The sequence below is a fragment of the Anastrepha ludens genome, chromosome 2 (genome assembly GCF_028408465.1).
Source record: "Anastrepha ludens isolate Willacy chromosome 2, idAnaLude1.1, whole genome shotgun sequence".
In the NCBI taxonomy this organism is placed as follows: domain Eukaryota; kingdom Metazoa; phylum Arthropoda; class Insecta; order Diptera; family Tephritidae; genus Anastrepha; species Anastrepha ludens.
In genome coordinates this window covers 25,287,435-25,431,613 of record NC_071498.1, presented here as the reverse complement: position 1 = coordinate 25,431,613, position 144,179 = coordinate 25,287,435, and the positions used below count along the sequence as shown (strand labels likewise).

At 37.8% G+C, this 144,179-nt stretch overlaps 2 protein-coding genes across 6 annotated transcripts; one reads left to right on the top strand and one right to left on the bottom strand.

The window, feature by feature from the left end:
- The first annotated feature begins 33,745 nt into the window (after positions 1 to 33,745).
- Positions 33,746 to 137,440, top strand: LOC128865902 (protein tramtrack, beta isoform). Of its 5 annotated transcripts, none has more exons than XM_054106318.1 (7): positions 33,746 to 34,270; positions 35,013 to 35,852; positions 108,509 to 108,992; positions 109,090 to 109,629; positions 109,711 to 109,812; positions 110,211 to 110,298; positions 127,046 to 137,440. In XM_054106318.1, exons 3-7 carry the CDS (start codon positions 108,849 to 108,851, stop codon positions 128,770 to 128,772), a joined length of 2,601 nt encoding a protein of 866 aa, XP_053962293.1. In that variant the 5' UTR covers positions 33,746 to 34,270; positions 35,013 to 35,852; positions 108,509 to 108,848; the 3' UTR covers positions 128,773 to 137,440. The 5 variants fall into 5 exon arrangements, with proteins under 5 accessions (XP_053962293.1, XP_053962310.1, XP_053962275.1 ...); XM_054106335.1 differs by lacking the exons at positions 33,746 to 34,270; positions 35,013 to 35,852; positions 127,046 to 137,440 and adding exons at positions 85,745 to 86,294; positions 113,572 to 114,005; positions 114,074 to 118,089; XM_054106300.1 differs by lacking the exons at positions 33,746 to 34,270; positions 35,013 to 35,852 and adding an exon at positions 85,905 to 86,294.
- A 3,720-nt stretch (positions 137,441 to 141,160) lies between these two features.
- On the bottom strand, positions 141,161 to 142,914 carry LOC128856896 (cleavage stimulation factor subunit 1). Its single transcript, XM_054092331.1, has 3 exons — positions 142,670 to 142,914; positions 141,749 to 142,613; positions 141,161 to 141,615 (listed from the first exon to the last, which is right to left on the bottom strand). Exons 1-3 carry the CDS (start codon positions 142,741 to 142,743, stop codon positions 141,277 to 141,279), a joined length of 1,278 nt encoding a protein of 425 aa, XP_053948306.1. The 5' UTR covers positions 142,744 to 142,914; the 3' UTR covers positions 141,161 to 141,276.
- Between the last annotated feature and the right edge of the window lie 1,265 nt (positions 142,915 to 144,179).

Here is a 144,179-nt window from a genome sequence, read left to right as displayed (position 1 = left end):
CAGCCTATATGAGATGCCTCGACCGCCCACTGGATTATCAAAATAATGCTACGAACTTGCAACAAGAAAACAACCAACCTAATTTTATGACTCCTAAGGAAGGAATTTAGAATATTGGTTGGAGTACGGATGGAACATCACGCAGCCAAAATGGGATTGATCCAGAATGACGATTGTAACATATGCGAAGGAGAAAAGGATACGTTAGAGCACTTCCTTTACCACTGCCCTGCTCTAAGCAAAACTCGTTACAGCTACCTGTGATCAGTATAATTTTCATCTCTGAAGGATATTGCTGACAACAGTTTAAATTTTTTATTAAAACTTGTCAAGACATGTATCACGAACTATGTTTAATACGACTTCAACAACTCTGGTAACACTACTTGTGGACCTTTGTGGGCTTTGTGAGATATTTTTAGACCAGCCAGATATACCTAACCTAACCTTTATTCTCAACAATTAAAAATTACAAACTTCTTCAATAGTTCCTTACTTTGTTGAAACCACATGAAATTAATTTTTAAAATAAACATACTTATCTAATATACTATGTACGAGTTTATGTAAATGTATATTTCCACTACGCAGTATACTTTTTGTATTTAAATAACTTTAGGCAATCCATTTTTCCCAGGTACTGTATGTATGTATTTACAAATGTGCACAAAGGCTTATACTCGTACGTAGGCAACTCACCGGTTGGCCTTGGCAAACAGGCAGGAAAGAGTTTTATCTATGCTCAGATTTACAACGTAAATAATTTATGAATAAATATGTTTCTTTGTATATATCTGCCACCAGGTGTCTATGTAGTAGTTGCAATTTATTAAAAGCGAAATATTTTGAACAACTTTTTATATGTGAAAGGCAGCATTGAGGATTTCTCAAAGCTTTGAAATCTTATTTGCCAGACCTAATACATAATTTCCTAGTTCCGCCAAACTTAATTTTCTTATTTTGCTGCTTATCGTATTTTAGTTCTTATACCCGTATGTATGCATATGTATGTGTATGTGCGTATGTTTAATATCCATGAAGAAAAAATTATTTATTGGCAATTGACTATCGCTAAAATAGGCAAGAACAATAAAAGGAATGTAAGGTTAAAACTACTCTTTGCTACAGTTACAGTTTAGAGATCCGCTCCGAAGAGAGTAACTAAACGGCGATAGAATAACGAGTGGTTACCACAATACTTCTCTACAGGGTCCGGCACTCGAAGTGTAACCATTTCTAAAGGCCATAAATTTAGTTTGGAGAATTACTTTCATTCAATTCAAAGGAAAATATTTACTTTTGCTCGATATAAACACCTTTTGGTTTGACTATGGCCTTGAGACCGTCCAGAAATGAATCGCAAGCTGCCCAAATATGACCTGCACGTATTGTGGAACATTCGCGGACAATGGATTTTTTCAGCGCCTCGAAACTGGTGAATCTTTTAATTCCGACCTTGCTCTCCAAAATGCCCTAAAGAGAATAATCCATCAGATTCGCGTCTGGTGAATATGAGACCCCTCTGCGGTTACAGCGGCCCAAGCCATTACCTATGGCGCGTGCTGCCCCATGGTGGCCAGTCGATGACACAAATTCTCGTATGAACGGTCGGTCAAATAAACCCTATCTTTTTGGGGAGCGTTATGAAGAGTGATTTCCTTCTAAGGCTAGGAACGGTCCAACTTGGTCGATATGTACATAAGTACGCAAAACGTTGACTGGGACATTCCCGCCGCTGCAAAGAACTTCAATTATGACGAATTGTTTTGCTCCGTCAGCACTGCAGAGAGCACGCTGAACACCAGGCCAAACAAATCGCTCTTGTACCTGGATGTGACAAATTATGATTTAACCGCGAAAAGGCTTGTCTAAACTTTTTAAATATAAACGGTCAGCTTTACGAGGACATAGACATAGGGCAGCGAATAAAAATCCTGCGCCTACGTTGGGTCATGTCGTCTGAAAGGATATAAACGCGCCAGCTCTGAAAGTATTCGATGCGGTATCAGCTCGTGGTAGCAGAGGAAGAGGAAGGTCTCATCTGAGTTGGAAAGATCAGGTGGGGAAGGACTTGGCTTCACTTGGTGTGCCCAACTGGCGGCGGTTAGCACGAGAAAGAAACGACTGGCGCGCTTTGTTAAGCTCGGCCAAAATCGCGTAAGCGGTTATTGCGCCAATTAAGAAGAAGAAGAGGTCGGGTACGGCTAACTGAGGGGCCTCAGTATAAACTCGCGGAATTAAAATGTAGAAACGAAACTTTTTAGGTTAAGACAGTGCTTTACCACTTAATATTCCACGCAAATTTTTATCTTTTGACTGATCCTCAGCCAAATCGTCGTAATTTAAAGGTTCCACCGTCAATTATTGTAGGCGCGAGATCAACTAGGCTGCCACTTTATTCCCTTCACAAGTGTCGGCGAATGTCGGTAATAGTTTGCGCTATAAAATCAAGTTGATGAATGTGGCAACTGGAAGCTTTAACGAGCTTTGATTGAAGCACATAAATCAGCGACGTATGGTCAATATAAGTGTGGCAATGTCGATCTTCAACCAAGTAGCCAAAATTGCGCGACGCTTGGTATGCAGCAGTCAGACCTCTATCATAAGTGCTAAATCTGCTAAATGCGGAAATAAATCCGCGGAAGCAAAAGCCTGTTGGTTGCATCGTTCCATTTACAACTTGGCTTAATGCAGCGCTAGCAGCAAAGATCGAGGCTTTCACCCAAAAGGAAAGCTCCGCACCATTCAATAGGTGAGCGAGCAGTGCGCGATTTGCTAACCGATTCTTACACGCTGCAAAGGCAATTCATCGTTTCCGCTGACCAGGCAAGTGGTATCGTATTGAGAGGCCTTGAATCTTCAGTGCGTTCAATAGAAAAGTTTGATAGAATTTAAGCATTGCTATAAATCACCTTAATTCCTTGACTATGGTTGCTTGATTAAAATTGCGTAATGCCTCAACAAGCTCTGGTAGCGGCCTTATGCCATCTTTGGTTACGAAATGTCCCAGTAATCGCAGCTCCGAAGCGGGATGAATTTATCGACCAAAATGTTCGAAAAATCATTGAGGAGAGGCAAGGGATATAGACTCGGAACCGTGACTACATTTAAAGCCCGATAATTACCACACAACCTTCATGCACCATCCGACTTACTCAACATATCCAAGGGGCTTACCCAGTTACTACTGGATGGACGACAGTTTCAGTAGCGAATCAAACTCAGCATTTGCAGCTATTAACTTTTCACTTCAGTTGTCGTTGTCTCGAAACTCGGTCGTCGTTGGCTCGAAACTCCGTAAAACACCAAAATGAAGAAAAAGTTTTTTCTAATAGCGGCCGCCCCTCGGCAGGCAATGGCAAACCTCCGACTGTATTTCTGTCATGAAAAAGCTTCTCATACAAAATATTTGCCGCTCGGAGTCGGCTTAAAACTATAGTTCCCTCCATTTGTGGAACAGCATCAGGACGCACACCACAAATAGGAGGAGGTGCTTGGCCTGACACCCAAAAATGGTGTAAGCGCCAATTATATTAATACATATTAATTATTTCATTTTCTATTTATTTCCCTATGCTTTTATTTCCCCTTGTCTTAAAAATATTTGCACCCAAATTTCTTCTTCTATCTGAAGATTCATATGTACAGCGCCGTCGAGCTCATTAGGTCCCGGGCTCGAAGGCCCATCTGGGCATGAAACACCAAATGATAGAAATGTTTTTCCTAATAGCCCTTGGTAAGCAATGTTCGACCTCCGAGTGTTTTGAAAATGCTCCTCATAAAAAGCTATCTGCCGGTTAAAGGCGGCGGTAGTCAAAGTCAGATCTCCGAGTGTATTTCTGGCATGAAAAAACTCCTCATAAAAACCACCAGCAGACGGTGTAAAACAGTAGGACTCTCCATTTGTGGAAGCACATCAAGGCCCATCCACAAATTGGAAGAGGAGGTCAACCAAACATCCAAAAAGGGTGTAAGCGTTAACCTTATTACTGCGTATTACTATTTCAGCCAGTCACCCATGCTGGGTTTTTCTCCTTTCTATTTGGTCCAAAGCTTTTTAAAGTAGAAATTTAATTTTTTTATAGCATTCTAAAAGTTTCGAAGTTGTTTTCCGAAACCTTGAAAATAAGTCCCTCCTTCGGTCTTTGACTGCCTCTTTAGTTTTTTACCACCTTTGTCTTTTGTTTATTTTGTAGCCTTGAAACCCCCACACCGTTTTACTCCTTTTCTGTTTTAGTTCATTATTACTTTGGGCTATTCCACCTTCTTCGGCGACCACCGTAGCAGAATGGGTTGGTGCGTGACTACCATTGGAAATTCAGGGAGAACGTAGGCTCGAATCTCGGTGGAAGATCAAAATAAAGAAAAAGTTTTTTCTAATAACGGTCCTCCGAGTGTATTTCTACTATGAAAAAGCTCCTCATAAAAAATATCTGCCGTTTGGAGTCGGTTTGAAACTGTGGAACAACATTAAGAAGCACACCACAAATAGGAGGAGGAGCTCGGCCAAACACCCAAAATGGGTGTACTCCGCCTTCTTCTCCTAATTGTTCTTCCAGCCATCTAGATCTGTTGCTTATTCCTCCTATCTTTTCTAGTTTGAAGAAAAGCTTTTCTGCTTTGTTTATTTAAATTTTCTAATTTTTTTCTCGGTGCTCATCAACCGCCTAACCCTACAAAATGTGATGTTTTTGCCAGTCAGTGTTGTTGGTTTTTCTATTGCTTTCATTTGACACTCTTCCTGCTCAAAAGGGCCGTAGAAGCTATTTAAACACACATAGTAATAGAGGAATGGATACGCTTACACATATACATACATATGTATACGTACATACGTATATATAACTATGCAAATACGCTTCATACGCTTTCCTTCTTCTTTTCTCTATCTCCTACTTGCGTCTACCAATTATTTCCATTGCCTTCCATCTCTATGGAGACTTTGTTGGGTAGCCCTTTAATGGGCTTTTTTTCTTTACTTTCTTAGGTCAGGTTTTCCATTCCATTCATTAGCTAATATTTATGACGGGACTTTAGTGTTCTAACGGTATTTATAAAACTGTGCACACCCATGCTTACGTGCATACATAACTACGTGCATTTATATGTAAATATTGTAGCTACAAAGAGCTTTGTAATGCGCCAAGCAAATGTCTAAGAAGGCAGTGGGTATTCGATTTAAAGAAAAGGTTCCATTCAAACAAATATTTTCATGTACAAATGTTGGCAGATAAGAACCTGCTTATTTGGTATGCATGAAAAGGGTGCTCCAATTACTAGTTTATTTTTGGAATCAAAATGGAATGAAAAAAAAAATGTAGATACCAGGAAAAGGAGCTCGGCCAAACACCCAAAACTTAGAACACGAAATTCTTTTTGATCCATTGTTTTGGAAATAACAAAAGTAGCGTCACTCTTAGCACAATAACTCACGAACTAATGAATAGAATATCCTGAAGTTTTGACGACTCTCCTTTTAAGGTTAGTACTAACTGAAAAAGAGGTTAATGCAATAAAACTAGTGCCATCTACTGGGTTGCCCATATTCGACGGACCCGACGGATTTCGATGACTCTTTGGACCCATTCCAATCGACGAGGCTTGTCCGCTGGCAACAATCTTTGCGTCAATTGAATCTTATACGGGAATAAATGCAAATCAATACGGATAATTCGATGTAGAGTGGTCCGAGCAATGCCCAACTGCTGAGAACGGCGATTTTGGGATGTCCTTGGCGACGTCTCAACACTGGCCTTGGTTGGTTTTGATTTAGCCTCTTTGGATTAGAAAAAGCATCACCAGTCGAAAACCTTTCGTACAAACGTTTAATTGGTTCTTAGAAGGCACACTTTTCACATTATTTAATTTTTTATACGCACGTTGAGTTTTCACAATTGATTTCTTTTGTTGAATGTAAATTTCAACAATTTGGGAGCGCTTGCGTGGCGTGTACTGTTCCATGGTAGAAATCTGCTTGGACTGACGCTTCCAACGCGGTATGTCATTAAGCGATCTGACGTCTCTGTCGAAAGGTTCAGGGCTGCCAGATGTCCGTCGAATATGGGCAACCCGCAATTGGTTGAAAATTGGTCGGTGATTTTATCGACGTTACCGATATTTTGTTTAACATCAAAAATGCCTGAACGTAATCGAGGAAACCAAAATTGCACGTAATTAGCAATTACTGGCACTGGCTTATATTTTCGCCTCTATCAAAGAACAACCCAAAAATGTACCGAATTTTCTCTTTGTCGGTAACTCTCAACTGAATGGAAAAAACAAAAAGCAACAAACGATTTTTTTAGTGTGCAATATCAACCTGACAACAACCACAATTTTTAAATTGTTTTGTCCATACTTTAAGAAATACCGATCTCTCCAACCATCTACCGAGAAAATAATGGTTTTCTTTTCCCCAAACTTGTATATCCTTGTTAGATATTTAACCGGTCTTCTACTTCAATATGTGGCTTCAGATAGCTGGTGGCGTTTATAAGAAGCTTCTTCATAGCAGAAATATACACGGAGGTTTGCAATTGCCTAGTAAAGGGCATCTAATGAAATTTCAATTTTGGGACTCCCAGAAACACGACATCACCAGCTTCTCAGAACGGAGATGCCAAACCATGCTGCGGTGGTAAAGTCGATGGGATACTGAACCGAGAGGCAGATGGACGGCGAAACTTATACCATCAATTGACAAATGGGTCAAAAGGAACTTCGGGGAAGTGAACTACTTCTTAACTCAGTTCCTCTCGGGCCACGGATACTTCCGGAGATACCTGTACCGCATGGGCAACGTCACCGATTCCAAATGCATATACTGCGAAGCGCTGTTGCTGAACACACACCTTTTAGTTGTAAAAGATGGCTCACGGAGAAAAAATGCTCTGAAGGAGCAGATTAGCGACATCGCACCGAGCAATATAATCAGCAAAATGCTCGAACGCGAGGACAGCTGGAACGCGATAAAGAAATACATCGAGAAAATACAACGGAAAAAAATATCGACCTCGACCCAGTACAACAAGGCGAAACCGCACAGATAGAGAATCAAGAAGACGAGCCCATAGCATGAAAGCTGGCTACAATTATGGTGAACCTAGACGTGGGTAAATAGAATTGGTCCTTTATGGATGCCATTCTGGGCCCTCCCAAAGTAATATAGAAAGCAGTTCCGCGAAGGAGGTCTCCCGAAATCATCGGGATCGTTTTAGTGGCCACCAGACCACACAACGCAGTCGACTACGGTCGCTGTAAGTGCGAAGGCATTTTGAACCCTACCTCACTCACCAAACAAAAAATAAAAGATTCTGACGACCAAACCCATTTAGCTGCGGCGGACGGGGTTCATATGCGTAAAACTTGAAATATCCCCATCTCCCATTGATCAAGGCCGGACGAGCGCTTCATAATCCTCAAGATAACACCGGGACTCTGTCTAAACAGATGTTAGGCAACTTAACGTCAATCCTACCTATCGACTTCCTGCTCTTCATACCGAATCATTATTCATAGACTGTAATTTTGCCTGTTTGAGTGTTCCCCAGTATTTGCCCGCTCTCAGTTTAGCCTCTCAGCAAGTGTAAATCCGGAAGATAATCAGTTAAGACTACAGAAGTATTCCGGTCTTACAAAATCGTCGCTGATTCTCCGCGTGCTTGTCGACGGCCGCATTGCTTTCGATCTAACAGTGGCCGCATACTCAGCACAGTATTTCTGTATTTTCACTGCCAGAAGTTTGATTAATTTCGCTTTACGTAAGTTTGACTGCTGACTGAAAATCAAGATGAGTGATAATCAAAATCAATATAAACTACGATTCAAACCGAAAAATGTGTTTGTACCACCCTGTGAGCTATCTTGAAGTAAATGCCAGGCTTTGAGCTTTCCTTGACGCTGCAATTTAGAATTTACCTATTTTTTTACATTTTTTCTCGTCTAAATCAGTTTCTTCTTTAAGGGCCCAGTCATGGCAGAATCGCGCCAACCTGCCATTCAAGCACTCAGTAGTACGGAAATATAACTGCGCATTTTTTCCTTAACTCCACCAAAACGGGAATGAGACATTATATTTATGGATTTTAGTTCCAGTCAACCTGTCCCCTCTGCGACACCTGCTGTCATAGCCTTGGCTCCCAACTTGTTGCAAGTTATACGAGTGTATGGTATGTGCATACTTTTGACAATATTTTACAGAAACTTTGTCAATGGATGAATGAGTAGTGGAAATTTGCATGAATGAGCTGGTCACAAAAACACAAAAACTGTAAGAATGAAAGGCTGCCAAGTTATCATGCTGCGGGACTAATATTCAATTTTCGCGAACTGTGTTAATAGAAGCTCGCTTAGCTGTAAAATGTGCACTTCCGCTTTTGTAGATTAGAAGCGGTTTAGAAAATTGAAGAGAAATTTTACAACATTGTCTGAACCGTGGCGGGCTTACGTAGCTAGAAATTATTTTTCCTATTTTTCTGTTGCCCATTTTTTCTATTGTTTTTAATCCTTTTTTTTGCATTTATGGGCATTGTGTTTGGGAAATTTTGCTTTAATTATACCAAGGCAAATGCATGGAACCAAATAAAAATTTGCATTAAGGCGCTAGCAAATATACGTATACATGTGTATGTTTGTATGAGTAAGTTTTTACAACTCACAGTGCTTCATGGATGAAACATAAACACATTGCAAATTTCCACAACCGAAAAATTTAAATGGTAATTTCAAAGTGGTAATACACTGTTTGATCATAACTTCGGAATCTCTTGAATCGGGTCAAATTTTTTGCCTAAAATTTTCAACAGTTCAATTTAATTTTTAATTTAATTTAGGATTTAATTTTGTGACTTGCTGATAAGAGGCGCTAAGATTGAGAGAATCATGAGGGATTGAGGAAATGCTTAAGACAAACATCCAGCGACACTCGAGCATACTTGGGATGTTTTCTGGTATTCCTAACACCAACGACTTTGGGGACTCGGTGAATACATACTTACATAGGCCTCTTACCACCAATTTTCCATAAAGTGAGGGCTGGGAAGATGGTGCAGTAAATGATAAAAACGGGGCCAGTATGTACAAGGTGTGTTCAAAGAGTATCGCGAATTTTGTGTTTTTTCAAAAATTATTTATTTATTCATTAATATCTATTTTGCCTCCTTCAAAGTAATCCCCAAGAGATATTATGTACTTCTGTCAACGTTTTTTCCAATTTTCGAAGCACTTCAAAAATCTTTTTTTTTTATCTTGTTCAGCTCCTCCTTCGATGCCGTCTTTAACTCGCCAATCGTAGCGTAGCGCCATCCTTTCATGTTCCTCTTCAGTTTCGGGAACAAGAAAAAGTCACAGAGGGCCAGACCTGGAGAATACGTTGGTTGTGGCAACATGAGTGTGTTGTTTTTGGCCAAAAAGTCGCGCACAAGTAACGATGTGTGAGCCCCTGCTGCAAGAGCCATTTTTTTCCACAAATCCGGGAGTTTCTGGCGGATTACTTTGCGCAAAATGCGCATAACTTGCAGGTAATATTCCTTATTGACCGTTTTACCCTGTGGAACACATGATGCACAACGCCCCTGCAATCAAAGAAAACGGTAAGCAAAACTTTTACGAGTACATTCGACCGAACTTGGCGCGCTTTTTTCGGTCTTGGCTCGCGCGGCTCCTTCCATTGAGATAATTGAGCTCCATAGTAGCTTCTCGGTATGACACAGTCAACATTCGGAATGCATCCGCGCACTTAATTTTGTTTTTCCCACAAAATTTGATACAGGTTCTTTGATCCATCTTTTTGAATAGGTAAAAATCGAAGGCGAGCCGAAACATGTCCAAGCAAAGCTGTCAACAATTGACTGAACATTCAAAATGGCCGAACTGGTCGGCATGAGTGAGAGACATGAGTACCAACATATCGCCACAAAAAAATCGAAATTCGAATATACGTAACCTGCGAAAATTCAAAATGCGCGATACTTTTTGAACACACCTCGTATACTGACAACCAAAAACTCAATGACCAAGTGGGAAGTGGTGCATATTGGGAAACTTTAGACAACAATTCATCTTTTCACTTGGATTGAAGCATATTTGAAGCCGACATCCTGGCAATCTCAGAAAGCCTTTTAGTGCTAAAAGCGTAGTCACAGTTAGAGGAATCTCATTTTCTCCGGCAGTCAGGCAGCTCTGAAATCACTCCTATCATATAAACACTCGTCTAAGGCAGTCAAAAAGTGCTAAAAATTATTAAAAATAGTTTCAAAGTACTTTTGTATTAATCTTCTCTGGGTGCCAGGACATAGCAACATTAAAGGTAAGATTAGTTAACTAAATTGGTCTCCGCGCTCCAAATTAGTCACGACAAGGTCGACATACCCATGCGCTTGGCAAAATGTAAACTTTTAATAGGCAGAGTCGCCATTACTGCTGCAAATTCCTACTGACGCTGCCAGTAGACGTACGTGGCTCGAATGGCACATGGGCCGCACTAAGAGTCAACTTAAATTAAGTAGGAGGGATTTAAGGATCATAGTAGGTATCCTAACTGGGCACTGTCTAATAGGAAGGCATGCCAGTAGATTAGAACCATCCAATGACCTTCTATGCGGGTGCATGGCTCCGTGTAGAAGACGGTTGAGAATGCTCGGTCTCACTTTTCTGGAAACATTTGCGAATGTTTCGAATCTCTAATTAGCAAGTATAGCCAGCTTTTTAAAGGCCTCACAATGGCTTACTGCTGGTATCACAAAGGGCCTCTAACTGACCTAGGTAGGTCGAAGGACAGCCACTTTACCTCACCTATTAAGAAGACACTAAAGAAATGACTTCGAGAGAGAAATAGAGCAGTTTGAGAGTGAGTTTCCAATTAAGCCTCAATCAATGAGCAATCAGACCTCATTAGTTCTTGCAGTGGGACCGTCAAATGGAAGTTCCGTTTTAACTGATAATTTACTATACTGTTTGAGGGTATTGGAAGTGCATTTATATCGATATTCATAAACTTTATCTACCAGTTAAGAGATGCCGGAATTAAGTTAACTTCCAATTGCAGTTTCTCGTAAAAGTTTCAAATCGAAACCTACAATTGGGTCGGTACCAAGCAATAGACCAGGTTGGTTGGTTGGTTGAAGTGGTGATTCACCAGGAATCCAATTAGTGCTTCTCTGGGGCGCTCGAGCACACTTCTGAGGTTGACAAAATATCAGCTCCCGCGGGTGTTCTCACAGGACACTATCCGCGAGGTGTATCATCACAGCACCTTCTCCTTTGCTTCTCTGCTGTCACTGGACTAAGATTTAGGTATATTGGCTTTTACTTCTTTGCCTTTTGATATAGCAGGTCTTGACATTAAAAATCGGATGAACTTCATCAGCAGCATAAAGCGGTTAACGACATCTTAACACAGTCATCATTCATAATCCACATATACTAATCCTACCCTCCTAACCACTCCATCTCTCTCCGCCCTCTCCTTTCATCCTATCGGTCTTCCTGACCTTACTTCCTTCACAATGGTATCATCAATGAATTCAATTTCTTTGTCCAAGTGTGCCCACTCCTCGGGCAACTATTTTAACCTTACCTAACCTTCACGGCTATATCCAGTCTGTGCGATTGAGAAACCTTACAAAGCTGTTTATGTTTTTCCTGGCCAACTCTTCGTGGTTTTTTTAAGGTTTGCCAAGGGTTAACATCCTCGGATAGTTTCCTTTTCTCCGGTTGATTACATCTATGACAGTATTTATTGTAAGGGATACCGAATTTGGCAGGGCTAAGTAGTCATGAAACAATTTTGAGTTATCTCAACTTACCTCATTTTCGTATCGACGTTACCCTTCAATCGCAGATGGTTTTTATGGAATGTTTTTACGACAAAAATATCCTCCGATGCTCTCCAACAGCTACTGAGTTTTGATCACTATTAGAAAGAGATTATTTACATTTCCGCAATAGTAATCGAAATTCATAATGCCGGTTATTATTAGATGGGCTCCCTGAACTCTTATACCCATGGCAGAGCAGTACTGAAGTATGTATCTCTCAGTGTCATTCTCTCGTTTACAGAATCTAAATAATCAATACAATCAAGTGATAATTCATACATTTTCACTGAAAACAAAGCGGCTATAAAGTCCCTCACAAAATAGTCGAAAACCTTTAAGGTAGCCATGAAAAGCTGCGAGGTGGCTGAGTCATTTCAACCAAGGATAACATGGTTCCTGGCCATTGCGGCAACGAGAGGAGTTGTATGGCAAATGGACTAACGGGACCTGCCACCTGGCACCAAACTGACTAATGAGTACACAGGAATGATATGAAATAGGCATCCCCTTACAAGTAATGTTAGGTAGTTATCTTATATTATAGCGAACGAAAGCCATCAGAACTGGCTGACAACGCACCGAGTCCCTGCTGAGCCAAAATAATTACAGTCTTATTAATACGTAGACCCATCCAAAGAATAGGCGTCCAGAAGCTGTCTAAATGAGGGACGATTTTGCACTTTCTGTTCCACTGCCCTACTCTACCCAGGTTGAGATTCCATATTTAAAAAAAAAAAACTATTCAATAAATTGGAAGATATCAGCAAGGCCTTTTGTGTCCTCTACTCATCACAATACCTCACCCAGACCCAGTTCCCTTATTAAACTTAGGATAGAACTGGGTTGGGCTGAGCGAGCGTATTTCTGTTGATAGTCAAGCAGCGATCAAGGTACTGGCCACAACGTTTGTCCTACAACACGGCACCACACTTGTTGGATTCCCGGCCGCTCTGGAGTGGCGGGGATGAGTGTGCAAGAAAAGGTTCTAAACTGGACCTTCAGCGAGTGGTAGAGGGCATAAGAATTCGTCTAAACGACTGTACACTGCGATTGACTGCGAATGGGTTGGTGCGTGTCTACCATTCGGAATTCACAGAGAGCGAAGGTTCGAATCTCTATAAAAGGCCAAGTTTTTTCTAATAGCTGTCGCCCCTCGGCAGGCAATGGCAAACCTCCGACTGTATTTATGCCATGAAAAAGCTCCTCATAAAAAATATATGCCGTTCGGAGTCGGATTGAAACTGTAGGTCTCTCCATTTGTGGAAAAACATCAAGACACACACCACAAATAGGAGGAGGAGCTCGGCCAAACACCCAAAAAGGGTCAATTATATATATAATCACGGAAACCAATACAATTTCATCTCTGATCACGAACTGCAGCATCTCCAAAACACTCTGACCAAAACTGAATCTTAAAAGGATAAAATGTCTGCTTGGTTTCAACAGATCAACTACCAAAGTTCTCACAGGTGTTATAACAGGTCACTGCGCTATTAGCACCCTACCCAGTAGAAAGGGTGTACCTTACAATGACTTTTGCAGGAGCTGTGGAGACGAAATTGAGTGGGATCAACATCTCCTCTGTGAATGTCCTGCACTTCAAAGAAGATGTGCCAAATATCTTGGCGATTATTTCTTTGAAGACCTGGGAACCAGTTTGCAAAATTTCTGACTGGAGCGACTAGTTACCTTCTCAAAAAGATCTAAGTGGTTTAAGCAACTTAGTTAGAGGATGGAAATCAAATGCAAGTATCACAATGGACCTTTGGGCCACCGAGTGTCGTGTCTTAGCCAATCAACCTGGCTAAACTAACCTAACGTAATAAAACTTTAACTTAAAAAAAGTAAGCACAAAAAATTATTGGAAATAAATAATAAGAGCTAAAGCCACCTTCGCACATTGAACGGAAACTGGATCTGCCATAAAAACCGCGCTGACATACATACATGCTCGCACATACATATGTATACTTGTATGTTAGGTGTTTGAAAAAGAATTGAAAGGCTTTGAGGAGGACAAGCTACAAAACCACTTTACAAGCTGCCAATGACAAAATGACGAAACTTGAATTTTTCAATCATTTCAAATACTCCACCATATTTATGTTTATGGAGTAACATACACACACATATGCAGATACAGATAGATGTAAAAAACTACGAAAACAACCAGCAAACGCCGGATAAAACCACGCACACAACGGCACATCCACACAAACATACGAAGATATACCTATGAATACTAGCACCCTAGTTATAAAAATTTCGTAATAAAAAGCTAACAGGAGCTAAAAACTTTTTTTTCTATTTACATATGCACTTACACACATTTATTTTTTTGAGTGAGCCAAGTGAAAACCAGTTTTTCAATACCAAAGTCAATATGACAAAGTAACGCAACTGGGTAAAAATACAAATCTACAACAAAAAATACATATAAATATACTTACATACATATTTTATGTTAGTTAGAGATATGAATAGTCAACCGAAATCATGCTTGTTCGTATGTTTCCATCTGACTAAGGCCCAAGCTGCTGGAGTTCGCTTGAAGCTTGCCACACTTTGGCATTAGAATCCCACGCAACATTACAAAAACACATGAAAACAAATTACGTCAACGAAAAGCTGCAAGGCGCTTTTGAAATAAGAGGAACAACGATAATAACAACAATAACAGCGCCATCAGCAGCTCAACGGCACCAACGAAGGCTACATTGACTAACTGACGGGTCAGCACTTGGTTTATTACAAAGTCAACTTGGAAGCGTCTTAGAAGCATGGAGAGCCCCCTACGCAAAAGGTTACACAATCGAAGTGAGCAACAAGCGTGCTGTGAGAAGACAAGAAGCAGTCCGTCCGTCGTCAGCCATCACTTGAAGAATCGTTGATGATTTGTTGGAGAGTTGGCTTTGGTGTTGATGATGACAGAGCAGAGTAAGAATTTTTCTGGGCTAAGATTTTCGTGGCAGCGAAATGCCAACAAGTGCTACTTTTTACTAAGTAGGCAATTGAGTAGTAAAGACCTCTCTCAATAAACAAAACTAGTACTCTAAAAGGTTCTCATCATGCCCGTCTTAACGTGTGGCGCAGAAGCTTGGACGATACAACATCCACTGGAGTATTTGAGAGAAAGATTCTGCGGAAGATTTTTGGACCTTTTCACGTTAGTAACGGCGAGTAACGTAGGCGATGAAACAATGAGCTGTGTGAGCTTTAACTATTCGATGCGATACCAGCTGATGGTAGCAGAGAAAAAGGAAAACCCCCTCTGCTTTGGAGAGATCAGGTGGAGAAGTACTTGGCTTCACTTAGTGTTTTCAACGGGCGCCGGTTAGTACGAAAAGAAATTACTGGCGCGCTTTGTTAGACTCGTCAAAAGCGCATAAAAATTGGTATCGCACCAATCAAGAATACGAAAATGCTGCTTGAATGGATAAGTCTTATAAATCTTTGAATTTTAGCTTAGGAAGCGGCGGAACTCCAGACTTTTGAAGTGAAGTCTACGACTAAGATTACAATCGATTTTTTTCATTTCTATCAGGCAGTTGCCATTTTCAGCTGTCAAACCATAACTTCAATATCGATGGCTCTCATGCAGCTAAAAAAACACGATAAATAAACCGAGTTATCATGCTGCTTTCTAACTGTTAGGTACTAAATTTGAATAGTTCGAAATTCAGAATAACGGCTCCAAAATAATGTTCCTCCAAAGCCGTGCCATGAAACGAAGTGTGTCATTAAGATTTCGGTTCAGCTATAACTCGGGAATCCTGCTCGCTTAGCTGAGCCTGGTTTTCTTTCCATTTCTTAAGGTGGAATTTTTGCACTTAGAGTTATTCGAGTGGCCTCTTAGGACAGTTATACCAGATTATTTTTCCAGTTGAACTTCTCGTACGCACGTGCGCCCAAGGAATGTGCGAACCATTGACCAAAAGCTGTTTAGTACTGATGCGAATATGGTTTTGAATTTCGGCTTGAAGGCCACCGAGAATTCTAGAAATCATTTTATGCGCAGAACTCTTTTCAAAATCCTAATAAAAATTGAAATTTTGGAGATTATATTTAACAGATTTACAGCAGTGTGAAGCCAATCAGCGACTAGCTATAATAAAGGCCAAGCTATTAAAGCGGACCTCCTTGATTGCAATACACCTGCAAAGCCGTTTTTTCCATTCGCTATGAAATATTTGTATACACGAGACTTTGTAGACTTTTCAATTGTTTTTCTTCTTCTTCTTCTTCTTTTTTAGCAGCATAGACATAAAAAATTGTTTCCAACCTAAACCGTATTATTGCCTCGTTTGCATGCTGCACTTGTTGGCATTCCGACGCGTACGCAGATTTGCATGCCAAAATGTGCGCAGAGAAAAAGTCGAAAACAGTTGGAAAAAATAAAAATTTAAACACTTGTGACGGCGCAAGTTGGAAATTTGTCAAACCATGCAGTTATGGGCGCAACAAAAACGTGGAAAACCACAAGCAAAACCAAAACTAAGCCAAGACAATTTAAGGTAAAATATGCAAAAACGATTTGAAGCTGAATTGCGGAATTATATGGACTAAAAAAGAAAATTGTTTAAGGAAAATAAAATGAGTTAAAGAGAAAAAAGTTGAAAAAGTACTCAAAGTGCCTGACGAAGTGACTATTAAGTGCGGCTGTTAACTAAACCTCGTTGTCGTGGGAAGGTCGAACGGATGACTGCCGTGTTATCGCTGCATGGATATGCGCTGGCTCCGAACTGATTCCGTTGGAATGAATTTGGAACTAGAAAAAGGTCGCATTTCTTGCCTGTTCTATATAAGTAAGTGGTGGATTTTACAAGGTGTTGACCACAAATATTAGTATTAAGCAAATATTAAATTATCCCAACTTTTATTAATTGATATCTAAAGCTTCCGAAACGACATTTGAGAGGTTATACGCAGCAGAGATTTTGTATATCATTTCTCTGGAGGAATTACAGTTGTTGTTGTAACGGCTTAAATATATATATGTATATAATGAGATCACAGAATCGTAGAAAAAATTCTACAGGATACAGCATTGGAAAATCGTCGAGTGACTGAAAGAAATTTAATGGAAGCCCTAGGCACCTCATTGGGTAGCAACATTTAAACCGTTTTCGAAAAGATAAAGTGAATTTTGTGCGTCGATTCTCACTATGGATAAAGCTTGGGTCTATCCCAATGATTCTAAATCAAACCAAGAGGCTAAAGAGTGGTGTGAACCTGGTTCTTCGGCTCCGAAACGAGTTCGTGTTCGGTCAAGAATTTGTTGGCATCAGTTTTTTGGTATTTGAAAAGATTTTTTTTTGTGAATTACCTGCCAACTGGTAAAACAATAAATTCTGAATATTATTGTAACATTTTAGCCCAGCTGACGGAGATGACTTAGTCACTTAGTCACATCTTACGCAGATGACTTAGCAATTGCCGTTAAAGGCAAATATCCTAACACCCTTATGGATATTCTGCGCTCTAACATGGCCACACTTAGAAGCTGGACTCAGAGCAGGGGACTCGTTATAAACCCCTCAAAAACTGAAATAATTCACTTCACAAAGAAACATAGGCTCCCTATTTTCTCCCCGCTAATTTTTAAGGGTGTGGAGCTTCCTTTGAAAGAGAATGCCAAGTACCTAGGACTCATATTAGACAGGAAACTCACGTGGAAATCTAATATTGAGGAAAGAGTAAAGAAGGCCAACGCTGCATTACACACTTGCAAAAAAGCGGTCGGTATCAAATGGGGACTAACACCTCGTATTACGCACTGGCTCTATACTTCTGTAGTTAGGTCAATCTTAATGTATGGAATACTTGTATGGCGGCCATCTGCTCAAAAGGCAACTTACGCTAAAATCATGAGTAAGGTCCAAAGAACAGCTTTTTTATGCATCTCTGGCGCTTTAAGGACTGCCCCAAACAAAGCGCTGGAAGTGCTTATCAATTTACCTGCCTAAATCTGGTGGGGAAACACGTGGCCGCCGCCTCGGCGCTTAGACTCAAAAGTATGGCGCTATGGAAAGACCGGTAGTTTGGCCACGCTTCTATTTTGCAGTCTCTGAATAGTCACAAACAATAAATAGACTACTCTATCCCTAGTCTAACCTTTGAAAGGCTCTTCAAGGCGAGTATATCGTCAAGAAGGGAGTGGCAGACACCAAGGCCATGGAGAAGGGGGGAATTAAAGTTTTATACTGATGGTTCCAAGCTAGGCGATAAGTTTGGCTATTGAGTTTTCTCGAAGGAATTAGGACTGCAACTATCCGTTCGACTACCAGACTACTGCAGCGTCTATCAGGCAGAGGTACTAGCTATAAAAGAAGTGGTTACATATCTAAATACGTACGCCGTAACAAAAACGACTATAAATATATTCTCGGATAGCCAGGCGGCCATCAAATCAATGAATGCGGCTTTACTAAGATCGAAGGTTGCATAGGAAAGCCGGGCAGCTCTAAATTATATTAGTGACGTATTCAAGGTCAGCCATATTTGGGTTCCGGGACATAGAGATATTGAGGGAAACTGTAAAGCTGATGAGCTAGCCAGAAAATGCGGAGAGCAGTAACTGTTCAGTGATAAAAGTCCCATTGGAATACCCATGGTCACGAGTAAACTAATAATAAAAAACCACATTATCCAAGAGTCGAATAGGTCATGGAGAAATGAAGATATGTGTCTAACAGCTAGGCTACTACGGCCGCAAATAAACAAGAAAAGAACAAAGGAATTGCCTAATCTCTCAAGAGACAATATTCTCGAAGGTCGTGGCTTGCTTAACCGGTCACTGGCTATTTGGCAGGCATTCCTCGAGACTAGGAGTTTTCTCTCATGAATATTGCAGAAGTTGCAGAGATGAGGAAGAGGAAAAAACAGTCGAGCACCTCCTTTGCAATTGTCCAGCCCTAGCTAAAATCAGAGCAGGTTGTCTAGTTAAATACTTTTTTAATTATCTTACAGAACTGTCTGGCGTGGGGTTGGCATCAATACTACGTTTCATAAGAGCCACAAAATGGTGATAAATGAGGTTCTCGTGTAGCACAGTATATATAACAACGGACCTGTAAGGTCTAAGTGAGTTGGTCGTGCAGACCGACTACCACCATAACCTAACCTAACCTAGACCAGCTGAAGGAAAAAATTCGTGTAAAAACACTCAATTTGCCAAACAAAAATGTTCTTTTTCATCAGGACAATGCAACATGTCACAAGCTCATTTTCAGAATGACTGAAATCTGGGAATTAAAGTTCGAATTGTTGGAGCATCCAGCGTATTCACCAGATTTGGCCCCTAGCGACTTCCAACTGTTTTCAGACCTAAAAAACTACAACTCTCACTTCAGGAATGGAATTCATAAATTGGATATTGATATTTAGGCAGACTATACTGAATAATGAAGTGTATTTCAAACCATAGAATTGTGTTTTTCTTATCGAACCGCAAAACTTATTGAACAACCTAGTATTATTACTTTAAACGAAAAACTATGGCATCCTCCGAAACCAGTCTGACAAATTTTAGAGGAGCTGATCTAAATTATTGTTTTTTTTTGAGAATAGTTGAAATAAGGCAAATTATTTAAAATCTTATGAAATGTTTTTTAAAATACTTTCCCTAAAGTTTAATTTGACAGATTTGCTTCAAAAATATTAGGTGCGCAACTAAGTTCTCGCTGTTTTTTTTGATCAAAATACAACTATATTCAGAAAAAATGGTTACAAGTGAATCATTGAAAGTATTGCTCATCGCTACCTACATTTTCCCATTTTTCTGGTAGATCTCGTACACCGTCGTGGTAAAACTATTCATCTTTTGAGGCTATCAACGAATCGAGCTATTTTTTGATGTCTTTATATGAATGGAACTGCTGGTCAGCTAGACCATGTGCCATCGATTGGAACAGGTGATAATCGGACATCGCAATATCTAGAGAATATGGCGGGTGGGGTAGGATTTCCCATTTCAGTGTTTCCAGGTAGGTTTTAACGGGTTTGGCACGTGAGGCCGAGTGTTGTCATGCTGTAGAATCACTTTTTCATGCCTCTCCGCGTATTGCGGCCGCTTCTCGCGCAATGTTCGGCTCAATCGCATCAATTGAAGTTGATACCGATCCCCAGTGATGGTTTCGCTCGTTTTTAACAGTTCAAAATAAATAACACCACCAAATACATATCATAACCTTCGCAGCGTGAATATTCGGCCGAAGCGACGACGTAGAAGTACGACCGGGCAGTCCCCATTTCTTTATTTTATTTGGTTTTTTTGGATTGCGGTAATGAATCCATTTTTCATCACCCGTCACGATGCGATGAAAAAACTCCTTCCTTTTTTACCGCTGGAGCAGTTGTTCACAGGCGAAAAAACGACGTTCAACATCCCTTGGTCTTGACTCATAAGGAACTCAAGTCCCCTGTTTCTGAATCATTCCCAAATCATGCAATCGCTTGGAAATGGATTGGTGGGTAACTCCTAATACCGAAGTAAGCTCTTCTTGAGTTTGACATGGATCCTCATTGAGCAATACCTCCAATTTAGCGCCTTCTAAGAGGAAACTCAATACTTCCCGCAAATGACGATTATTCGGCACAAAACCAAACATTTGCACAAAACCAAAATGTGTCGAAGCAGCTTGCTTATCATATGTCTAAGCTTGATTTATGACGTTTAGGTTATGTTAGAATCAACTAGCACACACTGCTGGCAGCATCTATAGGGAACTTAGTTGTGCACCTAATAAAACAGGAAACCTAAAAATGGATCCAAACTAAAATCAGGGAACACTGGAACGGCACAAGCGGCCTTAATCACTCCAAACAGTTTTTGAACTTCAATGCCAACAGAGGAAAATCTGCTCTAACCCTAAATAGAAAGGGCCTCAAATTACTCTGTGGATTGTTTGCAGGTCACTTTGGCTGTAATAAACACTTTAGGCCAATATGATTATCTAGTACAAGATTATGCAGGTTGTGCTGTGATGAAGAGGAGTCTATGAAACACTTAATCACCAACTGTGAGGCATTAGGCACCAGGAGACACAGAATCCTGGGCTAGTACCTACTAGAAGAAGAAGACCTACAATTGCTCCCCCCTAAACAGCTGGTTCGAGTCCTCGATATACTAAGTAACTATAACTAAGTTATTAGGCGGGCACAATAGATCAATATGGTTGCAGTGCACAAAGGCCTTAGCCTAACCCGTACAACCATTACCATTACCAATATTTTATATTTAAGTAACAAACAAAAAAGGGGGAAAAGCTTTGTCTGTTATCCCTGAAAATATTTGCATATGCTGATCATATTTTTCTAACTATTTAAAAATTAAATGGATATCAAATGAAACATATTTAGACTGTTTAAATCCAGACTTTTTAAATACAGATTTCTTATGAAATTTTGAGATTTATATAAAATTTTGAGATATATTGTTGGAAAATTACTAACATAAGGAATGAAATGTAAGCAGTGTAAGAAACCAAAAAGAAAGTTATCACATTCCCACGCTATACCTAAAAATGGCAAACAAAACCCGGCCACTCTTTACTTTTGAGAACCAACGGAACTTACTACACCAAAACCTATAACCAACACACGACGCCACGCTCGTCAAGTACCAAAAGTCCGACTCTGCGCCTTTATTTCTCGCCTTCGCCTCGCACTCTATGCGAGTTGGTTCGCAATTTGCGGTACAGAATTTCATTCCGCTGATTCAGATTTTCTCTACAAGCGCAACTTAATCGTTGATTTTAATATATGTTTTTTACTACCATTACGTTTAACTATTAGACACACTTGGCATGACCCACCACACCCACATTCGTCCACTCTACTCGCAATATCGCTTGCTACCCTGTTTCCCAGGCTGCGCAGTGTCATTGTTTGGTTTTGGCATGCGATTTCCACGCTCAGTTTCCACACTTGTTGCCTGATTGTTCCAGTAAATGAATTCCAGTCCCTTTTCACACAAAGGGTGTGCAGATTTATTTTTTTATTTATTTTTTATTACATTTTGCTATAAGCACAAATTTGTGGCTCTTGTGTCTCACCTTCCTTTTGTAGCTCACCCACCTCAAATTTTGGCCTGCCTTGTTCGCAACATACCCATCCGCCACGACCAACAGCCGATCCTCACACAGCGCATTCATGTACTCGTACATATAACCAGCATTCACAGCGATTTCGTCCCACATTGCTGATTACCCTTTTGCACCCCAGTTCTCCTACGTTCAGCCATTCAGTCATTGTGTGCACTTGCATACACACTTACTATGTTTGGCTTAGATAGTGTGCGTCTGTGAAAAAAATTAGCTTTGCTTGCGTGACTCTAAGCTACATTTTTTACACGGCACGCTACGCTCCTCTTTCATATCCTCCGCTCCAGCACCTTTCTTGTTTGCTGGCTAGCTGGCTGGCTGGCTAAGGCATTCACTGACGTAGCCTGCCCAGCTCGCGATCGTTTCATTGTATTGTAGCGCTGGAAAATCAGTGAGCATTGCCCCTGTTCACTCTCACAACCAATGTTCACTCTCGTCCACCAATCGTGGTGGGTGCTCTTTCGCATTGATGTTTAGCATTGCTGCTCCTATTTACGCTCAGCACTTGTTACGCTTCGGCGATCGTAGAGTCAATAAAACCCCATTTAACTGTTTGTAGGATTGTGAATAAATGTATGCGTTTCTGTGTATGCATTTCTGTGTATGTATTTCGCATAATATCGTATTTTGCATGCATAATCGTCTGAGCATTGCGAATACGCTAGTCAAGCACTTCGTCAACAGGCTGACGGCAAGCACTTAGCAACCCCAATACTATCAGTACAGCTACCCGATATGCGCCAGCAAATAATTACCCAAAACTACATTGTTGCCAATTTTCACATTTTTGAATTTCCCATGTAGGTATGTACAGTTAGTAACATAAATATATATACAGGAGCCTGATTTATGGAATTGTTTGACGCTAACGCTTTCCTTAATATGTAATCAAAATATTGAGTACTGGCATAAGCTTTCATATGCATCTTAATTTGGCTGCAAATTGTAGGTACCGTTGTCCACGCTTTGCTTTGTCTTTGATGTCAGCGAAATTAATGTCACAACATTTATTTTTACGCATTGACTAAAAAAGTTAAAACTATTAAAAGGAAATAATTAAAGTGAGTATAAAAATTTAGGGAAGTACGTTTTGTATTAATTTTACATTTAGTAATGGCACCAAGAGGAAAAGAGCTTTCTGATGATTTAAAAAAACTGATTATAAAATATCACGAGGAACATAAATCATTGCAAGGAATCGGTCGTTTGATAGATAGGAGTTTTGCTACAGTTCAAAATATTGTGAATAAATATAAAAGTGCGGGAAGCACCACTAATAAAGAGCGTTGTGGGCGTCCGCCGCTCTAAAGTCCCAGAGAAAAAAGTTTAGTCGTACGGAAATTCAGGTCAACCCCCAAAATAAGTGCCCCCAAATTAAAATCTGAAGTTGAAAACGAGCCTGGAAAACAATTTAGCACCCAAACTATTCGCCGTTTTTTGCATAGTGCTAGTTATCATGGGCGCAATGTTAGGAAAAAGCCCTTCGTGAGTAGTTTCAATCGGAGTAAACGGATCTCATTCGCCAAAGATCATGAAAAATATGACCAAACGTTTTGGAACCAAGTCATATTTTCTGATGAGTGTAAGTTCAGTATCTGTGGATCTGATGGCCGTGAAAAGGTTTGGAGAAATTTAACGAGGAATTGGATCTAAACAATATGACCGGCACTGTGAGGCATGGAGGGGGCTCTGTGATGGTTTGGGGATGTATGGCTGCGAACAGGGTTGGAAACTTGGTATTTATCGAAAATATTATGGACCGATATGGTTATTTAAGTATTTTGAAAAATACTTTAGAAGAAAGCGCTACGAAATTAGGCCTTGGGGGAACGTTTATCTTCCAGCAGGATAATGACCCCAAGCACACATCCAACATTGTACGAGAGTGGCTGTTATACAATGTGCGAAAACAGCTGAAAACACCGCCACAGTCCCCGGATACCAACCCAATCGAACATTTAAAGCGGCAAATACGTAAACATCCGATTAGAAATAAGGAACAACTGAGAAACGTCCTTCAAGAGGAATGGAATAAAATACCACCAGCGGTAACTGAAGACTTGGTGAAATCAATGCCATCAAAACTGAAAGCGATTGTAAAATCTCATGGTTATCCTACCAATACTAGAATTTGATTTTAATTATGTTTTTGATTTCACAAATTAATAATATGATGAACTGTATACTTACTTTTGGGACATGAGTTTTTATAAGGTTTAATATAAAAATCTATAATTCTGTTCCTTTTTAAGATTGTGCCATTATTTGGATTAATTATGATTTTTGTATTTCATTCATGTAAATAAAACACAATTTTGTTATAACTTAGGTTGTTTGAAGCAATCGGTTGGGGGAAAATTGAAAACGTGTCCGGTGTATACTTACTTCTGTTACTAACTGTATGTGTGTTTATAAATTCATAGATTATTCACAGCTTCTATTTTAGCACTCCCCCTCAGCGCATTAAGTGTTCCATCACCATTCTTTTTATCTGTTCATATATAAAAATATGCGCTCCAACTCCCTGTTTAGCTCTATTACTTTCTTTTCTCTTCTTCCTTCTTTCTTTCATTTATCATCTGCATCAACGCTTGTTTTGATTAATTACTCAGCATTAGTTTTATCCTAACGAGCCAAATGTGATTCTGAAAGTACGCGATAATTTCAAATTAGTTTAGATTAGTGAGGGTACGCCCCTAAAATACTTGGAGAGCGGCAATAGAGAGCGCAGGTTAAAAAAAAATGTTTAGTTGAAGAAATGCGAGTAAGGACATTGGAATGATAAGGGGCGTATACTTTGTAGACATGACATAGACACTTGTGTAGACATGTTTATCAACAGAAACTGAACGCTAGATTAAACTCCAAAGTTTCAGATAAAATATTTGTACCATTTTTATGAACCACCTCGAAATTACTCGAATCAGCTTCTGAAGTCTGGTAGCCGGTATTAATTATTCATTTATTTCAAGAAGCCAAGAATATATAATTTCAGGCTGACTATTAAAACTAAAGAATAATGAAAATATATTTTGCCCTAATCTGGTCGCCCATCTACGTCTTCAGCGGATGATACAAATGCAAGAGCTCAAAAGGTGCTGGAAAGCCATCATTTAAGTTTGAGGGTCTCACGAATCAATTCGCAACATTTTACACCATCAATTTGGCATGATGGCTGCGCGTGGCTGTTCGAATCGTTCCAAAAGTGTTGAATTTCTTTCAAAAAATTCATTGGAAGAAGATGGCTGAAGACATGCTCGAGCAAGTGATTTCGAACCCAACGTTTAACAGGTGATGAGACGTGGGTATTTGAGTTTGACATGCAAACCAGTCAACAGGCGGCTGAATGGCGCTATCCACATGAAAGCCGAAACCGAAAAAAACCACGTCAAAGTCGGTCAAAAGTGAAAGTCAACCTACTCGTTTTCTTTGATTATCATCATTTGTGCACTCGAAATTCGTTCTAAATGGTGCTACGGCAAACAAAGAATATTATTTGGAAGTTATGCAACGCTTAAAAGAGAATGTGCGTAGGAAACGGCCCAATTTGTGGAAAGAAAACTCATGGATCTTGCACCATGACAACGCACCGTCTTACAAGGCTCATATTGTGAACACTGTTTTGACCAAAAACTCAACAAATATCATCGAACAACCACCGTATTCACCGGATTTAGTCACCTGTGACTTTTTCCTTTACCCGAAACTTAAATTGCCACTCCACGGACGCCGCTTTGAGTCGATAGAAGCCATTAAGGAGAATTCGCTGAAGGAGCTGAAGAAGATCTCTTCAAATGTGTTTGAAAGCTGCTTTGATGACTGGACTAATCTAATCATTGGCATAGGTGTATTGCTTCGAATAAAGCCTATTTTGAAGGCGACAAAATAAATGTTGATGATTAAACAATTATTTTGCGTTTTATTGAACAATTTCCGGTACTTTTTTGACGGAATTTATATACATAATTCAATTACAAACTTACATCTAACTAATTAAAAGACAGAGTTCAAAAGTACATAAAATTCTTTCTTAGAAAATGAGAAATCTAGCAAGTTAGAGTTGGAGATCTCATTAAAATCACGAAGAGCACTTCAATAGGAGTATTGCGAGCATACTTTGTCTTGAAGTTTTTTTAATAAAAAGGAAAAGTATTACGAAGAAATCTGGGAGGCGTACGAAAGTTAATACTTTGAAACTGAAATGGACAATCAATGTCGCCTTTAATGGGAGAGAGAGAGAGAGCAAGAAACGTTTTTCTACTTCCTAAGGACTTCAAATTTAGAGGTAGCAAACGTGATGTGTAAGATGGGATAGGATCAGAAAATTTTAGTGGCCTTAGTACATTTTACTTATCTTAGTACAGAAACACCTTTTACACACGTACGATCCTCTCGATTAAAAGTTTAAGAGATGGCCTCCAAGTAAAGGCGGCATATTCCCGCCTGGACTGAACAAATACAGTAAACAGCAGTTTCAGGGTATACGAGTCCATAAAATTTTAGCTATTCCGTCGTACAAAGCCTAAGACAGAATATGATTTTGAGGAGATGAAAATTAATGTGACTATTAAATGAGAAACGTCTGATGCCCAGTTATTAGCCCTTATTGCTTTTCTGGTGTTTATTTACAGAACAATAATACTAAGGCGTTCGCCTGGACCTGGAGGTCCAACGTAGAGTACAGGGTATAGAAAGCGAATGTAGCACTTTACACGTGTGAGAGAGTTATGGGTAAAAAATGGGGTCTCCAACCAAAACTGTCCAATTGGTCCTACACAGCCATCCAATACTAGTATATGCAGCACTAGTCTGGCGGCCCGCAATAGAAAAGTAAATACAATCAAACCAAGCTGAACAAGATACAAACAACAGAGTGGATCTTAACTACAGGAGCGCTTAGCACCAGTCCTACTGAAGAGCTCAATGTACTAACTCATCTGGTACCATTCGATTTACATATAAAAACAATCGCTACTAGCAGCGCGGTGAGACACAGAGACATAGAAAGCTGGACAACACGGTCGTACGGTCACAGGAAGATCCGAGGGACCCTGTACGCTGTTCAAAAACAGATCAGACTACACAGTCCCCGACCTTAACTCCAAGAAAGACTTTACTGTACATTTTCCACCGAGAGCCGAATGGGGCAAAGGGACGGTGATTGAAAGATACGATTTTGAAATCTACACTGACGGTTGTAAGATGAACTGTGGTGTGGGAGCTGGCTTCCATTCGGAGCCGCTCAAGCTATCTCAGTCAATTCCACTTCCTGACTATGCCAGCAAGTTCCAGGCAGAACTATTAGCGATCAGAGAAGCATGCAAATCACTAAAACTCTACAAGGAAGTTAGTTAGTTATCTTCCCAGACAGTCAAGCAGCTATGAAGGCTTTAGACTCCAACTCCGTTTCATCCAAACTAGTCTGACAGAGTAGAGAGGAACTAGAATTGCTTAGTCGGTGGCTTGAATTTACTCTGATATGGGTTCCCGTTGAGATAGCAGGGACAGGTTCGACATTAGACATAGCGGAGACGGTGGCAGTCGCCACCCCACTCAACACAATAAAAGCATCCATCGACCGAAAGAAGGTGGAAGCAATTAACTACATGTATTCCAACAAAAAACACATGCCCGTGGTACAAAATCCAAAGGACGAATTACCTGTTAGGATGCTCTCGACCAAGCATTTCAGGCATCACTGCAACCGTTACAGGTCATTGGAAAGCACATTAAATTTCACTAAAGTGTGCGTGGGCTGCCACACCCCTTTTTCATTCAGTTGACTAAATGAAAAAGAGGTATAGGATATGAAGTATCTGAGTTTAGATTTTCTTTCGTCCTTCTTCATTGGGAACATTGTTCTTCTTTCCTCGCATGACAATTCAATTCGCTTCAGCAACAATTTTTCTCCAGATTTCTCGATCCGCTGTCAAGCGCCACCTGCTTTGTATGTTCATCTCTTTGTGGCCATTGATAACGGAATCTATCCGTCTTTTTTTTGGTCTTCCCTTAGTTCGCTTCCCAAACAGTTGCTTCATGAAGACTCGCTTTGATGCTCTTTGCTCTGGCATTCTTTCTACGAGTCCAAGCCGTAAGCGTTGCGCTTTTATGTATTTTATGAAGTTTCGTCCCTTTAATAGATGTGTAAGTTCTAGGTCACTTGATTAGACCAGATATTTTTCTTAAAATATGCCCATCCCGCTATGGTATCTGATTCATGACCTATTCTAGAATTCCGTGGGATCGCTTTGATCAGACCCTCGTAAATTATATGTACCCCACATAAAATAGCCTCTAAAGACAACCTCCGTACAAAGTCTTGAATGTGGGCGCCGATTATACAATATATGAGAGGTATTCTTATAAAAGCATTTTGTGTGGCTGGATGAGGCCTGTAGGTTTAACAATAAAAGAGAAGAAATTATGAAGAGAAGTAAAGAATTCACGGATTCTGGAAAACCGCAATTACTGACTATCGGTGATTAGTCTGCCCAGAGCCATTATTATTAGTTGCTAAAGCGCCGGGCTGAGCGCAAAGTACTAAAACAAAGTACTAAAACAAATCCTTGCCAATGTTGTCTACCTGTAGTCGCTTTCGTCTTAATTTTGGTTCATGAAAGAGATTTGTAGATTTCTGAGAGTTCTTCATTAAGGCTACGTCGCCAGGATCCTTTAGGACGTCTCCTGCGGCGTGATCCTTGTGGGTTCCAGTCAAGTGCCATTCTACTTATGTCGGTCGCTGGGTTGCGCAGTGTGTGGCCAATCAACTTTCATATGCATTCTCGTATTTCAATATCTGTTGGTTTTTTTTCTGCTTCGTTTAAGGAGTTGTTAGTTTGAGATTCAATTGTAGGGTCTCCGGCTACGAAGAATGGTTCCAAGCCATTGATTCACAAATTTTTGGTAACTTTCGAGTCGTAGACACGAGTACGTACACCAACCACGTTTCGCAGCCATGCAAAAGAATGGATTTAAAATTCGAATTAATAAAACGAAGTTTGAGGCGCTTCGCCAGCTGTTTGAAAAACTGAATCTTTATGGGGCCTGCAAAAGCTGCTTTGGCTTTTTTGGTGCTGGTATCTATATCATTTATTACTCCATCGTCCAAGTCGACTTGACTCCTAGACTGGTGAGGCTATTGACGTTATCGTTGGATTATCCATATATTGTGAATGTGTTCTGGGATAAAGTCTTGATTTCCATGGTTTTAGTTTTCCTGACATTTATTCGTAGCTCTACATTTTTAGTTTGGAAACTTAAGTCATTAAATTTGCTCTGCATGTGGCCGTTATGCCGTAACAAGAGAGCGCTACCGGCCCACAGAATTCCAGCACTGCTCCACATTAGACCCAAACTCCTATATACGAATGTATGATTATGCAGTAAGATGTTTGGGATGAACAATTTTCAGCATACTCAGTATGGTAGATAGACAAAAAAAACGTATCCCAGTATGGTGCAGATAGTGGCTTTCTCTGCAATTTCAAATAATGGGCATTACTGCCCTTATGAAATAGCCCATACAGCTCCAATGCTTCGTAAATAATTTCGATTGCCTCAATTCAAAAGAATTGTAGCCAGGAGAAACCGACTCGTTGTCGCTGTTGCTGCAATTTTAACCAGACACACAAATACACATACAACATAAACTTTTGTGCAACCGCCGCAGTACACGCCATTTCGGCACTTTGAACAGTCAATTCTTCCAGTGGCGAAAACGCTGAGATAGCTGTAGCCAAACGAGGACAATGACGACGGCAGCCAATGCAACTGCTGCCACAGCACCACCACCACCAACAACAAAAAGAATAGCAACAGCGAGGAATAGCGATCGCAGCAGTGTGATTGCATTATTGCCATATTTCGCAATGCACCCCAATCCAACTACCTCCTTTCCCCCTGTCAGTGGCATTTCTGCTGCTGCTGCGGTAGCCGCTGCCTGCATTACTTCAGCCTTGCTTGTGTCAAGCTGAGCAGAGCGGCAATCGCTGATACAGCAGATTTGGTTTCGTTTTGTTGCAGTAGCGCAGCAAGTGGTATACAAGTGGAGCGAGGGAGTATGGGTGAGAGGGTGGTGGTGTGTATTTTGCGAGGAGTGCAGGTGAGGAGTTGTGTCGCGCTGCTGATTTTGTAGCGACGGTTGCATGCGACTGCACTTTACTGCTATTGACTTCGCTCTTTGTTGGCAGGCGATCGGCAAAAAGTCAACGACGAGAGCGAGGCAGCAGAGCACAACGATGCGGTTACGAAATCTTTTAAGAATTCTTACAAAAGTTTATGGAACAGCGCCGACAATTAGAAGCAATACGAGAACGACAGGGTACACCTACATATGTACATACATATGTAGAGTACGAATACAACTCAAGTTGCTCGTTTGCTTTCTGTACTTGCTTATCGCTTTTTGAGACGAAAACAAGAGCAGCATTAGTATTACAAAACAACAATAATACTCGTACTCGTAGCTGTGCCAGGCTTTACGAGGCTTGTATTTTGTTTGAAAATAAAATATGAATGACTGGCCGGTTGGTTTGTTAGCGTTGAGAGTAGCGAATGTGATGAGTAACAGCACAGGTGAGAGAGTATGTATACATTTACTTATTTATGTATGCATGTGCATACATACATATAAATATAAACACATGCCTGTGTATTCACATGACGTGCAAATTTCTTTACTCAGCTGAGTCAGAAGGAAATTTTTTGCACAGTTGGCCTTTCGAAGTTGTGACTGAACAAAAGAATCGTGATAGTTATTGAATTGTATTTACCTTACATTTGCCCTTTACAAGTTATTATTATTATATCAAATATATCAAACTCAGCTGAGTAGCGAAATTTGTACGTCATGTTAATACAGGGGTATGTGCTTATATTTATATGTATGCAGAAAAGCATTTTAAAGTCTTAACCAGAAATTTTTAAATTGTATCGAAGACTCCAGTTTAACGCCAAATTAAGTGGCATAAGTCGGCAGAAAACTTGAATTACATCAGGTTGGCTATAAAGGATGTGGACGCAGCTGGACTTGTGGAAAAATGCTTACAAATGTACAAACTCATGTAACACGTTCCAGTTTTGAACGCTTAATTTTTTAGGTCCTCGGTTTCGTTATGCATCCAAGTTGTTTTTAGTCTGCTATGGGGTATTGAGCATAAAGGACTGCAGACCAGCAGACCTTTTTGCGGCCTACCGTCATCCATGCAGATGATGTGACCTGCCCATCTGCTGAGTTGCGACTTGATAAATTCTGCAATATCTTCGGCATTGCAGAGACTTAGCAGCTCCTTATCGTGCCTGATTCCGTACTCGCCATCTTCTTCGCGTATTTTGCGCTCAAATATTTTTAGGCGCTCCTCGTATGCAAGATTCATGCTCCAAATTTCTGCGCCGTAGTTCAACGCGGGACAAATGAGCAATTTAGAAAGCCATCAGTGTGATATTATTTTAATTTACAGTCATAACAATAATCCTGTTCCGAAAATGACCACGATTCCCATGGATTATTTAATTATTTATCCAATCAGAAATTATTATTTTTTTTTTTTTCATTTAATTTCGGTCACAGCATAGAGCGTCAATTAGAAAATGCTTACTACTAAAAATATATTTATTCAACCCGATATCTATCGCGCTTAACCCTATTGATAAATTTTGGCCAAGCTTTTGCACCGATTTGGAGCAAATGTGTTAAATTTTGTTTCTAAAAATAGAGCTGTTAGCACTATTAATCAAGAGATGAATCTAAGCATATTTTTTCATGGCATAAATTGGCCTGATGCTGATCCAAAAACAATTTTATTCTGTTGCAATTATTCCCAATTGGTTGATTTTATTTTTAAATTGTTAATTTTTTATTTTTTGAATATACAGTCTGTGTCAGAAAAAAATAACTGGTTTTTTTATGGGAACTTCAAGATATATTTCGTTCTGTTTTTTGCCGCGTAATAGTCCCGCTCAAGGGTTACGACGCTAACTCAAGTTAGTGCCGTTCAAAAATTTCCCGTAAATGCAACCAAACAAAAATGAGAAGTACGCGACGCGTTTCGAGGCGGTATTTTTGTGGAAACAAGAAAATGGTGTCACAGTAATGGACTGGCCTTCCCAGTCCCCAGACGCCAACCCCATTGAAAATCTGTGTGGAATCACGAACACGCATCTTGCCGGAAAGCCAGTCCACGATTTAAAGCAACTCGTGCGTCAAGTTCGCAAAATCCGGTCCTCTTTGTTGACGAACTACACAGAACAGCTGGTTCAAAGCATGCCGAGAAGAGGCCGAGAGAGACTGCACGGCTTATTCAGTAATTTCGACTCATAGATTTGTACATATATATATATATATATATATAATTGGCGCATACACCCTTTTTGAGTGTTTGGCCGAGCTCCTCCTCCTATTTGTGGTGTGCGTCTTGATGTTGTTCCACAAATACTATGTACATACTTTCATGTAAACAAATTTAAATATATATCTTTTATACTTCATGAATAATCGCGGCTCTTCTTTTCTGCCACAGACCGCATAATATGAGGTTTATCCTATTATTTTTAAATTCTTAATTTTTTGAATATATATATTAATATGACGCCTATCCGGCACTCTTCACCTGTTGCCACTCACCAGAAACCAGTGACTGACTTGATAAGCGGACAAACAATCGGCATCCAAACAAAAAAAAAGGAATCTATTCCCAGTTATCACTTTCTCTTCTTTATAACGGGATATTTAACGTAACCTCAACTTTTTCGCCCTACTTCTCATTGCTTTAGGTGCTGCCAGTTGGATTATAATTATAAAAACTTAGAGAATACTTTATTACTATAGTTTTCAGCTACATTGCACTTTTTGTAATTGTTTTTATTCGCAGATTTTCATTAGTTTTCTAGTCATATGAATATATTTATATATAAAGAGTGGTTAAATTTCAAGGGCCGATGTTGAATGTGAACCACACCTAAGCGATAACGACACCATTGGACTTCTTTCTTTGGGGTTATTTGAAAGAAAAGGTGTATGTCGATAAGCCAGCAACAATTCAAGAGCTAAAGGATGAGATAGTTTGGCACATTAACAGCACAGAACCTTAATTATGTCTCAGCGTCATCGAAAATTTGGACCATCGGATGGAGGTGTGCCGCCGAGGCCCCGGCGGCTATTTAGCCGATATTTTGTTACATACGTAATTGAGCCATACCAATATTATCATAATAAAGAGAAATGATAATAATTTCTTAAAAAAATTGTAGTTTATTCAAAATCAAAACCGGCCCTTGAAACTTAACCACCTTTTATATAACTGGCGCGTAAACCCTTTTTGGGTGTTTGACCGAGCTCCTCTTCCTATTTGTGGTGTGCGTCTTGATGTTGTTCCACAAATGGAGGGACCTACAGTTTCAAGCCGACACCGAACGGCAGATATTTTTTTTTAAGAGGAGCTTTTTTATGGCAGCAGAATACTCGGAGCTTTGCCATTGACTGTCTAGGGATGACCGCTATTAGAAAAAACTTTTTTTCCTTTTGGTCTTTCAACGAGATTCGAACCTACGTTCACTTTGGATTCCGAATAATAATCACGCACCAACGCATTCGGCTCCGGCAGCCGCCGTATTTAGTATACATTTTTATAATGTTCTCGCTTTTATTCCTCCCAAAGAACACTGTAACTTTGTAAACAACAGCGAAGCTTCTACACATTTCGTTCGCGTTCTCATTCTGCGTTCATAAGCAATGAGTAAAGCAAGTAGAATTTTTACGAATAATACACGAGAAATGTCAAAGCGCTCCCACTTGCGCTCGCATGCTGGGAAAGTGTCGTAGCCGTCATAGTATTAGTTGTCGCCGACGTATTGTTGCAGCGCTAGTCGTGCTGCATTTCATTACATTACACTTCGATCCATTTATCCATCCATAATCGTATCGCAACCCCAAGCAAGCAATCACTACACAATCCGTGTACGTTTGCCGCGAGCCCATTCTCATCCGTCCAATGTCCGGTAGCGAGGCATCTGTAGTACTACAAAATTAAATGAATAAGTCATTAATTCTTTTATAAGGGTCAACTTTGAAGGACTGAACTATAGTTTTACATACATTCATACATATGTGCGATAATATTAGTAATTAATGTGTTCAGTAAAAAGTATTTAACAAATATTCAAAATGATCTAAAGAATATACGAGTATTCATCTGTTGATGTGAGCATTTCTGCGAAAACCCTACGCGGCTGTGCATAAACTCCGACAATAAAATTATAAAGTGCCTACTAATTCATACGGGTGTCTATGCACGTAACTAGCTGTAGTTTTTCCTCATACCGAGTTGTGTAAGAGCGAGTGTCAAAGTATCCGTGAGTGCACCGTGTGGCTTATTTTCTTTACATTAGGTTTAAGTTGCTGTAAAAGAAAATTGTAGCAACAATTGAACATAGCAACGACAAAGTGTCACCTTTTGCAACTCCCGTCTGCGCACACACATACATACATATCTCCATTTGAGATTCGAAACGAACAAACCAAAACCAAAGAGCACAACAACAAAGGCCGTAGTTACATTCATACGAGTATATGCAATAGCAGTGGGCAGCGTCTGCAACCCGTGAGTCCATCAGCCAATTAACGGCGATAGTAGCAGCGAATCTATCCATCCACGAGATATCCAAGCAGGAACATACCAACGTTCGCACATACACGAAAGCTAAATAACAAAATCAGCGAACCAAGGTATTCAAGCAACACTCGCTAGGCGCTCACTACTGGCACGATTTGCAATCGTCTCTGCCTCTGCAGCAGCAAACGACAACAGCGGCGACGGCGTCAGGGACACACATTTGCCAGCCAAGTGCGCCGCCTCGATTGGTACGGATTCGCTCGTATCCTCAGCTGAATTTCAGTACTGTTTCGAGGTTGTGTTGCGTTGGTTTCTGTTTTCTTGACTGTTTCAAAAGCTACAAGCTTCTAATCTTTGATTTTGTTTTGTTTTATGTCTGAGTTGTGTGCAGCGCTTAAGAATTTTTTGCTTCGATATTTATTTATTTATTTCGTTATTATTGAATTTCTATATAAAAATTGCGTTTGCAATAAACAAAATAGAAAATTATTTGACATAAACTTAATGCCACCAAGCGAATTGAGGAGAAGTGCAAAAAGGTGAAAAAAACTAGGAAGTCGAATATAAAGAGTACGAGTGGTGAGCAAAAAAAATGTGAAGCTAAATGAATGCCGGCAGTGCAATAAAAAAAGTTATAAATGTTGAGAAATGTTAAAAGTTAAAATAAAATGAAATAAGTAAAAAATATAATAAATAAAGAAAAAAAATAAATCAAATAAAAAAAAATTTTTTAAATATAATTCAGAAACAAATAGAAAAAAACAACGATAATTTGCTAGAAAAAAGCATAGGCCAAAATAAAGCATAAAAACAAAACAAAGAACCTAAAATAAGTATTACTCTACTCAACTTATCACAAAACAAACTGTTTGGAGATTAAAAAAAAATATATTAAAAGCAATTTTCAATACCTGAATACATATAGATCAAGCATACTAACTTTCATGCATTTTAAGGAAGAAAATTGTGAATCAAATTGGAGCTAAGTAAATAAAAAATTGAAAAAAGTGCTTACCATCCAGAGAAACATTAAATAACGTAATATTAAAAAGCAAAATAGAGCAAACTTCATTTAAAAAAAAGTAAAGCAATAAACGCCAGCTATAAACTCTGCACCGCTGCTTAATTTCAATCCACAAGTAAAAATAATCAAACCAGCTGCGAAAACGGCGCCACGGTTTTTTTCAGCTCAACTTGAGGAGTTGTTGCTATGATTGTCACCAATAAAACTATTATTAAAAACTCGAGTAAAAACTGTTTAAAATTCTTGAATTAATCTAATGGATTTGCGCCTGTGACAAGATTGTGACAACTACAAAAAGGTAAGAAAACTAAAAGATATTCAAAAATATTTACAATGCAGGAAAATGTCCAAAAGTAGACAGACCAGACCATTCTTTATATAATGGGTGTTTTTAAAGGTATTTATAGCACTTTTTTTCAAATAAAACACAAAAATTCAATGCAACCGCTAATATGCGCGAGTTTTAGAGCAATCATCTGGCGGCTCCAATTTCTTATATTTTTAACTCTCTCTCTCTCTCTCTATAATGACGCGCTAAATGTTATCTTTTAAACCATCGCAGGAGTATGATTTATCAGCGTAAACCAATGACTGCAACCAAAAGTAGACCAAAGAAGTCAAGCTACCTGATGCAAGCATAAAATTGGCAGACCTCTTTCTTGAAACGATTCGGTCATCAAAAGCTCAATCCAATGTAATGATGGTTTCACATGTTTTATGATACTTTACTAAAGGGTGACCAATTTAGAGGCATCGGATTTTGAATTGAAATGAAACAGATTCGATTCTTTATGAGATTTGCACTTCGGCCTCATGGTATTTTATGCCGTCAAATAAAACAACGAAAATTCAAATTGATTGGGCAATCTTTATTATTTTTGTGTAGAACCATTTATTTTAAAGATAAAGATAATTAAAGATTTCAAATGTTGGCCGCAAGTGCGCCGTAATTCGGCAATCTATAAACACCAAGTTTGAATGACTCGCTGGAGGACTTCAGTCGATATCTCTTGAATAACTTTAGTAATATTGACTTCCAATGCCTCAATCGAAGCTGGTTTATCCACAAAGTATTTAGTCTTTACGCACCCCGACAAATAAAAGCCCAAAGGCGTGATATTACACGATCTTGGGGGCCGATCCACTGGCCCCATCATATCATCAGCGGTTCCTGTTTCTCCCACTGGAGCATAAGGCCTTAGTAAAACACCTCCACCTGATTCTATTTTTTGCAAGAAGCTTGATTTCGTTTCAAGTTTTTCTTGACGTTTCAACTTTCTTCTGGACAGTTCTCCTCCAAGATATTTTTGGACGGCCAACCTTGCGAGCACCTTGTGGATTCCAATCCAGCGCTTGACAGCAGATTTCATTTAAGTCCTTGCGAAGCGTACCTATGCCCAATCCACCTCCACTTTCACAGTTTTATCATGTGAGCTACCGGCTGGATTTTGCACCTCTCTTATAGATCGTCGTTACTTATGGTGTTGGGCCACCACATCTTCAATATCCTGCGTAAACATCTGTTCGCACAGCTTTGAATTTTATTTTCGAGCCAATTATTCATGACCCAGGATAGTACATTTATCTTAAAGATCCGTAATTTTGTATGTATGCTATGGATGCTCGAAGATCAGATAGCTCGGAGCTGTACAAACGCGCCGTTCGCTTTATTTATTCTGGCGATAACGTCTACTTTAGCACTGTCTTCAGTGGCAATGATACTAACCAAGTAGATAAAGGTGTCAACGTTCTCAATTTGATCACCATTTAAAAGGAACGGCCGGCTGCTAGCGGATCGAATTTTCATGGCTTTCGTTTTCTCGTAATTTATTTTTCACCCTGCATTCAGAGAGGTTAAGGACAGATCGTCAGTTTGTTCTGCATGCCGGTGTGTTTGACATAGAGATATTAGTTTCGCCGGGATCCTTCGAGCGTGTAACGCGTCCCATATGCTGTTGCGAGAAACGCAATCAAAAGCTATACTGTAATCTACAAAGGTTAGTTGGAGGGTTGTCCGCCACTCTTGTACCTGATCAACAATGAGACGTAGGGAGTTAAATTAATATACCTTGTAACCAGTCATCAGGGGGGAGCTGTTCTGCCTCCCAGATTGCATTGAAAATAGGCCGAAGAAGATTTGCCTTAAAAATGTCAACTGGTAGACGGTCACAGCCGGCAACTTTATTATTTTTTGTTGGCCTAAGCGCGCGATTTTCAGAGAACGTCGATTTTCGTAATTCAGTTGTACGATTTGTAAACGTTATTGAGGAGTAAGTCTTTCGATGATGAAATGTCAATGAAAACTGAAAAAAAAAAAAAATTATTTATAATAGTTTGGCAGTAGTCACGCGTGATCTGTAAAAACAACCCTATTGGAAGAAATACCTCCAAGCGGATAACCCTTTATCTCAATCTAAATAATTATTGCTTATACCCGACGTTGTATTTACCTTCCGTAGAAAATTATTACACCCAATTTAACCCTTAAATGGGCATTTTTTCTTTTTTGTTAAAAATAAATTTGTTTGCTATTTAGACACTTAGTCTTTTGACTATTTTTGAAATATTATTTAGGCGAAAATTGACAAAGATAACAATGAAAAACAGTAATTGAACACCTCAAAGTAATTGAATACCTTCATTGGCTCGCAAAAAAATAAATAAAAAAAATTATATTATATTTAGTTTTATCACCACTTGCGGAAATTGAGGTTATTGAGGATTTATGTTGATATCATTTCACTTTTCGAAAAGAAGAACAGAAGAAAGGATAAGAGTTGTGTCAACTAATAGAGTATAGGTAGGTGAAATGGTTTAAGTACCAGTCTGACATTCCCCAAGTAGCACCTAAGCGCCGTTTTGATACCAATAAGATACCTCCAACCGGAAGATATCTACAGCCAGTGTCAGTCAGTGCTGTTGATGTAATGGAAAAACTGATGGGATTTAGGTTGGCGCACTGCCCAAAGGAACCCAGATCAGAGAAGTAAAGCATAGTTAAAGTATAAGTTCCTAGCATTGCACACTTAGACGAGTAATGTGTTCAGACTAAAGAGAGAAAAGCTAAACTATTGGGTTGGCAACTAAGTAATTGCGGATTTCACTCATGGATGGCTTCAGTAGAATTTTTAGGTTGGCAGACGTAGTACAAATGTAAGACACATTTTGATAGTTGGCAATTCAGCTTCCAATCAGTAAAAAAAGTTTTTTGATCGGTTGCGTAGTTTTCGTTTGGCGTTCGTTGAAAAATGGAAAATCAAAAGGAACATTTTCGTCATATTTTGCTTTTTTTTATTTCCGCAAGGGAAAACCGCATCGCAAGCTCATAAAAAGTTATGTGCTGTTAATGGTGACGAAGCCTTAAAAGATCGGCAGCGTCAAAATTGGTTTGCCAAAATTCGTTCTGGTGATTTTTCACTCAAAGATAAAAAACACTCTGGTCGTCCAGTTGAAGTTGATGACGCCCTAATCAAAGCAATAACCCATTCGGATCGTCACAGTACAACACGTTAGATTGCAGAGAAGATTCATGTATCACATAAATGCATTGAAAATCACTTAAATCAACTTGGCTATGTTCAAAAACTCGATACATGGGTTCCTCACGAACTGAAAGAAACGCATTTAATGCCCGCATTAACAGCTGCGATTTGCTAAAGAAGCGTAATGAAAATGATCCTTTTTTAAAACGACTGATAACAGGCGATGAAAAATGGGTTGTTTACAACAATATCAAGCGGAAAAGATCGTGGAGCAGGCCAGGTGAACAACATCAAAAGCTGATATTCATCAAGAGAAGGTTTTGTTATCAGTTTGTTGGAATTAAAAAGGACTTGTCTACTTTGAACTCTTACCAACCAACCGGGCGATCAATTCTGATGTCTACATTGAATCACTAACGAAATTAAACAATGCACTTGAAGAAAAGCGGCCCAAATTGACAAATCAAAAAAGTATTGTATTCCAGCATGACAATGCAAGGCCACACACATCTTTGGCCACTCGGCAAAAATTAATGGAGCTTGGTTGGGATATTTTGACACATCCACCACATAGTCCTGACCTTGCACCATCTGATTACTTCTTGTTTCGATCTTTGCAAAACTCCTTGAATGGTAAAAATTTCAGTAATGATGATGATGTCAGATCGTACCTGATTCAGTTTTTTTGTTAAAATTAAAACCAGAAGTTGTATGAACGTGGGATTATGACGCTGCCTGAAAGATGGGTAAAATGGGCAATACATTAGAGAATAAAGTTATTTAGTTCCATGAAAAAGTTGTCTTTGATTTTCTAAAAAAAATCCGCAATTACTAAGTTGCCAACCAATAAATAGTTGGAAGAGCGAATTTTCAGTTCGTTGCAAATAAGCAACCCCGCGGATTTAAGTGGTAATGCCAATATAAGGAAAATTTTCAAATTATTGAGCTTACGTAGAAAGACTCACTTAAACCCTCAAGCACTTCTTGTGGTTTTCTTTCTGCAATATATGTATATATATATATATGTGTGTGTGTTTGAAAATTTACGCAATACCCACTTTGCCACATTCTTTGTGGCATCAAAGGCAACAAAGCACTTATCGCCGCCATAAAAAATGCCATATTTATTGGGGTTGTTCCCGTCAACAGAGCAAGCGCAGGGCAACGGCGACATTCATCAGCTGCAATCATCAATGGGCAGTCATGGCAACTTCTGCGATTGCCTAGTGCGGCAAGATCACCGCGATTGCATCGATTGGCGGCTATTGAATAACCCAACTTTAGCGTCGACTTGAAGCTTTTGCTTTGTTTTTTCCTAAACTCTTTCAAATAGTGTGTCATTTGTCTAGTGCGCATTAGGCTTTGCCATTACCAGTTGGAGCAATTTAACCCCAAAAAACGGAGGGTAGGGAAAATTCTAAATAATCGTTGAAGCATAACTGAAATAACAACAGTGTAACCAAAGCAAAACAGATGTGTCGCTAACTCACAGCAAATACAAGGAAAATAAAGAAATGTAGAACAACATAGAGCAGCATATACATACATATATGTATGTATGTATGTATTGATATGTCTGTACATAAATACTTCGCTATGACGAATAGATACTCGCCCACAAAAAGCTCACTCGATGTTGCTTCGCCTGTTGTGCCTGATGTTGCCTGATTGCAAGCCGCTGCATCGTGTGGGTTTGCCTAGGTTGGATATTACTAGGCGCATATACATACATACATACTACTAATTTACTTTACATACTTACATATGAACAGTATCGGTAATGCGGAGTTATGAAGCCACATCTGATTCGTCCCCGGTTCGAAAAACAGATGAACGCAGCGCAGGCAACTCGTTCAGCTTGTGCTGGCGGGGTTAGGGGATCACTTTGGGGTCATCTGGCAGCGCCGCAGCAAAGCACAGCAAATAATCGATACATACGTAACGGCGAGAGAGCCGCGCGGAAATACAATATCACACAATTCTATACTTTATTTATTTAACCAGTAATCGCGGATTGCGGTGAGAAGCACCGGCATAGAAGAAGGGTGTAGCCACAACCATAGCGAGCTTCCCATGATCGCTGGAGCTGCAATACACCGAGTGAAAAACCATATGTGTGCGCAATGGATAATAGCTTAGAGGATGTAAGCGCTGCTCCATCAGTGTGGCGTGACGAGGACGGACGGTGAAGAGAGGAAGAGATTGAAAGATACACATGTACATATCCATATTACATAGACAAATCACATTAAAGTCAATCTATAGAACGTACACGCAGCCACAAATAATACGGACATGGGGAAGTACAAATGTTCATATGTTTGCTTTTACATAAATCCCAAAGAAGGAAATTAAAAAATGGCGATTTCATACGGAATCTAGTGGCGTACTGGAAAGTAAAATTGCATCTATTATATAATTTTTATGTTATATAATGTCAGCCGACTCGCTGCTCCGAGGCCTCGTTACGGACCGCAACGAAAGGTAGCAACAAAACACTAGCAATAGACGCCAAAGACGGTTGTTTACGGTCACTTATGAATAGATGTACAATACACAAATAGAAATTTTTAGGAATCGATTTTTTTCAGTCTCTCTATAGATTAGTTGCTAACGAAATACTACTTTATATCCACGACGAAACACCCTCAACCCTGAGCAACCGATATGCCTTCTGATTAGCTAATGCAGCCGAATACCTAAACCTTTTTATATATATATATATATATATTATATATGTATAAGATGGCGCGGACACACTTTTTGGTTGTTTGGCCGAGCTCCTGCTCCTATTTGTGTTGTGTATCTTGATGTTGTTTCACAAATGGATCGACCCAGGACGAGTTTCAAGCCGACTCCGAACGGCAGATATTTTTTATGAGAAGCTGTTCAAGGCAGAAATACACTCGGAGGTTTGCCATTGCCTGCCGAGCATCGTCCGCTATTAGAAAAAAATGTTCCTACATTTTTGGTCTTTCACCAAAATTCGAACCTACGTTCTCTCTGAATTTCGAATGGTAGTCACGTACCAACCCAATAGGTTACGGAGGTTGTCGTAAACAACATTTAATTTCGATTTTATTTGGACGTTCAGAGAAAATTCGTTTTGTCGTTGCGTCATCCTCAAATAATAGTCGGTATATGTGTAGACTCCGAACCCAAAAACCCGTCGTATACGCACAAACCCATCCGCTACGGCGGCCACACATGGCAGTCATGCATAAATCCACTTATGGATCGTGTTGGGGCAATCTTTCCAAATAGGCAGGATTGGAACAAGGGGAACATCTGCACCGAAGCTGGCACCTCTGTCTTCACTGACGACTTCAAGATGGAATCGGGAGTCGGAACAGGGGTTTTCTCTAAATCTGCCAATTTATCTATCTTCTTAAAATTGTCGAACACTGCTAGTGTTTTTTCAGGCAGAAGTGTTTGCGTTCCTGCAGGCATGCAAAATGCTTAGGGAACGTGGGAGCGAGGAATATATTAACATAAACCGAGTTCAAGGCTCTGACGACGCCATGGTGTAGATCCAAACTAGTCTCGAAGAAAATATGGAACTCCATTTTTTCATGTGCGATTTCGAAAACCCTCTGGCCCCAGTACAATAAACGGAGGGCTCAGAAAATTCTGGGGACTCCACGCGGAAAAACTAGGTTTACCATTTAACCCCCATTGCAGAGAAGGAGTATTATTATTATTATTATTATTTATTGTTCGACTTTTTTTAAATAAAGAAGGAGTATGTTGAGAAGTTTCTCTGTAAATGTCCGGGATTGGCAGCTGGACGATTAAGGTCGCTGGGTGCTCCTTTCTTCGACAACCTGGGGCAGTGCACCAACCTAAATCCCGTCAATCTTGTCCATTACATCAACAGCTCTGGCGGGATGTAGATATCTGCCTGTTGGAGGTCTCATAATGGTATCAAAACGGCGCTTTGGTGCTACTTGGGGAGTGCCAGTGTGGTACTTCAACCATTTCACCTGCCTACCTACCTAGAGCTGTCGCTACACAGTTTACGTACTACAGACGGGGCTCTGAGTTAGAAGTCCGTTTATTTACTATATAGTATTTATTTAATATAATAGTATAACATGAGCCTCAGAAGTTCAGATAAGGGTCGTAATCAGTATTGGCCACAATGGAATGGGGGCATTCTAGTCTAGTGACGTCTCTGCATCTGAGTTATCAAGCGAGATCTCGGCTCTGGTCAATTCGGCACCGAGTGAAGTTGTTACTGAGGCTCGATCCGCGATCTCAACATCTGACTATTGCTTGGCAATATGAAAATCTGAATGCTTTTCGTTCAAGAAGTTCACTACAAATACTCTACAGGTCCTCCCGAAACCGTGTAACTCAGTCTGGAAGATGATAGTCGAATTTTATTGTTTTACCAACAAGAACACAAAATGTTTCAGATATTAGTCATGTCCTTACGGCACTGCCCATTATTGAGCGGCGAGTGTAGTTATCTCGAAAGAGGAACTTCTCGAGTATACATTTTCATTCTACCTGGTTTGGTGTATGTGCCTCATCCATTTTTCAATATTTCTATTGAGATTTCGGAAGAAACGGAGTCAAAGCTGTACTTTTTTTGTTTGCATAATAACGGCATCATGTGTTTTTTATTCGGGCCGGCACTAACTTAGCTTAAAGTGGCTCATGAATATATCTTGAAGAGAGTTCCTTCCAGATTAGACTTATATTGACCAAATTTTCGTACTAAGGCAGATATTGGAAATATCACGTGAATACGACATGACGTCGTACCATCTTTTCTTAGATATGTAAACAGCTTTCGACAGTTTGACTCGAAACCGGCACTTCTTAGCGATCGCCGAGTTCGATATTAGCAATAAGCTAATACTCGTACGCTTGACGCCGTCGATTATTCACAATTTAAGGAACGTCGTATCAGTTCAAAACGATAAGTCGCGGCGAGAGTTCGGACTCCGGCAGCGGATGGGCTCTCATGTCTATATTTCCCTTGAGAAGATTATCAAGGATCCAGGCGTAAACGCCAAGGGAACTATTTTTATTAAATCGCTTCAGTTGCTGGCTTACGCGAACGACATAGACATTATTTCATAATTGCTAATTAATTTGAAAGAAACCTACGAAAGTATATAAATAGCAACATAAAATATGGGCTTAGAAATAAATGAAGCCAAAACTAAAGCGCTTTTCTCAACTTCTGTGATTATGGTTTCGAAGTAGTGAAGGAGTTTAAGTACCCAACAGCAGCCATTAATCATGACAACAAAATTTCTGCAATCACTAAAGACCCAACAGAAGAACTAGATTTCACTGTACCGCTCAAATATTACTCCCACCTTGCTAAGTGGTACTGAAACCTGGTCACTCAGAGATGTGGATAAACAGAAGCTGTTGTTATTTGAAAGGAGAGTTCTGCGGAAAATCTTTGACACGATGTATGAGAAAGACTAACTGCGAAAGCTGACTGAGATTGGCAGGTCAAATATGGGCTAATACCCATTTCCCACCCCAACCAATATTCTTTGGAAGGTGCCACATACATACATAGAGGAAGCCACCTGCTGCTTAGACACATTCATGGTGTAAATGAAGACGCAGGTTTTTTAGGACTTTGGACATGAAGGACGCAGGCACGAAACCGAGATTATTGGAGGTATAAGGTGCAGCAGGCGATAATCCGGCCAGATTTGTCCAGCAGCCAATAATGATGAGGACGATTGTACAGATAGTCCAAGAATGATTGACACGCCGATTATCGGCCGAGCAATTCATGAGATAAAGACAGGAGTATTCGAAAATTGGTTTTACTGAATGGTAGCTGCTGAAGAAGCTCCAGCAAAGAAGGTGTTCGAGGGCGAAGTCCAAGGGAGCCGACGAAGAGGAAGACCATTGCTCCGGTGGAAAGACCAGGTGGAGGAAACCCTATGCTCGCTTGGTATACAGAATTGGAGAAGTCGCGCGCGGAGCAGAGGCGCCTGGAGAGAGCTAGTGAGGTCGGCCGTAACTCGGTAACGGGTTGTTATGGCCACCTAAGTAAGTAAGTAAGAATGGTAGCTGCAGAGCCAGCCGAGGCAGCCATTTGAATGAAGTTATGTTGCACACTAATCGGAAGTCTTACTAATTCTACAGTAATAGAGAAAATTTTTAAATATTTAAGAGCAATTGTTGTATAGAATTTCCAAAACAAAGCAGCCAATGACCCACCCGACATAAGCAAATTTTAAGGAAAATATTTTTTTTAAATTACCTAAGCTTGTAAGTACAAATATAACCATCACTTTCTGTTCTTAGAAAATAAAAGACTACTCAAATTTGGCTCACTCTCTAATTTCAACAATTTTCAAAACTTTTTCTAGTTGAAATATTTTCCTTTGACCTTGCGCTTAACTAATGGACATAAATAACTTAAACTAAAACAAAAAACACCTCCATTGTTGAGCTTAAAAAAGTTATAAGTGAGAATTTTTCGAGAAATTTCCACAAATAATTCACAAAAAATTCTCAAGACATTTTTTTTTTTGCCCAAAAAGGCTCTTTTACCAGTTTCCGCTTTGCATTGCATTTTTCGCTGCCACAAACGAGGTCAAAATCCCCCAGCAAAAACGAAAAATTGGCTTTGCCACCTGTTGCGAAAACAAGCCCAAAAAGAATTAAAGTTTTAAAACAAAAAAATATGCAAATTAAATAGAAACCAAAAACGCTGATGAGGTATTATTGTTTGTTTTTTTCGTTTGCTTTTCGTTTTGTTATTGAAGTTTTTGTTATTGTTGCAAACTTAACCTACTTCTCATTGCGTTTGGTGGCACACAGACACACATACAAGCACTTAAGTAATAATTATACTAACAAAACTATGATAAAACAAAAAACACATATATATACAACAACAACAAGCCCAACAAAACCAGCAAGTATAATCCAGTTCTCGCGCCAAACTACATTTAACTTTTGATTACAAAATACATCAACAAAAACACCATAAAATAGTAAAGTTTCAAATTTGGTGTTTTTTAATTTCCTTTTCGCTTTTCTTGTTGTTGACAACTTTTTGATTGTATTTTGCCGCCGAATATTTTTGTTAATGAAAATTTTCGGGCACTAAATTCCAAAGCAAACAACAAATGATGATGCTCAAAAATCCCATACAAACATGTATGTTCTCACATGTACTCGTATGTATGCGTTTGATGAAAACAACATGCCCACAGCAACAACAATCACAATATCAATTAGAAAACACATGTGAATATATTATTTGAGGGGTTATGCACTCGCGAGTGGGCTGCGCTCCGCAGCAAATGTGTCGGCGATCGATAAATATGCTCATTTTCTGAGATATAACAACAAAGTGTGAGTGAGCGATCGTGAGCGTAATCAAATTAGAGTTTGCTTTTGTTGCTAGAAAGGCGGGAGGGAGTAAGGTATGAGAGGGAGAAGTAGCTAGTCGACATGACATGTAGAAAAAGTTAAAATTGTTTACAACAAATGGCAGGGAGTGGGAGACACAAAATCGATGATGGCCGCTGAGAGCCTTGGGAGCGCCTACTCCAATCAACATTCATGCTCAAATTAACGCGGGTTTATATACTATAGAGAATTCATAGCTGAGTGAGTTATGCTATAAAACAATGATATAACTGTTAAGTGAGAAACAGTTAGCTATGCTTGTTTGTGTACAAAATCATATTTATTCCACTGAAATAGAAATGGTGGGTTAGCGGAAGAAGGCATAACAGCAAATGAGTAAGTGTATACATATGTATGTACGAGTATGTATGTAAGTAGTTGATTGAGTAGCGGCGAGAAACCGCTAAACAAATACAATTGTTTGTATATGTAGGTCCGAAGTCACATGAAGTGACAACAAAAACGTCTGTATGAAAGCAAATAAAATAAGAGCCGATCAAATTCACCTGCCTACTCGCCCAATATGTCTGGCCGAGTGCAACAGCACCCGCTGATTGAGCCAGCCAACTCAGCATGGATTTTTACTATTTTTGAATGCAAATGCCATTTTTTCTGTTGTAGATTGCACTTTCATTGTTGCAAATTCTTCACCTGTTATGAATGAATGATCAACGTGGGTGTTTAGGATTGGTCTTTTCTTTTTACAATATTTGTTGTTGTTGTTATTAAATTTTCTTTTTATTAGTATTTTTTATTTTTTCTTTTTAGTGGCATTACAGAAGCTACATCATCCCTTCAATTTTGCGTTTCTGGCTTAGCTAGAAAACGAGTAATCCACAAAATAGATTAGCTCATATCTAATTTTAATTAAAAAAAAAAATTTAAATATGCTTCAAAATAGTTTATTTATATGGTTTGATAATTTTTCATATTGAAGAATCCCCTCAAAAGTAATTTTTAATCTTGCATGTTTTACAAAGATTATAAAAAAATGCATAACTCCAACCTACAAACTTAAATTTGGCACGACTTCTTTGCATTAATTTTTTTTTCCTTGTTCTCTCTTGGAAGCATAGGGCCTCCATCGGTTCTGAGCTGTTGTTTTTCGCAGTCCCATGTGATACGAAACATCGACCTTCTCCCTTGCGGAATCGCTTATGTTTACGCAGTGTGTTAGTTTTCTTCCTACATTTCAGCTTGGTCTTGACGTCGCTGGTAATTGGTTCGTTGTCACTGTCTGTGTCGGTTCCCCCTCTATTCCTGACATCAAACAGCAAGCCTCTCCACTTTCGACTCACGAAAATGTGGTCTATTTGATTATGAGTCGTCCCACTGGGTGAAGTCCAGGTGTATTTTATTGAGCCACCAATGACAAGCTGAAACGTCTGGCATGCATCAATTAGCTTGCTGACGTTGCTGTTGTATGATCCGCAATCCTGCACGCCCATAATTTGCTTTAGACCAGAGTTGTTGTTATCCATTTCCGCATTGAAGTCATCCATGAGGTCGCCTGTGCGAATGGAACTAAGTGTATCGCATTCATAACCAACATCGATGGTCATATCGTTAGCGTCAAATAAATATGCGTCTGAAGGTTTTAAAGGACTTTAGAAAATTTCTCGAACGCATTTTTTTTTAGTGTTTACATGGGTAATTGTCATCAACGTACACTGCGAGTGAAAATATTGATTGAAAGTACAGTACTCGTGAGCACAATGAACGTTTAAGAGGAACAATTATTCTTAACCATTTGCCGCATATGGGACCATATATGATATTGGGCTTTTGATTCATTTCTTTTTTTTTCAAATTAAATATTATAAAATGATTCGAGCTATTCGAGCCGTCAAATATAAATTTAGCAATAATAATGATTTTATAACATTTCGAAATTACCTCACTTTCGTGCAAGTGGGTGAAAAAGCAAAATTGAAGTGCGATAACAAAGTACAACGTAATTACCTTTTGAGAAAAAAAATATTTTCATGCATTCGATACACTCATCTTTCTTGTCGAATAATATATTTTTGTCACTCTCTTTCCATCTAAGAAAGAATGGAATAAAGGATTCGCACTAAACAACTTCGACACTATAGTCTATACAGAAGGTAGTAAAACGAAATGTGGTGTTGGAGAATATATAATTTTCATAGACTTGGAATTGAAAAATCTGTGCGTCACCCTAATACCAGCAGTGTCTTCTAGGCGGAAGTACTGGCAATTGGGGAAGCTTGTAGGCTACTAATCACAAATTTCTCTCTTAAGGGCAATATCGCTATTTTTTCGGATAGCCAAGCTAAATCCAGGCACTGGATTCGGCTACAACAATCTCTAAAAAGGTGGAACAAAGTAGGAATAGCCTCACCACCTTGAGTGAAACCCATAAAGTTACCTTAATCTGGGTGCCGGGACACCGGAACATTCAAGTTAACGAAAGAACAGATGAACAGACAATAGTAGATCTGCCATGAATAACCTTCGTGCAGTATCGGTATTCACACCATTAGGTGCAGTCAAGAATGCAAATTCCCTAAAATACCTTCGAATTGCAGATTGTAGATGGCGAGACCAAACGAAATGCAAAATTAGCAGAGCGTTATGGCCCACCTACAGCCTCAAGCAAGTGTCGATATTATAAATATGAAATGACGGGACGCCTGGAGACTAACGTCACTCATAACCGGCTTTTGGTCTATCGGAGAACAGCCAGCCAAAATGGGCATCTCCCACAGTGTCACAGTTGTAAACAACCGGAGAAAAAGGAAACAATCTTCCATTTCCTCTGTGAATGCCCTGCCCTATGGAAGGACAGAATGTTAACCCTGGGTAAACCGCTGTTCGAGAGTCTGGAACAGCTGTCTGGCTTAGATGTGAACAACCTGATAAGGTTCCTGAACCGCACAGACTGGATATAGTCTTGCTGTAAACAACTGGTAAACAAGTTGGTAACGAGGATGTGGCAACAAAATGTGCGGAAGCTCTAGTTGGACCCTGGAAGAATCCCCACTTAAACCAACCAGCCAACCAATATATTTTTCGCTTTTCAACTGTTTTATATACTTTACAACAAGTTTTTTTAAATGGTCCCATAAAAACGAATTCAGCTTTCGCATTACTTTTCTTTTAATATGTCTTATTGAATAAAGTTTAAGTAAATTAAATAAAACTATTTCCACAATTTCTTTTAACGCATTATTAGTCCGTGCAGTAAACATTAACTGAATTCTGATCAATTGCGCATCGGTAGCTGTGTTACACGAAAATCCATTTAAATGTAGCACAAATTTTCCCATTTTCCATTTTATTGATTTTTTTTACAAAATATTCCTCAAATAGGAAAATTTCTCACAATCTGGCATCACGGCATGGTATTGCGTGTTTTTTTCTCAAACTGTTGCACCTTGACCAGGAAAATGTTTGGCATTTTCTACCTTCCACAAAAAGAGAGGATGAGCGTTGTTCAGCTGATTTTAGTGTATCTGTGTCAAAATATGTAGTCGGGCGAAAATTTTAATTGTTAAAATTTTTTTTGTTCTGTTCTTTTATTGTCCCATCCCCCTATGAAATGCAATATTTTCGTAATGTTGTCACATATTCAGAGGGCGTTTTTTCGAGAAAAGAAAGCACTGCAAGATCTAATGAAAGTCTCTCCATCCGCGCAAAAGCCACGTTATCAGTAATTTTGTCCGGTAGTCGCATCGTTTTTTAGCTTTTATAGCATATTTTATTTCTGGAATGCAATGGCACTTTAAAGTTGTAAGAGACTTCGTTTATCTAGGAACCAGCGTTAACACCAACAACAATGTCAGTCTTGAAATGCAACGGAGAGTCTCTCTTGCCAACAACAATAAAGTCTTCTCTCGACGAACAAAACTAACACTTTATAATGCTCTCATCATCCCGTCCGAACGTATGGGACAGAAGCGTGGACGATGACAACATCCGATGAAGCGTCCCTTGGAGTATTTGAGAGAAAGATTCTGCGAAAAAATGTTGGACCTTTGCACTTTGGTGACGGCGAATATCGTAAGCGATGGAACAATGAGCTGTATGAGCTTTACGACGCCAAAGACATAGCCCAGCGAATAAAGATCCAGTGGCTGCGTTGGTTGAGTCATGTCGTCCGAATGAATATAAACGCTCCGGCTCTGAAAGTATTCGATTCGGTACCAGCTGGTGGTAGCAGAGGAAAAGGAAGGAAAGAAATAAAGAAAGAAGGGACTGGCGCGCGTAGTTAGGTTAGGTTAGGTTAAATGGCTGCCCTAGCTAAGGGCTCACTTGGATAAATATTAAGAAATTCGTCCGTTGTGGTGCCATACATGGGAGAGGAGAAGGGAGATAGGAAGGAAGAAGGAGACTTGTGATTAGATACGATGATGACCATACATTTTACGATGGCGCCGACGGGGGCTGATTTGCGTTCATAGTTAGCCGTAACAAGCTACTAATGAACTTCACCAAATTTATGATATTTACACCGGCTATATCCGCAGGCGTAGCGAAAAAGTGAGAGCCCAGATGTCTAAGTCTTTGCCAGACGAGAGCAGGCCAGCTGAGAAGAAGGTGTTGAGATGATTCCACCTCGTCCTCCAGACAGTTTCTGCAGAACGGACTTGAGGCAATCCCAAGTCTCACGGCGTGAACACCTAACGGACAATGTCACGCGTAGTTAAACTCGACCAAAATCACGCAAGCGGTTATCGTGCCAATCAAGAAGAAGAAGAATGGCTCTGTATTGATTAAGTGTACTATTTTTGTTCCTCTTATTCGTTCTAACTATTTGGTCTTTAGAATAGTAGTCTCGAATATCTTCATAATCATCCCATAGAAAGTGCAGCTGACCTGTAATTACTAGACAGCCATATTCCCATTTAAACGCTGATTACTTTTCAACTTCGATTCCGATACGGTTCGTAGAAGAAGTACTTAATAAATATGAACAGTGAAAGGTGTAAGCCAAATTGGAATGCCTAAATTTCTTAGCCTTGCGGTAACTTTTACTGTTCAAAGTGGTCATTGGCCACTAAGCATGCGTTGGCTTCAATGGATTAAAAAGAAAAAAAGTTGTGAATAAACTTTTACTGGCTGGCTGATTGACTGACGAACTGGCTGAACTGTTGCTGATGAACGGATTTGAAGGCACAAACACTAGAAACAGTTAGACATGCGTATGAAGAAAAAGTTACGCACGCACACTCACAAACAAACGGTCGATTTCATGGTAGTAGATATGTATGTGTGTGCATTGCATGATTGACCGACAGGCTGCTAGCTGATAGCTGCTAACTGTTAGCTCGCTTTCTTGCCGGAGACATAAACATAGCTGCGCGCATGCGTCCCAATACGGCTGACTTGGGCAATACTCGTGGTGGTAGCGGAGGCTACACAAATGCATGCATACATACATACTACTAGTACATTTAAAAGCGCAAATGAAGCCAAGAAACGGTTTTTCAAAAACACCAACTAAAATACAAAAACAAGGCGACGGAGCGTAGTTTGCTTTTGCCAAGTCAACGAAGAGAACAAAGCCGGTGAATGAAGCGAAGAGTGTGAAAAGTGTTGAAGGAAGCAGCATATCGTACTTGGAAGAAAGTCAAAGTGTGGGGGAGTAGAACGATATCAGCGCAACAGGTACATAACAGGACAACAACAACGCGAATGAATGCTAAAAATTATGGTTCTGAAATGTGGATATCCACGGCACGCATAAGCTCAGCACCAGATACGTACATGCATACATTTGTTTGTGTGCGTGCACTCGGTAAACATTAACGCAGATCTGTTTTGTTGTTGTTTTGGCACAGCACTTACCCATATTGACATTTGTATTCCAAGCACGCTGATAACATTCAGTGAGTCCACGAAGCGTAGTAGTTGGCAAAGCTCGTTGAAGACTTCGAGAACACGCGTGCAAACCAAGTCAGACACAAACGCACCGCGATCCGGACAAGTTTGAGTGGTGCGCAAGCGTGGTCAACGCAACGTAGTGCGTTAATCCAAGTTAAAACCCGTTGACTCCGTTTCACTGTGCTTGTATGTATTTCCTATCTTTTCATATGATTTCTTAGTAGTTGACTGCTTTCATTTCCTTTGGCGAACTTTCTTCTGCCACAGCGCTTTTTCTAGACAGCCAGGCAAGTTCGATTATTCCTCGGTTAGTCTGCACGTTTGGCGAACCGCGCAGAAAGACATCAGCTCTAGCGTAGCTTTCATTCATATATGAGTGATTTTGTTGTTGTTGTTTTGCTTTATGCTGCTGGTAGATTGTCAACAGAGTCAAACATCAAAAAACATTTTTGCTTCCCGCACCAGCAAGCCGGCAGTCAAGCATTTTTACCTACGCAGTGTGCGTCCTCGTACTTTGTGCGCCACCTCGCTTCAGCAAGGCCTTGCTGTGCTCGCACCAGCATACATTTCAGTACTGTCTTCCGCTCTAAGTCTGCCATCGTGCATGATGTCCGCGACGCCCACTATTTCTCCTCTTTTCATTACAAAACATAATTTGGTCAGTGACCTTTTTTGCCTCATTTCTTCACAGCGACGCGCACACGCTCGCGCTAAACGTAGCGGCGCGTCGCATTGTCTCCACGTTTTGTGTGTGTTCCACTTTTTATTTGTGTTGTTACCATCTTTTTTCCTTCCATGCGCTCAACTTTACCGATACTTCTTGCTAACTAATTTCTTTGGCTGCTTAATTCTTGCATTCATACCTTCGTAGCTCGCCTGTTTGTTTGCTTGCCTCGGTGAGAGCTTATGGTAGAATATACCTCTGTAGCTTCTTTCTTTATCTCTTGTGTTATTTCGTTTGTTGTTCTTTCTGATTATTACTTTTGCCCTGTGATTTTTTTTTAAGAATACTCTTATTTCCCGTTGCCGCGCTGAACTCCGGCTCTTGTCATCTCTGGCGTTTCGTCAGCTTTTGAGGAACCGGAGAAAGTGGGTTGGGCTCTTCGGCAAATGAGGAAAAAGAAAGAAGCACAAGTTGCTACTACAGTGACTTATGCGGGTCGTCCACATTCGCAATGGATACAGATTGGCGTTATTTGATTAAGAGGGTTAAGGACTTGCAATTAGGCAAAAGAAAAAATGAACTTAAGTGAAAAGTAAACTGTGAAGATACGTATCCGGCTATTTACTTGTACCTACTTTATATATACATTAGTACATACATACACACATTTGTACACAGAGAGGAGATGTGTGGTCATGCTTATAATTCTTAAAATTCTCAGACTCAAGTTAAATAGATGAGGTAGAAACAGTTTTTTCTGGCAGCGATTATGCCTCGGAAAGCAATGGAAAACCTCGTAGTCCATCAACTGCCTTCCAGAAAACTGTGAGAGAAACTTGGCTTAAGATATTAAAAGCGACGTACGCGTTAACTAAAAAAAAGTGACTGTTCCAATAAGAGACCAACGGAGAAATCGTATAACCAATTTCAGTTGGTCATACACATCAGATGCTCCGTAATGGCAGAATTGAGAAGGCTGATCGACAAAAATGTTCAAAAGAGGCATTTCTTACTGTTATATAGGAATTGAGTCTCCGACGTTGGCCGGTTTAGCCGAATACGTTGGTGCGCGACTACCATTCGAGATGTTCGAATATTCGTGCTTGAAACAGCAAAATGGAAAAGTTCTTCAAATAGCGGTCGCCGCTCGGCAGGCAATGGCAATCCTCCGAGTGTATTTCTGCCATGAAAAAACTCCTCATAAAAATTATTTGCCGTTCGAAGTCAGCTTAAAACTGTAGGTTCCTCTATTTGCGGAACGACATCAAGACGCACGCCACAAACGTCTGGAAATGGTACGCCCGGTTATAAAAAGCGACGACTCATCATTTTGTTAATAATAACACTCCCTTTTCTTATTTGGTTTATTATCTATGGAACTGAGCAGTAATTAAATTCCATAGAAATAAAATTTTGAGGAAACGTTATTTTCTCTTGAATACTCTACACCTTCGAATACAATGATAAAAATTATAGACTCGGTTCCAAAAATGAAGGGCGGCATGTGAAGGCGACTCCCGCCCGGGTCAGCCATTGATCGCAGTGGCCGCAAAAAAACTAGTGCTGGCTAATCATATAATTAAATCTTGGCAGATAGCAGAAGAACTACAGATAAGCAAAGAATGAATTTGACAAAATTTACGTTCCCATTTGCAACTTGGGTATCGCGAATACTCACAGCGCTCGACAAGCAACAACTAATCGTTGTCAGAGTTATTGGGACGAAATTTCGATTCGTTAGTATGCCGCGGATTTCAAGCAAGAGTCGATACAGGGGATAAAAAATAGAGACCACAAAAGAAATTTAATGTGAAGCAGTCGGCGTCAAAGATTATGGCTGCTGTTTTCTGTGATAACGAAAAGAGTGCTTGCGACCTATCGTGAAGCTTGGAAATAGTACCACTAACGTCAAGGCATAAAATTTATAGATGGAGTCATGCGACATAACCACTTAAGGGACGTACCCATGGACTAGAGTCACATTTTATGTTTCAAGCAGGCATGGAATAAAATTTCAAAAAGGTGCCAAAAGCATTCATGTGTTCTTGCGTCAAGTAAGATTAGGCAAGACGTACTGCGCTTTAATCAGAAGTTCTCTCGGTGGCCAAAAAGGCCAATTGTGATACTCAGCAGAAAATTTATTTACTCAGACCAGGCCCTAAATTTCCTTAAACCATTCGGACTTTTTGAAGAATTCAATCAAAAGAACGATGAATCTTCCAAAGAAACGGTGCCTAAACTTCTCAGATCATTGAAGATTTGGATGGCCCGAAATCTTAAGTTCATTTGCACAGAAAGTGTTGCATGGATTCTACCACCTTTTCATCTATGCAGCTTCTACACAAATCGATATACGAAGCTCTGAACCTGTTGCTAGTCATTGGTCTAGCCTTTTCCTCAGCTTGGTTTCGCAAACTCTTCCCTCGCGCAGCCGTCTGCTGGCTCTTACCCCGAAACACCTCTGTGTCCCGTTTTCAAGAATATATGGATGATGTAGAGATTGTAGGACCCTTCGAAATTTTGGGAAACATATCAAATTAGTCGTCGCCGACTATGTTGTCCACGTCATAGGAGAGTTTTGAAGGCAAGTAGTCCAACATGCTTACAAAGTCTGCCATCATGTCGTCCCTATAGATCTCAGCATAGAAAACAATACAATAGTCTTGAAACCTACAAGCTTTTCTCAAAGAGAGTTGCTGAGAGGAGAATTCAGATTATATTCCTACGTCCTGTAAGCATCAATAAAAAGTGCAAGTTGAGCTCGGCAGCTGAATCAATCTTACTCGTCTACCCTTGAATCATTTCTTGATTTGTAACACAAAAGCAAAAATAGCTAAGCTACGATACAGAAATAGGCGAAGTCACAACTACAACATATCGCCAACGGAGAGCCTACAGAGTCTGTGCAAATATGAAAAAATATTTTTCAATGAAAATTTCACCAAATGTTTACGGTTTTCTGTATTTATTAGAAAATCTCAAAACAGTGAATAAACTATTACATTAAATAATTAAATTTCCTGCTATTCGCTTGGGCTATTGACTTCTTCGCACACATTCAGCACCGGCACAATGCATGCCATGGCCCTAATAACCACAAGAGCCTAAAAGGATTTGCGCAGTTTTTTTTTTTACACTTCTTTTCTTCATAAGCAGTACTTGAATTGGATTTGCTAGTTGGATCGATAGTTTCAGTGGCTTCGGCTTCGGCGGCTTCCTTCTTCTACAAATGCACAGACAACGCCTTGCTGTACTTAAGCCTTCCGCAGGCAACCGCACTGCCGCCATTGTTGCATCCACATGATGATGCACTTAATTCAATTAGCAGTGTGTGGCATGAGGCATGTAAGGTGCGGTGAGGGGTGTATGGTGCGGTGTGGCATGAACGAGTAGCTGGTCAGCCAACAGCAGCAAGAGTCGCCTGGCTGAACAGGCGAAGCACAGCGCAAACAGGCAAAGCCCAATGTCCCCATGGCTGCGAGTGTTTGTGAGTGTGTGCGTACATATAAATGTGCTATGGCGCGTAAAAAAGGCATAGAAATGCAGTAAAAAATTAAAATTGCTACTTCCTATTTACATACAAATACACATGCCACACGTGTGTGCTACAGTTGCTTTCCAATTGCCCTCAGTTGTGGGCCAGCCGATGGTCGGACGCGCTGATAGATGCCGCCATAATGCAGGAAAAAGGCTGAATGTAATGGCTTTTTATTGCATGCGGGCAGAGATATACATACATACATATGTGGGTTTAAGAGGCATACACACATTTCTGCATACATACCTACCTATGTGCCTATGAGTGGGTTTTTTACGTGCTTGTATACGTGGATGTTTTTGTTTTTTTTTTTAGTCGGCGAAAAGGCAAAATCGGCATTTATTACTGAAGGAGAAAAATACTCTACCCGCTGTGTAGTGGCACTCTTTGTAGGTCAGAAGATACGTATTCATAGGGGTTTTCGTATTTTTTAGGTTCGGTTGATACGCTAGAAAAATGTACGAATACTTTTGTTTCAATTCTAATACTAAAAACATTTGCCGAAGTGCATAGAACTATGAGGGGCGGGATGTGATTAAACCAAATTAGCAAAATACTTCACCCTACGACTTAATTACTTGTATATGTATATGTACATCAGTACATAAATACAATACAAATTTTGGAGTTAATCAGATTAGTTCAAAGAGAAAATTTTAAGACCTGTTGTTTGTTATAGCAGTAATACAAGCCCCGTCAGTGTAGAGTATATCACCGGTCGTCTTCGTCTAGCTCATCTAAAGGTAGGCCCAGGAAACATGCTGTTTCGTCAGGTTGGGTCCAGAGGGAGTGGGGCGTTATTGAGATGAGTAGGTTTTAAGAGGCATGTGAAAAGGTGGTTAGTGTCGTGCGGGAATAGGAGTTTAACCTGCAAAAATATCCAGAACGTAATTGTGTCAGAAGACCTGATCATCTTTCTGTTCAATTCCACACATTCCTTGTTACCTGGATAGATCTCTGTTATCACGAGTAAAAATAGCTCCTTCGATACGTTCCTTCTCTGCCCACTATGTTTGGGTACTGCTCGCTTGACGAAGACTTTGCTGTGAAAGCAACAACAACATAAAACTGATATAACTTACCATCTTTAATGCACCCCACTCTCTTAGTAGAGAGTTTTATTAGACCGCTTTCATACAGAGCGACTTTTGTTGTTTCAACATTCAGAATTATCTTTTGAGGTGAGAATTTCAATTGTTAGTTTTTAGTTCATAACCAGCAACAACATTGAGGAGAACGAGAGCACGAGTACTAAGATATGACCATCGACCGTCAGCGGTTGTTGTTGTAACAACACAAAACATTCCCCGTACTTTGTTGAGGAATACGGCTTAAGTGGAAATCATTAGTCGAATGTAAATCCGGGTCGCTCTGGTAAAGTAAAATCGACTAAAATGGCAAAACCGACCTACGCACAGTGAGGTGTGAGAGATTCGATAGGTTTATGTAGCCGGATAATTTTTCTTTTATGTAAATGATTGAGTTTACGTTTGGCTTATTAACCTCAAACTCAAGTTAAACTAAAAACTATTGCATACAAAAAATATACAGATTTATTTTACCTATGGTACATATCGTCACATGAAATCAAAAAAGCCCTAAGTTACATTTTAAAAATTTTACAGGAGAAGCAAAAAACCTTTTAAAATGAAAATGTTTTATTCACCGTCACCGTCACCGGCTTTTCGAATTTTGTTTATACCAACGTCATTATTGGTTGTTGGATTATAAAATTTTAAAGGAACATGTATAATGATACGGTGCATAATAATCAACTAAAAAGTCGATTTTGAATTTTTTGTAACTTAGGGCTTTTTTGAATTCATATGACGATATTTACTTGTTCTATTCGAACCTACTTCATGAGATATAAGAAATTAGGAAACGTTAAAAAAAAAGGAATGGCACGTGTCATTTTCATTGATATACCTATGTAGAACTTTTTCCCGCCTCCTTTTGCCACCTCAATTTTTGTCATCAATCAAAGATACAATATAAAATTTAGGTGCTAATTGCTGGGTGAAGCGTGAAAACCGGATGAGCATTTTCTGACGCACTCTTTAAACTGTATTTATTTTTAGCATCACCAAAAATAATATAAGTAAATGGTTTACAGACAATCCAAAATTTTTTTCTATGCCCGCTGTTTAAACCTCGACATTAAATTAAATTCCTATTTATGCTTTCAAGTCTCAAATCTCTAAAAATTCTTGGATCAGTATTGGTATGTTTTCTTCTGCTTACTAGGCCATTAATGGATTCACTGAATTGTCTTTTTTTGTCGTTTTTAAAAACAATATTTTTAAATCTCTCTTTAATTTAATGAATTCTTAACAATGGTTCTAAATTAATTTTGATGCATTTTTTGCAAAGATTGGCATTCATGGATTTTTACGAAAATGTATTTGAGTAAAGGACTTCGGACAACAGAAAATATTTGTAGGCTCAATTTTCTTAAATATAGGGTAGGCCATGTAAAATTTGCTTTTTAAATCGGCTATAAAAAAAACGAATCAATATTTTTTCAAACTGGTTTTTTTTTATTTTGAAGATTGAACATTGTCATTTATGAATGAAAAATAATATCGTTCAAATGACTGCCACGACTGGCTTTACAGTAGGCCTCTCGATCAACCCAATTTTTAAGCACATTTTCGATTGTTTGGGCTCCAATTTCATGAATGGCAACTTCGATTTCGTGTTTTAAAGCATCAATCGTCTCTTGATGGTTCGCATAGCATTTGTCCTTAACGGCTCCCCACAAAAAAATAGTCCAACTGGCTTAAATCACAGCTCCGAGGCGGCCAATTGATATCGGAATTTCGGCTGATTATTCGGTTTTCAAAAACGGTAGCCAAAAGTTCGCGTGTAACTTTGGCAGTGTGAGAAGTTGCACCGTCCTGTTGAAACCAAATGTCGTCCATGTCGTCCTCTTCAATTTTTGGAAACAAAAACTCGTTGCGCATGTCACGGTAACGCTCGCCATTTACTGTAACCGCGGAAGAAGAGGAAGACTCATCACCTTGGAAATAGGTTTCCAATATTTCCCAATTTTGTTCTAGCGTATAGCGTCCCATTTCGTAAATGTCAAACCTTTAAGTAAACTATGAACACATTTGACATGTCATTTGTGCTACCATTCTCAAAAAAATAGGTGGTTCAAAAAACAAACGCCATATGCCCACCCTGTAGTTACTACATCGCTGAATTTCCAAAATTATAATTCTCTTCTTAAAGTGTTATGCCAGGTCCGCAAGAAATATGTTGCAAGAATTTAAGCCAGATGCCGCTAAATTATCCTTTTTGATATCGGTGATAAGGCAGAATTCATCTGTGACCTTATTTTTACTGCTTCAGACATCGACCAAATATTCCTTATACCCCTCAAAGGAACTCCTCTGGAGGTCACGCACATCCTCCCTTACTTATATTCGACAAAAGGCCGCCCCGTGACGTTGGCGTTTCTGCTGAAATGTTCCATGATTCCAACCATCGAACGAGGAATCTCGAATTTTGATACAGAGACGCTTCTGGTGTTACAAGTGTAGGAAACTCTACTCTTAAAATCGGCAAACATTTCGTGTCACGAGTTAAGCAATTCAGCAAGTTACCATTTCAAAAGTGGATGCGCTCATGGCTCCAGTCACACATTACAAATGTCAAATAAATAACAAAATTGTTCTATCGACACCAAAAAATGAAAATAGACCTACATATATAAATTCTAAATAGGCGGTCTTAATGTGACACCCAATTCTTTCAAAATCAACAATATCGGTCTTCTATAGCCTATACCATTGTATGTATTTAACTAAAATCACAAGCCTTTTTGTCGTACACACTCTTTGCTTGTCCATACAACGCACACGCGCTTACCTCATCCCCACAGGCAGCGCTGCCCACGCAGCCCCACCGCATAGCAATAACGTCAACAACAACGATTCGCTTGCTTGCTGGCCTGACCAAATTTAATCCTCTCAAAGAGGATTTCTTCTTGCTTTTTGCACGCGGCACCAAACGTTAATTGTATGTAAATTGACTAAGAGTAAAAAGCACTCAAAATACAGGAACAATAACAACAGCACTTTTGTGTGCCGATAACAGCAGCCTGTCGAATGCATATATACAAAAACGAAAAGCAGCAACAAGGCAGCGTCCACTATCACGAAAGCCACGAAAACAAATACATACAACTATAAACATTCATGCACACCCACATCTATATATGCATATAAATACATACTTGCCTGCACTCATGAATAAATAGCTTTCAAGGAGAATGCAGGAAAGTCACCTCTAAATAAATTTTCTGTTATACAGCAAGGCGCATAACAACAAAAGCAACAGCAACGAGGGCGGTAAAACAAAAACAATGCTGGGTACTATCCGACCGCTGCTTAGCAAGGAGGATGGTGCAAGAGAATGGCATATTGTATTTAGTGGTGGTGAAAGTGGCGGCTGAGGTGGTGATGTATGCGTGAGTGTCGGGTTGAGAAGGTTTGTTGTTATTTTTGCGGGAATTTGCTGAAGATAAGCGCCGAATAAACACGAGTTGTATTGAGTGTACAATAAAGAGGAGGACATATTGATTAGCTGGAAATAGTGAGGAATGTGGAGGAGACCGCAGGAAATACTTATGCGCACGGTGGCAAGGCGAATATTAGCCAAACGTCAGGCGCAATGCTGAGCTAGTTAATAAATTTTATCAGCAACGAAATGGACAGACGTAAACGAAAAAACACAAAAATATGCATAAAATGTATACATGTAAAGTCGTTCATGCTACTGCATTTTCATGGCGGTGGCAATGAGTGTATTGGAGGAGAATAGTAGGAGTAATACAATTTATTCGTAGGGATATGACTTGTGTCGCCTCGCGGTTAAAGATACAGACCTATAACTAAGAGCATATATACATACATTCTTATTACTTTAACATCCCACTAAGCGGTTGAAAAAAATGCTCAAACTTTTGATGAATCATAATTATAATAGCCATTAAAAAGCTCCTCATAAAAAAAAAACATGTGTCGTTCGGAGTCAGCTTAGAACTGTAGATCTCTCCATTTGTGAAACAACATCAAGACGCACCCTACAAATAAGAGGAGGAGCTCGACCAAACACCGAACAGAAGTACCATATGCGGGCCAATTATTATTATTTTTTTAATTATCGTTTGAAACTAAATGTTTTCTGACAAAATTTTGGTGTATCTACGTAAAAGTAGTTATCTAATTTAATTTGTAAGTTCGTTTATATTTATTGAATAAATAATAACAATAATATTTTATTTTATTTAACGTCGTTTTAATTTGTTTTATTTAGTTTTTTAAATTTTATTTTACCTAATTTTTTTATGCCACTTTATTTCGTTTTACTTTACTTTGTTTTGTATGGTTTTGTATTATTTCTTTAATTTTACTTTTAGTTCTTTATCCGTAAGCACGAATTATATATTTTTTTAGTTCGATTTAAGTTTTAACTTAATTTTTTTTTTAATTTCAGTTTATTTATTTATTTTTTTTTTTTGTTTTTTTACTTATTTTTTTATATAATTTTTTTTTTTTACTTTTTTTATTTTTGTTTTATTACAATTTTTTATATTTTTCCTTTCATTCGATTTTTTTGGTTTCTCAAAGTTGCTTTTAAAAATAGGGAAATGGTAAAAGGAACCTAAACGGCAAGTACCCATTTCAGTGATTTTTGTGTACACACTTAAAATACATAGTAAGTTTGTATACATACATATTGCATGCGCATTTCTATGCGCCTCTACTGAAAGCTGATGCGAGCAGCAGCAAGAGTGTAGGGCAAAGAAATGATCGCATGACAACAACTATGCCTTCATATACACACGTAGATGAGAGAACACATACCCCATTACCGGAATGGGTGGTATATGTAGCCGCCAACAGCAGACAAGTCAAATCGCTCTCCTACACGATCCTCACTCGTACGCAACGCGCCTGGCACACGAAGTTCACTTTATTGCTGACTTGCTCCTTATTTGTTGCTTTCGTCGTTTTCTTACTTATATACATATATAAATATATGTATTTGCAAACAACAGCCATACAATTACACATGCAAACCAAAAAAGGAAGAGCAAGTCAATGAAGAAATAGTTTGACGAGAAAAAAAATAAATGGGTGGGGTGGCTGGATATGCAATAAAGATCCGCGATTGCTGCTTTCCTCAGACGATTGTTGAAGAGCAGGAAGCGCTATACTGAGCATGTGCACTTATAAGCGTATGCTTGTGTCAACTTTTATGTATACATATATACATTTGTATGTATGTAAACTCGTCTATGCTCCTACTTTATATCAGCATTCATTCGAGTGTCACTCACTCACAACAGGAGGATGCGATTGTGCTGAGGAAGTCGAAATGTAGATGTACAAAATGCAAACAGTTGTGGCAGCAAGAGGAATTTTAAATACATTTAGTGAGTGTGTGTATAAATATAGAAAGTGTAGGCGCAGAATGTGATGATTATTTGTTTGTTGGGATCGTCAAGAGGATCATCGATCGGAGATCGTTGTGCGTCCGTCGTCTGCATGGATCTGGGTCAATGCATAAAAATAAAGATATATGTGTATATACATACATACATTAAAACATATGGCAGTGTATTTGTATGTTTGCTTTAAGTGAAAGGCGAAAAGGAGACGCAATAAACCGTTAAACAACCTGAATTAATTTAAAGTGAAACAAAAATTGAAATGGAAATCGATTCTGGTTATTTCTTGAAAGCATTTCAACATACTTTGGAGAGCAGAATGTTCCCCAAGAGGCTGCAATGAAATGTAACTGTTTGTAGGACTAGGCTACAGCAAATCGAATGTGAACGTCAGGATGGGGATTTAAGCCGACTCCGAATGGCAGAATTTTTTATGAGGGGCTTTTTCATGGCCGATGCCTAGTTATTAATTTGAAATCTCTGCAGTCGCGGAGTTCTATTTGTCTTTATCTTTCGTCTGTGATGTTATTAAGGCAAAAGACACTATTTTAGGGCCTTATTATATTTATTAAGGATATTATTCCTGTTTTTAGTTTGTAATTTTTTTCTACATGCTGGTTATTTTAAAATATTTTCTGCGATTACAAAACTGAGGTTGTTCCTATGTTGCAATCGGAAATTAATGCGCTTGTTCGTTGGTGCAGTAACTCTGGCATCTCTCTAAATATCAAGAAAGGTGTTCATGTTCCTTTTGCCAAAACTCAAACTTTTCAATCATCTTCTGGCATTGCTAACACTTTACTTCAATCTGTTCATGGTCTTTGTCTCCCATTTTTCATTCAATAGTCACATTTACTTTATTGTATCCACTTCTTACTTAATCTTAAGTTTTATACGGTCATCCTTACACTCTCAAATTACTTTTTACTTCCATTGTTTGCTCTAGAGCAGAATATGCAACATTTATCTGGAGACCTTCAGATGAATTTGCAATTGGGAGTGTTGGGAGTGTTGGTGTTTCTTAAATATATTCACAGGTCGTTAAAATTCCTAAATCTTATCCCTTCCATTTGATTTTAATTAACTTAAAGTCTCTAGAGAGTAGAAGATCTATACTCTCACTGTCTTTTTCTTTTAGTGTAATAAGAGGAGAAATCGATTGTTCATCGCTATTGCAAAGCATTCACTTTCATATTCCGCTTGACTTTTCGGTGTCAAAAATTGAATTTTATGAATTTCTGAAATCTTTTTTTTAAATTTAGTTATTCAACTATCGGCAGAAATTCAAGCTCATATTAAGCGCTCTGTAAAATCTATTATTATGTTTTAGACTTGAAATAAATGAAAAGGTGTTCTAGATTGCCCCTCCTTTCTGGAGTGGGTGTTGTGGATTACCCCTCCTCCTCTCTGTATGCAAGGAATGCCCCCATCATCAGAGTGCTGACAGAATGCAATACTATCTACAAATCTTGTGAGATTAAATTAGCTCTCTTTCATTAAACTTCTTAATTATGCTTATAAATATGTAATTGTTTTATAATATTTTGTTATGTTGTTTATGGAAGCAATGGTCTACACAAGACTGTAGTGTTAATGATGATGATGATGATTAATGTTTTTTTTATATTTTCTTCGGACGGATTAAAATTATTAGGTTTCTTCTATTCGTCATTTCCTCGCTCACTATCTCTATGCTCGATTATATTGATGAAAAATTTGCAACAACAAAGTTTTTTTTACGAGAAGGAAGCATCGAAAGCCGAACCCTGCCAGTGTGGGACTTTAACCCTAACTAAATCTCCTACCGTTAAAGTACCGATCCCCCCGGTACAACCGTTAAGTATTCGTCGGGAGGTGGTTTGAGCACTAAACTCAACGCCCGTTATTGTCATGATGCAATCCGTCGAAAGTAGCATCTGCTTGTTACCACCCACTGTTTAGGTCATTTGATGAGAGAGCCACCCCTGTCATAACAGTACTCCCCCACTCACCATGTCTCTGTCCATACCACAGAAAGGTAAGCTTCTATGTCTGGTATCGTCAGTTTACCTGCATCCATATAAATTTATCTAGAAAGTGGTCCTACAGCCCAACCGTAAGTTACTAAATCTACTACTACAGGAAAAGTTACTACATCTAGTACTATGAAATTTCAGCTATTTAGTGCTATGCTTTCGCTTTTTCGCCTTCTCTCCATTTGTCTCAAATCATTGAGTACGAACGCTGACAATTTTTTCATACAATCCCATACTTCTTCAGATTGTAGCATGTGTGGACCAACATTGTCCGGTGTTATTGGCTCTGCTATTTGGTTTTCCAAAAACTCTCGTTCTTTGCTATATCTTGGGCAGTGAAAGAAAATATGATCCGCATTTTCATTAGCCTTGGCACAAAATGAGCATATACATAACTCCATCATCATGGCCATACTTGTGGAGTTATTCTCTAAAACAACCATGTCTTCTCAGGAACTGCGTCATATAAAAGTCGACATTACCGTGTTTTCTATCGGCTCATGCCTGCACGTTACTAATGAGTCGGTGTGTCCATTTCCCTTGGGTTGTTATATCCCAGCGTCTTTGGCATTTAGATAGGCTCTCGTATCTGATTTCTTTGCGCTCCTCAGCTATTAACGACCTGCCAAGGCTTCGGCTTTTGTCATATATTATCTTACTTTCTGGGGGCATTATGCCAGAAATTACCCTGATAGCTTCATGGGATACAGTGCGAAAAGCGCTTGCGACTCTAATAGCGCAACAAGAAAATTATCGAGTAAGATTCGTCGCTAGCGAGTATGACTATACCTCATTAGATGCACTGCCTTACCATCACATGTAATTTAAGGCAGTTCTCTCCCGCGTTGTCGACATAATATTATGTTCATTTGTACCAGTTGCTTCATCAATTGGCCACTTGCTGAGTCTTGGCGAAAAGAAGAGGCCTTCCTTTTATATTTTTTGTTAAATCATCTGTATTATCCTGTAAGACATTTTATTTTTGTTGACCAATTTTTTCTTCAATAGATAAAAAAATATATGACCCAATAAGCCTGTCCAGTTCTTCTTTAGGTACTGCATAAGGGTTGTATAATGGCTATGACCAGCTGGTTTATACCAATTTTATATATGTATAATATACTACATATTTGTGTACATGTGTGTATTCTTGTGATTTATTATCTAAAACACAATATTCTTTTAATTGCAGGTACGTTGGGTTCAATAGCCTTGTGCTGGCTAGGAAACTAAACTGGGGACTTCAAGCTGCAGATAGGGCACGCAAAGCAACGACAGCGTAGTACTACTGCAGCTAATCAATTGGGATAAAATAGGATATGGGATCCAGAACAATACACAGGCTCCAGACAGCGGTAGTTAGGCCAATTCTCCGCTCTGGCATTGTAGTGTGGGGAGAACATTAAGATAACTTACAAGGATCAGAAGTTCGCATTTGCTCTTATAACCGGTTCAATGTCATTCACGTCTTCCAAAACTAATATATATACATATTATATTCGTATGTACATCCAAAACTAAACCTTCTTTCAGATCTGCAAGGAAAAATTCGTCGCTAGAAACACCACAAAAAAAGATTGAACATTTTTAGTAAGTGATCAAACACTAGCTAAGGTCGGGGAAAGGTTCTAACCGATATTTAGGGGCTTTCGGGACTGTTGGATTATGCACTCTCACCTCCAGCTACCACCAGAGCGTTAACTTTCCTCCTACCTTCCAAGAAAGAGTAGGAACGAAAAAAGTTGCCCAAATAAAGAGGTGGAAGATACGATGTTGCACTTCTGTGCTGCTGCCCTGCTCTATCCAAACGAAGATCCACCATTTTATGCAGAAAATTATTTAATGAATTGGAAGATCTCAGCACTGTGAAGCTCAGGTATCTTCTAGAGTTGTTCAACAGTTCACATTGGTTTTAGAGAGATCGAGAAAAGTTCCCTATACGACATCTCAGTCGGCTATGAGCCTGAGTGTAGACAGCCGCTGCAACTTAGCCTAACGTACGAGTACATCTCTGCTGCAAAAATTAGTCCCCTAAACTTATTGAGACAAGAATTAAAACGGTTGAAAGTGCCCGGCACTCTCTCGGCACGCTGAAGGTCCAGAGCTCTATCTCACCATCTTCATAAGAACTATCGACAAGGTGTGGACGCTACCTTCTTCCATTCCTCCTTGGAAGTGGCACCGTTGTCCCGCCGCTGTCGACAGCCCCAAGGGCTCACGTCACAGGATGTAACGAGACGGCGGCACTAGCCATTACTAAGTATTACCCCAACATACTCCTGTTGCAGGATACCGCAACAACCAGCTCAGAGATTAACGGTCAAATTATCGCTCAAAATGGGATAGTCCACAAAAAAGCTGGGGTCGTCATCATTCAGATTTAGAAAAGGGCCTTTAAGGCCGCAGATTATTTTTCGTTATCCAGCGCGCACTGCACGAAGGCGGTCTGCCTCACAATCTTTTGGAGAGGCAATGAAATAAACTTTTTTTTACAAACTTTACTTTTCCGAATTTAGAAAATATTTAATATTTGCAAATTTCAAATCTCAAAAAGGCCGTAGAGAGTTATAAAAGTAATTTTCATGCCAATTCACACCAACGAATTTACAAGAAGGACAAACCACCAGCATTTCATACTTGCCAATTCGCTACATTCCCGCATGGTTTACATATCAATTTAGAATTTATGTATGCCAGTTTATGTAGATATGAAACATAATCATTCAAGGCGTTCAACTATAAAGTTGCTATCAACGAACGCAACCACCCGCACGCAATCGACCAATAGAAATTATTATACATTTTGTTTTAGCATGCGCAGAAAATGTTCGCCATGTTAAGGACAACCACCCTGTAAGCCTCATGAAGCAATTTGAAAATATATGAAATAAGCACATACGTACATCCATACATACAGTGTCTATGTTCTGATATACATTCATTCGGAAGACTGTGGATTATTGGATCCAAAGTACCAATCAAGGCAAGCCCACATGCGATTGCGCACCAATGCCGGGACATCGATAAAATACTCAAGCACATCCACCACTTCATTTTTGAATTGACAGAAAAGGTTTCAATGAAATGTTCTCGTGTGAAATGGGTTGCAATAGTTGTTAAATCTATAAATGTGCAGGCATTTTGCTACCCTTAACTAATTATTTTCAATTTAAGAGGTCAATTAATTTAATAATTAGAGTTCAATTATTTTAGTTTTTTTTTTTTTCTTAATTAAAAATCCTGTCATTTAAACGATCTTGGCCGACTTCAGAAAATGCGAAAGTTTCAAGCGTGCCAGGGTAGCTGATATAAAACTAAGGCCTACTCTACTTGGTTTCTTCAATGCAGAGAACTACTTTTCCTTTCGTTGTTGGGCCCTGTAAATGTCGTCGTCGATCTTATCTAAAGGAAGGTATAAAAAAGTGCTATTTCGATGAATTCGAACCAAGTGGAGAGGAGTGTTAGACTAGTTAGTTTATGAGAGGTTGGTGAAAAGTTTGTTGGTTTCATGAGAGCGTTCTTCGCATATGCAGCTTATATTCGATAAGTAGAAATTTAACTTGATAGAATCTCAAGAACGGAAGAGTGGTAGTGGTACGCGGACAACTCGAGTTTTGGTAGTGGTATCCGCATAATGGCATTCATGGAGTGACAGTTTATTATATATTATTTATTCCTTGGAACATCTAAAAAGTACACAATCAATAAGAATTCAAATATTGATACATAAATTTAGAGGATGCGCCCCTCTTAATGAAAACATAAGGCGGAACTTCCGTTTCTTGGTTGTTGTTGTTTTATAGTAAGGGTACTAACAATGCGCAACCCAGTGTGCGTCAGTTGGACTCGTAGGACAGCGTCTATATTTTTAACGTGAGTACCTGCTGGCGACAGCTTGAACCCACGGTACCCAAAGGCACACTGATCAAAACAATGCGTTGATCAGCGCCCCAAAAATGCAAAAAGCACTTAAGGTACCAATCAAAGGTATACAAGTCAAATCTCATCTAATAATAACGTTGGAGAGAGGGGGGGTCTCGGCAAATATCACGCAAGTTTTTTCTGATTGAAACAAAAAAATTGTACATGCTTAAGATTTAATCTCAAGCGTAATCGTAGTATGATTAAGATCATTCACTAATTCGTTCAAAAGAAAATAATTTCATTCATACTTCGACGTTATACATTACTACTGTCAAACCACCATATTTGTTTTATACCAAATAGCTCAATTTAATCTGAATTTGCGGTACAGTGTAGCCCGTCGGTTGTTTTCGCGCCACTATGAGCCGCCCTATCACTCAGGTTGACGTTTGACAATTCCGGACTTTAAAGAACATGACGGAAAATCATTTGCTCCATTTCTAATACGCGTACCGATTGAACCGCTGAATGCCTTCATCAGCACGCCTATTGATCTCTATTGCCCAAGTATACGTGATGATTTAGAGAAAATATGCTACAGTACATGCGGTATTTACTTCGCATCTATCACAAGAGCTGCAGAGCACAGGCGAACAGCTCACATTGCACGAGCTAAGCAAGCGCGTATGTTCCGCAAAGTGCGACCCTCACGGATTGTCACAAGACGAGCTAATGAGTTACTGTGCGCAAGCGTCAACGGCTTAGAGTGGCTAGATTAGAACGAAGTTGAAGGAGCACATGATTTTACTGAAAATCATATGGACATGTTGGTCCCAATAGTCTCTCTAGAAACCGCGCATAATTCTCCATGGACTGAATTAGAGTAGGTATTCTTTTTTTAATCGCAGTAATTACGATTTAAGTCTTCTATTGTTAAATTTTTATTACACTTATAACTCTCAGCAATATTGATTACTAATCGTAATCGTCTTAACTAATCGTAAATAAAAGCACGAAGCCACTTTTTTTCTTTTTACAATAACAATCCAACGCGTTTACATAAGAAACCCAAATTTTGAAAAATCTCACGTAAGATTGGGGGATGGGGGAGGGGGTTGAATAAAATCTCACGACATCTCACCAGGGGGGGAGGGAGGCTCAGAAAATTGAAAAAAACACCTCACGTAATTTATGGACGCCCCCTTATGGTCTCCGGTAAGACATCGTACCCGGAGACACTGCGAGTTGAGCATTCATACTACTCAGGCACTGGTAAACCTAGATTTTAGTCGCCTTTTACGACAGGCATACCTTACCTCGGGCATATTCTAACCCCTGCACCGCTGGGGGGACTCGTAGGACAACCAGTACTGACCGTTTAAGCACATTTATATAGCGAGTCACTTGCTACATGACGCACATCCGCTCTCAGCCGCATCTAAGTTCGCGCTGTAGCCGCCACTAACCTATTTCAGACGCTAGTAGATGAATTTTTCGTAGGTTAAATGCTCACCATCGACCTTACCAGCATGGGAGACACTCCCAGTAGCTACGCTACCGCCGGCATCGCTCTCAGGAATATTGCCCTTACTAAGTTCCACATCGCGGCAAGATAACAATACCTTGAGGAGGACGGCAGTTTGTAGTGGTGTTCATAGACTCCCAGTGAAAGTCGTGCCAGAATTGCCAATTGCCGTTGAGTCTACACTATTGTGTTCGTGTATATTGGACATTGTCAGCAAGTTCACGGAAGTGAAGGACGCTAAGCCTCCAGAATATATATACAAGGATGATTCCTGCCGTAGCAACTCAGTAGGAATTGTTTTCAGTTCTTGACTTTATACTCCCCAAATTTGAGTAAAAGTTCCCCACTATTTAGGGAGACAGCATTCCGTAGTTTCCGGAGATCATATTGCGACTTGAGAGCCTTGTTGCGACTCAGCGTACGGGTTTGATGCTGGTACTTGGCGGTCATGTGAAGCTGTTTGCATTGAATAAGCGCGTACGTTCGAAGATGTAACTGTTTACCTTCGAATACATGCCAGCAACATTATTTTTGGAATCCATTATCGAGCAATCATCAGCGTTTGAAAGCAAGAATCATCCGCTGTATAAATTAAGCAAGGTTTGAGAAAACTCAGTACCCTAGAGCATCGCGTATCGGTGTATATTCCGAACATCTGGGAATCGCCTTCAGCTTTCGGCTCCCCGACTACTGTAATATCTTTCAGGCTGAACTGATGGCAATAATGAAGGCCGTGACACTGGTGCAGTGTGATGCGATATCTGCAGATGATATCTACATTTTTACTGATAGCCAAACGGCGATACGAACGCAGTCGACAACCTCCAAGGTAACTATGATGTGGTTCTCTTAACGCGATGGCTGAGTCATTTCACCTAAATGTACCAAGGGTTCCTGGCCATTGTGACATGGAGCATAGCGAGACTTGGCACCGAATTCACCGATGAGCACACAGACAATGGCATAGGCATACATACATTTACAAACTTGTAAGTTACTCATTTTTGAGAAATCGTAACAATAGCGAATGAAAGATGGCGTAACGAAACTGCCTGAGGTATCGCCTGACGATTGTGGCCGACTCTCAATGCGAAACGCACAAAATCTGTGCTGAACCAAAAAAGCACAGTCTTAGCACACTGATTTCAGTTATAACAGGAGAGTGTACTCAGGCACGCCCAGAGGATGGGTCTGCAAACACATGACTTCTGCATTAGTTGTCTAGATGAAGAAGAGAAAGAGACGATCTCGCACCTGCTGTGCCATTCTTCTCCTCTGTCCAAACGTAGGTTCTCTATTTGAGGTAGACAATATTTTAAAGAATTAAAAGATCTCAGTACTGTGGAACTCAGAGATCTTCAAAAATTGTAGGAAAGTACTCACTGATTTTAGGAGAGATAAGGACAAGTTCCCCACTCGGCGTAGCAATGGGCTATGAACCTGAGTGTGTCCCACAAGACAACCGCTTAAACCTAACCAATCGCGTATTTAAAAACTTTACGCTTAGGAGCTTGCGTACTGATCGACGGCCATTTAACGTTATTGATTGTCCATTTAAATAATTCGCATTTCACCGTTTCTGGTGTCAATGCCGCTGATTGAAGTTGAGGACCTCTGTGAGATATTATACTCTCGGTGTATCCAGATGACTTAAAAATCGTTGGAAGGTCTCTAGACTAAGCTTCTCCTAGAAATGTTGTTGGGCATTTCTATGTGGTTACATAGAGAGACTTGCAATTGAATGTCGCCTGCAATCGAGAAATCGTTTCTATTAGAAGCTTTTTCAGGGCAGACCTTTTCCTGCCGAGGGACGACCGCTGTTAGCACTGCAGTGCTGCCAACATCGTGATTCGCTTCTAGAAAGCAAAGATCACCAAATATCTTTTAATGCTTCCAAAGGTAGATTGTAAACGAATGAATCCAGAAAATAAGGGTCAGAATTTAAAATTTATGCCTCATACAACCTTTTTGCAACGTTGGGGTTGAATTCGATATATGATAAAATAATTTTGATCAGCCAAGTTTAAATAACAAAATTGAATCGCCTATATTTTTACAAAAAATTTTAATTTAATTAAAATTTTATAAAATATTATAAAAAATTAGTTAACAGTTTTCTAAAAAAAAATACTTTAGGTAGGTGAACAGAGCTTTCGCTTGGGTCTAAAAATATGGACACTTCTGTAGCTGATTTTGTATTGTCAACTAGAATGAGAGGACGCTTGAAAGCCTTTAAAAGTTTATAGTCATTTATACAAGTGCATGCATTCATACACATACATACATATACACATACATATGTAAATCCATATATGTATACAACAATGTGTAAAGATTTGGCCATAAAAAAATTTATAACAAACAGCCCAGCAAAAACAACAGTAACAACGACACAAATAAACAGACATAAGGCAGCGCCAGAAGTCGGTAAATAAAAGAATATAATAATGGAATTAGAAATAGAAATAGAAATAAGTAGATGACTCGCTCATGGCAAGCAGAAAGCAGAACTTCGAACGAAAAAATATGAAGGAAGGAAAAATAAAAATTATAAACGTACACAACTATGTATGTATGTATGTATGTATGTTTGTATAAAAAGAAGCAAACAGGTTGAACGCAAAAACAGAACCAAGCCTTGTTGTCGGTGCGATTAAGCTGAAAGCGCCACAGTTTTGTTATTGTTATTACTGCCTTCTTCTTTAGCTGTGCCAATGCGACGCCGCCAGCCTGGCAGCCAGACATGCAAGCACACAAATACGCACACATGCTTACACTGTCATATGGATGTGGTGGAAAAAAGCTTCAAAGCCGCAGTTCAATACCTGAAATAGAAATGAAATTAGGAAAATACATACGCACAAATATATATATGCATGCATATACATAAAGGTATATACATACATACATAAGTATGTATGTATGTAAGTTTCTAAAAGCAGTTAGAAAAACAGGCGAAGCCGATCAGCCAACCGAAGCGATGCGATATAATGCGAGCTGTACCCTCGGTAGTTGCGTAGATACCCTTTAGCCCCACCGGACTATATATCATACTAAAACACATGCCAGCAAGAATACATATTAGGGCGTAAAATTACAGCAGCAGCAGCAGCAATAAATGAACGAGGTACGACGAGTGTGCGAGTACTAATTGAAAACAAGGCTGCAGCATAGCGCACAGCACAGGCGAGCTTTGCCCCAAACTGCGCCTAGGTGTATGAGCAAAAGCCATTGATCGTATGCAAACATACATACATACTATGTACATACATACATACATACATACACGCCTATCCATATCCATATGTGATTACCCAATATCCGTTCACACACCATAACTTATCTTAGATGAAATCATTTTGGTGATCGGTTTGCTGGTTGTAAGAAAACTACACAAATATAAATTGGGCACCTAAAAACAGCATCCACGGTAAATTATGTCGTATTAGGTTAGGTTAGCCAGGTTGCTTGTCTAAGGCAAGACACTTGGTGGTCCTAAGGCCCATTGTGATACCTGCATTTGATTTCCATCCTCTAACTAAGTTGCTTAAACTACTTGGATCTTTTTCGTATTACTGTCATATATTTATTTAGGTCTTTCATAGAGCTTCAGTGAAGTTTCCTATAGGCTTTTTGATGTTAGATTTCCTCTTGTTTGATTCTTCATACTATCGTTGGTCGATTCAAATATTCATCCAAGGTCTTGTGTCACTGCCCTGACTACGACCTAGACGTTCTTTTGTATCCCGATATCACCGTCAATAAATTCCAGAATAAAAGCTAGAAGTGGTCCTTGGTAGTCGCATTCCTAAAATATAGTAAAGGGTCTTTCAAAAGTGATGCCTTTTTATGTCATCTTTGACATTTGCTAAGTAGGCAGATGAACAATTTTAGCCATGGATACCTACACCCAGGGTTGAACATTTTGCACAACCTCTAAATTGCACTACCAGTAATTTTTTAGTAGCAGATAAAGCAAGGGTTTCATTATAACTAAATTTTTCAGTTTTTCAGTCGTTTAACTATCCGCTTATTGCATTAATTATTTAGAGCACTATATCCCACCCTGCTTACACCAAACAACGCGTTAAAATTAGTGATCCTTATTATGAAAATAGTCTTTATCTTTAAGGGCAACATATCGCAAAATTCGTAATTTTTTTGGTGGTAATCGTCCGAATGAGTCGACAACTTAAATATTGATGAAACAATTTCAAAAAACTGGTTCTATTGGGAATAGTAAAAGGACTGGCAAACTAAAGACTGGCCGTGCTGCTGAGAATATAGCTGATGTAGCACAAAGTGTTGCTGAACAACTCTCACCATCGATATCTCGACGTTATAAACAATTAGGCATTCACTAATCGACTGTCGATCGGATTTTAGATAAGAATTTTCATTTGCATTCTTACCGAATTCAATTAACACAAGAATTGAAGCCAACAGACCAATATAAACGCATACGTTTCGTGAACTGGTTCCTTTCGTCTTTTTTTCACGCGAAATCATCTTTAGTCATGAAGTCGCATCTTAATAGAAAAAACCCTTTTACCCTCTTTTTCTCATGTTTGGCCGAACTCCTCCTATTTGTGGCGTGCCACTTGATGTTGTTCCAAAAATGGAGGTTTTTTTCAAACGGAGGTTTGCCATTTTCTGCCGAGGAGCGACCGCTATTAGAAAAAAGCTGTTTCTGTGATTTGGCGTTTCATGCCCGGAGATTCCAACCTGTGCCCCCCCAAATGGTAGGCACGCATTCGGCTACGACGACCGCGGTAAAATCATTGCATCCACTTAAATGTATTGTTTGGTGTGGTTTTTAGGCTGGTGGCATAATTGGCCCGTTTTTCTTCGAAGGTGGAAATGAAAGAGCTGTTACTGTCAATGGACATCGCTTTAGACAACTGATTGCAGATTTTTTGGGGCCAGAGCTTGAAGGATAAGCATAGGCGATCTTTATTTTCAGCTGGATGAAGCCATAAGTCACACAACGGGAAAACATTGCATTATTGCGATCTAAGTTTCCCGGTCGATTAATTTCACGTAAGGGTGACATGAACTGGCCACCTTGATCATGCGATCTAACTCCAATAGACTACTTTTTCCGGGGGTGTTTTGAAAATTAAGTCTATGCGAATAAGCCAACATCGATTCCAGAACTGAAACACAACATTCGGATCGAGGTTGCCGAACTCAATGCCATAATATGTGAGCAAGTTCTTAAAAATTTTAATTCTCGTATGACAGCCTGTAGACGTGCTCATGGTGGACATACAAATGATTTAATTTTTCAAATATACCTAATTTTTAAAAGCCGTAGTTTGAATAAAAATAGTGAAACATGCGCCTCAATTGGAGTTTAAAAAAATTTTATAGTTTTTTTTACGATGAGCCGACGTTCTTCTGAACTAACTCATTTGACCTTTTAACTTTATGGGGTGCTTTGGCAGTTCGTAATCACAATAAAGTTTTATGACTTATGCTATGCTATTTGAATAGACGTCAGGAACCAAGTCTGCCTCGACTTAATATCTTAAAGTCCTTACCTTTCCTCTATTACCACCAGCAACTATAGGCTGAAAACTTTCAGGGTTCAAACTTTTGTGCCCATATGTACGAGAGTGAACTTACTGGAACTTACTGCGTTCGCGTCTTCCTCATAGCATATCAATCCTTTGTTTTTACAACCGTACTCGCTCCATAACTCGTTCTAAATATTGTACATTTTCCTTCGACAATAACCTTACACTTTTGTCAATATCAAAACTACTACGTGACGATGAGAAACCTGTCTAGTGTAGTTGTTTTCTCAGAGAGGGAACTTTACTACTACTTACAGATCTTAGGTTAGGATAAATGGCTTTCCTAGCAAGGGTTCACTTAGGCAAATCGTCAAATTCATCCATTGTAATGCCATACAGAGGGAAAAACAGACGAGGAAAACCCCGAACAGGTTGACGATGACAACTAATGGGCGGCTAACATTGCGTTAACCGCTTCAAGCTGCTAATGAAATTCACCAGGTATATTATATAATGTTCAAACCTGCAATATCCACTGGTATAGCAAAAAAGTGAGAGCCCAGGTGTCTGAATCTTAGCCCGACGAGAGAAGGCAGCCGAGGAGAAGGTGCTGAAATGATTTCACTTCATCTTGAATGCAAAAAGAATTTGAAGCGATCCCAAATTTGACCGCATAGATACCTACCGGACAACGCCCGGTAAGGACACCTACCAAATTCGAGAGCTGCGACTTTGTTAGTCTCAGAAGTTCCCTCGACCACCCCATGCCGTAACCAGAAGTATCTCGCGACTTTACACGTTAGCGCACTAACCCAGCACTCGCTGAGTTGACGCGAGGCCATCTTACAAATCTTATTCGACCCAAAGGATACATTTTTTGCATTGTATTGTATTATTTATTTTGCTAGAAACACGATTATGAGATAGATTCCTTCCTTACATTTCAATTAGAACTTCATTTATGACGACCTCGTCAATGTGTAATTCTCGGATAGGCTGAGTAGATGCTGAGTGAACAACAACATTGTTGACCGCTAGGCTTACGCAACAGATGAACCCACCCGTTCTCCCCAAATTGGAATTGGTTCAACTCTGAAATAAAAACAAGCTCAATTAATTTCTAAAATCATCGTAGCAAATGCACACCATTTATACAGACTTCTCGCAAGCCCATTTTTGCATTTTTATAACATAAACTCGATTGTATCACGTACCACTCTATTTTTTTTTTCTCTATTTTTTTTCTTTCTTCATATCTGTCGAGAAGATTGTTTTTTGTTGAAATAAAAAATTTGAAATCGTTTCCCTCTGTAGAGTCCTCGGGTGTCACACAAGGTGGCGGTATTCATGGTCCAATTTTATTTATTCCTTTTATTAATGGCACAGGTTCATGTCTGTCATATCTAAATCTATCAATTTTAGATCTTTATCTAAATCTCTACTATATTTAATCACCGACTTATTCTAGGAGTTGTGATCGATAATCGTTTTACTTTCAGAAATCATACCATATATGTTATGTCCTTCCTATGGCTTCCAGTAATCTGGTGGTTTCATTGACTGTTGTGAACTTCTCGGTCACAACAGTTTTAACATACCCAGCTTTTTCCTTTGAAAGTCCATTTTATTTCCATTTGTTCAGTGAAAAGTTTAATGAAATTTCCGAGATCTGTTTTTAAGTCTACCATTGGCATACCGTACCATTAGTTTCCATTGTCCAACATCCTTTCTGGGGTGTTTTTTTGAGCTTCTCCTTCAAATTGAGTCGTGCATCTTTATGATGTTCAACAAAATGTATGCAGATGGTTTTCTTGGCAGAAATACACTCGGGACTCGCCATTTCCTGTCGAGGGTCGACCGCTATTCGTAGAATATATTTTCTATCGTTTTGGTGTTTCGTGCGCACAACGGGTTTCGAATCCGGGCATTATCGCACAAACCCAGTCGGGTATAGAGGCCATATTCCTTTTATGCAAAATAGTATACCTTTGGTCGGTAAGACATACCATGCCATAAAGTGAATAAATTGAAATTAGGTTTTGAGTTCAGCTTATGGTTAAATGTAGACCTCGCTAATCTCCAGAATTGATATTTGGCGGTAAATCCAATAGAGACTATAAGCATTTTCAACAAAGGAGGAATTTTGAGAAAAAATATTCGAAAAGGTTTCACTTTTTCACACAAGCGAGCATCACAGAGAACAAAGTCCTCCTCTAAAATTTAAGATTTTCTTTTAAAATTCGTTTAGGAGCCGCCGCCCACCGCAGACTTTATCGGCCGATTCTTTAGTCGTCATCTCTTAAATCTCATAAACATATGGAGGTGCGCCCACTAAACCAACTTAATCGCTACCGAAAAAATAGTCGAACGAGCAACCTGATTGCGTACAAACTAGAAAGTCTGCCAGATATCGGCCGACCGCTTGATCAGCAGGGCGTTTTTCTGCAGACACTTTACGGGACTCTAAACTTATCTCAAGGGATGTTTTCGGAATTTGACGGAAATAATATCGAATTTAAAGAGTAAAGTACGATAATTGTAAATAGAAGCTTTAGACTTATTTCTACCTATTTCATGAATTTAATGAATTTGTGCAACGGCTAATGCAATATTGCTTGTTATAAATTACTATTACTTCAGCTACAAACCAAAGCAGTAGATTTATTGTTACATACATATAAACATGTTTATACAGGGTGGGCCATCTATCGTTTGAAACTTGAAATAGCTTTAACTAAGAATCGATTTTTTTTCCATTGTGGGTTTTTTGTTAACCCTTTCGCATCACCGCTTGAAATTCGCAGTGTACTCAAAACACCTTGCGTCGGCAAGATTTATACTGATTGTTCTAATGAAAAAGATTTCTTGGTGATAAGAGGGAGTTTTTGTTCGCGTATTATTCCGTCGCATAATGCAAAAGGGTTAATTGGAAATACAATATTTGCGATTAATTATGGAACACTATTCAATTCACTGGCTGGCAGCTGGCCTGTGAACCCAATTTTTCACTTAACAGCAGCGGTTTTTTTTAGGTGTGCGCGAGAACATGTCATTGTATCCAATAGAGATCCAATTTCACGCACACGCTTCACAAATTAATGCACAAAATGCACGGGCGATTCTCTTCTACCGAATTTTGAACGTAATTTTCTTGCCGTTTCGGAAGACGGTTCACCACTTTACAAGCGCAAAGCAAGCATTATTCAAACGCAAAACGACCCATTTCGCATTAGAAACAATCAGCATTTCAAGTTTCAAACGTTAGATGTCCCACCCTATATCTGTTTGTCTATGCATAGCCTGGTAAGAGCACCCTATTTCGTCACTTCCTGCATTCACTTCCCTCTTTAAACGAAAAAAAAAACAAGTAAGGAAGGCTAAGTTCGTTCCGGGCCGCACTTTAAAACCCACGCACATTTTAGTAATATTTTTAATTTGGATTGGCTGTTAGGTTTTGGAATCCAAGAAACACTCATAGACAATGAGAGCCATAACCTGTAATATCAGACGTAGGGACGGAAATTTGTGCTGAACATATAAAGTGTGGGCGTGGTTTCCATTTGATCTAAATAATCATTTTGTCAGATCTAAATGAGGTGGGATCCAGTACGTGGACCTACTTTGGGCGTGTTTTATGAAGCCTTTATCGAGATGCACACATTTACCCAGAAGTGGGTGTGGAACCGCCCAATTTTGAAAATTTTACTTGTATCTTTTTTCTGTTTTTGGGTGCATTATTTGCACCAAATTTGAGTAACTTTGCTTCATTTATAACAGGGATATCACTTTTTTTTCGGTTCTGAAAATTGCCGTTACGGGGGACGATGAAGTTTCATTTGATCTAAGTTTTACTGAAATATATAAATGTTTGCTCGCGTTGTCGTGTATACGAATGGACAGGCACGACTAAATCGACTTCTCTCAACATTCTGAGCATTTTGGTACATATCTGTCTCTATCTACTTATATATCTATCTCAATTCCTTTATACTGTTACATACCACCGTTATGTGAACAGAATTAGAATACCCTTGCGCAAAAGTGCAGGGGTATCAATTTATTTACAGAATTTCCTTTCGCCCCCTTCACCCTTAAAACTGAACAAGTAGCGCTATTTTCTAATTACCGCATAACCCACACACACGCACACCCCCACACATACGCAACAGATCATGACAACCGCTTAAACAGAGAGTAAGGCGCAAAAAATATGTACCATATAAAAGTGTATGCTTGTATGTAATGCTGAGTACACCGGTAATAGTTGGATTGGCTGCTGAGCCTTCTATAGCCTACACTCGTATCCATTTATGCGCTTACACTTACATATATGGAAAACCGCTGGGGCGCTGGTATCGGCTGCTGCTATCGCGGACTACGCTGTCAGGGTAGCGAATTCCACCACATATAGTTAGTTGTTATAATTGGTGATGGTGTTGGTTGTGGTGTTGCTGTGGTATTGCCATCACTACGTTGCTTTGAGCGCGTCTATTGCGCTCTTCGTTTGTTGATTCCGCGGCGTAGTCACTGAATCGTATCGTGAATTCCGTGCCGCCTGCCTAGCCTGTGCAATCTCGCCTGCCTGCCTGCTTGCTGGCTGGCTGGCTAGTTGGTTGATTTGTCGCCTCCCTTCCCATCGGCACATCCACCGATCTAGCGATCTAGCTAGAGCTACACACGTATGTACATTTCTACCGAATTGCCTGCTTGCCTGTTTGCCTTGCCCTATTGCGTGCTATGCTTTCGAGTCTGTTTTTCACTTCACATTCGACTCTTGCGCCTTCTCAATTACTTCCTCTCGACTTTCGGTTAGACCTACACAAATGCATGAATGCCTGTTTTTATCAATATCAGTCGCAGCACCAGCAACAACAACTAGCGGAGGGAGCGCAGCGAAAGCTAAACGAATGCGGTGGCAAGCGTAGCGACAAAGGCGACAAGCGAACTGAGTTCTGCTAGCTATGAAAGCATTGGCTTTGCTGCCATCACCGTCGTCACAGAGTCACCAGTCATCAGGCAGAGTACGTATACGTTCCTAGGCACCGAAGCGATCGTCCGAATTTATCGTTGTCGTTGTCGACCCTCTAATCACCAGCTAGAGAATGGAGGAGGAAAGTAACTATATTATGAGTTTGTCATGTCTATGGTGTGCCCACATGCGTGTATGTGAGTGTGTGTGCGCGTGCACGGTAGGCCAAACAACTAATACGCCTAGTGGTGCAACGTCAAAAGCCCTCTTCGTCCTCAACCATGTTCGATCCAGCTAATGTGACTGAGTGACTGATTCGGCTCTTGCTGGGTTGGTATGACTGTTTGGTTGGTTGGTTGATTGTTTCGCCATCCATCCGCCGCGACAAGCGATCTACATATTACAATGTGTATGTGTGTGTGTTTGCCTTGAACGCCTTGAGTGCCTTGTATGAGGCAACACCTCACAGCCCACGGAACAAGGCAGCAGTGAGAGGCAAATCACTATGAAAGCCATAGATAAATAGATGAATAGATGCCAGCATAGTGACGAACACCTTGTGGTTAATGCCGGTGCGAAAAAGGAAAAGGAGAACCGAAAACATGAAATAATAAAATTGTAAAGGCAACAGCAACAGCGAATGAGAAAATACCTTCAAAATAACAATCACATGTATACCTGACGGATATTAGATACTTATGACTACATTCATAACTACATACATACATGTGAGCATACATATACATATACGTGCATATACATATATAGTATATATATATACATACATGTGTACGTTTGCTAATAAACAGTCAATTTTACCTATTGTACATACATACGTACATACCCTACTTATACTTTGCCTTCAGCCGAAGCTTTTTCTGGCTCAAATACGCCTGTTGATCGCTGTACTGCGATCACTGCCTACGTGTAAAGGAATTTTTTCCTCAACAACAGTTGGAGCAAACCAATAAAAATACGAAAACAAAACACACAATAACAACACAACTACACGTGCCCCAAAAACAACAATGAAACTTTTACACCAGACAAGAGCATTCGAAAATCACTCACGCTCCCACAAGGCAAGCACGCATCCGCTGCTCCCCTATGTGAGAACTCTACACCAGGCAGAGCGCCACCGTGGAGAACAAGCAATACGCGCCTCTCACCGGCCACAAGCACATTTGAGCCCAGAGCAGCGCCAACAAAAAATTAATTAGCTTTATATGTATGTTTGTAGATGTGTGCATGTGCGTGTGTATGTACATAAAGCCATTAGAAAAGGAAGTGGGGAAGCTAGAAAAACACGCTAATGTATGCAGCAAACCGCAAAAGCAGTGGCAATAGAAAACGGCACAGAATGCGAGTGGCAAGTGGGAAAAAATAAAAGCTTATAATAACTCACAGGTACAATAGTATCTAGTAGATGTCCGTCTGGTCTTGGATACATACTATACACTGTATTTGAAATGCATGAGGGTGTGTGTGTGTATGTGTATATAATTGAAAAAGGCTAGAAACGCTGAGAAGTTATTAGAAAAACGTAATTATGGGCAACGTGTCAGATCAGCCCAATGAGCAGAAAGATATATGGCCAATAGCTTTGGCCAGTAAGCGTCTTGTGCACGCACCTGAGCAACCGCGATGGCTGCGATTATGTTTGTATCGACTGGTAATCTGAATGTATGGCTTCAGAGATCAGCGATTGGGATGTAAGAATGTATAGAAATAATGAATGAAATTAAATTTTCCCAGGGTTCTTGTGCACATTATTCCCTACTGCGATCATAAAACACCTATTGCGGCTGCACTTTTACAGGCAGTAGCTAACATCCGAGCAGGCATACCCAAATTATCCTCTACTGAGGCAAAGTTCCTCTTAATGATGGTCTTGCTACTTCTATCTGTCAAGCCTTCCAGTGCTGTCTCACATTGATGTCACGAAGGCAACTACATTCAGATGTTGAGCTCAACCAAAAACTACGGACATTTTACTATGGGCTACATCATACTAATAAATCGGGAACTTTTCACACTAGCCAAATAGATTTGTACGTGTTTACCGACTTATTTCTCAGAAAAGCGCAGAACAGATGAAGGCCCATTTCTTCGTGTGCTATTTCGAAAGCCCTTTGACCCCAGTACAATCGACGCAGGGCGCAGCAAGTTCTGGGGACTCCACGCCATTAAATTTCCAAACTCCAGCCATTGTTTAGCGGCTATTGGACGATCGACACCAACGTAGAAATCTAGGTTTTTCATTTAATCCCCATTGCAGAAGCTACCTTTCAGAGAAAAAGACCATTGAGCACTTTCTCTGTAAATGTCCAGGTTTGGCAGCTAGACAGTTAAGGTCACTAGGTGCTCTTTTCTTCGACAGCCTGGGGCAGTGCTCCAACCTAAATCCCACTTCTCCATTACATCAACAGCTCTGATTGGCTGTAGAAATCGGCCCGTTGGAGGTCTAAAAGTCATGATATCAAAGCGGCGTTTTACTGCTACTTGGGGAATGTCAGACTGGTACTTCAACCATTTCCCCAATATACCTACCTACCCTTCAGTAGTACCCGGGTTTGAAAGCCACTCTGAGCGCGAAAGACCAAAATGATAGAAAAGATTCTTCTAATAGCGGTCGCCCCTCAGCAGGGAATGATAAAACTCCGAATATATTTCAATAACAAAACTCCTCATGGAAAACCATCTGCAGTTCAAGGGCGGCATAAAATTGTAGGAACATTTGTGGAACAACAACGTTAATAAAGGATTTGAGCGCCAATTACAGTGAAATCTTTCTTGGGCGAACATTCAACCGTAAGTAAACTTTTGTCCCTCCAAGAGAGCTGTTCACTCAAAAGAAGGTTGAGATTGATTTGCTTAGTGTGGGAAAACAGCCATTGTCGCCGTGAAGTTAGAGGAATGCATGCATTCGTACTCGTATACGAAATAGTTTCACCTGAAAGATAGCGTAGTTCTCTAAATGGGTTTTTAGAATCTCCCCCTGGTATCTTAGACTATAAACTTGGCCTTACTCTCTGGTTTATCTTGAAATAATAAGTGTTGAGAGAAGTGGTTTACATGCACCGTACTTCACAATACGAATACTGGACAAAATGGATAAGAAGGACGCGTCAAATAAATCTCATCGGTGTTTGGTTTCTTTAGTAATTATCAAAACCCGCATTGAAGGGTTGAATATGTACGCGAGAAATATTCAGACTTCATAAATTCTGTCCCGGATTTTCATTGGAAACAAATTCTAATAATTTTTTTTTTATTTTGTGAAAGTTTAATGAAAATAATTTCTTTTTTTTGTCACTACTATAACTCTTTAAAAATAAATTAATATAGCCTGAATTTAGTTGGGATTTGAGAAATGAACACAATTTGACTAACAAGTCATAGAAGATAAAAAAAATTACAGAATGAATCAAATAATCGACTTTCCCTTATTAATTCAAATAAATTGCACAGACATACATACATATTTTTATGGTATCCCCGCGCAAATTCATGGAAAGCAACCCCATATTGGAAACAGAAGAATGAGAATGGCTGTAAAAAATCACATTAAAGAGCGCATTTGTAACAAACCCACAAATCCGAACCTGCACATATTCAAATATACACGGGCGAACACACTCACAAATTCAATAACACTTCGCCAGGAGAAACGATCATATCCCAATTGGAGACTTGACGCTCAAAAGCTTTCAGTTCATTCAAAATTTCATGCACAAGTCAATTAGAGAAAGAGTTAAAATTTGGAATAAACCAATAAAAAAAGGTCATACACAGAAAAGAAAAGGTCAGCTTGAAATGCATTTACCTTCAAAAGAATTTAATTGAATTATAAACGGACAAGTCTGAGGAAGTCTACAAAATACCAAAGCTGAGGCATAAGAGTGTGTGAGAGAGAGAGAGTTCAGAGCGTACTAAATTGATATTTGCTGAGGAGCTTTCAAGCGGAACGGCAAGTGCATACGAATGGGGTTATGAAGGAAACAACAGCATTAACAACATTAAAAGATTGCTAAGGAGATGTTGAACACCTAACGGGGTGTGGTGTAATAGCGTAAAACAGAGATGAAGAGAGAACAAGAGAGTGGTTGAGTTGGTGTGCGTAAGCAGTGATGACATAAAGTTATACTCATTGTCGCAGAGCGGAGTCGTAATGTACCACATAAACTAAAAAGAATGATTGCTTTCTGTCTTATAAAAGCCTAGATATGCCACCCTACTTTCGTGATGGCTCACAGGCTACTTGCTGCGAGTTGGAAAAATCATTTTTTCTATACGTATTATATTTTCCTTTCCAATCTTCAATGCATACATATACCAGTTGTGAGAGCGTAGTGAATACCGCCACGCTTCAGCTCTCGCGCTCATGCTATCTATCCTTCTTGCACACTCGTCGCACTTAGCGCAGCAGGAAAAGGAGGTTGCTGAGTCGAGCTGAGCAGCGCACACTACGTTGTGTTTGTTGTCGAAGTCGACGGTTCTGCTTTGCTATTATTTGTATGAATGTGTGTTGTTGTTGCTAGCTTTGTGGGATTTCTATGCTACGGCATGCAATACTTTGCTGCCTTTCGATAAACTAACACGTTGGTTAGATAGGGTAGCAAGAAAACGCGGCCGCGTAAAGGCGAAATGCGTAGGATTGATTGTTGTGACTGTTGCTGCTGCTGCGAAGGAGAATAACAAAAGGCAACATGCAATTTTGTATTGGTAGTCAAGTCAGCAGAAGTGACTTTTTGACTTCGACACACATTCGCGTATTCACACTTATGTATGTGTGGGCATTCGTGGCTCGCTGCTTAAGTACCTTGAGTGCTTGCTGCTTATGTGTGGTTGTGGTGTGCATTAATTTCCCTTTTTTGAGAGGACTGAGGATCGCGCGCTGTTGCTGCCAGTGCTACTCGTCGTTGCCTCTTTCACCACAATCCGCTTCGCAACGATTCGTTCATCATCCGTTGCTGTGTTGCTGCTGCGGCTACTGCTGCTAGCGCTGGTGCTGGCTGATGGCTGCCACTGCCATCGTCACTGCTGCTTCGTTACGCTTGTTCGCCAGGCTCGCCAAGCAGTATGAATTTAGTCGCCGTGTGTTATAGTGGTGTTGTTGGTTATCCAGTGTACGCGCGTGTGTTATTTGATTAAGGGGAGAAGAGAAGTGGAAAAATATATCAAACCACAACTAATATATTTATATTTTTTAAAATTGTGTGCAATATAGTAACGTAATACAGGCTCGGCGCGATAAATTCAAAAACGTGTGTTGGGGGGGAAAATATTGTATAGCATATTTTATGCTTGTTAAAGAAAGTATTTAATGTGCTTTGAAGGGAAAATACTTGGAGCTACCTAATTGTGTGGAATTAATGAAGTGTTATAGCGTTAGTGGAAAACGAGCGGAAAAATATCAACTTTTACAGCGCAAACACTGCAACAACGTAAGTGTTTAAAAGCCAGCAGTTAAGCATCAAAATATCATCGCTAAGCAAAAAGCTTGTCGTCGCATTTAGTTCTACACACACATTTTTTTAAACCAATGGCTTCAAATTTTTCAAAATCTGTACATTTTTTGCTTAAATCGATTTCTTTATAGAAATTTAATTTTGTAAAGTATTTCAGATGAATTTTAAATTTAAATAAGCTGCTTCCATCTAATTATAGTATTAAGGGAATATTTTCCACTCAATCCTTTAAATTGACTTCCGCCTATTTAGGCTCACATACAAATATTTTACTTATTTTTTTATTCATCGTTCGCGTAAAAGTGCCTGCGTGTCAACCCCTCCACAAAAGCCACATATTCACTTGCTTAAATAGGAAAAGCACACATCTATACACAAACTCAAATCAAGGGGTCGCCCTTTTTTACGAACTGAAAAGCAACAGGCGAAAGCAGCGCTGCTAATTGTGACAGAGCAACGGCAACGGAATTTACCCTCTTCGATAAATCTCTGTGCCGTGAGGGGCACTACCATTGCTTTTTCAAGTTGTTACACTCATGCATAAACACACATCTCAGTGGCGTAAAAAGGAGGCGAAGTTAAAAAGTCGTCCGCCGACACATCCCCCTCACCACTTCACTTGTCCACAAGGGTGGTATACACAAACAAACAGACACTCACAAAACATACCTACGTATAGTACATATGAAACGAATATATCGGATCACCAAGCACTTTTGTAGCCTGCGCGTATGAGTAACTCAAACGAACGATCGACAAGCAAATATGAATTGGACGAGTCCCAGTCGTGTACCAAATACAATAAAATTAGTAAATCAAAAAGGGGGGTGGTGGTTGGAAATATTCAAGTTTTTTTCTACTCTTTTACGCCTCCTTCGCCTGTAGGACGTCGCTGTGCGCACACAAACACACCGATATGAAAATATATGTATACATGTAAATATATATGTATCTACGAATACGAATGATCGATGTACTCGCCTCGCCTTGTCTCGTTTCATGAAGCTTCGGTAATTCCCCTTCGTTCGTGTCCACGTCGTCAAACGGGACGTCGCCGAGCGTCGCTTTGTGTGCTGAGTTACCATTTGTTGGTGTTGTTGCCTGTGATTGGCAGTGGTATCATTGGCAGACAGTGGTTCATGGTGGTGGTGAGCAGCGCAGGAGAGACGCGTTCAACAGGCATTCACGTTTGATGGCTGCGCGTGTAAGGACGTGTTTCTCCTCATTAATTATTGAGACTCAATTTGTATATAAGTTATTACAAAAACAAAGTGTCTACTGCTATATAGAGCTTTAGAAACAACAACAATTACAGACAGTGTTTAATGAAAATAAAAATTTGCTATTTGTGCTGATAAAGGAATTTCAGGCGAAAAGTTCAACAAAAAGAAAGAAGAGACTTAAGTGAAAAAATATGTGCGTAACATCGGTCTACATATGTATGTAGATGAAAAATATAGTGGATTCTAATTTTCTAAAAAAAATTTAAGTGTATAAACAAATTGTATTCAAAAAGAGTACGCCATCAGAAGATATTCTAAAAAATCTTATTGATTACTGAAGGAATTTTAAGTGATGCAGCAAGAAAATTGCTCCAAAAAGTGTGAAATTTAAAAAATCGTGATCGTGATTTCTCAACGTCAAGGTAAAGTTGAAAAAATGTTTAACACGTACTTATTAAAGGGAAAAAAAAGGAAATAACATTTTTCTTAAATGAAAAAAATCATTGAAAATACTGAAGTTAAGATCTAAAGAATAAAATACTATAAAAATAAAAAATTCTGTGTAAGCAACAAATAACTGATCTTGAAAATGTGTGAGAAGCACTGAAACAAAAACATATTTAAAAACTGTGGGAATTTAGAAAAATTCTGTGAACTTCTGAGGGTTAGGTAGTTGTATATAATTCTTATGAAATCTACGCCCTAATAACCGCCCCTTTTTTGAAAATCGGTTAAGAACGCGATACAAAAATCTAAAATACTTCACGCTGTGTGAATTTATGAGACAACTTTGTAGGTTTTCAATATTCCAAAACTTCGCGTAATGCACGAAATATTTTCGTAAAGTGTATAGTGCGGACTCAGAAAAAGAAACAATAATAAAACACATTAAAAAAAAACTCAAACAAACGCACTGAAACAGCAAAAAATTAAATTTTTTTTTTTTAATATGTTATGACAAAAAAAATGACTTAAAAGAATTTCCTATAAAATACGCCTAACAAAATTAGCATTTAATAATAAAAAATTGTGTAAGCAGTGACATTTCTTAAGTTTTCAAAAGTGTTATACGTTGTATTTATTTTTTGGGCTCGTCATTTGTCATCACGTTTTTTGTTTCTTCTTTTATTTTGTTTTAATTTTTTTTTTTTTTATTTTTTTTTTTTATTTTTTTTTTTTTGTTAATTACCGTTATATGGGAGGTGGGCGTGACTATTGACCGATTTTGTTCATTTCCAACAACCACCTACCTTAGACCAGGTTTCATTTAAATATATTAATTTTTGCTCGAGTTACCGCCTTGGGTAAATCAACTTCTCTCATCATTCTGAGCATTTACTCGTAGAAATGCATGTCTATCTCGATTCCTGTACGATGTTGCATACAATCTTTATGTGCGCAAAATTATTTGATAATACCGTGGGGCACACTTGCGCAGGGGTGTAAAAATAATGTTAATTGAATTGTCCGTCCTGCAAAAATGTATAGGATTTTTTCAATTTTTGTGCTTGATTTTCGAATTGATCAAGAAGGACATTTCAATTTTGTTCCTAAAATTCTAAAAATTTCTCAAATGCTGAATGTACAGAATCAAAATTATGGGCATAATTCGGTTTTAATCTGATTGTTTTTCAGTTGTTTATAAAAAAAACAGTTTTTTTTATTTTTTTTTTCTAGTTTTTTTTTAATTTTTTCTTTTTTGTTTTTTTTTAATTTTTTTTTTTTTTGTTTCTGTTTTTATTTTTGTTTTATATTTTGTTTTTTGGTTTTGTTTATTTTTTTTATTTTTTACAACAAAAAGTTGCCGACTATTTGAAAATTAACTCGCCTAAATTGTTGTTTTTGTCTTGCTTATTTCAATAATTTTCATTGTTTTTTTTTTTTTTTTTTTTTTTTGAAATCGTAAATTGCATTTTTGATAAGCATAAATACTTCATATTCTAAAACAAACTCCTACGTAAATATGTACTTATGTATGTAAGTCTACCACAAAAACATCTCGAAACTTTTTTACTTGTCATTTCGTAATTTCCTGTTTTGCGGCGCTGGCATCTTTGAATTCCTTTTAAAAACAAATCGTTTACAATCGCCCACCCTGTCACCGCACTTTAATTATCGTTGCTGCCGTAGTGGAGAGTATAAACATACATGCGCACTTACATACGCGCACACTCAACACTCAAATAAATCAAACCGACATACAATTCAGTGAAAATTACTATCAACTAAATAAAACATATGAATTAAATTTCTTCATTAAAGCCAATATATAAACTGAAAACAAAAACAACAATCCCCTAAATTAAAAAAAAAATCCAAGTACCAAATATCCTGCCTATTACTAAGTGAGAAGATTAAAAAAGGGGTGAAACATGTGTGAATAGAAAACGGAAAATCAATCAAATAAATGCGTTCTGTTTTTTGCTACTCTCTATCGCTCTGCCAAACGCTTTCTTTCACCATTTCACCGATTTCTTACTCATACCACCGCCATAAACTGAATCACAAATGATCTTTTGCTCCGTACGATCGGTCTATGCTCTCTCACACGTATTCATGTACATATGTACATATCTATGTATGTATGTTAAGCTCGCACATTACTCATACTCTCACTGAGCGCAAATTTGATTAGCTATTCATAAAACTATCAATTTGTAGAATTGCCGCTTTTCGATTTTCTAGTAGCTGTCACTTTTTGTGTTGTATTTTATGAAATATTTTTTATTTGTTTGGTTTTTGTTCTTTTTTGGAACCACAAAAATGCTATTCATTCATTATTGGGCTCGCTTGTTGGGCTCGAAAATTTCTCTTTGCAATGACCCTATCAGCGCAAGCAACTTATAGCATTTCTACATTTTAAGTTTTTTTGTAATTGCCGGGTGCCATTGATCAGTAACTGAAATAGTGTTGTTTACAATTGTGTCTATTAATAGTGAATGAAATGACGCAAAATGACGCGTACATATGTAACACATACAATAAATATCCTTCTATCCATCGAAAGTTTCACTGAGGAGTATTCTGATCTTGTTAGCAAAGAGCGATTGATATGAAATATATTTTCGTGAATTCTATTCTGCAGCTGCTGTACCTCGTAGTCTAAAGATTATTTTAAATGGAGAATCTGTAATATTTACTGTTAATATTATCATCGTATCTACTCCTGTTTCGAAAGTATTTGACTAATTGGCCCCCAGCTATGAAATTATATTTTAGTAGCTCTGCGGCTAGGGTATTGAGATCATTTTAAAAGACTTTACAATAATTTTAAATTAACTTTTTTCACTTATGCCTTTAAAGCAACTACATAGTTGGAAAATCAATATGCGTAACAGAAATACCAATCGAGTGTAGAAAATATCAAAGCTTAGTTTTGAAAATTTGTATCATATATTCCATATATTTATTTACGTGAACCTCTTAAAGGCAAGAAAAGCCTCAATTTTTTTTTTGTTGTTTTGTTTATTTGAACGCATGTGAAGTGTCATTTCAATCTGTTCATTCTTTGTTTAAAAGCCATTTGGTACCGACGTGTCACAGTATTTTCTACAATGGAAAAAATCAAGTAACGCACGGTGATTGAATTTTTATTTTTGTAAGGTTTAAAAACAAAAGAAATTTGTGAACGAATGTTGAAAGTGTATCAGGGCTTTTCGCCATCAATTATCACAGTAGAAAGATGGGTTGCTGAACTTAAAGGTGGTCATACAAGAATAGAAGACGATCCACGTAAAGGACATCTAAAAACAGCAACAACACCAGAAATCGTAGAAAAAAATACGGGATATAGCATTGGAAAATCGTCGAGTGACTGAAAGAGATTTAGTAGAAGCCCTAGGGATCTCTTTGAGCAATGTAAACAATATTTTGACTGCAGTATTATGCTTCAGAATGCTGTGTGCTCATTGGGTGCCGCACTCGCTAACAATGGAACAAAAACCAATTCGAATGCGACTTTCTCAGCAACATTTAGTCGATTCATCACTGTGGATGGAACTTGGGTCTGTCCCCATGATCCTAAATCAAAAAAAAGAGGCTAATGAGGGGTGTAAATCTGGTTCTTGGCGTCCGAAACGAGTTCATGCCCAGAAATCGGCAATCGGTCAAGAAGTTGTTAGCATCAGTGTTTTGGGATGCGCAGCAATTTTGCTTGTGGAAAACTTGCAAACTGGTTAAACAATAAATTCTGAATATTATTGTAACCTATTGAACGAGTTGAAGGAAAAAATTCGTGAAAAAAGATCCAGTTTGCAAAAGACAAAAATTATTTTTCATCAGGACAATGCAACGTGTCACAAAAGCATTTTGACAATGACTAAAATCAATGACTTAAAGTTCGAATTGTTGGAGCACCCAGCGTATTCACCAGGTTTGTCCCCTAGCGACTTCCACATGATTCCAGACCTAACAAATTTCTTGTTTGGAAAGCGTTTTTCATCAAATGATGAAGTCATAACAACTGGTGAAGCGTATTTTGCAGCCCTTTCAGATTCTCACTTCGATGGGATTTATAAATTGGAATCTCGTTTTATATTAAGTATATTGATGTTCAAATTTTAAATTGTGTTTTTCTTATAGAAACGCAAAACTTATTGAACAACCTAGTAGTGTGCGCTAGTGTAGTTCACTAATATTCTAGTGAGCATTGCTTTTCCGTTTTCTTTTTCAAAAAGTTTCAGTTTTCGTATGGAATCTACTTTATCACTAAGAGTATGGGCTTAATACTGAAATTTTAGATAGACTTCTCAGAACTATTTATATATACATACATACATATGTATTTATCTCGAGATCTTGCGAAGCTCACTTAAAGCATCCTCTTGATAAATTTGATAGTTTTCCTTTAAGAATATCACCGAATCTGTTGTGACATTTTTAACTAACTTAAAACAACATAGATGCGAATTGGACATGAGAAGACTCAGAATTCGTATAAAATTTTCAGTAAATACTCCCAACTTCAATTTTTAACTAATATTCGTACGTTGATCTGAAAGTTTATGATTTTAAACTTGCGAAAGCTTTTGGTTTTCTTTCTGATCGTAAGCAAAAGCGTTGATCTATTGGTCTCTATCCTTAGCCCCTTAATGCCCCTGGATCCAATTCCCATGACGCATATAAAATACCAAAAAAAAAATTCTATAATTCACTCACTGTCACTCCTTGACAGCCTTTAACAACAGCCTCCAAGTGTTTTTCTGCCATAAAAAGTATTCGCATAATTGAGTCATCTGTAGTTCAAAATGGTAGCGCCCTCTGTGGGCAAATCATACCGAAAATTGGAGTGAAAGCTTGGCCTAGGCATCTTCCTTTTTTTTTTTAATAATATTAGGACATTTTCAAGCTATTCACATTATAAATAAAAGCTCTACCTATGGCAATTTATGATTTGAAAAATTTTTAATTTCTATAATATTTTTCGATCACTATGTTAGTTTGAAGCCATATATCTTGATTTTGTATTTTCGATTTTGAAGCGGAACCGATTAACCAGATAAAGATCGTGGGCGGATCTGAAAATCATTTAAGTGAACGAGTGAGTTACTCATACATTACTATTCTTTTGAGCTTTATAGCTCTTAATACAGGAAAGCAGATTAGCTAAAAGCTTAAAAAACCAACGATATGCAATTTGAATATGGTATCGATGTAGTTGTAAAGCATAGATACATGGGGCAGCCAACCCTAATTTTCGAGTATGGACTGAGTTTGCAAGCGTATCCCATGCTCATTTAACAAAAAGACTGTTGAGAATTACACACTTAAGAATGATAAGTTGCCCGGTTTAGCCATTGTGAGAGTAACTTCTGCTGCCACGTCGACGGGGACTCGGCAGCAGGATTCTGACCGCTTATTTCACACGTATTTGCACACACGTCCAAATAGTCGTTGCTCATACGGCAACGAAGTAACTTGAGTGTAGGCTGTGTTAATTTTTTCGCAAATCACCGACAAAATCTCAGTTTTTTCGTAAACAAACCGCCGTCACAACGCCCATGACGTAAGTAAATCAGCCGATTCCTTCAAAATCGCTGAGAACCGGTTACCGGTCTGATGTTGGCCACACCTCGGCATTCTGTACATCCTGTTGCATACTCATGTTGAAGATAAATGTAAACTTCAACACCTGTAACGGCTTTATTAGACTTTAAAATCCGCGCATTCCGATATTCTTATGAATTTAAAGCGGGTTACTTGGTTTTTCTGCTAAGAATTTTCAATAATTGTGAAACTTTTCAGGACATTTTCTAATAAGAAAGCTGCAAAGAATAAAAGCTTCTCAATTCTTATACCACTTCTTCACAATGGGTTCTGCCCTAAGTAACTAATCTCCAAAGCTCCATCTTCAGCCAGTTGTTACAAGTTGAGTAACAATTTTAAAATACAAAAAATCTGCACATGCGCTGCCTTTATCAGAATTTTGTGTTCAAAGAAAAGAAACAAATTATGTTGCTTCTATAAAATTACGTCAAAGGAATCATAAGCATTTATGCCTCAAGCCTCTTATCTGGCCACGGTCGTAAATAAAAGAAAAAACAAACCAACCAAAAAAATGTTTTTCTTAAATATGTATATTGTGTATGTCCCTTTCCTTGCTCTGTCAAGCGGATCATAAAGTTTCGGATTTCACAACATACACAAATGTATGTGTAAATTTGTTGGTATTTTTGACTTTCAACACCAGCAAATGAAAACGATGCCCATATTTCGCCTTATCATGTCTTAACAACAAATTATAGCAATATACTACAACAACAAAAGTATCATTTGAACAATCGAGCAGCACCACTTGTGCGCTCCAAAAGTATCTACATACATGCAATACAAATAATAAATGCCTGTGACTGTGACTGCCAATTTCATACTCGCGCATTGCCTGAAATTTTGGGGCGTTCTATCGTGAAACCTTGCATGCGCAAGCAGCAGGAAAGCTAAGTAAATGTTAAAAACTCACACACAGGCACATCTGTTTCATTACGTTTATTTACTTTCTTTCTTGCAAAAGGCATGGAGTGGAGTAAACCAGGCTGGCTGGCTGATTGTTGACTCGAAACAACGCAATATAAGGAAATCACATATGGCTATGTATGTGTATGCGTGTATGCACACACATCTACGCGTAGTAAAAATCTTGAAGAAGTACACTTTCAAAAATGAGATAAGATAATTTTCAACAAGTGTGTGCGCCGTTTTGACTTTTGCGTCCATTCCTGCTAGCTGGTTTGCTACACAATGCCCTGTGTGCGAGCGCGAGTGTGTCGCGGTGATCGTGTTCTCCATCAATCCCCTGCCATGCCATGCTTTTTCGTATCTCCGCATGCTTGCCCAACGCGTATGACCCCATATTTCATTGTAGGCAAGTACTCGCATTTATATACATTTATTTGTGTGTGTGTATTTGTGCGCTCGTATTTTGTGTACGATCACCCCCAAAATTGCTTATTCTAGCTGTGTTGCACATCCTCTTGACTGAAATTACGAACGTCGCTTTTGGGGCCTCATCTTTCACCACCCCACGATCAAAGCAATGAAGAATCCCAACTGTCTGCTGCAAAGCAAATACAAACAAACGCTCGTGTGTATATTTGACTTCAATATTTTCTGTGTTTTCAGCGCTTATCTTAAGTATTTGCTTCTACTTTTGCCACATCTACACACACTCAAGCATACAAGCAAGCATCTGAGCACTGCTTGTAATTTTTGTTACGACAATTTTCACCACCAACATTATTGTGGGCTTATAGCTGACACGCCACTCGCCTGCCTACCATTTTCCTTTGTCTATTCATAACTTTTTCGTCAACTGTTTTACATTCTATGTGTTTCAATGGGCTTTTCACTTCTGTTTTGCCTCATTCAGGTGATCACTATGCGGCGTACCAACCTCCACCGATCGTTACCTGGAAATAATCAAAAGCGACCACACGATCGCTAGCTGTAGCTTTGCTCGCCTCACCTTGCTTGCCCGCCTTGCCTTTTGTCGGCAATTGGCTACTGAAAAAAATGTAATACCTTCATCTGGCTTCACTCTCGATGTTTTGTTGCGGCTTTTCATTCAATGTGTGTGTGTGTGTACTTTTTTTATTCGTTTCAGTAATTCCTGTAGTTGTTGTACAATAATTTTCAATTGCTTGCTAGTTACCTTTTTTAGAGTCATTCGGCAAAGCTCCACACCCTGGGTGTACACATTAGTTGACATTTCTAAGCGCTTGAAAATACAATACATGTGTATGTATGTACATATGTATGTATGTGCACTCGTTCCTGCACTTTTTACCCACCTTTCATTGCTGCGACAAATACAAAAAAGAAGAAAATCGTTTTGCTAGAAGAAACATTAGCAAACGCTTTTGTATGACAAAACTTGGCATACCGTTTCGGTTCAAAAGTTCCGTTGGAAAATACAATATTTTTATTGGGCAAATACATATAGTTTTTGATAAACTAGCAAAAGATTGACTTTCCTTGAACCTTAAAAGTAGAGTGTTGCTATCAAATCTTTACAGATATTAAAGTGCTCGGATTTGAAATTTTTATATTATTTTATAATATTTTATGATCCATTTGAGAGATTTCTTTTGGCAAAAATGCGCATATTGAGCCTTGCCGTTTTAGGAGCTTTTAGTCTCTCATGCTGCTTTGCTTAGCTTCGAATAAATTAAATAAATAATAACGATGAATTACAGCTAAGTTCTTAGGCCTTAAAGCTTTAACAGCTTTTGTGGTTTTTAAAACGTAGTTGAAAAAATGCTATTTTTTTTCTAAAATACTTGAGTAATATAATATAAAATATTGAAAACTAAGTAGCTTAAGCTTAAAATTTTAACTTTTGAAATGCAAAATTCTTGTCAATTTTATATGTACAAGGTGGCGCAAAATTAATCACCCCATCGGAGGATTAATAACTTTTCTAAATGACGTACGTCAATCATATTTGGCACTTGTGAACTAGACAGCTGTAGTATACAAGCAGATAGAAATGGAGGGCGTAAATATCAAATATTTATTTTATTATTCCATTCCGCAAAATCAATATTTGTTTTGTTTTTTTTGTCAGAAAAATTTTTTTTGCAAAAACAAGTGATTATTTTTGCGCCACCTTTTATTAACTGGTGAAGTCAGTTTTAATAAACAAATTTTATTTTGTTTTCACTCGTAATGTGTACTGCAACCAGTTCTGCCCATTTAATGTTTTAAGCTCTTGAAGGTCTCAAACTTTTTTCAAGCTTACTGTACCGTGGCATTTTTGGTTCAAATAATAAAGAAATATTATATAAATTTGCAGTTTTTTAGCATTTTTTCAGCTTTTTTATAGATATTGTAATGTTGAGTAAGCCAAACTCTCAAACTAAACTTGATTTTCAAAGCATTTAAGCTTGCTAAGTATTGGCAAAGCTCTTTTTTTTTTTTGGGCTACAAGAAATTATGAAGCCTAACTTTAAATTCAGCTTTTGAAACTCAAAACGAGAACAAAAAACGAAAATACTGGCTAATTCGAAACGAAAATAAATTAAATATTGATGCTCTTCTGATTTAAGGCTTAAAAGCACTTGAAATGTCTTAAGTTGAACAATATTTGGAGTAATTTATTGGCTTAAATATTGAACTTTTGAAAAAGCTTTTAAGCTAGATAGCATTTTCAAAGATTTTTACACAAAATTTAATGTCGAACTAACACATTTGTCGAACAAGACATACGTAGTCTTAAGGCTTCTGCTCCAACGCTAAAGTTCAACGAGCTAGAAGCTTTGAAGCTTATTATTATTTTAATATATTTTTGTTTTTTTGTTTTATAAAAGCTTTTAAGTTTGATTCTGGGTTTCACCTACTCAAGCTCTTGAGAAAAACTGCATTTTTAATGATTTCCATTGATTCAATTTTTATTTAAGCTTCAAATGTCGTACACTTGTATTTGGAAAATAACCATACCCCAGTAAGCGATTATTGTCGTATTACAAGTAAATTAAACAATTTGTCACTTCCAATAAAAAAACAAACTTCTGTAAATACAAGGTGGCGCAAAATTAACCCTCCTATTATGTTTTTGAATACTAAATCAAATTAACTTGAGTGCTAAAAATCTTTATTTCGCCTTTTATGCGCTACATTGCTTGTCTGTTTGTATACTGCAGTTGTCTAGTGTCAAATATGATTGCCGTAGGATGTCATATGATTAATTTTCCGGCACTTTGTATATAAATTTCTATATGCCGTGTGGAACCCTCCATTTGTAAGACACATTCAAAAATTGCAAAGTAAGATACAGCAAGCACCTTTCCGATTTTCTTTTTTTCCTTTTTTTTTTAGGCACAAGCTTATTTTTTTATTTTATAAACGTTCATATCAAAATTTTCTTATTACATAACTACATAAACTTATATGGTAACACAGCGCTAGCATCGGAGGCTTTCGGCTGAATAAAATAAGACTTAGAAACTACCCACTGTGACCGTCAGCGCTCAATGTAACTAATGAGGCGTGTGCTCTTCGCTGGAAGTTCCAAAGTATATGTCTAGATATATGCATATGTGCATATGTATGTAGCAGGAAAATGAACTTAGAAAATTTTATAAAGATCAGAATTCTATGAAATCTATCAAGCATATACACATACATATGTATGTGCATTCACAATATTATACTAAATCCCAGATTTTCCTCTAAATCATACGAAACACTCTCCTTGCGTTTCATTGAATCGTGCGTTGGCAGGTAAAGGTAAATGCAATGCAAAATCGTGCTGGGGAGCAATCAGAGGTGTTGTATGCTTTGAAGGTGAACATTAGTCCAGAAAACACAAAAAATAATTGGCTTCCACGTGTGAGTGACTGTATGCCATATAACTTTTAGATTTATAACAAAGTTGCATTATTTTTGCTCAGTTGCTTTGTGTAGCCCATAGCGTCTATAGAAGTCTTATTCCTCTGAATAGATCGGATCAAATTGTTCCTTATTTAGAGGCCGCTTTAACTTTACTATGATTCTGCGCCATAGTTTCCATAAGCTGCTTTCAATTACGGCACTCTGCCATGCAGCTCCTAAGGAAACTCTCCACAAACAGTTTAAGTTGGGTACACATTAGTAAGTACAAGATGGTGCAAAATTAGTCACCCTATCTGAAGATTTATATATTTACAAATGGCGTCGTACGTCAGTCAAATTTGACACTTGTGAACGAAACGTAGACAAAGAAACAAGCAATGGAGCACGCAAAGGCCAAAATAAAGATATCCATCACTCTAACTATTTTTTTTTTTTTTTTTTTTTTTTTTTTTTCATTTAATATTTAGTAGTTATTCAAAAACAAGATTGGATGATTAATTTTGCGCCACCTTGCATCCCTGCTTAGCGCTTTAGACACTCAGGTATTTGTGATGACAACTATGAGCACTTCTTTAGTCAGCTATAATTACATTGTGAGCAAAAAAAATTATTAGTTACTTTGCCCTTTTAGAGCAATGAAATTTACTTATGAAAATGTAATTGCTATGACAAAAACAGATTTTTAACATCACAACGACAAGGCGAAAGTATTCCGTTTTTGCCGGGACTAGAACAAAAGTGGATAGTTTGCCAAGCAATTTTTTAATTATTTAAAATGATAATACAGTCGAACTTCTCTACAGTGAACTTCCATATAATGAAGCTCTCCTTATAATGAACTGGTTTCGAAGACACTGCTTTTTCGTTCTACTTTCGGTGTATTTTTGTCTCCTTATAATGAATTTCTATATAGTGAAGTTTTCTATACAATGAACAAATTTTACAGCTGGAAATTCAAGCGTCCTAAGTTTTTGTCTCCATATAGTGAATTTTTTCAAAAGTTTTCTGTTGCAAAAAATTACAGTTAGATGTGGACAAACTGTAATGAGGGGAATCCCAAAATTAAAACAGAAAAAGCTGAGCTATTACAGTTTTATTCAGTGATTGAAGTTAAAATGACGCATCGAAGCAGCATTTCGCTTGAAAAAAAGTTATTAATGATTAAAAGATATTGCCAATGAATTCGGAGTTCTTCCCAGCACTTTATCAAATATTTTAAAAAATAAGAAAGTGATTTTAAAAAATGCGGAGGATTTGGCAGTAAATACCAAACGCAAAAGACTTCACCTTGTCATTTTGAGGATATTGACGAAGCAATGCTGAAATGGTTATTCGTTGCACGTGGTAAGAATCTCCCTTTATGTGGACCATTATTGAAGCAAAAGGCCAAAGATTTTGCGGAAGCACTAGGACACCACGAATTTGAGGCAAGTACAGGTTGGTTAGACAAGTTCAAAAGTCGGCATGGCGTTATTCAAAAGACATTATGTGGGGAAAGTGCTGACGCCGACATAGAAAACCGTGATGAATGGGTAACGAACGTCTTACCGAAATTAATTGAAAATTACAACATTAACGACATTTTTAATGCCGACGAGACTGCTTTGTTTTTCAAATGCTTGCCAACTAAAACACTGGCATTCAAAAATGAAAAATGCTTTGGTGGGAAGCAAAGCAAAGAGAGAATAACTGTCCTGGTGGGAAGCAATATGACTGGATCAGAAAAGCTAAAATTGCTGGTAATCGGAAAGGCCTAAAATCCGAGGAGCTTCAAGGGAATAAAATCTTTAGGTGTCGATTATGAGTTTAACAAAAAAGCATGGATGGCAAGTGAGATTTTTACGAAATGGATTGTAAAACTCGACAAAAAATTTTGTGATCAAAACAGAAAGGTGTTGTTTTTTGTTGATAACTGCACTGCCCACCCTAAAGATGTAAGAGACAAGTTGAGAAACATTCATCTCGCTTATTTTCCTCCCAACATGACTTCGTTACTGCAACCAATGGATCAAGGCATTCTCTCCAATATGAAACAACATTACAGAAAACGAATTTTAACGAATATATTGACTCAAGTGGATGAGGGAAATTCTGTTATGGCCATAGACTTGCTGCAAGCAGTTCGAAATCTTAGCAATGTATGGAATGTCTATGTTAAACCAGAAACAATTGCCAACTGTTTTAAAAAGGCTGGATTTTCAAAAGATGCTATGCAGATTCCATTTGAGCATTGGGCTGAAGAGGACCTTCTTTCAATATCAGATTTGGCTGCTTTACAGTCTTCATTTAAAAAAGTAGCAAATATCGAAGCTTCGTTTGATGACTACGTAAATGTTGATAATGGTGTGCAGATTTCGGACAACCCATCCGAAGAAGATATTCTCAACAGCATTTTTGAAAGTCGCGGAGTTCCAGCTGAACCTGGTAAGCATTTATCTTTTTATAGTCAAACAAAAATTTAATATGTAAATATTATTTCAGATAACGATGAACACGATTTGACCGTTGAAAAATTGGCAGAAACTGAGGAGGCATTACCTACGTTGATACAAGCTGCTTCATCCATAAGCGTAATTAGAACCTTTGTGGAAATGAGGAGTGACGTGCCGATTAATGTTTTCAACCCTCCACATGATTTGGAAGCTTTTATTGAAAATGAAAAATGGAAGGCTGTAATTCAAACCAAACTCACTGATTATTTTAAATAAAATTACATAAAAAATCAATGTTTCTTTATAATGAAGTTTCTATATAGTGAAGTGATTTTCAGGTCCCGTGCGAATTCACTATATGGAAGTTCGACTGTATAAGCATTTATTAGATGCTCAGCTGTATTGCATGATATTTATACAAACACACAAACAAACACAATGCCTGTATGAATTTACTAAAATTTACATTAATTTGTAATTGCTGATTTCTGGTAAATCTTTTGAGTGAGCTTTGCCTAGCCGATTTCCGCTTTAAGTCACAGGCATGCGCGTGCGCACTAAGAAACTCACACCAATAACTTAAAAGCATCACCTCTGCCTAGTATATTTGCATTAAGTATGTACTGCACTACTCCACCTCCTCCCCCCAACAAACAAAAAAAAAAACATCTAAGCACAACTCCACCTGTGCAGCCGCAACACCGCCTTTTAACTATTTCTCTTGTGTATTTGCTTTTGTATGTGTGTCGCTTTGCACTACTGCTCCCTAATTTGAAATCTTCTAAAATGTCAAATCAGCCGCTAATACGAGCTCTCACACATTAAATGAATAGCTTAGAAACCTGTTATAGGCAGCTTTTGTACGACTCGCCTTTAAGTTCAGTTTTTGTTTTTGCATCCGTCGCTAACGTCGCTGCTGTCATTTTTTACTCGTTCGCCTGCTAGCCTGCCGGCGTCTCTCGTTTCACGTGTGGGTTTTTGTTCGTTTTGTCGATCAGCGAATGCCGATCACCAATCGCTATTCAATGTTCCAAGACTGCAGCCATTACTACGACGATGACGTGACACTTGTTTGCAGGCTTTTGCTGTTTGGATGTTTATGAACTTACTATGTAGATATGTATGTATGTATGTATGTATTACAATAAAATCACTTCACGTGGTGGAACACTTGTTCGTGCTTCTAGGAATCACGTATTCACGCCAATTGACGCTCCCCGGAAAATTGCTTGTAATTATAAGTTTCCAGTTATTTGTGATTTCTTATGTGATTCCTTAAAAGTTTTTCCGTATATCTTTAATTATACCCGCGGTCTTGTGTGCAAGGGTATTATAATTTTGCTCACATAAGAGTTGAATGTAGCAGCATAAAGAACTCGACGTACACATGGCAGAAAAAGTCTGCGTTCAGCCTTTGTATTAAAACATTAAATTATAAAAAAATATACAACTTATCAGCAATTTCCTTTTACTAATATTAAAGGCAATCATTCAAAGAATCTACGAGCGAAAGAACGATGCACAAAATCGGTCAAAATTGGCCTAACTGGGGATTGTAAAAGATCATCATTTTCTGACAGCTTTGACCTCGCTGAATCGAAAAATGACACTTAGAATGTTGTAAACCCTGGGGAAAGTGTTGAAAAACCACCCTCATCCCTTAATCTCAAAATATGAATATAAACTGTAAAACATTTTAATACAAAAATAGCACGAGTTTTATTCTCATATATTATTTAATTTTATAAGCAATTATAAGTAAAAAGATGTAAAATCAGATACACCCTTATCAGTTTTAAAAAACCACCCCTTTGCACCCTTACATTGAGTGAAGTAATTATCTATTGTTTTAATCATTTTTTTCATCCCAAGATTATTGTCATTAATAATATTTTTTCTCTCAAGCGAGCTGATAATTACCCCATAGAATTTTAATACCCCCTGGTATTTTTGAAACCACCCCTATTATATCCTTCTTACAAAATACAATCAAAAGTGTTCAAAAAGCCGAAAGTTGTTTCTTTTTCTAATTCATATAATCTTTGTCCTATATGAATGTTAAAAAGACTCTAGTAAACTTCAAAATCCCCACACTAAACAAACTCATCCCCTTTACACCCCTTATATAAAAATAAATCATTAAAATTCCCAAAAAAGCGTAAGAAATCTATTCTTTTTTGCTTTCGTTACTTGCCTCTCGACCTTATTTCAAAAACATTCTAATCAATTTTAGGAGCACCTGATGGCTTAAAAAACAACCTTTTTTACATCCCTTAAAAAATAACTAATAGTCAAAACTTATATACTGATAAAAAAATTGTGTTAAAATTTCGTAATATCACAAGGGGCTAACAGATTCTTGTTTATTTTTACCAAGTGGTTTTGCTAAAAAAATTGACAATATTAACACTATTTTTTTATCAGTATATAAGTTTTGACTATTACTTATTTTTTGAGGGATGTAAAAAGGTTGTTTTTTAAGCCATCAGGTGCTCCTTAAATTGATTAGAATGTTTTTGAAATAAAGTCAAGAAGCAAGTAACGAAAGCAAAAAAGAATAGATTTCTTACGCTTTTTTGGGAATTTTAATGATTTATTTTTATATAAGGGGTGTAAAAGGGGTGAGTTTTTTTAGTGTGGGGATTTTGAAGTTTACTAGAGTCTTTTTAACATTCATATAGGACAAAGATTATATGAATTAGAAAAAGAAACAACTTTCGGCTTTTTGAACACTTTTGATTGTATTTTGTAAGAAGGATATAATAGGGGTGGTTTCAAAAATACCAGGGGGTATTAAAATTCTATGGGGTAATTATCAGCTCGCTTGAGAGAAAAAATATTATTAATGACAATAATCTTGGGATGAAAAAAATGATTAAAACAATAGATAATTACTTCACTCAATGTAAGGGTGCAAAGGGGTGGTTTTTTAAAACTGATAAGGGTGTATCTGATTTTACATCTTTTTACTTATAATTGCTTATAAAATTAAATAATATATGAGAATAAAACTCGTGCTATTTTTGTATTAAAATGTTTTACAGTTTATATTCATATTTTGAGATTAAGGGATGAGGGTGGTTTTTCAACACTTTCCCCAGGGTTTACAACATTCTAAGTGTCATTTTTCGATTCAGCGAGGTCAAAGCTGTCAGAAAATGATGATCTTTTACAATCCCCAGTTAGGCCAATTTTGACCGATTTTGTGCATCGTTCTTCGCGGAATTTGAGTTATAGATGTATATATATCAAAATGATCAGAATGATGAGAGGAGTCGATTTAGTTATGTCTGTCTCTAAATGCGCACGATGATTCAAACAAAAATTAATAAAAAAATATAAAGAAAAAAACGTGGTATCTGTTAAAAATTAAGAAAAATTATCTAAATTTTGCGCATCTTATAACGTGAAAACAAATACAAGCAAATATTAAAAAAAATGCGCTGCCGCGCCCTTTTTAGTTAAATGCGTTCATCTCGATAACGACTTAATAAAACTCGCTCAAACTTGGTACACATTTAGATCTAACATAATTTTTATGGAGATCGAATAAAAACATTGCCCAATTTTTATATGTTGAGACTAAATTTCATGGTTAAAGAGATTCCTCTAATCATTCTGCGCATTTTGGTTCACACATTTCTACATACATATATAAATTTCGATCCCTTTGTGCTGTGAACGAAATTATAAAACCCTTGGCGTAAGTGTGCTGGTACAAAAATAATCCAGGGTTGCAGTGGACTTTAAAGTCTTTGAGAGTTTTCATTTAATGTTGTAGGAGCGCCCACGGCAATGATTAGTGGAGCATGATTTATGCTGTTAAAACAACAACGTGGTGAGATTCACTTCTTACATTTCTTAAATTTCAAGTATCAGTAACCAAACTAATCCCAACCAATGATTTTCCAATGATCTAAGCTATGAGCACATATGTGCATACATATGGACATACGAACTTATAAAGGCAATGCCACCCCTACTGACAAAGTTTACGGAACCTTCCAGCGTCTGACTCATTCAAAGTGACTCATAAAACTAGCAAAAATTACAAGAGATATTGACGATCGCTTGGTTCGCTTGATGAATTGGCAAAGGAATGCTATGATGGCACAAACCATTTACCGGTTAAATCAGTTATTCATAAATAACTATTAGCAAAAGCGAAAGACACGAAATTAATAGAATCTCTTGCCTGCGGCAAATGCGAAATTAATAGAATCTCTTGCCTGCGGCAAATGCGTTAAAATCGTCAATAAATATATGTGCATACATACATATTAAAGAAACCAGACATTTATATGTACATATTTAATATAAATAACTATAAAATGTGCATTGAAACTACTAGCAGGTATGAAAAGGTTTTGAAAAAATATGTTTGTTTGATGGAATCTTTTTAATATTAGCAATTAAACGGTATTGAAAGTATTGACCAGAACGCAGATGCTGTGGTATAATTATGAGAAATACTTGTGAGTTATATTTATCAAATGATCACTATGTGCTTATGTTCATACCTGTTTGCATTCGTAATAAGCGTTGGAGCATTTTGTTGCTTTAAAATGAGTGGGGCGCAACATGCTGTTGTGGGTGAGAGGTATCTTATGTATGTATATGAGTATGTATCAGCTGCCGAAGTATTTAGAACGTGGGAACTAGTGGATATTTGTAACTGTTAAAGAGGTTTTGAAATTGACTTTTGGCTTACACAGCTTTGCGTCAGGTCCAGTTCCGGCTGACGCGCGCAGTGTGTATTATTTAGACGAAATTTTTCAGCGAGTTTTTCCCCACCGTAAGTTCGTTACCTTTTCACACAAAGGTATGAAATTTGTTATGTAAATTTGTAAGAGTATTTCAATTAGCTCTGAAATTCTGAAAGTTATGTCAAGCATTTAAAAAATCGCTTATTTGACTGATTCCCTAACTCATCACTGACTGACGCACTTCGCGTAAGAGTAGAACCTCGAAATTTGGTTTGGAAGTAAATAGGTTTTAGGGTACAAGTAAAGAAAAAATTCTGAAAACTGTACATTTTTACTCGGCACACCCTAAGAACTAATAAAACCGTATGTTTGGGAGGTATTTTTAAGGTATGCAATCTGGTTAAAAATGCGTTTCTGAAGTCATAAATAAATAATTGGAGTGTAAACCACTGTGAGGTGTTTGGCCGAGCTCCTCCTCCTACTTGTGGCGTGCGTCTTGATGTTGTGCCACAAACGAAGAGACTTTCAGTTATAAGCCGATTCCGCAAAACAAATGGTTTTTTATGAGAAGCTTTTTCATGACAGACATACACTCAGAGTTTGGCCATTGCCTGCTGAGAGGCGACCGTTATTGGAAACGACTTTTCCTTTCATTTTGCTGTTTCATACACAGAGATTCGAACCCACGTACTCCCGACTAATAATCACGTACCAATCCATTCGGCTACGGCTGTAGTCAGAAACGTCTGAATTTTACATGCATTTTGTATGTACCGGGTGTTTTTTTAGCTGCATAAGAACTATCGATATCAATAACTATGGTATGACATTTCTGTCCAGTAAGATTTGGCAAGCCATCAAAGGAATCGTTAAACGACCAAACACTGCTTTCAAATTGTGGAAATTTACTTTGAAAAAAAAATTAGCAACTTTTCACGAAGTTCATAAAGCGCTGGGGGCATCATTGGTCCAAATTTTTTTCGTAATGAAAAAGAAGCTGCCCTTACGGTGAATGGCGAGCGCTATGGAGGCATGCTGACTGAATTTTAAAAAAAGTAGTTAAAAATTGGACTGAGTGAATGGATAACTTAATTCATAGCCGCGACGGACATATACCGTATTTCATATATGTATGTATATCAAAAAAATAAATGCTATGAAATTATCTTCCAAATTATAATAAGAAAAAAATTCACTGCAACAATATTTCTGTTTTTTATTATAATTTCAAGTCCCCAAGCTCTTAAAAAAAAAAACAATATTAGCCACAAAAATTATACATTCAACATTTGATCTCAGCGCCTTAAAAGGCCTACGATTTTGGATAGGAGCTTGGCTCATATTTTGCATAAATGTTTGTGGTGGAATCTTTCATACTTCAAATAAGACATTTGCACATTTAGAATTATTTTATATGCAATATATACGCAAATACACACTTATAATACACTTGAAACAATCTCTAATTTATCTCTTAAGAATGTGAAACCCACCTGTTATTAGCCGTTTAGTGATTTTATGCAATTCGCTTTTGCTGTGCTTTTCCTCTCCTTTCTCTCATTACATTCGTTCGCATTATCAGTGATTTTTTTTTTTTCAAATTTTAAAGCACTACAAGCTCGATAATTAATTATCTTTAATATGCATTGAACATTGAATGCTCTTTCTTTCCTTTTTTATTGTTGTATCTGCAAATGTGTGAAAATACATATTTTCTTCTACACAAGTATGTGATTCGCTCTTTTGCAAATTTGTACGCTCACTCATTCGTTGACCGCGCTCACTCGCTTGCTATTCGCTGTGATTGTGTGTTTGTTCTTACGGGCTCTCCAACTTGCTCAAATACTTACGAAGCTTCTCGTGCCCCTCATTTCATTTATGAACTGAGTCATTTTAATTTAGTGCCAACTGTATAAATGGATTGGAGAAATATTTGCCATTGGCGACTTTCTTCTGTGGTTCATCAGTCACTACTCTCATATATGGTATATTTAAATCAGTTCTTTGCCCCCTACTTCTAATCTGCCCTATGCTTTCAACATTTCTCCCTCTTTGCAGTTCTACTTTCATTCAGTGATGGAATTCCGTCAATAGTTTTTTATTTGAACTTTCAACTTCAAATACCTTTCGTAGCGCCAACATTCTAATCAATATTCTGTCAAAAACATTTCCTTCAATCAACCCTCCATCGTTTAGTTCTCTTCTAATGTGCAAGTGCTTTGCTTAACACACCTCAACCTTCCCTTCTTTTATCGTGTTCTTATTCTTTAATATTTTTTTATTTTTTATTTTTGCATGGCGTGCGTCCTGTTTCATTCACGAGCTGTCTTTCGTCAAGTGTTATCTTTTGTTTGTAGCAATCGCTTTAATTTTTCTTGACATTGTTGGTGTCGTGATCGCTTAGTTTCGTTGTACCTACTTTTGCTGCAGCATTTACTTTTTGGGAATTGTCTCACATAAGATTTAATCTCATCCCATTTCAATTTCATTCGCTTAGCTCATTTCGTCAGCATATTGTAAATCCTTTCGCCTGCAGTTAGCTGTATGCATAGAAACAGTTATTTCTTCTAGTCGATAATACTATAACGGAAGTTATACTTTTGTATTTTTTTCATTGGTTGCTTTGAATAAATACATAGAAAGTGTTTGAAGACCTTGAGGCAGTCTGTAGATACAGTTTCAGTTTTTAAGGTATTGCATTTTTATGGTTTCATGACAATTCATACCATATTTTAGGTACTCGGTTGTATTTCCAACCGCATTCCTCCGAAATAAAGATGTTAACTATGGATTTTTTACTCCAACACTCTTTAGTTGCTGAAACACATGTCCATCCTACTCAGTTCAGGTCTTTCGCGCTTATAAAAATACTTTACTTCCTTCCAAATACATACAAACTAATTTGTGTAATATATTATATATGTAATTACATGTGTATTACAAAAACACCTTTTAAAAAGTTGTAAAACCAATTTTACAGTTTCCTTTTCTTCACATTGCAGGAGTTTTTGAAAAACATGTTCACCGTTTGAAAGGAAAAAAGGAGAGCGATTGTTTTCCACAAATCGAGGAATATACAAGTAACTCTCGTCGCCGCTCCGCAGTAACGGAACGAAATACACACACATTTAGTGAAAACACAAGAACAAGTCTTGTAAGCCGTGAAAGGATCTGTCACATCCAACAGTGTCCGACCAATTCGCGCAGTGGCTAATCGTCGTTTTTGCTAGCTAGCACAGACTGGCAAAATTACTTTGACATTTCTCAACATACATATTTATACTCGTAAACGTTGGTGGGTTGTGAGCAAATCACAGCTAATCCAAAACAAGAAATTTCCAAATGAAGATGGCATCCCAAAGATTTTGTCTACGATGGAATAACCATCAAAGCAATTTACTATCTGTATTCGACCAGCTTCTGCACGCTGAAACGTTTACGGATGTCACGCTGGCCGTGGATGGGCAATATTTGAAAGCACACAAGGTAAAAGCCGCAGGAATTTTTCAAACAACTTCCGAAACTAAAAACGTGCATGCATACTTTAATAAATTTAATTAATAAATTTTTCACACCAATACAGATGGTTCTCTCCGCCTGCAGTCCCTATTTCAATGCGCTCTTTGTTAATCATCCTGAGAAGCATCCCATTGTCATTTTGAAGGATGTCCCATATTCTGATATGAAATCTCTGCTTGATTTTATGTATCGCGGCGAAGTTTCTGTCGATCAGGAACGTCTTACCGCCTTCTTGCGCGTTGCGGAATCATTACGCATCAAAGGTTTAACCGAAGTGAATGATGATAAACCATCGCCTGTCGCACCGACGCCACCACCACCACAGCTCCAACGTATCCAACCATACTTGGTGCAACAACAGCAGCAGCAACATCAACGCAGCAAATCACAAAATAGCCTATTGGCTGGCTCAAGCGCTGGTGCTGGTGGTTTAGCTAGTGCCGCTGCTTTGGCCGGCGGCCAAAATGCACAACAACAATCGCTTTTGAGCTCAGCGCTCGCCTCAATGCCGAAACGAAAACGTGGCAGGCCACGAAAATTGTCGGGCAGCTCGAATGGCACCGGCAATGATTATGATGAATTCGAACGTGAAGGCATGATGAATGTGAGTATGAATGAAAACGCAAAGGCAGGCGAGCCAAATGGAATCATGCTAAAATTTAACTTTATTTTCTGTGCATTGCAGGACTCCGAAATGGGCGATTGCAAAATGGGGGACTCGTATAGTGGCAATGATGATGGTTCGGATGATAATCAACGCGATGGTGGCGATATGCGCGATCCGAGTGTAAGTAACATAAACGATTTGTGAAATTATTATTTTTTCTTTGTTTTTTCATACTAAAACTATTTACATATCGAAAACGATTGATCAAACTGTCAATGGCTAGGTGGGATATTTAAAAGTTAATCCAAAGCACATTGAACGGGTAGTAGTAGCAGTAGTGGCACCTAGAATGTGCAAATCTATGAACCACAGACTGGCAGTTTAGAGTAACTTAAAGAAAATTTGTCAAATCAGCTGCTTTACTGCTATTACTCGTTCAAAATGTGTCTGAAGGCGAATTCATTAAAGGTGGTGACACTAAACCAACAACAAAGTTTTGTACTTTAGAATGTCACGATGTTATTGTTTTTTGCTTTGATAATTTTGATTTACTACGATTTATTTATTTTTTTCTACAGGAGAGCCGAGATTCTGCTTCCCACAGCAAGAAGTTCAAATCAAAAGACAATAAATCCAAGCAAAATGACAATGACAACAGCACATCGGGTGAGTTTTTCCATTTTATTTTTACATCAAAATCATCAAAACTGAATATATGTAGATAATTTCTTAAACTAAATTAAATTCATGCCACTAAATTCTTATGAAAAGATTTTACTGCAATATTTTATTTTAGTTTTTAGAAACATGTAAAATAATTTTTTCTCAAAATATTTTTTTTTAAATTGGCAAAGTAATGAATCACAATCACAATGATTTTAAAGCATTAGCGGCTAGGCCATCAGCTTTATGTATCATTAGTATTTATATAAAAATAATTGTTTTTTGTTTTGTTTAGTACATTTTATGTTGCACTTCAAAATGTATTTTCATAACAAATTGTCGAAAAATATTTTTGCTTGTGAACCGAAAGATCCTGAGGATTTTATAAAAGAAGTATACAGCTTTAATTAGAACCGTTGCGGAATTTTTAGATATTTGTCTGATTAACCCTAGATTCATAAACACACGTCTCTCATACACCCTCTACTAAAAGAATTCTTACAACGCATGTCGTGAAAGCGATGCAAATTCCTAGAACGACGAAACCTCACTTTGGCACCAGTAGTCAATAAAAGTTGTTTCTAACTAATATTTGTAGATTTTTATTAATATCTCCCGTAATACTTAAATTAGGTGACCTTAAAAGTAAGGTGTATCAGAAGCATATGTTTATGAATAATGTAACCGTAAATATAGTCTATGAATTTAGGGGTAAACGTAGTTTTTGTTTTAAAAGATTAGAGTTGGCATCATAAGATTTAATTAAAAAAAAAGATTATCTAGTTTAAGATGATATATTTGTTAAATGAGTTCAATGCATTTTTTATGCCGAGGGTAATGCTCGTACACCTACGTGTAGATCAATTTTTATTGCTTTTCTCAGTAAGAATTTAAAATTTTTTCTCATCGGTTCTAATTCAATGACTGATAATGTAATAATAAAAAATGAGAAATGAGGAAAACTTACACTTTTGCCCAAATAAGCGCAACCTGAACGTACTCTCCACTATTATTTGAGGTCAGAGCTCATCAATTTTTTATCATTGGCAAAAAATATACCATCCACGTGTTAGAAGGATTTTTTTGTTTTTTAATTTCCTTGGAGATCGTACAAGGCACAAAATAAAACTACATCATAGTGAATTTTTTCTACTCCATAGAGTTATTTATATTATTATTATAATTATTTGGTTTGTATCACAAGACATTAGTTTAAGATTTTTAATAATTTCATCTGCAGAGCAATTGACCACATCAGGGCCAACAATTACCATTAGTTTTAAGAAATCCACCAATCATATTCATAAGCAAGAAAATGCATTTATTAAAAAACAACATTCATTTGTATTGAAAATCAAACAAATTTCGTGGGAAAATATTTTTAATAATAATTAAGTGAAAAAACACGTCTGAAAATCGCATCGGAAAAGCTAAAAGGGATTTACAAAACTATTTCGAAACTTAAGATACCCGAACATAAAAAGTATGTTGGATATAAAAAAATCGTAGGTCATTTGTGCGAAATAAATTTAAAGCAAAACATAAAAACTTGTAAGAAACAGTGATAAAATAAAACAACTAAAATATTACGTCGCGTACTTACTCGTTTGTAATTTTTTTGCGCGTAGTGTCAACCATGTAAGCGAAAAGTTCAAAGGCCGCGACTCATTTCGTCGGCAGGTGAGTTTCAAAGTTTATAAAAAAAAGAATCAAAGAAATAATGATGAAAGTATGATGCAAGAAACGCAAATAAAACGAAAAGGAAACGATGAAATTAGAGAGAAAAAGAGAGTGAATAGATTCGATCGGGCTAAGCTTAGGGATTCATGGCCGACGTAATGAAGAACAAAAAACAAATATGCGAATAAAAATTGCTTCAAATAGTTAAAAATTTATGAGAAAATAAAGAAAAACACCAGCGCGCATTAAAAACTCTTTTTTGCTATCATTAAAAAACAATCTGGTACCAATTTTTTTCATTGTTGCTGCACTCCTTGATTTACGCGATATTTTTTTTTTTCGAATACCGTTACGTTGCATACGTGAAGCAGTTATGTTTCGCTGCATTCATACAACTTGCACGTGTTGCACGGGCTTGGATAAATGCAAATTGCAACAATTCGAATACACAGTTATTGACTGCATATGGCTTGAAATCCCTACAGCTTTTCCGATACGTTTTTTTTCCTCATTGGAACGCGTGCGTGTGAAAAATATTAGCTTCTTGTTAAGTTTTTTTTACAGCATAACGAATTTCCTTTCCGTTTTTTGTTTGCTTTTTCGTTGCATTATACATTCATACATGAACCAAGTGAAGAAAGCACACACACACACACATAATATATACAACTTAAGTCCATAATCATTTTTATTGTTAAAAAAAAAGATGAAAAAATACATATTCCGTTTTGATGAAGTGATAAAAGAGCAGTTGAGAGCTTTTTAAGATTGCAACTAATGGACTATGAAAATTTGCAAAAACTTAAATATTTAATCGGCTTAATTGAATAATTCAGTTATGAGTCACTTTAAGGACGCGCCCACCCATTATCAGTCTGATCTGCCAACCCTTTTTCTGTCATCGACAGACATTTTTTCACCATCCTTTGAATTGTCGACACATTCGGACGATTATTTCCACCAAAAAAAATCACGTATTTTGCGATATGTTTTTCTTAAAGATCAAGACCATTTTCATAATAAGTTTCAATAACTTTAACGCCTTGTTCTGTCCTGTAAAATGGTATATTTGTCCACTTTTCAAATGTCAAAAGTTACCGTCTAGAAATTGTTCACTTGAAACATCAAAGCGTCATTTTTGAAATACCCTTTTTAATCTAACTACGCTTTCTTAAAGTTCAGTTAGTGCAACCCCGCGAATTTCATTGAGAATAACCCTTTCTCACACGCTCCGCCGTTGCATTAGCATTTTAAATGGAACAATGGAATCGTAGATTTCATAGAAATCGCCAATTTGAATTCCTAGCCTTTAAAAAATTTTTTGATTATATGCCTCAATAATTTTGTTTACTAAGATTCACGTCTGCACGCTTGTTTTCGAAGCAGAACTCTCAGATGAGTCACTTCTAACGGGCACTCAACTTTCATTTCAGTTTGCAAATTAAAATTGTAGAAATTTCGTAAAAGGATTTTCAAACTTTCTGCATGTTTCTCTGTATGTGTGGTGTGTTTTCATTCGCCTAATTTCAAAAATATTTGTTTGATTCTCAGCATTAAACTATTTCTAAACAAGTCCCACAATTGACTCAATTTTAGATGGCAATGATAGCGACTGCGATGATCAAATGGACACCTCGTACATGGAACCACAACTGATGCTGGACGAATACGACGAGCCTGTTGAGTTCAAATTCGATCCGAATGCCACCAGCTCACCTTCGCAACAAAATTCCGCCAACGCCTTAGCCGCCCAAGCACAACAACAAGTGGAACGACAACTGCTGCTTGCTCAACAAAAAAAACAACAACTGTTGGAAGCTGCTGCCGCCACGGCTGCTGCCATGAAAATGTCAGCGGAAGCTGGCGCCAGCGGCATGCCAGGTGCTGTGACGCTACTCAACTCGATGGTTAGCATACCGAAACTGACACCCATCGGCAAAGTGTCTAAGGTGAAAGTAAATAAGCGTACCAAATTAAAGCAAAATGGCGTTAGCAGTGGCAGTGGCAATATCCCTGGCACCGACAGCAAGGTATGTGTGTGTATCCATGTGCTTCATAATTACAGTATTCAAGTGTATTTTGCATGATTTCTCTTTAGAACTACCCCAGCGATTATATGGATATGTTCAACGTCAATTACATTGCCGCCAATGCGAACGCAGCCCAAACACCCACACAATCAAATAAGCTGAAGGGCGCTTTAAGTGGTAATACAACCACCACCACCACCCCCACAGTTTCTTCACCTTCGGCCAAAACCAAATTGAACACGTCGGGTGGCGCACTACCCGAAGGCGAAGCGGAGGGTTCCGTCCGAGACTATTGTACCAAAGAGGGTGAGCATACGTATCGCTGTAAGGTGTGCTCGCGCGTCTACACACACATTAGCAATTTCTGCCGCCACTATGTGACATCACACAAACGCAATGTGAAAGTGTATCCCTGTCCCTTCTGCTACAAGGAATTTACGCGCAAAGACAATATGACGGCGCACGTGAAGATCATACACAAAATCGAGAATCCCTCAACAGCGCTGGCCAACGCATCAGCAGTTGTGGCAGCAGCGGCTGCGGCGGGCGTAACCACTTCGTCAGCACCCCAATCGGCAGCAGTGTCGGCAGCGTCCACACCCACACCACCCGATTTGGCGACACAGTGCTCAAATCACTCCGCGGCTGGTGTGTCAACAGCGATAGCATCGGCAGCATCGTCAACCTCATCCTCGTCGACGTCATCGACAGCATCGCTGGCGTTAGGAGCGGGGCGTTTGCCCGAAACGGCAGCAGCGCAATAAGCGTACGCCTCAAGCGTATCAGAGACTACTAAACTAAAACAAAAAATAGGAAATAGTAAACTCTCCAGCAATAATAACAATGGGTGATTGGGTACACAGACATACATACATATAAATATGTATATTTCCATTTGTTTAACGCGGGGTGGGGGCTGTTAGTCGAGAAATGTGAAAAAGACGGAGCGACTAACCCACATTCACACACATGCACACTCACACACATACACCTTACTAAACACAAAGTCGTCACGCATGTCTGAATGGTAGAATTTTAGAAGTAAAAAATAGTAAATGTAAATTTTTTAGAGATTTGTCAAGGACAAGAAGAGGGCAGGAAAAAGGCTTCCAATGCGCAAAAAAGTTGCAAATGCTAAATAGCAAAACAAACCGCTTTTTGCGCGACATTATTTTCGTTGTTTTCAAAATTCGTTAAAATAACAGTTGGAAAACGTTCAAAACGTTGGCTATTTGTAATTATATGCTGCAGACAAGCGCATTTTCTTTAAATTTAATTTTAGCATTTTTCGTTTTTCCCCGAATTCGTTACGTTTATATGTTTCTCACTTTTAAATTATTTAATATTAATTTTTCTTACGCTTAGTCTAAAAATTGCATACGCAAATCTTAAATCTTAAACAAGTAAGCAACTTTTCGAAACATTTCAATTCCGGGATTCCGTGTTTATTTATTTTGTGACAATAAAAACAGCAAAAAAAATGAAAAAAATGTATCAATGTAAAATATGTTAATGCTGCCAACTATAGTTTTCAACATAGTGCGGAAGTGGGCAAAGTGGACGCAAAATTAAAGTGTTGTTTGTGCACAATTGACTAATTATTTTTATTTATTTATTTTATTTTTAATGAAAAATGGAAAAATGAACTTAAAAAATCACTTGAATGAGCTAAAAAAATACTGTTACTGAAAACTTAATTGATTACTTAATTAATTTTTTTTTTCTTGCTGCAACAATTAAAATTTGTCTTCTTTTTTTTTTAATTGTAAATGCAAAGCAAAGCAAAATTTGTATGATATAAACATTTTTTGAAAAATTACGCACTTTCAGCAATTGAACTAATATGCATTTTATGAGCTCAAATAAGAAACTGGAGCATATTTTTTTGAGTTATTGCCGCGAAAGGTAGTCTTCCACTGCTGTTTTACTTTTTCAAATTAAAATTTTTTTTTTCATACAATAAAATTGAATCTCTAGTAAGCTTTTATTTATACCATACACAGTGTACTCCCTCTTAACAGACACTTTTTTCAGTACATACCACAAATCCTTAGGAATTTTTAAATTTTGATTCTTTTTCCCTCGCACAACTCGTTAACCGTCCCATAACATATTAACTTTTTTTATATTTTTCTCATAAGCGGACAAATTTTTCATTCTCTAGGTGTCCGCTTAAGCGAGAGTACACTGTATAATACTTTTTTTTTTTTGTTTTTGTGCACGTTTAAAAAAGTTTGTTTTTAAGCCCACAGCTCCGTGTATAATTCTTTGCTAAATATAAGTTGTGCAATTTTATGTTAATTTTTCTTAATCTAAGTTGGTTTTTTTTTTAATTTTTTAATATTCTGAAAATGAAAATTTTCACATAAATTAAACTCCGAAACGGCATTCGACCGCAAGTGGCCTTTTAGTTTAATAATATGCTATATTGTAAGTCTGGGCTGTTCGTAAGCGACTAAAAAGAAAGAAACAAAAAAAAAACATTTTTATCATTTTCGCACGACGCTAACCGACTAACTGCACTTACACAAAAACAAGCACACACTGACAGACATTTGATAAACACACATTTTACACAATTAGTTAATTTTACGTGTTTTTTATCGCTAAAATATTTACAATTATTATTAATTATTAAAAAATTAAATTAATATTAATTATTAAATCGATAAAAATTAAAAGGAGAATGAATAAAACTACCTTGTTGCCTTCAAATGAAGCTAGTTTAATATTATATTATAAAAATTTGCTTACTTTGTAGGTAAAAAAAAAACTAATTTAAATTTAGTACTATTAAAACATTAATAAATAAAAAATGCAAATCCAATAGCTGCATATAAGCGATTTTCGTTCATTAAAGAAATATATATAAATATAAATATATTTATGTTTAGTACATTAATTAACTGTAATGTTTTTGTTTGTTTTTATTCCCATTATTAAATGTCGAAGTATAAGCAGATACTATTACTTGTAAAAACACCAATAAAAAAGCGTATAATTAAAACAACAAATTAAAAAGCAAATATTTAAAGCATAAATGTATATGAATTGCATAAGAATATATAGAATATATATATATACATTTAAATCGGAGGCTTAAATTATCGCCAAAGAATTACAAATACAATAATTATTAATTTAAACATTAATAAGAAAAACCAACAATAAATTTATACACACAAACACACAGCGAATGAAAACAGACAAAAAATCGCTCATAACGTGACAATACCATTTATTGCTGTTATCATAAAGACAGAGTAGCCAGAAGGCGATTCTTAAAAAACAAAAAACAAAAGTGCACTTATTTTTCTTGTGAAAAAATATACATATTACATAAATATCAATTGAAAATACGTTGCAATAAAAATGCGATACTTACAAAATAAACAAAAAACGAGTGCGATTTTTTTAAATACAATACCTTCAAATTTGTATGTGTTAAGAGCGTTTGAGAGAGTAAAAAATTTGAAGAGAGTAAAAATTAAAAAACACACACACACTCATAACATAGTAGCAAACGATCTCCAGCAAGAGTAGAGAATTCTTACTAAAAAAACAAAAACCTGTTCATATTTTCCATTTTAGTGAGTGAAAATGCTTTAAAATATTAATATTTTTTACATATACCTACGTACATATATATATTTTTGAACCTTTCTTTTTGTATGCGCTAAAGCAGCAAATAAGCAATCAAGCGTTGCATACTTTTGCGAACAACTTTTCAACATTCTAAATACAAGAGCTGAAAAGAAACAAATACAATACGTCTAATTTTTATTTATCTAATATTTAATGTTTACTATACATATTATTTTCCTCGTTTTTAGTGGTAGCTAGTGCAATTTAGTTTTTAGTTTGATAACAACTTAATCAATAATAATAATTATAACAAAACAAAAACAAAAACATAAACATAAAAATAGTTGCAAGTAAATAAATAAACCTCACAACGTCAGCTCCTTCAATGTTTAAAACCTATTTTTATTGCTATACATATTTTATGGCATATACATACATTTACATTGAAAAGAAAAATATAAATATTAATATTTTAATAAAGAAGTTTTGTTGCACTAAAAAAGTAAAAAAAAAACAACACAAATTGAGTTTTTACATTACTTTTGGAATATATGTAACTGGCAAATTCAGGCGAATGATGTGCGTAGGCGCATTTTTTTACCAGCAAATTTTACCACATACTCTTGTAACCGGTTCTAACACATGGGCTGAAAATACCGAGCCTAACAAAGAAAACATTTTTTTTTTTTGTTCAAAATTAGCTTTATTCACTCATGTGTCGCTCCAACATTTCAATGCCACTTTTGTAAAGCGATTTATCTTTTGCCTCAAAATAGGCCTCAGTTACAACGTACAACGATAACCTCTTCATTCGAGCGAAATTTCTTACCGGGTAGCAGGTTTTTTTTGGTTTGGGAGAAAAATACGGTGAATGTGGGAGCAATTCGAAGTTCAATTCATTTGGTTTTGTCATTGTTGTGATTGACTTGTGACACGGTGCCTTGTCTTGATGAAACAAAATTTGTTTCTTTGCTACATGCGGACGTTTCTTTGCAATTTCAAACGCTGCAGTTAACGCTGGTATTTCCTTTCTCAAGAAAGTTTATAATTTTATACTACACACATCCCAATTTACCGAAGGCATAAACTTTCCCGCCGATCATTGTGTTTTCGGGCGCTTTGGATGAAGTTCATCAGTTGCTGTCCACTCAGATGACGATCGTTTTGATTCCAGAGTGAAGTGATGGATCCATATTTAATCCATTGTTACACATGGATGCAAAAATTTAGGTTTATTAAGTTTCAACATGGCCAAACACTGTTCAGAATCATCAACACGTTCTTATTTTTGGCCAACAGTGAGCAAACGCGGCACCCCCTTTGAAGAAAGCTTTCTCATAGTCAAATGCTCAAGCAACTTCGCTTTTCGATCATTCAAAACAATTTTTTTGGATTTTTTTGATGTTTTCTTGCATTACAGCCGCATTCGACGGCCACTGCATTGTGCATCATCGGTGTATCTACGATCACGACCTCTCTCTTTGAAGTCAGCAAACCATCGTTTTATTGTTGTTTCTGATGGAGTGAACATAACACTTTTGCTTCGCTTTTTTTTTTTTTTTTTATTATTCTTACATTAATCATACATCTGTCATACTGACATCTAGTACATTTTTTGACAATTAGTTAGGAAAATTATTAAATATATTTCATCATGGCCAGTGCCAAGACGAATACAGCTATTACTTTTTAGGAAAAGAATTACATTTTAATATATATATACAGTTATTTTAGTATACGAGAATTAATATTTAATTTAATAGGACAATTGGTCGGTTTCTCTTCAGACGTCGTAAAGTTCTTCTTTCAAGTTGTGAGAGTGTATTGACTTCTCTATTTTTGTGCTGGTTTATTTCGTTAAAATACCTTGTTGATATCGCTTTTATTTCTTCGCCGATTAATGGTATATTGAACGTAGTATGGATGTCATCATTTTTTGTGTACCTGTCGGACATTCGTATTATACGAGTACGTAAGATTTTTGATTGTTGTCGCTGTACTTTGTTTATGTGAGTTCTTTTTGCAGTTCCCCACACTTGAAGTCCGTAGGTCCAGATTGGTTTAATGACCGCCTTGTATACTAAAAGTTTGTTGGAAATATTGAGCTTAGAATTTCTGCCTATTAGCCAATGCAATTGTCGAAATTTTCCCTTTATTTGTTTTATTTTCTTTTGACGTGATAACGTCTTATAATTCGATTTAACAGGCTGCACGCACGAAAAAATGTGTCGTTACCTTGCTCATATGTAGTTACCTCGCTCATTAGTGTTACCTCGCTCATATGTAGTTACCTTGCTCATTAGTGTTACCTTGCTCTTTAGTGTTACCTTGCTCATTAGTGTTACCTCGCTCATTAGTGTTACCTCGCTCATATGTAGTTACCTTGCTCATTAGTGTTACCTTGCTCTTTAGTGTTACCTTGCTCATTAGTGTTACCTTGCTCATTGCATTGAATGAACTGCAAGCGAAAGCGCGGAAGGAACGACAAAGCAAACAAAGCAAACGAACGGCAACGTTCGACATCTTGCTCTCTCCTACTTAAGTGAGCGTATATATGTATGTGTACATATATAAATTCACGTATTTGTATTGGCATATGCCTTCTTATTGATTATTATTAATTTGATTTACTTGAGGAATTTAAAATAAAACCAAGTATGTTAATAATACCTGTTGTTTTAATGTAATTATTATTATTTTTGTATTATATATGAAGGAAAAAATGTATGGTAATATTTACCATATCTATACTAATATTATAAAGAGGAAAACTTTGCTTGTTTGGTTGTAATGAATAGGCTCAAAAACTACTGGACCGATTTTAAAAATTCTTTCACCATTCGAAAGCTACATCACGAGTAACATGGATTATATTTTATTTTGGAAATAGGGCTCGAGATATAGGTCAAAACGTGGACCCGGGTAACCTTCGGATAAGTATGTACAATATGGGTATCAAATGAAAGCTGTTGATAAGTGCTTTAATACGGGGTAATTTTCATACCTATTGATGACTAGGGTCTGGAAATATATGCCAAAACGTGGACCCGCCGTGTCTTTGCACCGAATTAAACCAAACTTCCACACATTGTTAAGGAGGTATTGAAGATGGTTTCCGTATAGTTTGGGTACCTATTGGTAAATATGGTCTCGAGATATAGGTCAAAACGTGGACCCGGGTAACCTTCGGATGTGTATGTACAATATGGGTATCAAATGGAAGCTGTTGGTGAATGCTTTAGTTCAGAGTATTTCCATCCGTTCCGTGACTAGGGTCTCGAGATAGAGACCAAAACGTGGAACCTAGAATGTGTTTGTACAATATGGATATCGAATGAAAGCTGTTGATAAGTGTTTTAATACGGGGTAATTTTCATACCTATTGATGACTAGGGTCTCGAAATATATGCCAAAACGTGGACCCGCCGTGTCTTTGAACCGAATTAAACCAAACTTACACACATTGTTAAGTAGGTATTGAAGATGATTTCCGTATAGTTTGAATACCTATTGGTAGATAGGGTCTCGAGATATAGGTCAAAACGTGGACCCGGGTAACCTTCGGATGTGTATGTACAATATGGGTATCAAATGAAAGCTGTTGATAAGTGCTTTAATACGGGGTAATTTTCATACCTATATATGACTAGGGTCTGGAAATATATGCCAAAACGTGGACCCGCCGTGTCTTTGCACCGAATTAAACCAAACTTCCACACATTGTTAAGGAGGTATTGAAGATGGTTTCCGTATAGTTTGGGTACCTATTGGTAGATATGGTCTCGAGATATAGGTCAAAACGTGGACCCGGGTAACCTTCGGATGTGTATGTACGATATGGGTATCAAATGGAAGCTGTTGGTGAATGCTTTAGTTCAGAGTATTTCCATCCGCTCCGTGACTAGGATCTCGAGATAGAGACCAAAACGTGGACCCTAGAATGTGTTTGTACAATATGGATATCAAATGAAAGCTGTTGATAAGTGCTTTAATACGGGGTAATTTTCATACCTATTGATGACTAGGGTCTCGAAATATATGCCAAAACGTGGACCCGCCGTGTCTTTGAACCGAATTAAACCAAACTTACACACATTGTTAAGTAGGTATTGAAGATGATTTCCGTATAGTTTGAATACCTATTGGTAGATAGGGTCTCGAGATATAGGTCAAAACGTGGACCCGGGTAACCTTTGGTTGTGTATGTACAATATGGGTATCAAATGAAAGCTGTTGATAAGTGCTTTAATACGGGGTAATTTGTTATGTTATGTTATGTTATGTTATGTTGTGTTATGTTATGTTGTGTTATGTTATGTTATGTTATGTTATGTTATGTTATGTTATGTTTTGTTATGTTATGTTATGTTAAAGTATATTATGTTATGTTAATGTTAACTCATTCTCTATATCCATACAAAATATCTATCAAACAAATACAATTAAAATTTTCTTTTGAAAAATGCAACCATTCAATCAGTATTTTCTTATGACGTTATCACGTTAAACTACCGACAGTAAACCGACTTTACAGACAACCTCTTTTTGATATGATCTTTCCAATTTAGTTTTGAGTCCAGATGGATTCCAAGATATTTTGCAGATGTTTCAATTTGTATATTTTTATTGTTGAGCTTAATCGGCATAGCAGCAATCTCTGTTCTTGTCGTAAATATTACTTGTACAGATTTGTCCTCGTTTACTTTTAAACTCCATTTGTCAAACCACTTCTTTACATTGTTGGTGTACATCTGTAAATTTGTTGTTGCGGTTGAGAGGTTTTTGTCAGATGACAATAAAATTGTGTCGTCTGCGAATGTTGCTATAGTAGAATTAGTTTCGTCTGGTAGTGGTATGTCAGAGGTGAATAAGACATATAACAGTGGTCCTAGAACGCTGCCTTGGGGAACTCCTGCTGTTATTGGATGTATATGTGAGTATTTCTCATTGTATTTAATGTAGAAGCATCGGTCAGTAAGGTAGCTCTTGATAATTAAATAATAGTCGAGTGGTAATATTGTCCTAATTTTATGCAAGAGGCCTTTGTGCCAAACTTTGTCAAAAGCTTTTGCGACGTCCAAAAATACAGCAACGCAGTATCGGTTATTTTCCATGTCTGAAATTATTTTGTGTGTAACTCGATGTATTTGTTGGATAGTTGAGTGTTTTTTTCGAAAACCGAATTGATGATTTGGAATGATGTTTTTCGTGTCAAGTATTGGGGTAATTCTGTCTTGTAAAAGTTTTTCTGCAATTTTAAATATAGTCGGAAGTAGGCTTATAGGTCGATATGAAGTTAAAGCTGTTGGGTTTTTACCCGGCTTTGGTAGCGCAATGATTTCTGCGACTTTCCATACTTTTGGGAAGTATTGTAAGCGAAACATTGCATTAAATACGTTTCTAAGAAATAGGTAAGCCTCAATTGGTAGTTCCGTAAGTGCTTTGCCTGTCAGCATATCATATCCGGGTGTTTTTTTATGTTTAATTCGAGTTTTGATGCATACTATCACTTCTTGTGTGCTTGTTTTTCTTATTTTTGTGATGGTATCAGTATTAAAATTACTAGTTGTGTCAATTTGTTTATGTTCATCGTTCGATAGGACATTTTCAAAATAATTTCCCAATGTCGCTGCTTTTTCATCATTTGTAAAAGCCCATGTGTTGTCATCTTTTCTTAGTGGGGGTTGATGCTTTATCTGGTTTTTGAGTTTTTTTGTACATTTCCACAAGGAATAATTTGTGTCATACGTAGGAGTTAAATTTTTTAGATATTTTTCAATTTCCTTATTTTTTATGTCACATAAACAAGCCTTCAAATTTTTTGTAGCTAAGTTTAACCTCTGTTTGTCTGCAGGAGATCTGGTTGTTTGCCATCTTTTTCTCAATTTTCTTTTTTCCTTGATTTGCTTCTTAATAGAAATGTCATTTGAAGTGTTTTGTGCGCTATATTTTTGCTGCGGTGTGAATCTGAATCCTGCGTCAATAACTATGTCATTAAAATGTATGATGCTACGCTCAATGTCAAGTTGTGTTTTCAAAGGTGTACTTAGAATGAGTTGTTGGGAGATGTGTTTTCGATACTCATCCCAGTCAGTCCTCTTTGTAAATATTTGGGGTGTTATCTCTATAGGGTCAATTTTTGATGTATAGTTAAGTATTATCGGCGAGTGGTCAGAAGATAGTTCATAACTTGGTTTAAGCTTCAGTTGGTTATGGTTAATATTTTTTGTTATACAGAAGTCAATTAAATCTGGAATTTTTTTAACATCCGTAGGCCAGTAAGTTGGTTCACCCGTACTTATAAACCTGCAATTTTTTTTATGGATTGCTTCGCTTGAACGGTATTTTTTCCCATCAAGAAGCAGTGCTAAATTAAAACATGAAATTCTTTTTGATCCATTGTTTTGAAAATTATAAAAGTAGTGTCACTTTTAGCGCAATAACTCACGAACTAATGAATAGAATATCATGAAATTTTAACAGTTGTCCTTTTAAGATTAGTGCTAACTGCACCATGTCGATATACAAGATTTGGTGAAAATGTTTGTTCATGCATCAGCAAGTTCAAACCGAATTGCGCATATTTTATGCCTGATCTTAGTTTATACCAAAGCGCGAATGTTCGTGGCAACTCACAAAAATCGAATAATCTTCATTTGAGAAATGCAGCTCCTAATTCCTTCACATATAACTAGATTATCTACTTTTTCGAACTTAACTCCCAATCCGTAATTAAAAAGCGAGATTTCCTATACAAAATTTCTCTCTCTGGGTATAATCCTGTGTTTCCGTGTTATCGAATATGAGGTGAAACGTCAATGTAAAAACTAAATAAAATGGACGGTGGCAAAGAAAAGAGCTTTCTACACATAATTCTTATAAAATTTTTGTTAGAAATTATTAATTATGCATTCATATAATAGAAAAAAGCGTGGCAAGTCGCTCTGGCCTGTTATTATTTATTATAAGATGTAATATCGAATTGGGCATGCGTATTGCGGCCATAATTTTTTGCAACGTCAGTAGACATGGTTTACGGATTTCCTCCAACTGTCTATAGCGCAATTAAATTAACTATTGCTTCTCTTTGCCTTTTCTTCATATCGTTAATAATAATTAAACAAATCAAAAACAATAAAATATTCCAATTTCCAATTCCAAACCAATTTCTATGAAGAAAAACCTTTCAAAACATGTTTGATTGTTAATTTTGCAGTTAATCTGCTCTATGTAAACGGGTGAATTTATTGTTAATCCCTGCTTATGTGAACGTACTTTGAGCTAATATACGTAAGCTTTTGGTTATGGTATAAACGGACTATGCTCATTTCTTAAGAATGATTACATTTTAGCTTACGAGATATTCGCATTAATGCTGACAACAAACATGTTCGCTTAAGAACTATTTACACTTACCTGTGGTAGTTATGTTTTCAATATTTTATTTAATCTCCTCTCTTTGGCGGCATTTATAGTTCTTTTTGTACTAGTATAGAATTTTTTATAATTCAATTATCATTGTATTAATTTTGGATAGACAAGTGTTAAGGAAAACGATTCGGGTTTCATTTGAATTGTTCTTTTCGAGCTGAAAAATAAAGCATGCAATACTCTCTACTTACGGGCACCACAGTACCACCAAAATTCTTAGGAGTTTTTTTCATTTTTCAACCAAAAGGAACATTCGACCACTTTTCACGTTGGTTTTTTTATGAAAAACTTTATGCCAAAAATCTGGCCTAGTTTGCACCTAAGATAACACCAATGCGATTATGTACGCGATTTTTAGTCGGAAACCTCTCACAATATACATACTGCTCACCAAAAAACAAAAGAAAGAAGATGCAAGAACTGAAGAGAGCAAAGACCAAGATAAAAAAACTCATGTTTAGAACGTTGATCAGCAAGCTAAACTAATGCCCCCAAAATCTTAAGTCAGCAGTCTATACTACTAGGTGCGACCTTGGACAGTTTGCTCTCATCTTCAGCGCATACAACCGCAATTGCCACTAAGGTCCAAAAACGCAGCAAGGTCCTTAAATCGCTAGCCAGCAGCACTTGGAGCACTGTCAAAGGTTTCCATGCTCCCGACCAAGTCGCACAGCAAAATGCTCAGCAAGCACTTTCTGCTAGGGTGTTACCATAGGAATCACCCTGCAGACATTTTCTGGAGCCTGAGTCACTTCCCAGACGAGACAGGAGGCATCTCTTCACCTACACCGACGTGTTCCAGGATAAAACACAACTGAAACTACTGTAACGGACAGTATATAAACAGACGCTAAACGACATTCATAAGGATACTCTCACCACCTTCCTAAACTACCGAGCCCCGGATGCTGTTATCGGAGGCCAACCATCATCTATTACAAACGAAGAGCTTCAGCTGACTCGTGAGACCCCCTTAACTTGGGCCCATTTACGATCTGGATATTACAGTAGGTTAAACTCCTACTTATCCAGAATCACTCCCAGTATTCACGTGTCTGGCATGTGAAGGCACACCGCACGATACTAACCACCTATTCCCATCCCCTCTCAACCCCACCAAGTCGCTCTGGACCCAACCTGTCGAAAGAGCACATTTTCTGGGTCAACCGTTAGATGAGTTAGACGAAGACGATAGGTGACTACACCTCACTGGTAGGGCTTATTAAACTGCTACAAAAACAACAACGAAGATTGAAATTTTTTAAATAAATTTTACTCAAAGACCACCATGAATTTTGTAATGATTTACCTCACAAATTATTTGTAGCTCAATTTTTAATTATTCTCCTTTATAAATAATACAGAAATTTACGAATTAAATTTGTGATTTCTGTTAAGAGCAATGAAATAAGACTGTACTAGGTGGTTACTTATTTCGCAATCATAAAGAATAATACAAAAAATATATATTTATAACGAAAATAACAAAAAAAAAATTTTTAACAATAAAAAATTTATTGAAAAACTGGTTGATAGAAAAAGTGCTAAGTCCACGTAAAAAACGAGAAAATGCTGTAAGTCACAAAAAACCTGTAAGTCTGCAATAGTTTTAATTGAAAGTGCCCGATTATTGGTATAGAAGAAAATTCAGAAAATATTAACAACAAAAAAATTTTGACGGTTTTTCCCCCTCCTGAAAAACTAAGAAATAGGCACAGAGCTGAGCCAACTATAAAATAAAAAGTTGTCGTTTGGTTGAAAATTAAAAAAAAAATAATTATACTAATATGTATTTCATGGGCACGCCCATATTTTTGTATCCGTGGTATCCACTTAGCTTTTGGTAGTCCTGACAACGTCAGAATAATTGAAGTCATCTGTCAGTGACTTCCACCAGCAACCACTTTCCGTACTTTATATTTGTCATAACACATGGATTTCCTTTGCACTACCTTCAAATTCCCCTATTCTCCCCTAAAATGTATGTTTTGTTTATTAACCTTTTTTTCTTATTACCTTTTTAGTGCAATTGATAAATACATCTCCAGAATTATCACAAAGACTATTCGGCTTAATTAAACCCGCGGCCACCGTCCAACCACAACAACAGCAACAGTCACAAAATGACCCACAATCAGGACCCACACAAACATCACTCCTTCAATTCAATGAGCAACAGGATGTCACTGCACATCTACCCACCGCCTTAGGTCTAAAAGTGCGTAGTTCACTGCAATTAACTGCTCAGCCACAGCAGCAGCAGCAGCAACAGCAACAACAGCAGAACATCACCAAAAACACCAATTCACTGTTAAAACAACAGTTACGCGCTGGACTGAAAGAAATACCGAATAATAACACAACGACAATTGAACCAATGCCCAGCAGTAATACTGATTTCAGCTGCTCAGCGCTACAATCTCTCGCCAGTGTCGCTGAGCGTCAAACGCCCAACGCAATACAGCCACCATCGGCTAATAATTTGCACCACCAGTTCTTATTACACATGGCGGCGAATCCCATGTTAAAACCCAGTGCCGATTTCTTCCGACAACAGCAGCATCAGGCACAACAGCAACAACAATCACAGGAGCAATTATCTGCACAAGAACAGCAACAGTCACAAACAAAGAAGGCGCAATCGCAACAGCAACAGAAAGTGCCGTCCCAGCAAACGCAATTGCTCGAACAGGAATTGCAGCGCGAGGATAGCATGTCGCCCACAAATATGGATCTCATACTCGATCAAACTGACAAGTCAGAGCCAGAATTGACGCTAGCCGATGAGACAGCCGGGTTGGATTACAAAAACGCCGACACATCACTGGGTAACATTGATGACGCTGTCGCTATTACAACAATAACAATAAGTGATGTGCCGGGCAATGAGAACTCGAATGCAAACGCTACGATTGGAACGATAACACCGAATGCACGCTCAAGTGGCACAAGCCGCCGCCCAGTACAACGACGACGGATACGCCGCAAAGCGCAATCCACAATCGATGACCAAGCCGAGCACTTGACCGAGATGTCAGTGCGTGGGCTCGATCTCTTCCGATATGCGCGCATCAACGAAGGCGTCTATCAGTGCACCGAGTGCGCCAAAGAGGACTTGCAAAAGACTTTCAAAAACAAATACAGTTTCCAGCGACATGCCTTCCTCTATCACGAGGGTAAGGTGCGCAAAGTGTTTCCATGCACATTGTGCGGCAAAGAGTTCTCACGACCGGATAAAATGAAGAATCATCTAAAGATGGCGCATGAGAATTTCGTAGCGCGCGACACCAACAGCTTTAATCCACTAAACTATTTGATTACGGCGGCAACGGCCGAAGAGATGCAAACTGCAATATTCACCGCAAGTGCTGCGGTGCAACAACAACAACAGCAGCAACAGCAACTTGCACATCAACAGCAGCAGCAACAAAAGCAACAACAGCACCAACAAAGATCAATCATACAGGACGATTATATGGATAATGGCGTCAGTATTTTGAATTCAACTCCGCAGGAGAGGGACATTTCGAGTCCAACATCGCCCACATCAGCGGCGGCGTTACTGAAATTGCAGAGTGACTTAACCATTAAAAATGAGATCGTAATCTCACCATCACCCTCACCCGAACCGATAGTGACTATACCAGCGAATGCCACAGCGACGCCGGCAAGTGCAGCCGTAACGAAGTCAACAAATATGGCAATGTTGCAGGCAAAACGTATAACACAAAGACTGGAAGAGGTTAAGTAGAGTGGCAGTTGTCAAAAAACCTACTAAAGTAAGTTAATAGAAAGAAATGCTAGACTAAATGAAGAAATTTGCTAAGTACAGAGTGTTTAAGAGAAATAATTATTAGTTAGGTTTTAAATTTTAATTTTTTTTTTGGTAGGCCGCAAAGTGCAAGAAATACTACTAGTATACAATATAGGAATAACTTTTGATGTTGTGTCAACGCAAGCGCATAACTAAAAGGTCTGATTTACATACATACTCGTATATAGGAAATAATGCACAAAAAGCAACTCATTTACTTAAATAAATAAAATAATTTAGAAATCTATTAATGATACTGGAGGTAGTGCTAGGCTAGTGGCATCGAGTGCAACGCACAAAGCAAAGAAAACAATAAAAAAGCAATTAACTTGGCACAAAAATGAGATTAAAAGTTTTACATATAACATAAATTTATTATTTGTGGTAGTTTGCTTAACGGAGACAAGTAATAGCACAAAAAGTCTTACAAAAATTTAGTAGTATGCTGCAATCTACTTAAAGATTTTGAAAAATATGCTATATACATACATATGTACATATGCGTATTTGAAATCAATGATAATTTTAAGCCTCTAATAGCTTAAACTCAACGACTTTTGCCTTATAGTTCAGTGCACAAAAATCTATTTAAAAATAATTTAATAGCTAATAGCAAAAGTTATAAAAAATAATATTTTTAATTATTTTTGTAAACAGTAAATATGTAAATAATTTAAGGACCGTCCATATTTTTAACCCTCACGCTATATACATACATATATAATTACATTGTTGTATTAATTAATTAGCATTTAATTTCATGCGTTTGAGAAATTATTTCAACCTTATTTGCTTTCTTACGTCATTTACTTATTTTATTTAGCTGATCACTGAATTAAATTTAAGAAATCATATATATACATACATACATAGATCAAACCATTTGCATATGTATCTATAGAAGCGCATTTGCCAGTCCGTTTGGGTGGGAAAGCCGTAAGGCCGGTTTCACAATTATCTACATATACTTAAGTTCTAGCCAAGAACAACTTATCCCCCATTTGCGAAACCGCGCACGCAAATCTTTCACAAACTATACTCGGGAAAAATCGGCATATTGCCATCGTTTAGTAGCCAAAATGGGTCAAAAAGAACGGACACGAAAAATATTCGTCAAGAGAAAATCGTTATAACATCAAATTTATATAAGCTGTCAAAACAATTTCTATTTTATTTTTCTTCCTTATTAAGCGTACTATGTGAAACAAAAAACTCATATTAAATCTCTTTGTTATAAACAAATGGCGCAATTTCGATTTGGCTCCTCTCATTGGGCGATAGACATCAGTTTTTGTTACGGTATCTGCTGCTCTCTGCCAATTCATTTTCATTCATTCAACTGCTGTTCATTTTTAATTTCTTTTTTTTAACATTTTTAGCAACACCTAATTCTTTTAACAGTAACCCAATATTTTCCTAAGGTTCACAATTGTGGACAGTTTAGTGGGTTGTGGACCTTTTGCACAATATTTACCCCGTGATTTTCATACCAGTTCATAGCAAATTGGCTATAATAATACGAGCCAAAACAGAACTGAGCCTTTATGTTGTTCTATAAATGGTCGCAAACGTTTTTGCAAATACTCCTTCATATAAATTTCCTGATTTATAATGCCCATGGTAATGAACGTTTTGCTTTTCATACCACACTGGCAGATGGCTTGGCAAACCAAACATTTTTTAGGGCACTTGCCTTATATTTTCAGCCTAAATGCACCTGGGACTCCTACTCTCTTCGTTGCAGTATAAAACTCGAGCGTCCTGAATCTGTTTAGGGTCTGTTTTGACGTATGTTTCATCGTCCATAACCACTCAGCCATATTTACATATCAATATCTGGACTGTTGATTTTCGCGCACGTGTTTTATCACTCTTATTTTGTTTATCATTTCGATTCGGTGCTACAATCTTTTTTCATGATTGTAAACCTTCACTTTTGCACACTTCTTGGACGTATTCTTCCAACATACGAACCTGTTTTGCAGCATTTCGTAGAGCAAAATTTGCTTTTTTTGGAAATAATGTTGCCATTCTTTGGCTTGTGTTGCCGGCGCAAATCTTTTTTTTACCACTGCCAAACCTCTGTTCCACCGTCAAGGTTTAACTTTTTTAAGACATAATATAAACATTAAATATAAATTAGCCTACTTTTCGGACAATTTAAAGCTTTCGCTTTGGCATTGTGCGACAAATGACCATTCACTCGCTTTTTGCACACAACTTTCTCCGCAAGCTCACACTTAAGGGGTTAGATACGTCCGGAATTTTCAAAAAATCGATTTTTTTTTTACAGATTGTTATTCTTTATTCCTATAGTTTTAAGCGTATTTCTGTGGATGTCGATTGTAAAAATTCCCCATAGATACAAAGTTATGGTAGAAAATGTAACTGCCCGACGAGAGTTTGATGCGCACAGGTGGTTGTCCTTCGTTTAAGGCAGCTGGCCCTTACTTTCGGAAACTTTCAGTCTGTCGGTTCTTTTGTAATTCTAAAGTAGATATAAGGATATCTCTAAAACATTATGAGAGTATGTGTAGAGTCGATATGGTAAGGTATATGAAACTAAAGGTTAGTTGTTTTTGATCATTCGAAGAAAACAGTTGTGTGTCTTATTTGTGATTTTCGAAAACGTTAAAACGTCGTTGTATGGATGGTAAAGGCAGTAAGAGTGAACGATGTTCACGTCTTAGAAAGAAGAAGCCTCCTCAGAAGCGTAGAAGTTACAAAACGTGAATTTGCTAAATCAATAATGACAACAACCCCTATGAATATGTACGTTTATTTTTTAATTACAGTTAGTTTTACCTCATCAACTGCAACGCACTTATGCCAGCGTTCGATCCAGTTCACGAAACATTTATGGAACTCGATTTGCGGTGCATCCATCAGAGCCGTATTCGATTTTTCCTCTACTTCCTTTCGTTCCCCTTAGGAATTTTTTGACTCGATCAAACAGAAACATTTTAAAAAATTTACAGGGAGCCACATCAGTTGAATTCGATGGCTGTTGTTTTGTTCTTGGCCGAAAAATCGCGGATAATGATGGCACTGTGCGACTGTGCTTTTGCAAAATTCACGAGTTGTTTTCCCACAAATGCTTTCTTTTTTGGCGAGCTGCTTCTGGTAAACTCTTAAGAAGCCCAAATAAAAGTCCTTCACTGTCTAACCTTCTGCCAAAAATTGTTGGTGCACAATGCCGTTGAAATTCATAAAAACAGTAAACAATGTTTTCTTTTGTGGCTGCAAATGACGGGGTTTTTATGATCTTGGTTCGTTCGGAGCTCTCCACTCATTCGGCTGATGTCTGGATTGCGTGTCGCACTCATAAACCCACGTCTCGTTTCCAGTAATGTTGCGTTTGATGAATGTTAGGTCGGATTCAGCCTTGGAAACCCTGTATTTTGCCGATATCAATGGGTTCTTTGGAATCAACTTTCCAGCAACACAATGCAAACTCAAATCATTAACTACCATACAATGTACTGAACGGATCCGTAAGCAATGCTCAAGTCCTCTGCCAACTCTCTGATAGTTAATTTGCGGTTGTTGATCAACGTTTCTCTCATTTTGTTAATGTTTTCTTCAGTTTCCGATGTCGACGTCCTTCATCATGTCAACGTTCGTCATCCTCAATGGACTTACGATCTCTTCTGAAGCATTCATTCCACCCATAACCGGCTGATTTCCTTAGAGTGGCATTACCAAAACAGTTTCCCAACATTTCTAAGGTTTTCGCACCATTGCATCGTTTTTTAATGCAAAATTTAATACAAAATTGGTATTGCAAATTCAAATCTATTTTTAAAACTGTAAAAAACCGAAAGCACGTGCACTGGTAGATTTACTCAAGACGGCATAACTTTTACAAATGCCAAGTAATGGCGATAAAATTTTGGTAGGAATGTTAATCACAGATGTGGCAACGTATCAAAAACAAAAACAGAACTCAAATCAGTTAACTTATTAGAGTGTCGCTTGTCGGTTGTTACAAGAACTTTTTGATCAAGATGGTATGCAATAATAATAGTAATACTGGCCTTAAACCCCGTTTGATACTCAATGACTGCACCTTTTTTTCTAGACATTCTAGAAGCCTTAAAATTCGATTTTAAGTTAAAAGCGATTTAGTAGATGTTTTGCAAAAATTAAAATAAGAAGAAAAGTTATTAAATTATTACATTTCTTTGCGCATACATACATAATACATACACAAGTACAGGTGGCGCAAAACGAATCATCCGATATGGTTTTTAAATAACTTTTTCGCTAAATAAAAAATACTGATTTTGAAGAATGAAAATCTTTATTTTGACCTAAAAACGCGCCCCTGGTTGTCTGTTTGTATACTGCAGCTGTCATATTTGATTGGCGTTGGCAAAAATTAGAGGCATTTGAAAATATTATAAATGGGGTGATTAATTTTGCGCCACCTGCTACATACTACATACACATAGATAAGTAACGTTTACTCATATTTGCAAAGAAATTTGCGCCTGAGAAGTATCAGTATGATTTATTTTTATTTACAATTTTTATTAATATTTATTTTTTATTTATATTCTACTTATTTTATTCTATATTTATTTCTTCAACTCTGCTTATTGGCACAGCCATACGAATATTTATTTACCGAGCAAAATTGCAGATTAGTTGTTTGTAATTACAAAACACAAAAACATTTCCTATTATAATTGAAGAGTTCATAGCTTTTAACTGCCTACGTCTTGAGCGGCCATATGGACTAACTGACTTCAACTGATGATCAAATAGTTGAAGAACTTTTTTCCACCTCGTATACTCGTATAGTCGAAACGTTGGTCAACGCTTTGCTATTGGTAACCGATGTCATGTAAAGGGTGATCAATTAAAAGATATCGCATTTTAAATTGAAAGAAAACATCAAAAATTCTGGAACTGATTGAGCAATCTTTATTCTTTTTGTGAGAACCATTCACGACATTTACTTTTTAAAGATAATTCCGTTCAAATGTTGGCCGCATCTGCGCCGCAACTCGGCCATCCGTAAACACAAATTTTGAATGACTCGCTGCAGGATTTCGGTCAGTATCTTTTGACTAACTTTAGTAATATTGGCTTCCAACACCTCAATCGAAGCTGGTTTATCTACAAAGCATTTAGACTTTACACACTCCTACAAATAAAAGTCCAAAAGTGTGATATTAGACGATTTTGGTGGCTAATCCACTGGTCCGAGACGAGAGATAAATTGCTCACCGAAACGACGGCGCAGTAAATCCATTGTTTCACGGTCGGTATGGCAAGCAGCGTCGTCTTGTCGCTGTTGTGGAGATCACGAGCTTCAATTTCTGGCATGAAAAAGTCGTTTATCATTGTTACATTGGCGCCAACCACGTCTTTGAAGAAATATGGTCCGATGATTCCTCCAGCCCATAGGCCACACTAAACGGTTGTTTTCAATGGATATAATGGCTGTTCTTGAATGACTTCGGGTTACTCTCCAGCCCAAATACGGCAATTTTGCTTACTGACGTAGACTCTAAGCCAAAAATGGATCTCATCGCTGAATACCAAAAGTTGGCCTGAGCGCGCGTTGAAGATTTTTCACTGAACGTCGATTTTCGTAATTCATTTGTTCGATTTGTTGTGACGTTGTTGAGGCTAAGTCTTGCCATGCTGAAATGTCAATGAATGCTGCAGAAAATTATGTATTTAGTTCGACAATAATAGTCAAGCGTGATCTGGCAAAAAAACCCTCTTGGAAAAAGTACCTCCAATCTGATCACTCTTTAGATATTTGGTTATCTCCTTATCTATGGAAGTCTTTTTGAGAACAGCTCGTCTAACCAAAAGTAATCTTGTATGTATGTACGAGTATATATATATAAATTTATATACATATTTTGAAGATTTATCAACCTGCCTACACACAGGCTATTTGCAACCAAGTTCTGTTTGTTATATTGATTTGTTCATAATGCGGGCTGTATATGAGGCGCTTTATACAATTCCCGCGCAAAAATGCCGCAAGAATTCCGACAGATAATATTTAATTTTTCTTAAAATTTAACTTATAATTGTTTTTTTAAATTTCACTCAGTATTCACATTTGTTACATTATAAAAGTACAGTAAGAACTCGGCAATCGCAACTAATAAAGGTAGGGAAATCAGAGCAATTGAATTCCTTGCGCTTATCAAGGAAACAAAAATTTTAAATGAGCCTACTTTTTATAAAATAGAAAGCGTTTTTTTTTATTAAGAAATTTTGTTATTATTTATTTTTTTTCTTTTATATCTTTATTTCATTTTATTTGTATTTTTTTAGTTGCAAAATCTAGTAATTTCGTGTATCAACGGTTATATTTAAGAAGTTCGTACTGTATTATCGGGTGTTTTTTAGCTGCATAAGAACTATCGTTATCAATAGATATGGGTTGACAGCTGAGAATGACAAATTGTGTTGACATTTCCGATCAGTAAGTTTTGGCAATTCATCATGAATCTTTTAACGCTACAACCTTCAAGAAGACAAAGGAACGTGCGTACCGAAGAGAATAGTGCTGCTGTAGCGTGAAGTGTTGAAGAAGACGCCGAAATTTCGATTCGTCGTCATTCTCAGCATGCTGGCCTTTCTCCTTCGACAACGTGGAAAATTTTACCTAAGGATCTTAGCTTACGTGCCTGGTTGCAGCGCATGCTTACAACCAAGATCTAACTCTTAACGATGTTTGCAGGAAATGTAATGAGCCAAGTACAAAAGAAACCCTGTTGCATCTCCTATGCTGCTGTCCGGCTCTCTCGAAAACTAGACTATACTAACTGAGTGCTCTCAGTTTTTAAAGACTTGAATATATCCCTGAATTAGAGCTTGAGCGACTCCTAAAATTCGCGAACAGTACGCACATCTTGAACGATGCATATTTTCCCTAAAATGGGACTCTGATCTAGTATCACTATGAACCGAAATGGTCTCTGCGTGGCTTCGGCCAGCCAGTATAACCTAACCTACGCGCTTATAAAATACAGTTCACCCAGGAATTGAAGCCAAATGACCATCGTTTGCGTCGCATTTTCGCTAATTGGCTCCTTTAGATTTGGGGATAGTTGTCAGAAATTGGGCTGATCGAAGGGGCCATACAACTCATAGCCGCGGCGGACATATGCCAGATATTATATTCAAAAAATAAATGCCATGAAATTATCTACCAGGTTATAATCAAAAAAAGCTCATTCCATTTCTGTTTTTTTGGCGACCGCTGTAGCCGAATGAGTTGATGCGTGACTACCATTTGGAAGTGCCTAGGTTCGAATCTCCGTGTATAGAACACCAAAATGATAGAAAAAAGTTCTTTCGAATAGCGGTGGCCCCTCGGCAGGCAATGGCAAATCCTCGAGTATATTTCGGCCTGCATCAAAATATAGGGCCCTCCATTTGTGCAGGGTGGGCCAAATAAGACCTACTAATGTTAAACACAAATAGCTTTTGCAATAATCATTTATTTTGGTTAATTGTTTTTATACATTGAATATATTTTATGGAAATTATGTATGAAATACTCTACATCAGACAAACGCGTTTTCCATTACACCACATAATGTTTCTGGTTGAAGGCTCAGTATTTCGTCTCGAATATTTTGCTTCAGCTGTCTAATAGTCTCTGGTTTATTAAGATACACTTTGTCTTTTAAATATCCCCATAAAAAGAAGTCGGGCGCAGTCAAATCTGGCGAACGAGATGGCCAAGGGAAATCTGAATTTTTGGAAATCAGACGTTCGCCAAAAATTGCATGCAGCAGGTCCATAGTTTGCCTAGCAGTATGCGCAGTTGCTCCATCTTGTTGAAACCACAAATTAGGATTAGTGTGTTGCCCTTGGATTTTCAGAGCCCCACAATCTACAGTTTTGTTTGTTGACATAACCATTTAAATGGAAATGCGCTTCATCCGACATCAAAACATTATTTAAAAAATCAATTTGTGTGGCTAATTGTGTAAAACGAATAGCGTATTGTAGTCGTTGTTGGTGGTCTTGCGGTAGGGTTCCATAATAAATTTCCAACAATTCAATTATAACCTACAAAAAGAGAAAAATAAATATGTCAAAAAATAAAAAAGTTATTTGTGCTTAACATTAGTAGGTCTTATTTGGCCCACCCTGTATATGTACATTATCATTTTTCTTAAAAAACACCCGACGCATCCACACATTTATAAATTTTATAATTCTTAGCAGCCTTAACATTTTTTTATAGAAAGACCTACCTTTTGCATTATGGCGTTTACAAAACTGATAGCGAATGTCTCAAATTTTATAAAAAATAAATATAAAAAATGTATGTATGTAACTTGGAACTTGATTAGGTTAATCTAGAAGTAGATTTACATGCAGAATTAAATATGAGACTATAGCATATAAATGTTCCAACTTGGAACTGTAGGAATTGATGATGATGATGATGATGATGATGACGATGAAATGAAAATGAAACTTTTTTCTTTTGGTTTTTCAAGGTACTTTTTTGTCAATACGTTTCTTTGAAATTTTGGTTTGTTCTAAAACAAAAAACGTATTTTTAAACATTTGTTATTTTATTCGCTAATCCACCTTTAAAATTTATGAATTTTTTAATATTCTAAGATTATATACGATTTTCTTGTTCTTAAATATTCTTTTGAAAACTTTTCTTATTTGTGATCCTTATTTTCAAGTTACTTGAAATTTACTTAATATTGCTAATGTTTGTATATTTTTATTTTTATTTTTATTTTGTAAATATTCATTATAAACGTAAGTTGATACTCAAGATAGAAAGTCGCATAATATATAAATGAAAGCAATTTGTGCAATGGACTGCAAATATTTAATAAATAACGACTAACTTAATAATTTAAGATAAGCAGCAAGACTTACAAAAAACATTTTTTATACCTTTATTTACTTAACACACAATATTTAAGAACAAATAATAAAAAAATGCATATGTATAGACGTATTTTTAATTTTATTTATATAAAAACTTAGTTATGGAAAATGTATAAACTATTCAACTTCACTGAAACAAAATGATAAGTAAACAAAAAGTATGAAACCTAAGTATACATAATAAAATCGATGCTCAAGACTTTTTTCCAGTGATAGTTTTATTTAATTTATTTTTTATTTATTATTTTTTAAACTCTTTAAAAGTAAGTCAATTGTGCTGATGTTTACTCAATCGCGATGTAATAAGCAATCAATAAAAAATTGTAATAAATTCATTTTTAAAATAATATTTGTAATGCATCTACAATTAAGCTGGTTAAATATTAGCATCATTGGAACTACGTCAATTATTTAACACTTCAACTAAACTTTGTATCTATGTAGTTAAAAATTTGCAATGTATTTGCAGTTGAAACAAAATATATACATACATATATAGCTATTTTGAAACATTTAATTTGGTTTTATTTAATACAACTGAAATGTATGGCGACCGACGTAGCCGAATGGGTTGGTGCGTGACTACCATTCGCAATTCACAGAGAGTACGGCGGTTCTAATCTCGGTGAAACACCAAAATTAAGAAAAACATTTTTCTAATAGCGATCGCCCCTTGGCAGGCAATGACAAACCTCCGAGTGTATTTCTGCCATGAAAAAGCTCCTCTTAAAAATATCTGCCGTTCGGAGTCGGCTTGAAACTCTAGGTCTCTCTATTTGTGGAACAACATCAAGACGCACACCACAAATAAGAGGAGGAGCTCGGCCAAACACCTAAAAAGGGTGTACGCGCCAATTATATATATATATATATATAAATGTATGGAATAGAGTAATCACTAGAACTGCTTATTTAATGAGTGGAAATGAAACGAAAACGGATGAATCCATTATTGGAAATGGGTTATTAAAATAAACATAAGGTGATTAACGCTTTATCTGCAAGTACAAGGTGAAGTCCAAAATAAACAAGACTGGCGTCATAGAAACGTTTTTGATGGCGCCATCTTTTTGATGAGTTAGTGCGTTGGAAATTACATCCCTAGCTGACTTCCAGTGAAAGTTTGGTGACATTCGGTTCAGTGGAAGCGAAGTTATTGCGTCTAAAGTGTGAGTATGTTTGTGTCATCGGTACAAAAATGAGTTTCGAACAAAGAGCTAATATCAAATTTTGTTTTAAAATCGGTAAAACGTTTACCGAAACATTTTAATTGATGCAAAAAGTTTATGGCGATGATTGTCTATCTCGTGCCAGAGTGCATGAGGGGTTTAAACGTTTCAGAGATGGTTGCGAGGATATAAATGACAATCACCGGGCAGTAATCATCAAAAACTCCATCGAAATTGTTCGTAATTTTATCTAAAATGAACCGAAATTATCGCGGAAATTCGGGGAATCGGGATTGAATATCTCCAAAACATCGATTTATCGCACTTTAGCTGATCATTTGGGCTTACGAAAGGTCTCTACACGTTTCATTCCGCACAAGTTAACTGAGCACCAAAAATTGCTCAGAATTCAATATTCGAAAAACGTCATTAAAGAGGCGAGAAAGGACGAGAACTTCCTTTACAACATTGTAACTGGTGATGAAGCGTGGTGTTTCCAACATGAATCTCAAACTAAGCGTCAAAGTGCCGAATGGAAGGCTCCAGACGAGCCACCACCCAAAAAATCGCGTTTGGAGAAGTTAAACGTCAAGTCGATGCTCATTTGTTTTTCCGATTCCAAGTGAATTGTACACAAGGAGTTCGTACCAACTTGCCAAACCGTTAATGCAATTTTCTATCTTGGCGTTTTGAAGCGTTTGTTGCATCGCATTCGTCGCATTCGTCCTGAATACCGCGAAAGAGGAAGCTGGCGCTTATTGCATGATAATGCACCATCTCATAGATCCACTCTTGAGACTAATTTTTGACTAGAAATCGCACTTTAACCATCAATCACTCGCCGTATTCGCCTGATATGGCTCCCTGTGACTTCTACCTATTCGAAAAATTGCATTTGGAAAACGTTTTCGTCCGTAGAGGCCATCCAAAAGGCTTGTACCGACATCCTGAAGGACATCCCGGTCAATGACCTGAAACACTTTTTCGAAAAGCTTTTAGATCGCGCAAAACAGTGTATCGAGACCAGAGGGGACTGACTATTTTGAATAAATAAGCTCGAAGTTTTATCAGAACAAAGCTCCTGTCGTTTGTATTTTAGCTCAGTCTTGTTTATTTTAGACTTCACCTTGTAGAGCGACAAACAGTCAAAACATTCTTGAAAAGTGCAGCAATCAACTGCCATTCATAATTGTTGAACAAATTTCATAAACTAAAAATGTCAAAAAAACGCGCAAAACAAAATAATAACTCGCATTCATCCAGCCGCACATCAATATATCTTACCCGAGCGCGACCGAAGGCCGATTACTAGTCCATGAGTTATTATTACCAGGCGCATGACAGTTACAAGTTGTTTTTTGAGTTGCTCCATTGCACTTATTAGATGAGACATATATTTTATTTCGCCGACAAAGCTTTATTTATCCCAACACTTATTTTTTCTCTTGCTTGACAACTCTTATACATATAAGATAAAAAAACCAACGTTGTTATTGTTGATGCAAGCCAATTGCCAATGCATGGGGAATGTTTGTGCTACTACAACAACAATATCGTGGATTTACAATATCAGTACTAGCACCGTGTAATACTCAATTTACCACTCGGTGTGTCTCATTCATTTCGAATTGTCATTTTTGAAAATCGAACTGACGGTGCAAAAAATGTCTTCGCGTATATTTGTACCATATATTTCCGTGCCTAGAAAATATTTATTTTGCATATTAGTTAGCAGGCAAGGATGATAGAGTACAGGTTAGGCCAATAACTATGGTGCCTACCGTCGCCAACGTGCAAAGGTACAAACATCTTCAGCAGAATCTTTCTCTCAAACACTCCCAGGGATGCCTCATCGAATATTAACATTGTCCACACTTCTGCGCCATACGTTAGGACGGGCTTGATGAGAGCCTTATACAGTGTTAGTTTTATTTGTCAAGAGAGGACTTTAATACTCAATTGTCTACTTAGTCCAAAATAACACTTGTTGGGAAGAGAGATTCTCCATTGGATTTCAAGTCTCACAATATTATCGATGTTAAACCAGCATTAACCTGAATAAACTATGTCTCTTACAACTTTAAAGTCATGACTTTCAGCAGTGACGTGAATACCGATACTCGAATCCGCGGACAAAAATTGCTTGCATAAGCTCCTTTTTTACTTCAAACTATTCAAAAATAGCAGTGCTAGAGGAATAGACGGGGCATTTGGACGAATTCGAGTAATTCTGTATTGGAGTAATTTCTCGATTTTTTAAGTGCCATTTATTAATATAGTTTTAATTTCAAAATTCTTATCTAATACTCAAGCCGATTGCAAATGCGTAAATTTTACAAAGCAATTGTAAATTATTTGCTTGGTCGCCTCACTGATTCGTTGAACGACGATACCAAAAACGTGCTCGAAAATCGTCTGAACATGTTAAGAATGCAGGTGAGTTTGGAGAATGCGTTATAAAACGCACTGGACCATTGTGGCCCAAGGACATCAGATTCAAACGCGCACCATTGCGTGAATTCCAAGAACACAGAGAAGTAGTCGCCTCATCAGGAAATAGCACATAATCTTCAGTGTGATTGAATACCGCTTGCGTATTGTGTTCCTGTTTGCCAGTAGTACCGGCGCCAGTGTAAGTTTGTACGGGTCGGCTGGTGCAAAGTTCCCACAAATAGACCAACGAGTCTTTTCCAGATGAAAGTAAATACTGGAATTTTAAGCGAAAAATATTATTTAAATTATTCTCAGCGTACTTTTTAAAATCTAGTCTTACTTCACTTTGCATTTCAGTCAAAGAAAAAATACATAACAGCTCAAAATTATTATACTACTCTACTTACTTTTCCATTCCTTGTGAATTCCAGAGAACAAATTTCTGCACCTGCATGTGCTTCCGGTATGGTATTGATGCAACGTCCACTGACCCCATCCCATATTTTTATGGCACCATCTAAACTGCCTGTGGCATATAATTTTGCTGTTGGTGCGAATTTAACACATGTCACTGCTCCCTTGTGTTGTTGTGATGGTATTGCACTTACGAAACATTGAGAGGTGTGCACGTCATAAACACGTAGCACAAAATGTTCGGTGCCAATGGCCATATAATCACCGGTAGGATGAAATGACAAGCAAGTCACCGGTTCACAATCGGTGAACACCTTGTGCGCCTTTTTCACTGAAGGTTTGGCTATATCGAAGAGTTTTACTGTGCCATCCCGCGAACCAGAAGCTAATATGTGTTCTTTCGGATGGAATTCCAGATAAGCAACCTCATCTGTGTGATCATAGAGTGTACGTATAACCGGATGGCCTTGCTGTTCCCGCCCTGGTTCTATGTCTTCTGGTGCCGATTTAGCCAACATCCGATCGACATCCAAAATCTTTATACTTGCGTCTACACTGCCCGTTGCAACTAATGTGCCATCATGGCTAAATGCACCAGCGCGACAAGACTGCTTATGCGATGTAACATAAGCAGTTTCATAGGAGGCGGGTTCGGGCGCAAGTGCAGATGCTTCAGGCTCGAACTCCAAATCAATGCCAGGCAACACATCATCTTTAGGTGTGGTGGACTTCTCAGTAGTTGCCTGCATACCGGCGATCATGACATGTAACAAGCGTTCACTTGGAGCACATTCATCTGCTTTGACTAGCATAGAAAGCTCCATAGCGAACTTTTCCAGGCCATCGTACATCAACTGGCTGCAAAGAAATAAATGTAAATTTACATGGAAGTATGTACGACTTCATTTACTCGCCTTATAATAAGCCTGTAAAGTATTTCACGATTTTTCACTAAATTTCGGGGATCTAAAATCTCAATGTCGCGCATTTTCTTTATTGTTTATAGTTCACAAAATCTTTGCTTTTCCAGTTAATATTTAATTTAACTATGATGTCTAACACACAATCCTTAAATAACAATACGAGAATTGTTTGGAAATTATATTATATGTCAGCTGTTAAATCGACGCCGGTACTTAAGTGAGGACAGCGACATCGACATCGATGTTTGTAAAACATCGATATTTACGACGCTATCGAATGCTCAAAACGAAAATTTTTTCTTCAATTTTCAATCATTGTTAGTTTATATAATTTATAATTTATTGTGTTAAGTAATTTATTAATTTTTTTTTTTTTCAAATAAACTTCATTATGGCCGTAAATCTTCAGTTGCGAATAATAAGGTAAGTTGATTTTTAACAATTTTTTTCTGTCATTCGCTTTTCTATAAAAAGTAACTCGAGCATTCTTTACAACTTTGGTTAGTTTTGTTTTCAAAGTACAGCTGGGAATTTTAAAATGAAGTACCGTTTTTTTACTGAGAAAATTTGAGCGAAAATTACCGTATGCATGTTAATTAGTATTTATATTCAGTTAAAATTTGTTTCAAACAGTCCATGCTTATAGCAGCGATGTTTTTGCAACATCGATGACTACTTTATGCGGTCGGTTTCGCAACTGTAACTTAAATAAGGTTACAATAGAAGTAATTCTTCTAATGTGGTCACCAAGGCGAATTTATTACAGGTGACAGCAAACACATATAAGTAAAACCCTACATGTATTTGTTGTTGCGTTTGGTGCAAACATCATGTCAAAATCAGCAAGCAAATGTAAACATACGAATGTAAACATACCAATACATACAAACAAAGCATATCATTTTGACGTAAGCCATACCTACGGCGAAAAATTCAGCTGGGTGAATGCTGTCACCTTATTAAATCCACCTTGGTGGTCACTATGCAACTCTGAAACAACGTTAAGGCAATATTTGCATAGGTTGATTTTGTGTTTAAACTTTTCGAGAAAATGATATAATCCCTTGCCCCAAAGTAGACAGGTGATCTATTGTCTATTCAAGTTTTCTTTGCTAAGGAACTCATTTCTTGACCAAAAGTGTTCTCAGATTCTTAGAATAGTTCACGCAAAAGGGTATGCCATTTTCCTCTAAATTTCTCATTTACACCCCTACATTTTTTTTATTTTCAATTTTTTTTTATATTTTAATTTTCAATGTTAATTGTCGATAGTGCTTTTTCTAAGGGATTATATTTTTAATTTCACATGAACTTTGATCAACAAACGAACATTAGTACCTTGTGTTTTATAGAAAACAATATAACGAATCCGAAATTATCCTTCTATGTATATGAAACTGTTTATATAGACGAAGTATTACCACCAAAAACTCTTTTTAAACCTTTCTAGAGGCATTTTTGTTATTCTAAAGCTTTCCCCTAAAAATTTCAATATTGATGT

Bases quoted from the DNA above. Each gene is read 5' to 3' on its own strand.
- LOC128865902 (XM_054106318.1), top strand. From the start codon at position 108,849: ATGAAGATGGCATCCCAAAGATTTTGTCTACGATGGAATAACCATCAA. The intron at 108,993-109,089 runs GTAAAAGCCGCA...ACACCAATACAG, and splicing joins AATATTTGAAAGCACACAAG to ATGGTTCTCTCCGCCTGCAG. The intron at 110,299-127,045 runs GTGAGTTTTTCC...TTACCTTTTTAG, and splicing joins CAATGACAACAGCACATCGG to TGCAATTGATAAATACATCT.
- LOC128856896 (XM_054092331.1), bottom strand. From the start codon at position 142,743: ATGCGCGACATTGAGATTTTAGATCCCCGAAATTTAGTGAAAAATCGT. The intron at 142,614-142,669 runs GCGAGTAAATGA...ATTTCTTTGCAG, and splicing joins CTTTACAGGCTTATTATAAG to CCAGTTGATGTACGATGGCC. The intron at 141,616-141,748 runs GTAAGTAGAGTA...TTAAAATTCCAG, and splicing joins AATTCACAAGGAATGGAAAA to TATTTACTTTCATCTGGAAA.